We start from the raw sequence: 144,179 nt of genomic DNA, 5'->3' as shown, positions 1-144,179 counted from the left end.
AATTATGTATTCAAAATGGCCTACTCTAAAGGTCAACCTAAGGTCAGTCATACCTCAATAGTGAAGTAAGGACATTGAAACTTTAGAGACGAGTGACCTTCGAAAGTAATGGAGCTTGAAGTCTTGATGTCGTTTAAACTTGAGAGCTTTTTGAGATCTTGAGTTTAAACTTGAAAGCTTCTTGAGATCTTGATTTTGAACTTGAAAGCTTCTTGAATCTAGACGAACAATCTCACTTTCTTGAGTCTTGACTTATGAACAGTGCTTGTTAATCAAAGCTGATCTTGAGTAGAGCTTTGTTCTTCATATATGAAAGCTTCATAGTAGTGTCTTTGGCACCACAAATTTGACAACAGAAAGGGCTATAAACTATGGCACTTACATATATCATGTCACCATTGTCCCCTGGAGTGATGAAAATTCGCTTCACATCAATCATCTTGGACCCACTTTTAAAATTCTCCATAGCATTCTCGGGTCCAATGTATATCCACGTGATGTAATGGGTAATCATCTTCCTCCCTTTGTGCTAAATGTTCTTTATGATGTGTATCAAGAAATTCAAGTATGCCTTCCAATGCTGCTTCTCAAGTAGCTAATTCGTGTAATCCAAGGTGATCATTGGGATATAGTACCCTTTCCTGCACTTATATATAAACTCGCTCATTATGTGGGCCTCCCTGCCTCATCCGACGTCGTTCATCCAGAGGCATGGTTTGATAGTGACGCAGCCCAGTAGGCTTAACAGTTATGTCTCTCTACATCTCTTCCCGCAAATAGTGCTCCCATGCAGTCGGCTGCCCAACATGCTCAACCTTCATATCCTCCTACTCCTTGGGGATCCAATTGAACGCCACTGCTTAGTCCAGAGTCTATCACAAATCACCAAGCTCATCACTTAGAACGTCACCTACTTAACGGGACGACTGGTATGAAGGAACGTCTTTATAACTGTGAAAGATGCCTCACTGCGATTGAAGAAAAAGTCGATGTCCTTGAGAAAACAAGCCAGCAAGTAGTGGACTTGCTCATGCATGGTGAGCCTGATGGACGTTAAGTGTCAACTGAGAAATCTAGTGTTGCTGTGGTCTACACTATGTTGTTTTTTGTGTGCTCATATTTGAGCCAAATTGGATAGTTTTTGTTATTTTAAACAGAATGATACTCTGCTATCAATCCTGGGCAATATATATATATATATATATATTAAATATATATTAAATATTGGGCTATGGCTAATTACATCTAATATATCTTACTGCCATATTTTACAATTCCCTGTTCTCCCTGGTTTATCTAGTTTCTATCAACTATGCGTGTTATGCTTGCTCGTTATTTTCAGATTACCTGATATTCACTGCTCTTCTTGTCCTAATAAGCATATATGTTTTCTGAAATGAGATGATCTTGTTCATCTATCTACTATGCTTTTACTCCCTGATTTTTGGTTCTCCCATATTATCTACACTTCAGTCAATATCAACTATTACGTTATCCTTTGCCAATGACTGACAAAAATGGGGAGAACAAATCCACATTCCGAAGGTAAATTGTGTGTATCTGTTTGTTGATGGTGGTGCATATGTTAGGGGGAGCAGTTGTAAGGAAACATGGGGAGATTGCTGCTAGGGGGAGCAGCTACTGATGTGGATATGGGCAAACTAGATAAAATTATAAAATTGTGTAAAGTTCATGTACACATAATTTAGGGTGTTAATCTAGACATTGTTCTAGGGTGTTTTGGTGTTTTGTCACGTAATTGACAAAGGGGGAGATTGAAAGTGACCTGGTTTGTCAATTAGGGTGTGCGTTGAGTTAGCTAGGCAGAAGAGCCCTATAGGAAGATTGATCAAGCAACTACCTCATTTGGATGTGTTCCCAAACTCGTCACAGGTAAATCTTAGCCTTACATCCATGTCTCAACACATCAGGTAATTAAAACCCTTAAAAATTGGTTAGAACACCCTAAGGGATTATGGTTAGAAAATTTTTTCAAACTCAGAAAAATCTTTTAGTTTTCTACCTTTGTCGATTTATCGACAAGTGGTTCGATAAAATCGAACCTTGTTGTTGATGTCCTCGAAGCTCACTCGATATTATCGAAATGAGGACATAAGATGTCCATCAACCACAAAGATATCTAGATGGAATTATCGATGTATCGATAGAGGGTTCGATATCATCAAAATTTGAATCTCGAGTCCATTGAGTAGACTTGATAAAATTGACATTAGGTCTATTGTGTCCAAAGTTCTGCTAAGGCAAACCATGTAATCTTCGATATATCGAAGAGCTTCTCGATATCCTCAGAATTCAAATCTTGATGATATCGGAAGACCTTCGATGATATCAGATTAAGACACATTTACATCTAACAAGTTTTTTAGGATATTTTTCTCGAATCGAGGGTCACTCGATAAAATCGATATTTAAATATCGATCAGATCGAGGCATGGTCGATGTCATCGAAAGTGGACATAAACTATCTAGCAAACTTATAGGAAAATTTCATGGAATTATCGATGAATTGACACTGCCCACGATATCATCGATATTCAAATTTCGATGATATCGAGTGAAGCTCGATCATATATGTTCCTGAAAAACCTTCAAAGTCAAGTCTCTCACATTTTCAAATGTTGAGAAATTGAACCTCGTGTCGATAAAATCAGAGTTCGAAATCCAATGACATCGATGCATGTTCGATTTTCTCGACTAACTGACAAGAGGTTTCAAAAGTGTTTGACATTTGAGTTCATGTCATCGAGCGGTCGGTCGATGCTATTGAGAGTATACACTCGATGATATCGACCCTTCCCGATGATATCGAACTCTGAAAAAAAGGTGACCATTTTATATCCGTTGGAACCTTTTGCCTATTTAATGAGAGCTTGCCCTTGGTTGTTGACAGAGAAATTATAGAAGGCTTTTGTGTGTTTAACCCTAGATCATATACCTTAAGCCTATTTCTCTCATGGGAGTTCATCCTCCAATCCACCCTCGTCATTGACATTCAATAGAGTAAATTGGGGAATGAACTTCCTCATTCAAGGATCCTACAGCTACCACCTTAATGGTAGATCATTAAGCTGGGATGCCTTGAATGCATAGATGATTGGAATCGCTCTATCTCCCTTATAAAAAAATATTTAATAGAGTAAGATTCCATTATAACCTTGACCCAACCCGTCGCCATATATTGGTACATCTTCTGAGTTGCAGTTCGAGGGAGCAAAAGATTCTTTGTCATCAAAGGAGGAGATCTTCAAAAATGCGCTAAACGGGGCTCGTCTACTTATCTATAAGTCATTAAAGTCCAGAGGACCCTTGTGATAATTCCTTCTTAGGATTAGGTCAAAGGTGTTTCTCACCCCTTGCAAGTCCTTGTAGGAGGCCTCCGGCGGGAGTGTACGTGGGGGTGCTTTGTGTTGACCCTTGCTCTATGGAGAGCATAAACCTTTAGGTCCTTGTGAAGGTCCTTAGCCAGTGTGGCCTAAAATTTGGGTGCTTTGTGTTGACCCTTGCTCCGTGGAAAGCATAAACCTTTAGGTCCTTGTGAAGGTCCTTAGCTAGTGTGGCCTAAAAGTCGGGTGCTATGTGTTGACCCTTGCTCATGGGAGCATAAACAGTGTTGTGTAGACACATTGTGTCAGCTTAAGTGTAGGTTGCACTGGTTTGAGGTGAACCTAATTTAAAACCTCCGATATGAAGTGAACATATTGTGAAACCTCCTTAGTGAGATCCGGTACACTCAAGGGTTGAGTGCGTTTGTCGGAAGTGGAGTAGACAAGTAGTCGAACCACTATAAAAATGATTGTGCTTGAGATTTCTATTGTATTCCATTACTTATGTGATTTCCTTAAATACTTTCATACTTGATTAACTGAGATCACACCTCACACACACAGTCATATTCATCATAAACTGACGTGTTATTTACCTCTCAAATAGTTTTATGATTGGATCCTCTACCAAGCTTAGAAGCTAATAGAGTTACTCTTTCGTAATCCTAATGTATGCTTACTTTTATGATTAGAGTGATAGGATTTTAAATTGTCATAAAATATTAAAAAGTCCTATTCACCCCCCTCTAAGACATTGGCATCTTCCTGCTTCAGCTAATGTAGTCATTACCGCAATTTCAGTACCTCTACCGTCTAACCTCAAGGCACCGAAGCATGACCTAAAACCTTTACCCTCTGATTTGAAATGTGTTTATTTAAATCAAAATGAGACATACCCAGTGGTGATTTCTTCCCACCTCGAGCAAGAATAGGAGAGTATGCTCATCTATACTCTCATTGAACATAAGGGAGCCATTGGATGGTCAATTGTGGACCTCAAGGGAATTGACCTTTTGATTTATACTCACCGCATTTATCTAGGGGATAATGCGAGACCTCCTAGCAACCATAATGTAGATTAAATCCAAACATGAAGGAAGTGGTTAAATTCAAGGTACTTAAACTATTGGATGAGGGTATCATATACCCGATATCCGATAGTTAATGGGTGAGTCGAACTTAAGTGGTTCGCAAGAAGTCCGGAATCACCATCGTAGAAAATGCCAATAATGAACTCATGCCAACTAGAGTTACTACTAGTTGGAGAATGTGCATTGACTATAAGAAGTTGAATATCATCATGAGGAAGTCCACATCCCTATGCCCTTCATCGATCAAATTTTGGAAAGGCTAGTTGGTCATTCCTCTTACTATTTCCTTGATAGGTATTCGGGATACAAGTAGATAGAGATAGCCCTTAAAGACTAGGAAAAGTGTAACACCCCATACTTTTCATACTCGGGTGTTATCATTATAACCTAATTAGCAGGCTTGTGTGGGAACACACATAACTCACCTTGCTAACCACCTTTTCATTAGTCATAATTTGATCATTGTGACCATCTAAATTTAGGCTAGAACAACCTACGACAAAACTGTAAGGTCTAAAGTCAATCCACCTTGGATTGACCCTTGATTGTTTATGGTAAGGTTGCTATAGCACCCCAAACCTTTCTTTACTTGGATACCACCATGGGAACCAAATTCAAGATAGAGACAAACTTGATTTGACCAGGGTTTGACCCCTTAAGATTAGGAAACACACTGTTAATTTGGTTCACCAGACCCTGAACCTTAGAAACCCTACTCCTAATAGCCAGGTTATGGCATAACTCTGAGAAATGCCCAGTTAGACAATGTGGAGCACCCCAGATCGATGTCAAGGTTTGGATCAATAGATTCACCATCCATTAGGTTTAAAATGTCCCGTTGTACGGCCATCATCCAAAAAAAATCGAAATTCGCTAATTAGGAGTTCATGTGGCATGGCCCACATAACAGTTAAACAATAAGCATCCTAATCATTGAAGCAAATCCCTAGGACCCTTTTAACCACTGACATTCAGATTTGAAATTATCCGACCATTAGACTAATGGAAATCCACTGTCAAAAATTGAAAGTTAAGAGTATGGCCCACCTGAGCTTTGTACCCACCTGATCTTCAGTTAAAGTCTATACTAAGGCCCATCAAGTGGAATGGACGGAGTGGATTTCCCACAAACATCACTGTGGAGCCCACCATAGGGGTGTGACGATGTAATGACCTGGAAAATTTCGTGCTAAGACCCGAGTACTACCTCAAATTCTTTAGAAGTTATGTGTGAGTAATTTAGCGCTAAACTCGATTGCTTGTGAAATTAGCATCAATCACTTTAAATTTGATCTACAGGACTGAAAACCTATAGAATCGTTAGCGCTATGTTACTCTGAAATTTGGGATTTAACGTTAAATCCAGTTGCTCTCGGAAATATTTGGAATCTTTGGATCGGACCTGAATCGTGCGTCGAAAGTCCGATAGCGATGATCTTAGGCAGTTATGGTCACCTTGTTGGGCTTGATCATCACCTTAGAAATCAAGTCCAGATGATGTCCTAGGTCGATTTATTTGAGTCCAGAGTAAAGAGTGTGAGAACGGTGAGAAATTAAATAAGATTTTATGAAATCTGAGTCGTGTCACTTGCGCGACGATTTTAAGCAATCTGACCGTTGGATTCTGACCCAATTTCTCCCTCGGATCAGGGAAGATGGCCCAGGCATGTTGTAGTGCTTGTGGACCTGATCGAGTTTCGGTGACCATTGAATTGAGATTAGTCCTCCACGGCTGATCTGTAAATCCAATCGGTACAAAAACTCAGTCTGACCTAGATCCATGGTCAATGAGCTTAAGTCCGACCGCACATGGAAAAAGGACCACTGGAAGTGCTCCGTTGGATCGAGAGAGGCCTAATTTGGTTATAACCTAAGTTACCTTGGCCCTGGGGCTATTTTCATCAATATTAGGCCTATATAAAGACCTTAAAACCCTCACTCTCTATTCCATATGAATTTCCTAAACCTTAGCTAAGAGAGAGAGAAGAAAACAGAGAGAAAGTGAGAGAGAAGTTGGTGAATCATTTGAGATTCTTTCTTGTTGCGCTGCATCCCTTAAACCGTTACTTCTGAATCATTATTCCGGCGATTCTAAGTTCATTCTTGGGTAAGTTAATCGAACCCTAATCTGTTTTAGAGCTTAGAATAGTCTATATGTTGATGTAAGTCATTTCTATTCATGCCTTAGGTTATCTAGTCGCCGTTGACGAAGACATATCGTCTAAATCAGTTCTGTGCATTCTTTCTGGTTTAAGGTGCAGACTATATTCATATAAGTTATGGTTTTCAAGGCTTTCAATGTCAGATAATGGTTTATTATTGTTGTGGGTGTAATTTCACATGCCAAATATGATGTTTATATTGCGTTCCTGATATATATGAGTTATGTTGAGATTTGTGTATTCTGTGTATGTAGAAAGTATCATATACATACGAAATACGAACATGTGTTTGCCATGATTAATTGTCGTATACTTGTGCTAGTTGTATGTGTGTCAACTCCTTGGCAAAAGGAATTATCCAAATGCGTGTTATCACTAACATATGTCGTATATGTTAGAATATGTAGTCTAAGTGTTTGTAGAAATGTTTGAATGATCTAATGTATAATATATTATCCTATTTACGGGCGTTGAGAAGAGATTCTCAACTCTCCTATTGGTGTGTATGATTTCCTACATTCAATTTACATTCTCTGTTATTTAAGTTCAAGCACTACTTATGCTGAAATCCATGTTAAGTTGATATTCTTTAAATGCTCACATATTGTATGATTTGAATTGTTGTTCCATTACTGTTCTAAATGGTTGTTATGAATATCTGTTGTAGTTGAATATGTTTGGGACTATGAAATAGTCCAGGAAATCGGTAACAGACTTTGAGTTCATGGCCGAGATTGCTTTCGCCACGAGGGACGTGTTTGACGAACCTGAGTCGTATTAGGGTTGTCGGCAGTGGTTTGGCCACACGGAGTGTTTGCACACTCTATGTCATTCAAATCAACATGCGCTCGTGCTAGTCGAGTTCATCAAGTAACCCGATTGTCCCGGTGTATGTTCACCATGTATGGACGCTATCGTTTGAATATAGGGTACTAAACTTACCGATGAAATCTCGTTAACCGTTGTACCTTGATCCACTAAGACTCATGAGCCGGGCATGGTGGTATGGGACACCGTGGTCGAACTGTCAGCATATGCTGGGGTGACGAGCCTCCCCGTAGTGACCAGTGAGCACACCAGACTCGTAAGCCGATTATGGTGGTATGGGACACTATATTCGCGCTGTCGGCTTACATTGATTGGTGATGAGCCCTTTGTAGTGACCTCGAGCATACCTTGATACTGCATTAAGGCAACGAGCCTTAGAGTAGTAACTAAGGTATAATAGGCATACATTGATTGGTGACGAGCCCTTTGTAGCGACCTAGAACCATATGATCGTATGAGATTGCCCAGGACTGACGACCCTAGAATGGATCGCTGTTTGGGAATTGATATGAGGAAGGTACCTTAGCTTCCCAAATCATGCTATATGAAAAGGACTAATAACAACTTGGTAATCATGTTCATATACTGCATTGCATGTGCATAGGAGTTGTTGGCACTGCAGGAGGTTGTCATACATAACGTAAGATGAAGACGCTGAGGGAGTGTAGGCGAGGGCATGCATCATTTCTTCATACATCCTTACATTAACAAGAGTACTTTAAACGTGTTTAATTGTATTGCCTTATCATTATTGCTTGATTGATTTGATAACATGTTAACTTTTACCGTATAGTTCCACACTCCCACATTCTGGGACGGTGTTTCAACACCAACCAGACTCTGTCTTAGATGCAGATGTTGATGCGACCCCTGAGGTAGAGCAGGAGTACGAGGATGATGAGGACGTGTTTTCTATTATGCAGTTCTCAGGCAGGTTCATGTGAGTCGTGTCCTGATCGACGGGGATTCTGGATTTTCTTATGGCATAGATAATTTTATTTTGATACTTGTATTTTGAAGTTAAATACTTGTAATTATGACCTGGCAGAGCATACATATCACAGGGACTTGCACATGTACACATATATTTCTTTAAGTCTTCCGCTTGCGTTTTTCACTTATCCCTGGATTATGTTACAGTTTGGCTTAATCTATTCCATGTTTTATGCACTCATACAGACAACATACATCCATCATTAATTATGTTGCATAAGTGATGTTTTGAAACTTGGGAGCTGAGTTATGCTCGACCCCCGAATTTCAGGGTGTTACAAATGAACTCCTAAAGAAGGAAAGGTCTTTCCTCCTTTTACGTTCCCTCAAGCGTCCGTTTTGAGTGGACGAGTGGTTGCTTGATCAATGGCCCACCATATGAGGTCACGTGCAGAATCTGAACCATCCATCTGATCCAGCGGGTGGAGTTGACCAAAACTCGAACAAAACCGCACGTGTGGGACCCCTTACATCCACACAACGATGTGCACAATTGGACAGTGTGTGGAAGATATGTGTTTCTAGCACTGTTAAAACGGACTATTTGTGATCAATTCAAGACACCTTAATCCAATCCAAACGATTCATATCATCTAAGAGGAGGGGCTGACCAAATCCATGTCGTCTGTACACACCCATGCACACATTCATGTACTCAAACTCGAGCTTAAACACAGCCTCATGTGGTTGTTTCCAAAAATGGAAACTATTTTCAAGGATGGTGATCTGTGTGAGGCCGAATTCGCCCATCCTAGCCATCCCTCTAGTGAAGCATTCTCACCCGTCCATTCTACCTACGCGGTTTAGGTTTTTTGAGTAAAACCAGCAGTTGGTTTTCTTTGTACTAGTGGTATTTGGGGTTATGGTAAAACTAAGCATTCGAGCCATCCATTTTCATCCAACAACTGAAAGATAACCTAGGGTATGCTTAAGACAAGCGAGGATTGCATAACACCTCATCTCCTTGCCATTCTTACGGCTGTGGGAGAAAACGATCGCCATCTTCTTCCTTCAAAACTGTAAGTTTTATAGTTTCTATCCCTGTTTGTTGTCAAATTTATAGTGCCAAAATCACTATTATACTCTGTTATATATAACTTGCATAAGTGAAGCTCTCTCATAAACAACCTAAGCTCACAACAAGCAAAGCTCAAGATCTTGAATGAAAGAACTGCTCACAAGACTCAAGCTGAAAAGAAAAAGAAAGTACAAGGCAAGACTCAAGCTGAACTCAAGACTCAAGTTGAAAGTCAAGCTGAACTCAAGACTCAAGTTGAAACTCAAGCCACTTTCAAGATTGAGCTACTTCAAGGTTTAGTCTACATCAAGACTTCAAGGCTCATTCTTCATGGTCTCTTGTTTCAATGTCCATACTTCATGATTGAGGTTTGTTTGACCATAGGATGACCTTAGAAGTAGGTCATTTCGGATACATAAGCCGAATGTTATTTTACATGTGATTGGTCTGTTCTTCGACTAGTCCTAGGGCTTCTTCGACTAGTTCTAGATTTGCTTCGACCAGTCTAAGAAAATCCTCGACCAGTTGTGAGTTTGTTACAAATTCCGGATAAAATCTGTTAGCCTTCGACTAGTCCTGGAATCTGTTCGACCAGTCGTAGGAACAGCGTCGACTGATCTTCGACCAGTCGTACAATCTACGACTTGAAGTCCAGCGAACCTTTGCAGGACCTACGACCAATCGTAGGAGGGCTACGACCAGTCGTAGAACGGTCAGAGCATATCCCGCCGGATTTTTCAAATATCTGTTACTGCTTCGACTAGTCGAAGAGCACTCTAGACCAGTCGAAGACCCGATCTTCTCACCTATAAATAGAGCACGAATCTCAGAAGAAATCATCGATTTAATTAAAGTATTCAAGCCAATCTTCGTCGAACTTCTGAGAGATAATTCTGTGCTCCATCTAAGCTAAGTGTGCTTATTTAATATTCTCTTTCCTTAGCTTTATTTTAATTGATTTTGTTTCTTATATTCCAATCTGATTTGATAAAGAGGAATTATTATTCCCTTTCTTTGGAATCAAAATCAATTAAGGCAAGCCCTGTTTGGTTTAAATTAAAATTAATTAGAATTATAACCATTGTAATCAAGTACTGGACATTGAACTTGGACATTCAATCATCTACTTTGATTTGGTTCTACCGGGCTGCTACAACGAAGGAGATTTTCAGGTATTTTACATATTGTAAATTCCTTTCTATTATTTTGGTTTCTTTCAAGATTTGCCAGAAAAATCTTGTTATTTTGGTTATCTGAGGAAAGCCAGGAAAACTCAAAAGTGGGGTTTTTTTAATTGTGTAAGCCCACATACAAAGACACAATTGTAAGGGTTTTGGGTGAACCTGGGAAAACCTATTTTTAGTGAACGCTAATATCCCTTGTGTGAGGATATTAGGAGTGGAGTAGCTTTTTGTGTGGCTGTTGTATAACAGTTGGTGAACACACAGGCGAACCACTATAAACCTTTGAGTTGTGGTTGATTGATTTATTCTTTTAATCTTTTAATTAATTTTTGTGGGATGTATGTATGGTGGTGAATGTTGTAATTATTTCAAGCTTTGTGAGAATGTTGTAATAACTTAGAATTTACTTTCTGCTATTCCTTTATAAGCTTGTTTATCAATTTCATTTGAAAGTTGTTCCAGCAAGGTTGCCCTGCCATTTTTATGGTGTATGGCTGTCCCTAGAACAATACATCTTTAATTACAAGTTATTTCATTTCAGTTTATATTTAATTATGTATTCCTCTTCGATTTGAGACTTGATACAAAGACCTTTCTAGAAATAAGGTTGTCCTACCATAAACTCTGTTTTTGGTGTAAGGTTGTCCTTAGAATAACGTTTGTATCAACCTCTCAAGATCTGAATTTTGAGGTTGTTTTATTTTCTTGAATTGTTATTTAATTTGGCTATCATTTTCTTTATTATTCCGCTGTTATAAGTTTTTATTTGGCATTGTCCTATTCACCCCCCCTCTAGGACATATAGCTTGGCCTTTTCAAGTGGTATAAGAGCCTAATAGCTCATTTTTTTTTTATTTAATTCCTGAGCTAACGATTTAAGCTATTTAAGATGTCAAATTTTGATAGCCTTTCAGTCACTAGGCCTCCACCCTTTGATGGCTCCAACTATGCTTATTGGAAAGCCAGAATGAGGATCTTCCTCAAATCAATGGATGAAAATGTGTGGCAAGCCACAGTGACTGAATGGAATCCTCCTATCATGGAAGTTACTGGGGTTGATGGTTCAAAATCTATGAAAACCACACCATATTACCAATAGACCACCCTTCAGAAAAGTGAGAGTAGTGCAAATGCTAAAGCACTAAATGCAATTACTTGCGCACTATCACCGGATGAGTTCAAAAGAATCATTTCTTGTGATACTGCAAAGCAAGCTTGGGATGTATTAGAAATGACACACGAGGGTACTACAATTGTCAAAAAATCTAAAGTCCAACTCCTCATAACCAGATTTGAAGAAATTCATATGGAGGAAAATGAAATGTTTATGGACTTCTACACTAGATTGAATGACATTGTAAACTCAATGTGGGGTCTTGGCGATAAAATCCCAGAAAGTAAAGTGTGTGCAAAAATACTATGCTCACTTCCTGAACGGTTCAATTCTAAAGTAACCGCAATCCAGGAACTTCGTGATACGGATAATATGAGGGTTGAAGAACTAGTTGGTTCTCTACAAACCTACGAGTTAAACTTTAAAGCTCCTAAAGGTAAATCTATCGCTCTAAAATCATCTAAATGTAATTCAGAAGATGATATGACTCTTTTAGCTAAAAAATTTTACAAAATTTTCAAAAGCAAGAAAAGAGTTGATTTTCAAAAATCAAATGACAAAAAGAAGTTTTTACCCAAATCTCGAAAATCTTTGAAAGATAGTCAATGTTACAACTGTCTAGAATATGGGCACTTAGCAAATAGATGTCCTAAAAGGGACAAACCCAAGAAGAAGGGTATGTTGGCTACATGGGATGAATCATCTGATTCTGAAGGTACTTCTGAGTCAGAAGATTCTGAAACTGAGTCGGGCAATGAGATTAAAGCTCTTATGACTCTAGCCAAATTCACATTTTCAGATAATGACTCTACAAGTGAAGAAAATCTGAATAGTGAATGTGAAAATGAAGATGATCTTCAAGACGCTTACAATGCCCTATATAAGGAAAGTTGTAAAATTGCTGTCAAACTTAAACTTCAAAAAGAAAAGTTTTCTAAACTCAAAAATTGTTTTGATTCACTTGTTTTAGAAAAATCACAAATTTCAGATTGTTTTGAAAAATCGAAATGCGATTTGGAATTCAAAAACTCCCTAATTGTTGATTTAAAATCTGAAATTGAGAAACTGAAAACTAAAGTATCTTCTCTTCTGAGTTTAAAGGACACATGGAAATATGCCCAAGGTGATCCAAAATTAGAAAAACTTTTATCCGGATCAAGAAAATGTGGCGATCGATCCGGGTTGGGCTATGATAAAAATCTACCTCCCAAACAAAAGTATACTCCTCCTATGTTTGTTAAAGGAGAGTCCTCAAACTCAAAAGGGAAAAGTACTTATCAAGATTTTTCTAAAAATTCAAAAACTTTTCAAAAACCTAGAAACAGCCATGTCAACTTTAATCAGAATCGAAATCCACTAGCTGAAAAGATAGTTGATTTACTCAAGGAGCTATTAAAATCTAACTCTATAGGTCATTCCTACAAGTATACACAAAAGAAGACCAACTATGTTCCTAAACCCAAAACAGTTATGAAATGGGTTCCTAAAGTCACCTGCTTGGTTGCTCACACTGCTTTCAAAGCAACAAGTCATTCAAAGTGGTACCTAGACAGTGGATGCTCCAGGCATATGACAGGTGACAAAGCCTTATTCACCGATCTGAAAGATATGACTGATGGTTCAGTCACATTTGGTGATGGTAGCAACTGCAAGATTATAGGCCAAGGTACGGTTAAACTTTTTAATCTTCCGGTGTTTAAAAATGTTTTATACGTTGAAGGCCTAAAGCACAACTTGTTTAGTATATCACAAATATGTGATAATAATCATAATGTTCGGTTTTCTAATCAAAGCTATGATATACTAAACAATAAGGGTTCTGTAATATTAACTGGACGTAGAACGTCTGAAAATTGCTATATTATTAGTGAATCCAGCTCATCTAATCAAACATGTTACATGGTCCATACAGACGAGACCGACTTATGGCACAAACGTCTTGGACATGTACATTATCGAAATCTATATCGATTGAGCAAACGAGAACTTGTAAGAGGTTTACCCAAACTATAGAAATTAGATAAAATATGTGGTGAGTGCCAGATAAGCAAACAAACAAGGAATTCACACAAAAAGGTGAATTCAAATACCACATCTAGACCACTCGAACTTCTCCACATGGACCTGATAGGACCTACCAGAACGGAAAGTCGTGGTGGTAAAAAGTACATCTTGGTAATAGTTGATGACTTTACCAGATTCACTTGGGTAGTCTTCTTAAGGGATAAATCTGAAACCCTTGAAGAAGTAAGAAAAGTTCTCAAAAGGATTCAAACTGAAAAATCCTCTCAAATCAGTAAAATTCGTAGTGATCATGGATCTGAATTTGAGAATAGCAATTTTGAGAAGTTCTGTACCGACCAAGGAATATTACATGAATTCTCTGCTCCCAAAACTCCACAATAAAATGGAATTGTAGAAAGAAAGAATAGGGTGCTTCAAGAAATGGCTAATGTCATGTTGAATAGCATGAAGCTCTCTAAAAATCTTTGGGCTGAAGCAGTCAACACAGCTTGCTATATTATTAACCGAGTCTACACTAGAAAAGATAATAATAAAACGGCTTACGAATTGTGGTTCAATAAAAAGCCTACTGTTAAATACTTTCAAGTTTTTGGCAGCAAGTGCTATATTTTACGTGATCGTGAAAATTTGGAAAAGTTCGATACGAAGAGTGATGAAGGTATTTTTCTAGGATATCTTTAAACAGTCGAGCTTATAGAGTTCTGAACAAAAGGACTGGTGTGATTCAAGAATCCATTAATGTTGTCATTGATGATCACTTAAACACACCAATCTCTAATTCAGATAATGATGAAGTACTAATCATTGATAAACCCGATACTTCATCGAATCAGACTGATTCTGAGTTAAGGACTGTTAAAGATCATCCAACAACACAAATTCTTGGAAACCCTCTCACCGGTGTTCGCACCCGTAGACAACTTGAGGACATATGTAATTATGTATGTTTTACATCCCAAATTGAACCATCTAACGTAAAAGAAGCTCTGGCTGATGAAAACTGGATTGTTGCGATGCAAGATGAACTCAACCAATTCGTAAGAAATGATGTTTGGTATCTCGTACCAAGACCTAAAGATAAATACATCATTGGAACAAAATGGATTTTTAAAAATAAGTCTGATGAGTGTGGAAATATAATTAGAAACAAGGTGAGACTGGTGGTATAAGGTTATACTCAAATTGAAGGGATTGATTTCGATGAAACCTTTGCACCAGTAGCACGTCTTGAATCTATCAGACTATTTATATCCATTGCATGTTTTAGAAAGATAAAGATCTATCAGATGGATGTGAAAAGTGCTTTTCTAAATGGCGATTTACATGAAGAAGTCTATGTTGAACAGCCAATGGGATTTGAAGATTCCAAAAATATTGATCATGTATATCGGCTTAAAAAGGCACTTTATGGATTAAAACAAGCACCTAGGGCATGGTATGAGAAACTAACAAAATTTCTTTTAAGTCATAATTTTTAAATGGGATCTGTTGATAAAACTCTGTTTGTTAAGAAACATAATGATCATATCTTAATGGTACAGATTTATGTTGATGACATCATTTATGGATCAACTTGTACTGACTTGACTACTGAGTTTGCAGATTTGATGAAATCACAGTTCGAAATGAGCATGGTTGGGGAATTGACTTATTTCCTTGGATTGCAAGTAAAGCAACAACCTGAAGGAATATTCATCTCTCAATCTAAGTATGCCTTAAACCTAATCAAGAGATTTGGATTTGAAAATGGCAAAAATTTTGATACTCCTATGAGTACTACCTTGAAACTATTAAAAGACTCTAATGGTAAAAATGTTGACTCAAAACTTTATCGGAGTATGATTGGTAGTTTGTTATATTTAAGTACGTAGACCGATATTTCTCTAAGTGTTGGTATTTGCGCAAGATATCAATCGATCCAAAAGAATCTCACTTGATTCCTTGTCAAGCAAATTATTAGATATGTCGCAATTCTGTAAATCTCGGTCTGGTATCCTCATGAAACCAATGTCCAATTAGTTGGGTACTCGGGGCTGGTAATTTAGATGATAGAAAATCAACCGGTGGTGGTTGTTTTTCATTGGAAATTGTCTAGTTTCTGGTTTAGTAAGAAACAAAATTCTATATCACTTTCAACAATGAAGTTGAGTATGAGGCCCTGTAATGCGTGTACACAGCTTGTTTGGATGCAACGAATGCTAAGTGATTATGGAATTAAACAAGATTCTATTTTATTACATTGCGATAATTCCAGTGCGATAAATATTTCAAAAAATCCTATTCAGCATTCTCGTACTAAGCACATTGACATTAGATTTCATTATATAAGGGAATTAGTAGAAGAAAATGTTATATCTCTAGAATATATTCCTACTGAAGATCAACGTGCTGATATTTTCACAAAACCTCTTGATAAAAGCAGGTTCAAAAAGATGAAATTTGATCTTGGCATGTGCATTTTAAATTGATAATTTATGCCTTCTTGTATAATATTGTATATATTTGCTAGATTGTATTTCAATTTTTGTAAAAATTGCAAGAAAATTGAATTTTTGGGGTTTTTACGACCAGTCGTGAGAATACACGACCAGTCGTACTACGACCGGTCGTAGATACCCACGACCAGTCGTGGAGCACGGGTTTCACTTCAAATTGGGGATTTTTCACTTTCTTCCTCATTTCTTCTTTCTTCTCCTTGGAGCCGAACTTCGACTCGTCGAACCCATCCTTCAAGTTCTTCAAGGTTAGTGTTCCAAATTCGTTTTTCTTGCATATTTGTGTCAAGATTGCTTCCTTTTTCTCTCTTGAAGCTTTCTATCTTGAAAATCATTGAGATTTGGGGTTTGGGTTGTGAAAAATCTGTTTTGAGCAAACCCTCATCTCAATCCTTTGCAACTTCTTTATTCCTTTAATTCCTTGTTGGAAATGGCTTCTAGAGGAAGAAAAACTACTTCACATGGTCCTTCTTCTTCCTCCAGATCTACCCCTATCTCTAAACGTCATCTTCTTGTTCCCAATGATGATCCATCATTTGTTAGGGACATTAGATCTCGTAAGGTTATCGTTGAACATCCTGTTGATGTCAATCACATTGCTCCATTTGACATCCTTCCTATGCTTGAAGCTGTAGGTTGGACTAACTTATTGCATTGGGGTGGGCCTGCATACCGGTCCATTGCCCAATCCATGTTTTCATGTATTAGTGAATTTTCACAGGATAATTTAACTTTCCAAATTTCTACTAGAGAAGGGCCATTTGACGTTGATCGTCATTTAATTTCAGCCCTTATGGAAATTCCTGTGAATGATGAGGGTATTCCAATTCATAACTTGACTGATAAACCCTCATTGGCTGAAAAACGTATGCTAACTAAAGACTTGTGCAATATGGATGTTCAATGGACTCAAAAAGGGAATGCGCTCCCTGCAAGGTATTTGTTACCCAAATACAGAATTCTCCACAGAATCTTTGTGTCTAATCTGTATCCTCGATCGGGTAATAAATCTGACCTGACTTCTTTTATGGTTCGTGTTATCCATGCTATCTCAAATGGTACTCAGATTTGTTTGCCTTCCTTAATTTGTCATTTCATTCTTCAGTTTTAACTCCATCCTGGTCATAGTGACATTCCATTTGCATACTTTATGACTGTATTGGCTACTCATATGTTAGTCGATATGCCTGTTGATGAAGCACCAATCCATCATCTGATCTTCAACAATACAAATATTAATAAGATGAAGTTGGATCTGCTTCCTGAACAAGGTGGTGGTGGTGGTGGTGGTCCTTAAGAAGCTGGTGTTGATATTAATATGGATGACATTTTTGAGGAACTGGATTCTGACTCTGCTAATGATCCAGATTTTGTACCATCTGATGTTGATGCACGTCTGAGTGCATTAGAAGGTAGAGTTGAGGATATAAATGTTAAGTTGGAAAACATGTCTGTTGCTCATGATTTGCAATTCAAGTATGTGCACAAATATCTTAGGCGCTTGAACAAAGGCATGCACCAACTTGATCCTTCTATTCCTGCTCCATCTTCAAGTTCTAATTCTGACTAGTTTCTATGAGACTTTTGGGTTGTAATAACTTTATTTCTTTGCTCTTGTTTGATTGAGTTTGAGTTGGATTTTATGCTAGATATTTGTTCTTAATGTAATATTTATGCTGAATATATGTGATGTTATCTTGAGTATCTCTATGACTCTTTTGCTATACTCTATTTCCTCCTCATGTTTACTCTCATTCCTTTATTTAGTTCTCCTTTGTCATATTGTGACAAAAAGGGGGAGAATGGTTTGTTGTTAATGTGATTGTGAGAGGAGTAGCATTGGTTATCTTACTCAGGGGGAGTGGGGTGTCAAGGAGAATATATGTTTGAGCAATGGGGTGTCAAGGAGAATATATGTTTGAGCTTATTATCTGTTTGCAGGTATTAACCAGTTGTTTTATTTTTTATCATGGTTATGTGTTTTGTCACTAATTTGACAAAGGGGGAGATTGTAAGTGCTATAGTTTCTATCCCTGTTTGTTGTCAAATTTGTAGTGCCAAAATCACTATTATACTCTGTTATATATAACTTGCATAAGTGAAGCTCTCTCATAAACAACCTAAGCTCACAACAAGCAAAGCTCAAGATCTTGAATGAAAGAACTGCTCACAAGACTCAAGCTGAAAAGAAAAAGAAAGTACAAGGCAAGACTCAAGCTGAACTCAAGACTCAAGTTGAAAGTCAAGCTGAACTCAAGACTCAAGCTGAAACTCAAGCCACTTTCAAGATTGAGCTACTTCAAGGTTTAGTCTACATCAAGACTTCAAGGCTCATTCTTCATGGTCTCTTGTTTCAATGTCCATACTTCATGATTGAGGTTTGTTTGACCATAGGATGACCTTAGAAGTAGGTCATTTCGGATACATAAGCCGAATGTTATTTTACATGTGATTGGTCTGTTCTTCGACTAGTCCTAGGGCTTCTTCGACTAGTCCTAGACTTGCTTCGACCAGTCTAAGAAAATCCTCGACCAGTCGTGAGTTTGTTACAAATTTCGGATAAAATCTGTTAGCCTTCGACTAGTCCTGGAATCTGTTCGACCAGTCGTAGGAACAGTGTCGACTGATCTTCGACCAGTCGTACAATCTACGACTCGAAGTCCAGTGAACCTTTGCAGGACCTACGACCAGTCGAAGGAAACCTACGACCAGTCGTAGGTGACCTACGACCAGTCGTAGGAGGGCTACGACTAATCGTAGAACGGTCAGAGCATATCCCGCCGGATTTTTCAAATATCTGTTACTGCTTCGACTAGTCGAAGAGCACTCTAGACCAGTCGAAGACCCGATCTTCTCACCTATAAATAGAGCACGAATCTCAGAAGAAATCATCGATTTAATTAAAGTATTCAAGCCAATCTTCGTCGAACTTCTGAGAGATAATTCTGTGCTCCATCTAAGCTAAGTGTGCTTATTTAATATTCTCTTTCCTTAGCTTTATTTTAATTGATTTTGTTTCTTATATTCCAATCTGATTTGATAAAGAGGAATTATTATTCCCTTTCTTTGGAATCAAAATCAATTAAGGCAAGCCCTATTTGGTTTAATTTAAAATTAATTAGAATTATAACCATTATAATTGAGTACTGGACATTGAACTTGGACATTCAATCATCTACTTTGATTTGGTTCTACCGGGCTGTTACAACGAAGGAGATTTTCAGGTATTTTACATATTGTAAATTCCTTTCTATTATTCTGGTTTCTTTCAAGATTTGCCAGAAAAATTTTGTTATTTTGGTTATCTGAGGAAAGCCAGGAAAACTCAAAAGTGGGGTTTTTTTAATTGTGTAAGCCCACATACAAAGACACAATTGTAAGGGTTTTGGGTGAACCTGGGAAAATCTATTTTTAGTGAACGCTAATATCCCCTGTGTGAGAATATTAGGAGTGGAGTAGCTTTTTGTGTGGCTGTTGTATAACAGTTGGTGAACACACAGGCGAACCACTATAAACCTTTGAGTTGTGGATGATTGATTTATTCTTTTAATCTTTTAATTAATTTTTGTGGGATGTATGTATGGTGGTGAATGTTGTAATTATTTCAAGCTTTGTGAGAATGTTGTAATAACTTAGAATTTACTTTCTGCTATTCCTTTATAAGCTTGTTTATCAATTTCATTTAAAAGTTGTTCCAGCAAGGTTGCCCTGCCATTTTTATAGTGTATGGCTGTCCCTAGAATAATACATCTTTAATTACAAGTTATTTCATTTCAGTTTATATTTAATTCTGTATTCCTCTTCGATTTGAGACTTGATACAAAGACCTTTCTAGAAATAAGGTTGTCCTACCATAAACTCTGTTTTTGTTGTAAGGTTGTCCTTAGAATAACGTTTGTATCAACCTCTCAAGATCTGAATTTTGAGGTTGTTTTATTTTCCTGTATTGTTATTTAATTTGGCTATCATTTTCTTTATTATTCCGTTGTTATAAGTTTTTTATTTGGCATTGTCCTATTCACCCCCCCTCTAGGACATATAGCTTGGCCTTTTCAAAAACCCACTGAGAAAAGCTCATATGAGCTTTATTCCTTCCATTCCCTGAGCTTCCTAGGATCTAATAGATCTGCCCACAACAGCCAGATCTGAGGAAGACCCATCAACGTGAGAGCTGCCATTTTCAACCCATCATCTTCCTCGCTTGAAGCCGAACCGAGTTTAATCTGGTCCAGACCAGCAACCCTGCTGTCGTATGGGTTTGGTCCACTCCAAACCTTGTGAAAGGACAGGAAGAACAAAATAAAAGAAAGAAATAGAGTGGGAGAGAAGACAGAAGCAGGGTACAAGACCTGAACTCGAGCTACACCAAGACATTGCTTGAGTCGAGGGCAGGGTTTGGTGAGTTGGGGTGTGTCTAGGTTGAGTCTAGGTGCATCTAGACTTACCGAATCTAAATGAGATTCTGACTCGCTGGTGAGTATGAACTCAAAGTGGGTCGAGTTCGGTCCGAGTTGGGCGTGGGCCTGGTCCATTCCAGGCCTTGTGGAAGGCTAGGGAGAGGGAATCAGAGGAATAGAGAGAGAAAGAGAGAGAGAGAGATGTGTGTGTGTGTGTGGTCGATGATTGCTCGGTTAATACCGAGTTGACTCGTTGTATTTTGAGTGAGCTGGGTTGGGTTCATTACTGGAGTCCTGAGTCCATGGGGTGGTTGGACGTGCAACATGCAAATAATAGTGGGAGACAAAGGAAAATGTGAAGTAAAAAGGAGGGAAAAGAATTAAGAAAGCAAGGAGAAGGAAGGTAGGGAAGCAAGGAAAACCCTAAAAACAAGTAATCCAAACCCTAAGTTACATTAATCTTGACCACAAATATTTTGTAGAAACTTGATCTCACGTAGAACTTCACAATCCATGGTAGGATTCAATAGTAAGGGTCCACGCGCTTCTCAGCAACATCAGTTGGTGATTCAAAATATAAGGTGATGACTTCTTCCCCTTAAGCTTTCCATTTCCAAATTAGTTAAGTAATAGTCTTTATCAAAATCACATATGTTATCTTGTAGGATGTGATCTCTTACATTAGTCATAGACTCTTGAGATATGACTTATATATGATTTATGATTGCATCCAATAGTTATTTACATGATGGCTTCCATTTAAATGTCAATCCATGACCTTTGCGATTATTATGTATCTAATGCTTCACATACATCTGGCATGCTATATCTATATGCTTCACATGAATTGTTGTAAGTCACTTATGAATCTTTATTCACTACACTTACTAGTGGTAACTCCCTCTTGTGTATATGAACCCATACTTAGGATGTAACAAGAAGGGTTGTGGTAAGAAATGGGCTCTCGATTTAGAGGTTATATGATATATTGAACATTAATGTGGGATTTACCATCCATAGGGCATATGACTTGAGTGGATTAGAAATGATCTCTTTTAATTGCTCTGATTTAGCCTTGCTTGACCCTTTTTGCTGTTTTTATTTGATGTCCCGTGTACCCTTTTTTCCACTACAATTTGACATTTCTCCCATGTTTTGAGGTTTACTAGATGTGGCTTCAATGACCTATACCCATGCAATGGTAATCCCTACTTATTGAATTTGATTGGCCACTGGTTGTCGGGCATCCATTAAACATCCTAAGATGGGAAAATCTGATGAGCTGGGGATGGTGGAATGGGACACTATGCCCAAGCTATCAGCCTACGCTGGGTGACGAGCCTCCCGTAGTGACTATTGAGTTACTCAAACTGGCTGATTGTAATAAGAATAATAATGGTTTAACCAATTATGCATTCATAACACATTGGCGATGACGGGTGGCTAATTCTGGATGTTGTACTACATGCCCTTAGGTTTAGTGGGGTATCATTTCGCTAGCTCCCAGACCATCAATTATCGACCTATGTACGAGATATGTATGATGACTTGGTCATTATGGTGTATGAGATATACTATGGTGGTGACCAGTCTTTTGCACGGGTGACGAGCCCAAGTCTAACTAGATGAGCATCCCCAGGTCAATGATGCATTCATGCATCCATGCATTTAAATAAGACTGCATCTTGTTTGTTTTGAATGTTTGCTGTTTTTAACTATTCTTAGTTAAGGCGGCGGTGCATAATCTTAAGGGAAAATCACACTAAGTTGGTCACTCATCCATCAAATATATAACCGTACAGGTAGTACAGGTGACATAAATGATATCCTTATTCAGACTTGATGAGGAGCAGGGTACAATTAGCAGGGATACATGGCTATATTTGTCAAGAGAAGCTGCACGATCTTGCGGCTCAAGATTATGTGCATTTATTATTTCCCCTGTGTAAATTATGAAACTTTTGTAATTACTATTATATGAGACATTGGTTTGTATAAGTCATTATGGGTAGCCGCTCGTATATTCTGAATGTAAATGCAAATTTTCCTTTATGTTGATTTGTCCATCTTTTGTAAAACTGCTAACTCTGAAAAGGAAAAGAATATATATATATATATATATATATATATATATATATATATATATATATATATATATATATATATATATATATATATACACACATGAAATTGACTATCTTTAAAGGTTAACACTTGGGTTTTTGGAGAACGCGCCATATACTCGGGTTCCAAAAAATTCGGGGCGTTACAGTTGGTATCAGAGCATAGTTTAGCCAAACCAAGCCTTGGGAAAATGTTCTTATACAAACTTTAAATGTCTCTAGTTATGGTATGTGAAATTAGAGGTTTGAACTTAGGTGAATCTCCATTAGACTTGGGGAAATTTTGAGAATTTAGAAAACCCAAACTTAGGTCCCCTTAGAAATTATTAGAATAGTCAATTGAATTTATGAAAAGTTGTGAGACTCAACCCGAGTTCGCTTGTGTGCATGTGTGTGTGTGAGTATGCATTTCATTCATTTTGGTGCCGCGGTCCTACCGGTCAAATTTCAGTGACCCGCGACCTTCGGATAGTGTTTGTGGTTACCCTTGAGTTCGATCATATAAACCCAACTCGGGTTGACCCGAGACCTATGCCATTGCGTCCGTCTCATCGCCGCGATTCCAACGCCGTGTCCCGTGCGTTAATCCGATATGTATATCTCAAGTTATGATCATTGATCGATATGGGCCATTGATTACATGATTGGTGGACCCCACCAGGGGTTGCACATTTTCCCATGCCATCATTTCACCCTAGGCTGAGATTTCTAGAAAGGCTATGACCCTAAGCCTTGTTAATATCACCATAGGCCACCATCATTGCCTAGGAGAGAGAGAGCTCATCATTACAAGTCTTAAAAGTCTCTCTCTCTCTTTCCCTCTCATTTCTCTCTCTCTCTCTTCTCTTCTTCCCTAGCAACTTCCCTTCCATCTTCCTCTCTTCTCCAGCCCTTTCTCCCTCAAATCCCCTCCCATCTAACCTTCAGCAATCCATCTCACCCATTGAAACATGTCCCTTAGAGTATGAAGAGAAGATTGATGTAAGCTTGGAGTGGGATCCATTAAGGTGGGTGATTATAATTGTTGATCTTCTTTTCTACCCTTTGATCTTATTTTTCTTCCTAGATGGATCATATGGGACCCACCAATCTATGGTGGAGATCCCATTTGATCCCAAGGATGTGGCCCTTTGGCCCATCCTACATGCATGTCATGATCCATGATGGGGTCATTCTCCGTGGACCCCATCATGATGTATTTAATGATCCACTCCATCTTAAGGTCATCTAGACCCTAAGGATCATGTTGGAATGACATTCCAACCATCCATAGCAATTATAAATCATGCATGTAGCGATTTTATGTTGCATGTACAATCAATGTAGTTGTATGGGTATGATTCACTCTTGGGAGGGCCCATTAATGGCAGGGCCCTACTCCCATGGCCGGATTACTCTCTTTTCTTCTTCTAATTTTTCTGATGTATGGATGATAATGTGTGTGTGGCCCATTTAGTGGGCCTTGGATGTCCCAAAATAAATAAAAATAAAAAATCCAGCATGGTGGGATGCCCTTACCACCTAACTCCATGATCATTGGACACCTTAATCAATGCATGCAAGTGTCCTAGTCCTAGTATGTGATCTGTACTTATGTGGGGCCCACTGAGGAAGGCAACACACCCTTTTTATGGCTGAGATTATTGAGATATAGGCTGATGTGTCCAGCCATGTATTGTTGTCCAAAAACCTAGACTGTTGCATGGACTATCATGTTTAATCTTTGGCATGGATTTTTGGATCATGATTGCCATTATTTTCTTTATAATTATGGGGTGTAATGAGAAGGTGTGGACCCCACCATGAGGTGTGATGGTTCATACCTCAGATGGCCCATGAAATGGTACCCAAAAAGGAGGCCCATAGGAGTGGGCGGTCCACTTTGTTGGGCTGCAGCCCACATGTATGGAGGGAAAACATACACTTCAGCTTGGTTTCTCTAAAGGATGGGCCACTTTTATGGACCCCACCTTACTTTATTTTATGAAGAAAATACTAAACCTCCATTTTCCTCCTCTTGGATGAAGGTTGGGCCCACCTTATTGGGTAAACAATGCATGGATAGCAACATCTCTTTCTGGACAGATTGAAATTCCTAATTTAATTAAAATATTTTTGAGTATCTAAAAATCATAAAATTTTGCAAAGAGGTGGTTCACTCATGTTAGGATGCACTTAAAACATTTTAGGGCCAATAGACACCTGTACATGCCATGGTGGTGGCTGGACCGGCCCATTACAATATGGTGTCTAGATCAGTCCGATTTTCTAGACAGTCTGTTTCATTTAAATAAATTAAAACATTTTTAAGTGTTCAAAAATTCTGAAATTTTGTGAGAGTGTGACCCACCTATAGAAGTGTCACTCTACAAAATTTTAGGCCCAACGGCCAATCGAGCTGACTGTGGTGAGGCCTACAAATTTAGGTCAGTTTGGGCCAAATACCCAGGCCCATATGGGACGCCCCATGTGGGCTACCTACTGGACTTTGGTCTAGCAGTGTGGCCCACATACTCCCTTCTATAGTATGATGTAACCCTATATGGTAGGGCCCTCTAACTTGATAGCTAGACCACTCAGGCTGATGTCCTAATCAAATGAAACAATTACTGGGCTCCAATAAGCCCATAAACATGTTGGGTTAAAAATCCACAACTTGTTATAATTATGATTGGCCCTTGGGCTAAAATTTTGAGGAGTGGGGCTCACCACATTGTGAAGATCTTAAAGAGAATAATTTATACCTTTGGTTCCTTAAATGTTGGGCTTGATAAATGCACTTTTGAGGCCCACCACAGTTGAATTTAATCAGGTCCATGAATGTAGCTGGTTGTTGAACTCTTTAAGCCCAATTGGGCTAGAACTTTCCAGATAGGCCCATTGAACTCTTGGGCCATTTTTTCCATACTATTGTGTTGGGTTAGTGGGCCGGATTACACAAGTAGATGGACCCTTGGTTGGCCACCAAATCAACTTTAATACTTGGACCGGGTTGTAGGCCCAACTTACTTGACTAAGAGCATGACATTTGCCCATGTGGTTTGAGCAATGGGCTGCCCACTAGGCCACCACAATAAATGGGATTAGTGGCCTTTATGTTGGGCCCTAACCTTTCCCCTATGGGCCCATAGCGGTATATATGGGTTGGGCTATGTGTGTTTCCCTTGGACCCATGTTTTAGATAGGCCTTAGGCCGCCTTTCTGAAGCCCAACATGAGTATTTGTAATATGATTATCGCTGCCCGTTTCTTATTTCTGATGTTGCGTGGGCCTTGGGCCTTAATCCATGATCAATTAGAGATGGGCTACCTCATGGGGACCAATTATGGTTGGATGTCCACATTGGTGGCCCTAAGGTAGGCCCATGGGCTTCTATAGGTGGTTAAAGGCCCACCATAGACCCTTGCTAGGCCTGTTTCATCTATTTAGGCCTATTCCATTAGTCTAGTGGTCCTTAGTCTCATGGGCTACCTCAGGTATATGGGCCCCACTAGAGGTTGTATTCCTTATGAGGAATTGGTTAAGTACATAGACCCTTCATAGTTAGGTAGAGAGTTCATCTTCACCTCATCGGCACCTCTATTCATCTTTATGGCCCACTCCCATATGCATCATATGCATGCTTGGTTGAGGTATGATTGACCATGGCTGTGTCATTGTGTAGAACATGTTGCTATCTCCCCAAGAGATGGATGCTTGGAATTGATACATGGGTGATTGTGTGATTCATGCATCTGGCATTGCATAGCTTGTGGATATCCGCCCTTACTTCATTAGGGCCTTGCCTCCACAGGGGTATTCGTGGATGGCCGTATGTGTGGACACCAGAAATATTAGTTGAGCATACCGGGTGCATAGGATGCCCATGGGTGAAATTCCCAAAACTTCCACGGTACCAAGGATCTGCTCCAACGCCGTGACCGGGTAGAATATATGAGCGCACGAGGGCCTTATACTATTAGGCCACGGCTCCCACTGTCGTGTAGTCGGTTGGATAGGGGTGTGGCCTTACCTGCCTGGTGTGAGGAGGCATTGCTAGGTTGAGTCTGATCAGCTCGTAAATGGGTCCGCTACCGTCAGGCCTTGTTGGGATTGGCTATCCACAGGCGGGTAGTGAGGTCTCTTACGCTCGTTTGACTGTGCGGGGTCTACAGAGCGGCAGTCATTTAGTAGTGTAATGGACCTCGGTGATCTCCTTATGATTGGAAATGTACTTGACTTATGGTTTGGATATGAGCACTGACATTACCTGCACCGCATTAGCATTGGCTGTACAAGCCCCTCCATGTATTGCCTTGGTAAAGCACCCATTACTCATTGCATCGCGTTCATGGTAAGCCTTGGTAAGGCTAGTGATATGCACATTGCTCATGCTTCTCTCCTTATACCTCCTACTATTCTTCTATGCACCATTGTCACATACTTACACCACCCTCTAAGCTTCTATAAGCTTATGCATGATTGATGCATATAGGAGATTTTAGGGAGGTACCGTAGCAGCAGAGCGGGGACTAAAGTTGAGCAATGAGGACTCCAGTGTTGCTAATTTCTCTCTCTTTTCCTTTTAATCTCATGTCTGTCCTTTTGGACCTTATGGATGATGTAAAAGTTTAAATTTTTAGTGGATTTTGCGATGTGTGCCTTTGTTATTCTCAGATATACTTGCTGTGATCTTGGGTATGCTCGTATTGAAAATGATTATACTGTTATGAAAATCCTCCTTGTAGGATCCCAGGATCGGAACCTACCTTAGGAGCCAAGAATGGGGTACTACGGAGGCTGTTGCGGCCAGAACCGGCCATCGGGTTCCTTGTGAGTCCGGTTACCGAGTCAGCGGCGTGACAAAAGTTCCCTTCAAAAAAAAATTGAGAACATAGGTACTTCAAACTTTAGGCCCCTTGGAATTTTTAAGCTAGACCTTTGGACTTTAAACTCATGTAGAAATCCTTAAGGATTATTAAGTTAGCCATTTGAAATTACGTAGAATCCCCTAAAAGTTAAGAGAAATTAAGAATGTAGAGACTCAAAAATTTAGGTTCCCTGGAGAATTTCAGGTTTAGTCATTTGAACCCCTTGAAAACTACTGGAATTATTGTTTGAACTTAGGAATTAAACTGATGTACTATGGGAGAAGAAATACCCACTATGATGTATTTGAAATAGAATGAGAACATTCATTGAACTTGACTCTCAATGAATCATCCTTAGAAATCTATAATTTGAACTTTTCCAAAAATAAAATAAAATTTTTAGTTAGAAATAATATCATTGTAAGATTCAACAAATGAAACGAATTTAGAATTGTAGAAATTTCCCTTACCCACCATATTCTACATTCGATTAAACATAAGCACTTCCTAAACTTAAGAAATTGTACTAAGAATCGTAATTTGAATTTCCTAATATATTTCTTTACTTAGGAATAATATTTTCCATAAATTCCAACATGAAAAATTAGTTAGAGGAAAAGTTATATAATTTTAGGTAAACTTTCAACCCTAGGCTGAGTATATTAAGACTAGATTTGAAATCTTAAGTGAAATTGACAACTTTTAAACTCAGAGTTCGTGTAGGAAATCCTTGTCCTGAAGTTTTTGCATTGCAATTAGATGATTAGAGTGCGCAGTGAAAGCGTAATGGGCCATGTAAATTTACCTGTTATGAAAATCGAAGATTACATGATATTTCCCAAAAGTTTAGAACAATCGGGATCACGGACTGATGGAACCATGTTTAAGTGAAGTTTACGTGGTTTGACCCAAATTCTAAGTCCTAGCTAATCTCAATGATTACAATGCCCTGATCAAGTAAAGGATCGAGATCTAACAGGATTATGAATTGATACTAGTAAATCCTCTGTTCTACGTAGGCAAAGGATCGATGTATCAGGCTTAAACCTACTGTAGCCATCTATTCATGTTACCCTGAACACTGAAAAATAGAAATTGGTAATATACTTTAGACAGGTGGGAACTATCATTAATAGTCAAAGAAAATAAAGAGGAAGATATAAAATTCTTAGTTATCACCTGAAGGAAGTTGTAATCCTACTAAACACCATAGGATGTCGAGATGCTGTTAGACATTAAACGAAACCCCTAGTTTTTGTAGGCCTTGAAAGGGCTTCTAACAATCTGTAGAACCTAAAAACCTTATTCGATCCACTAGGAAAAAGATACAAGGGTTGTGCAAGATCTAGATATAATCTATCAAAGACTAGGTGGTGCCAACACACTTAGACATATTGAGAATATGACATGCCACTAGGATAATTCTCTTACATTAATGACCAGGATGAGCCTTATCAAATCCCGATGGCAAAATCTTCTTTAAGGGGGTAGATTATAATGACCCTTGTTCTGGTAATAACTCATGAGCGCTTGCATATACAAATAAACTTAGTGCAGATAACTAGCGGATGCATATAGACACAGTAAGATAGATTGTTGTCCACATTCATAGGGGAAGTGCTGAATTTCGGGGGTGAAATTCTCTGTAAGGGGGGTAGATTGTAGCTGTGAGGGTCAAATATTACATATTAACCCTCATTTATTTCTTGGTTCTACAAACAGAATATGGCTTAATGGTATATTTTACATGTGTTTGTGTTGCAAGGTGAATGTAAGAGCTTGGATTAAAAAGAATGCTAAAAGCATGAATTTAATGCTCAAGAATCATTAAGCAAAGAATGGATCTTTGGAGACCAAGATGGAAGATTTCAAGACCCCATGCTTCATGAAAATCAAGTGGAAAAGGAAGTGCAAAAATTAGTGCAAAAAATCACAGGATTTGAGCTTAGATGTCATCGAAGGCCTTAGATGACATTGAAGGCTAGTCTTCGATGACATCAAAGGCTGGTCGATGACATCGAAGAATTAGAGAAAAATTGAGTATGGTTGCTGGACAAACTGGATACATTATTCGATGACATCGAATGCAGTTCGATGACGTCAAAGCCAGTCTGTCGATGACATCGAACCGGTTACACGGAATGCGTAAATTTGATCCGGTTTTGCGATTTTGCGAAACTTTGCCTATAAATAGGGTTTCCCAGCACTTTTTGGGATATTTATGGTTTAAAGGAGCAGAGCAAAAGGGTGGAGCCGCTTTGTAAGAGTTTTTCTTCTCTTCTCAGTTTTTAATGCTTTCTTCTAGGGTTTTTAATTCAATCATGTCTATGGTTGGCTAGATCCCTTAGCTACGGCTAAGGGGTGAAACTTATAGCATGGTTAGGATGTTTTTCTTGTTTGATTCTTATTATTGTTGAACTCCTTTGATTCTAGTTTGTTATTTAAGGAATACTCTTAGTGTTTAATGGTTTGTTGTGACTAAAATTACAATAGATCTGCAACAGCTTGAAGTATTTTCTTTTTCCATTTGGAGTTTGTGGAAATAGGAAATCCGGTTGTTCTCTATCGTCCATTGGGCATGGTTAAATGATGGAATCTCCTCTATTATTCACAAATCTCTCATGATAGTTGTTGGATCGTTCTATCTTGTTGTCTACCATTGTCTCTTGGGCATGGTCAAATGATTGAATCACTTCCAATCTTCACAACTTCATCCGTTGAGAATTAGGTCAATGAAGATTCAGACCTGATCTTATTGAATATCTTCCAATTGGATAGGATTGGACTCTGATTCCAATTGAGTGCCTTAAATTGAATAGGGAAGCATCCTAATAGCTGCAAGTGGATCCCTAGAATCCCTAGTTCCCACTTTTAAATTACTTGAGTTTCTTAATAGACACTTCATAATTACTCTCTCTACTTTCCTGATTTAGGTCAAATCTTCTCCTAGTTTTGATTCTAATTAGTTTTAGAATAGACACACAAGACTAGTCCCTGTGGATTCGACCTCGATCTTATCAAGATTATTACTACATCGCGACCCTACACTTGGGATTGTGAATAAGTTTTTGGCGCCGTTGCCGGGGATTAACGGTTGTGTTTTTATGAGATTAACTACTTTTGGAATTAGGTTTAGATTAATTTTTCTTATTATTTTATTATTTTATTATTTTTATTTTTATTTTTTTAGTTTCTATTTTTAGGATTAGGGTTTTCTGAATTATTTTAAAAATTAACTTAGCTTTTTATTTCTATGTTTAGAAACTTTCCTAATTTGTTTTTAGAAACTAACTTTTTTTTATATTTTTTTCCATAGATCTACTTTCTAATTATAGGTTTTGAAACTTTCCTAATTAATTTTAGAAACTAACTCTTTCTTTTTTTAGAAACATTCTATTTTCTATTTTTAGAAACTTTCCTTTTATAGGAACTAGTTTACTTTCCTAATTTGTTTTTAGAAACTAACTCATCTTTCTATTTTTGTTTTTAGAAACTTTCTAATTTAGGAATTTCTGTTTATAGAAACTGATTTTTTTTTTGTAGGATTCTAACATAGATCTCCTCGAATTTGGTAACTTCCTTCTAACTTCTCCTCTACTTACTTTCCATATTGCTGTAGGAATTTTCTTTTATTCTTTTTTTAGGATTAGATTCAGAGTTAGGGTTTCACCATGCAAGAATGGGAACATCAGTATGCTAAGATAGATAAGAGACATTGGGAAGGGATGTATGATGATTATGATAGAAAACAACTTATGTCTTAAAAATTTTCTGAAACCATCATCGAGAACTGACTAGAATATAATGTTGCATCGGTTACGAAGTCTATACGTGATCACATGTGGAAAAATGATTACACCTCACCAGTTAAGAGAGCGGTACATGATTATTAGGGTGGGAATTATTATCACCCATCTGACAAGAAGAAAACAATGTGTGATTATATTATAGGTGATAATGCGTACCAACACATATCGAACTTCCCCACCTATGACCCGTATGACTATGATCAGTGGAAACATCAACATTGGAAGGATGAACCAATAAGAGATTATAGTGTTTATTATCTTAGATCCCCTACCTTTCAAATTCAACCAGAAACGATCCAAGAGGATTCACTTCAGAAACTCATGAATGCACAAGAGCAATTCAATCAATATGTCATATAATCATAAGAATTGCTTAAATCCTCAATTCAATGAATTCAGTCGCACCCTATGGAGGAGGAATAGGCTCATTCATCCCCGCCACAACTCAATCCAGAAACACAATGTGAGGAGAGTGATCCTAACTCGTTTGAGGATAACTCTGGAATCTGGAATAGAGAGTTGGATTTTGTTAATGAGCAGATAGTTCAGTTTTCCGAAGAGTCGATCTCGATGACAGTCCAAAGGAATGATCAAGAGACGTGGGTGTCTTTCAAATATACTGATACTGACACAATTTACTCACATGACACACTTGGTTTCAATGACGTGGAAGAAGTTAGTTTATTCAAACCTCAACCCAATATAGGAACAAAATGTGAGGAAAGCAATCCCATTCCACATGTGTAATGCACTGAATTGGAAGATGATGAGTATTGAGATAACAATAATGAATATATGGCTCAAATTCCCCTGGATTCAATCTTAAGTTTGGCCAATATCAATGATCAAGAGGTTTAGGAAGTTGTCAACCATTGTGATCTACTCCACCCATCTAACATGAGCGATTTAAATATGGAGGACGAACCACTTTCAACTAACCCTTCTAACTCTTGTGAGACATGTTTAAACCACTGTCCTGATTTGAATTATAAGATGGTTAGGGAGATGAACAAGTTGCTCGATAGGACTCTAGAATCTAACGTCACCCAGTTGAGACCACCATCTGAGTTGTCAATTCTTGACGATTCAATGCCTCTTCTAATTAGTATCAATGAATAGAGCCTTCACATCAATGCTTCATCTACTGATCCACAATCTGTCTGTACAGGGCAGGAGCATGAGAGCATACTTCCATCTACTTTCAAAGTTAATGGAGTCCTTGGGCAAATCAACATAAACTTCAATGTGGAAAATGAGTCACTCTCATTTGAATTTCTCAACTCTTTGGATGATTGCTTGGTACACTTTAAAGATTCAAATGACCCGATAATATAAGAAATAGTAGATGCCTTGCAAGACAATACCTTAGTAGTTGTTACTGACCGAGAGAACCCTTATTCTGAAACCTCTCTCCATAAATCCTGAATGTTTACCATTGAAGGGGGGAGCTAGAAATTAAATCGAAGTCTAAAACTTCGAAATGTGTTGAGACTACATCATCTGCTGAGAATTTTTTAGAATTCTATCTACTTGTAGTCTCTGATTCACCAGGGAGTACTAACATTGAAACTTTTTCTATCACAGGTGAATCATATATACTTTGGATACCTCAAGCGATTCAACACCAATTTGTTGCTGAGGTCCATAAATTTCTTTGGAAATTCATGCTTTAGGGCATCCAAGACTATTATAAAAAGGGCTTTTGGATGATCTTCTTGAGAAACCTACTGAGAAATTTATTAAGATATTGGCCGGAGGAGGAACCTTGCAGCATGACCGAGTAGCTTTTCCCTTGCTTTCCTGGTGTATGATTAGTTGATTGCTTTCATGGAATTTAATGTAGTTTTCTTTTAGCTGTTTTAGGATGGTTTGCTTCTCATCGGTTTGAGTTTTTTTGGCTAACCCATCTTTACTTTCAGACCCTTGGAAAAGCCTCTAGATTCCTTCTTCAGGTACTACCCTTCCATCACTTCTCCTTTACTTTCGTTGTCTCATGTGCATTGCATGCTTATATCTTTTACATTGAGGACAATGTAGATTTTAGGTTGGGGTGTGGATTAGGAAAGCTAATCAATGTTTTCTTAGTCTTTGAGCAAAAATTGTGAAATTTTTTTTGAAAATTTTGTAAATTCAAGTGATTTTGAAGTTCATCCATGATTTAGAGGTATAAGATACAATACTTAATGTTGGTGATTTTTGACTCTTGGGTTTAGTTACTTGTTAGATTTCATAGTTAAGTTCAAATTATTAATCCATGATTAGAGTTTTAAACATTGATTGAGTCATGATTTCACATGTCACATCTAGCTTACATATTAAGGTGTCAGTTTGATATTGATTGATAACTTGATGATTATTAAGCATGGAAGGAACCAACCTGGGGAATTTGTCCATCATGTTCAATGAGAATAATTAAAAAGAAATAAAAATAAATAAATACCCAGCAATAAAAATAATAAAAAGTATTTGTCATCGAAAATGGCTACCTATTAAAGATCTTTAAAAAGGTTGACATAGCGTGAAAACCATCGATGGAAAAAATCAAAAGTTGGAAGAATGAAAAGATGAACTATAAGACAAGTTTTGGTTTAGGTTATGGTTATCCTGAATGCTTTTTTTATTATCAATATTATTATGAAAATTGAGAATTGGACCTTTGATAAGTCTAAGCTTTACTGTGCACCCATGGAACTCAATGTTTAGGATTATTCTAATTGGATGATTAATGCCTTGAACTTGACTATGAGATTTACCGTCTAATAGAGTGTAGGAGGAATACTGCTCAATATTAATGTATCCTAGATTTCTATGAAATGGATTTTCTTTAGAACCGCTTGAGCTTATGGAAATTATATAGTGGTTTTTCGAATTACTTTTTACATAATTTGCTTGGGACTAGCAAAATGCTGGTTATGAGTTGTGTTGAGGGTCCAATACTGCATATTATCCCCCATTTATTTCTTAGTTTTACAAACAGAATATGGCTTAATGGTATATTTTACATTTGTTTGTGTTGCAAGGTGAATTTAAGAGTTTGGAATGAAAAGAATGCTAAAAGCATGGATTTAATGCTCAAGAATCATCAAGCAAAGAATGGATCTTCAGAGACCAAGATGGAAGATTTCAAGACCCTAAGATTCAACAAAATCAAGTGGAAAAGGAAGGAAGTGTAGAAATTAGTGTAAAAATTAGTGTAGAAAATCACAAGATTTGAGCTTAGATGTCATCGAAGGCTGGTCTTCGATGACATTAAAGAATTATAGAAAAATTGAGTATGGTTGCTAGACAAACTGGACACATTATTTGATGACATCGAAGGCAGTTTGATGACATCAAAGCCAGTCTGTCGATGACATCGAAGGCTATTCGATGACATCAAAGTGAGTCTATCGATGACATCAAAGGCAGTTCGATGACATTGAAGTGAGTCTGTTGATGACATCGAAGGCTATTCGATGACATCGAGCCGGTTACGCAGAATGCGTAAATTTGATCCGGTTTTGCGATTTTGTGGAACTTTGCCTATAAATAGGGGTTCCTGGGAACTTGTTTGGATATTTAGGGTTTGGAGGACCAGAACAAAATGGCAGAGCAGCTTTCCAAGAGTTTTTCTTCTCTTCTCCTTAGTTTTTAATGTTTTCTTCTAGGGTTTTTAATTCAATCATGTTTATGGTTGTCTAAATCCCTTAGATACGGTTAAGGGGTAAAACTTTTAGAATGGTTGGGATGTTTTTCTTGTTTGATTCTTGTTATTGTTAAACTCCTTTATTTCTAGTTTGATATTTAAGGAATAGTTTTAGTGTTTTATGATTTGTTGTGACTAAAATTACAATAGATCTACAATAGCTTGAAGTATTTTCTTTTTTTGTATGGAGTTTGTGAAAATAGGAAATCTTATTGTTCTTCATCGTCCCTTGGGCATGGTTGAGTGATGGAATCTCTTTTATTCTTCACAAATCTCCCATGATAGTTATTGGATCGGTATTTTTTGTTGTTTACCAATGTCTCCTGAGCATGGTCAGGTGATTGAATCACTTCCAATCTTCACAACTTCATCCATTGAGAATTAGTTCAATGAAAATTCAAACATGATCTTATTGAATATCTTCTAATTGGATAGGATAGGACTCTGGTTCCAATTGAGTGCCTTGAATCGAATAAGGAAGCATCTTAATAGCTGTAAGTTGATCCTTGGAATCCCTAGTTCCCACTTTTAAATTACTTGAGTTTCTTAATAAACACTTCACAATTACTCTCTCTACTTTCCTGATTTAGGTTAGATCTTCTCCTAGTTTTGATTCTAATTAGTTTCAGAATAGACACACAAGATTAGTCCCTGTGGATTTGACCTTGGTCTTACTGAGATTATTATTATACGTGACCCTACACTTGGGGTTGTGAACAATAACACCCCGTACTTTTCATACTTGGGTGTTACCACTAGAACCTAATTAGTAGCCTTGTGTGGAAACACACATAATCCACCCTGCTAACCACCTTTCGATTAGTCACAATTGATCATCGTGACCATCTGAATTTAGGCTAGAGTAACTTACAATGAAATTGTAAGGTCTAAAGTCAATCTACCTTGGATTGACCCTTGATTGTTTTTGGTAAGGTTGCTATATCACCCCATACCTTTCTTTACTTGGATGCCACCATGGGAACCAAGTTCAAGATAGAGATAAACCTGATTTGACCAGGGTTTGACCCCTTAGGATTAAGAAACACGCTATTAATTTGGTTCACCAGACCCTGAACCTTAGAAACCCTACTCCTAATAGTCAAGTTATAGCATAACTCTGAGAAATACCCTATTTGATAATGTGGAGCACCCTAGATCGATGTCAAGGTTTGGATCAATAGATTCGCCATCCATCATGTTTAAAATGTCCCGTTGTACAGCCATCATCTGAAAACACAAATCGAGATTCGCTAATTAGGAATTCATGTGGCATGGCCCACATAACAGTTAAACAATAAGCATCCTAATCATCGAAGCAAATCCCTAGGACCCTTTAACCTTTGACATTCAGATTCAAAATTATCCAACCATTAAACTAACGGAAATCCACCATTAAAAATAGAAAGTTAAGAGTATGGCCCACCTGAGCTTTGTACCCACCGAATCTTTGGTTAAAGTCTATACTAGGGCCCATCAAGTGGAATGAACGGAGTGGATTGCCCATAAACATTACTGTGGACCCCACCCTAGGGGTGTGCGCACACTAGAGGAGATGCACAGGTAGTGCACCGTGCATAGAGCTGGGTCAAACTAGGTTTGAGCCGACGAACTCCCAAAGAAGGAAAGGTCTTTCCTCCTTTTACATTCCCGTCGGCATCTGTTTTGAGTAGACGAGTGGTTGCTCGATCAGTGGCCCACCATACGAGGTCACGTGAAGAATCTGAACCGTCCATCTGATCCAACAGGTGGAGCTGACCAAATCTCAAACAAAACCTCACGTGCGGGACCCCGTACGTGCACACAACGATGGGCACAACTGGACAATGTGTGACAGATATGTGTTTCTAGCCTCGCTGAAACAAACCGTTTTTTATCAATGTAAGCTACCTTGATCCAATCCAAACCGTTCATATGATCTAAGAGGAGGGGCTGGTGAAATCCACACCGTTCGTACACACCCACGCACACATGAATGTACTCAAACTCGAGCTCAAACAGAGCCGCGTGCGGTTATTTCCAAAAAAGAAAACTGTTTTCTAGGTTGACGATCTGTGTGAGGCTAAATCCGCCCATCCTAGTCATCCCTCCAGTGAAGCATTCGCAGTTGTGCATTCTAGTTACGCGGTTTAGGTTTTTCGAGTAAAACCAGTCATTAGTTTTCTTTATATTAGTGGTATTCGGGGTGTTGAGGGTCAAATATTACATATTACACCCTAGTTATTACCTGATTTTATGAACATGGTACCGTTTAACGCCCTATTTGAATCATGTTTGTGCTGCGGGTGAAATTAGGAGCCTGGACTGGAAAAGGGTACTAAAAGCATGGATTTGAAGCTCTAAAGTCACCAAGGCAAGGTACGGATCCCATGGGACTGAGATCGAAGAATTTACATGCCAGAGATAAAAGGAAATCACTCACTCACATTAAACGGGCCTGAAAGTTAGCCAGAATGCAAGATCATAGGGTTCCCACCATCCATTTGGCTCAAAACTTCATATATGGCCCGAGGACCATAAATTAACCACACACGTCAAATTTCAGCCATTGGATCCTTGTGGAAGTAGCCCAATGGATAGATCAACCCCTTAAATCCTGTTTTGGGGCCCCCCTGATATCTGAATATGCTTTAAATTTAGCTTCAACCCCTTAAATGAAGTGGCCAGCTGGAAGAACAAAGTAGATTTCTTGAAACATCAGGGTGGGACCAACTTTACATGATGTGAGTGTGCACAGCACACGTGCACATGAGCTAAACCGGACTAACGAAGACAATCAGCGGTGGATGACCTGTCCGAGTTCGAAAATCCAGATTTTTACAAACAGGGAGTTGCAGTCGACTTCTGGTGGGCCACCATCATCACATATCTTGATGATCCGCACCCTTCATTGCAACCAAGAGGTCAAACCGATCGTACACTGATTCGTTTCTTAATTTTCTCAGATGCTCCATGTGCATGAAGGTTTAGCTAAGAAAGATTTCACAAGCCACCACAAATTTGGTCCAAAACCGATCATGTCTGACTAGTTTTCCAAGGGTAATCCAATGCACGGGGTGGATGTGGCTGAAAATATCACTGTGGGGCCCACTGAGTATCCCAAAGCAAGTGCGTAAGGCTTACGCATGGCTGGACATTGTCCGAAGCTCCCAGGCATTACGTGATCATGGAGGTGATCGGAACATCCATCTGCACCATCCAAAACATTCTCAAGGTGTGGCCAACTAGGGCCAAGAGGACTGAATGGCTCAGATCTGCTAATGGGGTTCTTTCAAAGCGCCGAACGCGGGTTGAGCGCAAAGGCTTTCGCTACCAAAAATAGGGTGCGCATCTGGGACTTTTCCTGTGTAAGAAAAGAGTGCAGAAGCTCGACCGACTTTCGTAAAAGATCCATCCCCACCGACTCTCGGCTGCCTATAAAAAGGAGAGAGAATGAAGTGATGAATTCATCCAATGCTTGGACATCTGAGAAGAGAGAGAGAGAGAGAGAGCTTAGAGTTATTTGTTTTACTATTTTTTTAGTGATTCTTGAGAGTACTAGCCTAATTATGTTGGGCTAAACCTCTTACCTAGGGCTAAGAGGTGAAGCTTGTGGCGTGATGGGCAGTGTTCTACGGGCTTGATTCATGTTATGAATTGATTTTGATTATAGTTTGATTATTAGGAATGCGTTTAGTTTTTAATGATTTGTTGTGACTTAAATTACAATAGATCTGTGATGGCTTTGAGTATTTCCTTTCCCTTCTTTTGATTGTGAAGATAGGAAGCCCCGTTGTTCACCATTTCCCCTTGGACATGGTTGGATGATAGAATCCTTCCTAACATTCATACATCTTTCAAATTGGTTGTGGATTGGTTTATTTCTATTGTTTACTTTGTCTCATAGGCATGGTTTTGTGATGGAATCCATTCTAATTCTTATACCTCTCATCTCTTGAAAACTAGATCAAAGGAAGTTCAGATTGAGTTTTAGTGATATATCTTCCAACTGGATAAAGATGGAACTCGAAGTCCAGTTAGTTCATGAATCAAGCGTAGATCTCCCTAATCTCTACAAGTGGATCCTCTGACTCGCTAGTTTCCTACTTTGAATTCTACAAGTTTTAGATTAATATTTAACCATTATTCCCTCATAGTCTTCTGATTTAGATTTCATCTTCTTCTAGTTCTAAGTTCTAGTTACTTTCAGATTACATACAAGGTTCGGTCCCTGTGGATTCGACCTCGGTCTTATCAAGATTATTACTATATCGCAACCCTACAGTTGGGGTGTGAACAAGTTTTTGGCGCCATTGCTAGGAATTGACGGTTACATTTTTCTAAGATTAGCTAGTTTTAGAATTAGGTTAAGATTAGGGTTTTTCTAGATTTAAGTTTTTCTATTTGATTTGTAGAAACTAACCTAACTTTCCTGTTTTATAGGATTCTGAGATAGAAACTTCTAATTTGGTAATCTCTTTCTAATTTCTTTACTTTTTCTATTTTTAGAAATTTTCAAATTCTTTGACTTCTTTTACTTTTAGAAAGTAACTCATCTTTCGTTTATTTTACTTTTAGAAACTTTTTAATTATAGGATTTTTATTATTTTTAGAAACTAACTGACTTTCTAATTTAGGTTTTGTACTTTCCTAATTTGTTTTTAGAAACTTTCTATTTTCCTTTTTAGCAATTTTTCTTTTAGAAACCAGTTTATTTTCTATTTTAAGTTTAGGAACTTTCTATTTTTAGAAACTAACTTGGTTTGTTTTATTTTGCAGGTTTTAACCTAGGAACTTCGACTTCGGTAACTTCTTTCCAATCTTTTTCTCTTTCTTTCTAGATATCTATTCATTTCCTTCTCTAAGGTTTAGGTTTAGAATTTGAATTGAGGGCTATGAGCGTTTCATGCCCAAGTGGGCTAGTGACAATACTTAACGTCTCTTCACTGAATGAGGATTGGTTGAGGGGTTAACAATCCATCACAGGACTAGACACCGCTCGAGATCCCTAGAGTTAATTGAAGAAATGGCTGCAAGCCAACCTCTTCTACCCCAACCTAGGGTGGAGGACATCCAAGATGAGAATGAAGTGCAACAAGCTCCCTCGCCTCGTACTTTATAAGATTATTTACAACTAGTGGGGGTGAGTATGCCCTCATGCATGGTTTTTCCTAAGAAAATGGGACACATGGATATCAAGCCAGGGGTGATCGAACTCCTTCCTAAATTTCATGGGCTTGAGTCAGAGAATCCATATCTACACTTGAAAGAGTTTGATGAGATCATAGCCACATTATGTTTTCCAAACATGTCTGAGGACATAGTCAGGATGAAACTCTTTCCCTTTTCTTTAAAAGAGAAGGTTAAGACGTGGTTGCATTCGCTACGTCCTAGATCTATTAGCACATGAAATGATATGGAAAGGGAGTTCATAAAGAAATTTTTTCCACATCATAAAACGAACACCTTAGAAAATTAATCATGAACTTCGCCGAAAAGGAGGATGAAACATTCTTCCAATGTTGAGAAAGGTTCAAGGATCTTGTCAGTTCATGCCCACAAAGTTTTGAAACGTGGCGCATTACACACTTTTTCTATGATGGTCTGACATCTTTCATGCACCAATTGGTTGAAACGATGTGCAATGGGGAATTCATGAATAAAAATGTCGATGATGTGTGGGACTACTTGGATAGACTTGCTGAAACGCACAATCATGGGACACATACCCAAAATTAAGCACCATGTCTAGGCCGACTCAATCTAAGGAGAGGGGTGGAATGTATCTCCTGAAAGAGGACGATGATATCAATTCTAAAGTGACTAATCTCATAAGAAAATTCGAGGCCATGGAATCAAAGACAGATAAGGTTAATGAAACTGTTTGAGGTATCTGTGATTGTAACATTCACACAACTGAAAATTGTCCAACAATACCTGCCTTTCGAGGGGTGTTGAATGAGCAATCCAATATCATAAACAAGTATCAAAGACCTTTCAATGGATCTACCTCCAATACATATAATCCTAGTTGGAGAAATCATCCAAACTTAAGTTGGAGTAATGAATAAACTGCTACCCCTCAAGGTTTATTTAATCAAATTCCACAACATGAGAAACCTCAAAAGGACTCGGTTCTACAACATTTTTAAAAGTAAGAGCTTTTCAACCAGGGTATGCTACAAGCCTTTCAAGATCTTACATAAGTCATATATGAACTTAAGGCTAGAAATACGATTAGGAATAAGGGGAGCCTCCTAGCTCAACCTCTTCCCAATCCAAAACCGCAATATGAAGTTAGCGATCCAAGCTCTTTAAATCAGATGGAGCATGCTAAATCCATCACCACTCTTAGGAGTGGGAAGATCATTGATAAAACCATTTCAGTTTGGGCTGAAAAGCTTAAGGACCCGGAAGTGGACAAAGAAGATAGACCTACCCATGCTACATAAGAATTAGATCCGGAACCTTAAGGGAAGCCGGTTGTTCCATTTCCCCAATGGTTGGTTACACCAAAACCTCTCTCTAACTCTCAGGATATTCTAGAGGTGTTGAAATAAGTGAAGGTCAACATTCCTTGACTTGATGCCATGAAACAAATACCTTCATATGCCAAATTCCTGAAAGACTTATGTACGACCAAAAGATGGTAGAATATTCAAAAGAAAATCTTCTTGGCTATGAAAGTGAGTGCTATCCTAAAGTAAGATGTGTCACAAAAATTCAAAGATTCCGGTAGCTCAACCATATCATGTGCAATCGGGGACTATCGAATTGAGTATGCACTTCTTCACTTAGGAGTGAGTGTCAATCTGATTCCCTACTTGGTATACAAGCAGTTAGGTTTGGGTGAATTAAAATCCACCCTAACCACATTACAACTTACTGATCGCTCTGTTCATGTACCAAGAGGGATAATTAAGGATGTGTTGGTCTAGGTTGACAGATTTTACTACCCTGTAGATTTTATCATCCTGGATACCGAACCTATCAGTAACATGAGCACTCAAATTCCCGTCATTCTTGGTCGCCTATGCCTTACCACTACAAACGCAATTATCAATTGTAGGAATGGTGTAATGACTATGTCTTTTGGGAATATGACATTAGAGTCAAACATATTTTTCAATACAGACAGACGGTTAGAGGATGATGATGATTTCTACGACATTAACATGATTGACTCGTTTGTGGAAGATAGGACACCTCTGACCTTATCATCTGACCCTCTAGAGATATGTCTGGCTCACTCCCATGATTTTGATGATGATATGATTTGGGAGACGTGTGTCATGCTTGATGCTACGCCGGTACTTAAAGTTAACCGGTGGAGGCCATAATTTGAAGAGTTGCCCCAAACTGATGAAGTGCCTCTACCATCTAACCTCAAGCCACCGAAGCTTAACCTAAAACCTTTGCCCTGTGATTTGAAATTTGCATATTTAGGTCAAGATGAGACATACCCGGTGGTGATTTCTGCCCACCTTGAGAAAGAACAAGAGAATATGCTCATATCTACTCTCATTGCGCATAAGGGAGCCCTTTGGATAGATGATTGCAGACTCAAGAGAATTGACCCCTCGATTTGTACTCACCGCATTTACCTTGAGGATAATTCAAAGGCCACTTGACAATCACAACATAAACTAAATCCAAACATGAATGAAGTGGTTAAGGCCAAGGTTCTTAAATTATTAGATGTGGGTATTATATACCCTATATCCGATAATCAGTGGATGAGTCCAACTCAGGTGGTTCCTAAGAAGTCCAGAATCACCATCGTAGCCAATGTCAATAATGAACTCGTGCCAACTAGAGTTACTACTGGTTGGAGAATGTGCATTGACTACAGGAAGTTGAATACTGTTACGAGGAAGGACCACTTTCCTTTGCCCTTCATTGATCAAATCTTGGAAACGTTAGTTGGTCATTCATATTACTGTTTCCTTGACAGGTATTCAGGCTACAATCAGATAGAGATAACCCCTGAAGATTAGGAAAAGACCACATTCACATGTCCCTATGGCACCTTTGCTTACCCAATGATGCCATTCAGACTATGTAATGCCCCTGCCACCTTTTAGCGATGTATAATGAGTATCTTTTCTGACATGGTGGGGCAATATCTAGAGGTCCTCATGGACGATTTCTGTCTTCGGTCCATCTTTCAGTGAGTGCTTAGAAAGTCTTAAATGTGTGCTGAAAAGATGTGAAGAAAAGAACTTGGTACTTAATTAGGAGAAGTGCCACTTCATGGCTCGTAAGGAATTTATCCTTGGACAGATTATCTCATCCAAAGGAATGAAGGTGGATAAGGCAAAAATCAATCTTATCTCTAACTTACCTCCACTCAAGAATATAAGGGATGTGAGATCCTTCTTAGGAGATGCCGGGTTTTACACAATATTCATAAAAGACTTTATTCTCATCTCTCGTCCTCTATGTAATCTACTTCAAAAGGATGCACCATACGAGTGGACTGAGCCATGTCAGGAAGCTTTCACTAAGCTTAAAGGCATGCTGACTAGTGCACTTATCATACAACCACTCGACTGGAGCATTCCTTTTGAACTTATGTGCGACGCGTCTGATTATTCACTTAGGGCGGTTCTAGGTCAAAGAAAAAGATAAGAAACCCTACGTTATTCATTACGCGAGTAAAACTCTAAATCCTGCCCAAGTGAGCTACTCGACTATGGAAAAGGAACTCTTAGTCGTAGTGTTCGCTTTGGACAAATTTAGGTCTTACTTGATCGGATCCAAGATCATCATTTACACAGATCATGTGGTGCTTAAGTATCTTCCTGTTAAGAATGATGCTAAGCCCCACCTAATAAGATGGATCCTTCTACTCTAGGAATTTGATCGGGAAATTAAAGATAAAAAGGGAGTAGAGAACGTACTGGTTGATCACCTTTCCCGCCTTAATCCCTCTGATTCCTTTGAGACGACTTATATTAATAACATGCTCCTTGACGAATAGTTGTTCAGAGTCTCCCATTCACCTTGGTTTGCTAATATTGTTAATTATCTTGCCACAGGTTTTATACTGACACATTGAACTGCGCAAGATAAGAAAAAAAAATTTCACCGAGGTGCGCAACTTTTTCTAGGATGATACATATTTGTTTAAATATTGCCCAGAACAAATCTTAAGGAGATGTGTGCTACGTGATGAGCATCAGAGTGTCATCTCTTTCTGTCACTCAAGCCTGTGGTGGTCACTTTTCTGCTAAAAAAGACCACGGCTAATATTCTGCAGTGTGGCTTTTACTGGCCCACTATGTTCAGGGATACTCATGAGTTTTGTAAGGCTTGTGGGCGTTGTCAGAAATTGGGAGCATTGTCCAATCAAAATATGATGCCCTTAAATCTCATCCTTATTATTGAAGCATTTGATTGCTAGGGCATTGATTTCATGGGACCATTCCTTCAATCCTTTAAAAATCTATACATTTCGCTCGCCGTAGACTATGTCACTGAATGGGTCAAAGCGATTCCATGCCGGAACAATGACCATTGCACGGTCATTAAATTCTTAAAAGAAAACATCCTTTCTCTATTCAGAATGCCTCGAGCCATCATTAGTGATGGGGGCTCACATTTTTGTAATAGACCATTCGAGAGTTTAATGAAAAAATATGGTATCTCTCACAAAGTGAGCACCCCATACCACCCACAGACAATTGGGTAAGCAGAGATTTCTAATAGGGAGATTAAACACATCTTGCAGAAGATAATTAACCCTGACCATAAGGATTGGTCAATCCAATTGACCGATGCCTTATGGGCTTACCGTACTGCATTTAGGATCCCTATTGGAATGTCTCTCTTTAGACTTGTCTATGGGAAGGCTTGCTACTTGCCTGTGGCGTTGGAACATAGGGCCTATTGGGCGATCAAAAATCTGAATTTCAATCTGGACAACGCTGACACTACACAAACTTCAGTTGAATGCACTAGAAGAAATCCGGAACGATGCATATGAGAACTCGAGAATTTACAAGGACATGATTAAAGCATTTCATGACTAACAGATTTTGCAAAAATCATTCACGTCAGGTCAGAAAGTCCTTTTGTATAATTCTCGGTTATATCTCTATCTAAATGAGCTTTAATCTTATTAGAATGGTTCTTTTACCGTTATCAATGTTTATCCTCATGGGGCTGTCGAGATTCGGAATCCAGACAATGGCAATGAGTTTAAAGTGAATGGATATTGACTAAAGCCATTTGTCGAGAAATTTGATGCAGAGGACATGTCCATGCCTTTGATTGATCTTGTTTACCAAGATTGATCTCCTAGTCTGATGGAGGTATAGGTAGGTTTACTACTTTCATAAGTCTAGGGTAGTTTGCTTTATGTTGTTCTAGGTTAGTCGGTTTTATGCCATTAGGTTAGTTTGTTTTCTACATTGTTTTATGGTAGTTTTCTTTTATTAGTTTCACTCTTGTGTTGACCCGCTCTCGTGCTGATATCTTTAGAAAGCCTCTTGATTCTTTCGTCCAGGTACTATCTTTCCTTCACTTCTCCTTTACTTTCGTTGTCCCATGTGCATTGCATGATTATTTCTTTTTCACATTAGGGACAATGTAGATTTTGGGTTGGGGGTGGGAGATTAGGTTACCTAATTAGTGTTTCCTTGGTCTTGAGCAAAAATTGTGAAAATTTTAAATATTTTTTTTTGGAAATTCTTGTGAATTCGAAGTGATTTTGACGGCCATCGTTGATTTAGAATTATAAGATACACAATGTTAGTAATTTATGACTCTTGGATTCAGTTATCTGCTAGATTTCACAGTTAAGTTCGAATTGTTAATCCATGATTAGAAGTTTTAAACATTAATTGAGTCATGATTTCACATGTCACATCTCGCTTACACATTGAGATTTTAATTCGATATTGAAGGATTAACTTGGTAATCACTAAGCATGAAAGGAACCAACCTGAGAAAATTAAAAGGGTTGGGCAAATAGTCTTCACCATAGGTTTGCTCCCTAGAGGCGAAGGTTCGATTCCCCAAGGTTGGCATTCAGAATGGTTTGGGCAAATGGTCTTCACCATAGGTTTGCTCCCTATAGGTGAGGATTTGATTCCCTTAGCGTTATTTTCAATGAAAAAAATCAAAAGTTGGTAAAATGAAAGGATGATTTGTGAGGCAAGTTTTGGTTTAGGTTTTTTGTTGTCATGAATTCTCTTGTTGGTTACCACTGATATCATGAAATTGACGATTGAATCTCTTAATGGTGATAAGCCGAGATGACACTATACACCCATGGAACTCAATGTTTAGAATTTTTTCTAATTGATGGATTAATACTTTGATCTTGATTATGAAGTCTGTCGTGTGCTTGAGTCAAGGAGAAAGTAATGCCCAACATTCATGAATCTGAGAATTCTAGTATCTGGATTGTTTTCAAAAATCACTCGAGTTTATAGAAATTGTCCTGTAATTCTCAACTTATTTTTTGCATACTCTGCTTGGGACTAGAAAAATGCTGGTTGAGAGTTGCGTTGAGGGTCAAATATTGCATATTAGACCCCAGTTATTACCTGATTTTACGAACATGGTACTGTTTAACGCCCTACTTTAAATCATGTTTGTGCTGCAAGGTGAAATTAGGAGCCTGGACTAAAAAAGGGTACTAAAAGTATAGATTTGATGCTTTGAAGTCACCAAGGCAAGGGATTGACCCCATGGGACCAAGATCGAAGAATTTACATGCCAAAGATCTGAGGAAATCATGCCACTCATGTTAAATGAGCCTGAAAGTCAGCCAGAATGTAAGATCACATGGTTTCCACCATCCATTCGGTTTGAAACTTCATATATGGCCTAAGGACCATAAATTAACCGCACACGTCAAATTTTAGCCATTAGATCCTTATGGAAGTAGCCCGCCTGATATCTGGGGCCCACCTGATATCTAGATATATTTTAAATTCGGCTTCAACCCCTTAAATGAAGTGGCCAACGGGAACAATAGAGCAGATTTCTTGAAACATCAGGGTGGGACCCACTTTACATGATGTGAGTGTGCACACACACATGCACATGAGGTGCATCGGACTGACGAAGACAGTCAGCAGTCGCTGACCCATCCGAATTCGAGCCATCCATTTTCATCCAATGATTGAAAGATAACCTAAGGTATGCTTAAGGCAATAGAGCATTGCATAACACCTCATCTCCTTGCCGTTCTCACGACTGCGGGAGAAAATTGCCACCATCTTCTTCATTTGAAACCCACCGAGAAAACCTCCTCTGAGTTTCGTTCCTTCCATTCCCTGAGCCTCCTGGGATCCAATAGTGTAACGTCTCAAAAAAATTCATACAAAGACCCGAGTACCACCTCAGGCAGAAATCCCTAAGGACCGTATTCTGTAGAAATTTAGGCAAAAATTAATTAAGTACTCACTAAATTAATCGATGAATTCAACTCGGACCACTGTTTATACAAATGCAAGACCCAAAACCATCAAAATCACTAACTCAACACTGCTTTAAAACCTAGGAAAAATCTCAAAAGCCTGTTGCTCTCGGGAGAACATTGAAACTCTATAACGGACCTAGACCGCACATTGAAAGTCTGATAGTAGCAAAGCTATAGGCTTATGTCCGTCTTATTGGGCTTGACAACCATTGTGGGAATCGAGCCCAGATAGTATCTAGAAATGCACAACTTAAGTCCTGAGTGAAGTGTGTGAGAAATGCAAATATCTTTAGAAAACGTAATGAAACTTAAGTAAATTGGGTCGTTCGCTTACGTGGGAAATTGAAGATTTTGGACCATCAGTTTCTGACCAAACTTCACTTCTGGATCAGGGAAATTTCCCTGCACACATCTATATACTTGTGGCCTTGATCGAGTGATAACGACTGTTGATCTGATACAGGTCCGCCACGGCTGATCAGCCTATCCAATCGCATCAAAACCACGTCCTGGCATAGATCCATCGTCAAGGGACTTACCCTATGCCGCAAGTGAGTAACGGACCTCCAGATGAACCCCGTTTGCCCGAAACAGGCATCCTTTGGTTATAATTTAAGTATACCATGGCCTTGGGGCCATTTACACTAGTTCTGGGCCTATATAAAGCCCTTAGACCACCCCTTTCCCATTCCATACGAATTTCTCCAACCTTAGGAGAGAGAAGAGAGCAAAGAAGAGAAGAGTGAGGAAGTAAGATTTCGGGAGATCATTTCTAGGATTCCTTCCCACAACTCCACGCACTGAATCGCCTTCCTGTTACGTTACATGATCCATCTCGGTTACGATTTAAGTAAAAAATCCTAACCCTAATCTTGATTTAGGGATCCAAATAGGGTAATCGACGAAATAACTAACCTATTTTAGTGCATAGGTGCCCGTCAGTCCATTTTCGAGAACAAAAGATTCAAACCGAGTCTGAATCAAGTATTCCAACAAAAGGTGCGGACTATAAACGTTTAGGTTATGGTTTTCAATGCTTTTAATGTCAGCAATGATTTATGTTTGACTTGATTGCTGTCATACGATCTTAGTTACGCCATTTTCGATATAATATACATGTGTGAACTATGTTGAAATAAATATGCATCCTATGTGTTTAATGAAGTGTTTCGATGAACATGCAATTATGATTTATGCTTGCCATGACTATTAATCTAGGATTCATGATTGTCGTATGCATGACAATCCCGTCGTGTAAGGAATTTCCATAATATATGGCGTAACTAATATAGTCTATGTATTTGGTGATGTGTAGTCTAAGTATTTGATAAAATGCCTAAATGAGAAAATGTTGATGATTTGTATGTATTAAGTGTATTAAGATAAGATTCTCCATTTCCTTAATCATATGTATAGTTTCCTACATGTAATCATATTTGTTGCCACATAATTTATGGATAAAATTCAAGTGCTTAGTGACATGTCCAATGTATTCGATGAAATGCTCAAGCGAGGCTTTTATTTGGATTATTTGTTAAATGCTAATATGATTATTACATGTGTCTATCTATTACATCTAAGTAAGATTAAGACTACAACATGGTCTAGGCAATCGGTAATGATTTCCGTTTGAGTGGCCGAACTAGTTTCGCCACAGTAGATATGTCCGATGAATCCGGGTTGTACGACAATTATCGACAGTGGTTAGGCCACGTGGAGTGCAAATGCGCTCTATGTCAATTAATTCGGTGTGTGCCCGTACCAGTCGAACTCGTCAAATCAACCGATTGGCCTATTGCCTGTTTACCATGTATGGACATCACTGCTTAAATCTAAGGTACCGCTTACCAATGTAAAGACTCGTCTCAAGCATGGTACCATGATCTGCTAAGACTCATGAGCCAAGCATGGTGGTATGGGACACCGTGGTCGAGCTGTCGGCCTACGCTGGGGTGACGAGCCTCCCCATAGTGACCAGTGAGAAACTCAACACTTGTGAGCCAAATATGGTGGTATGGGACACCGTCTTTGAGCTGTCGGCCTACATTGAGGTGACGAGCCTCCCATAGTGACCGCGAGTATAAACTTTTAAATTTACCTATCCACTGCTTTTCATTAGGAGTGATGCCCTACAACTTGCCTATTGTATTGATTAACTAGGATTGACGACCCTAGATGGATCCTTCGGTTTGGGTTAATAATATAAAGGGAGGTACCTTAGCTTTCTAAATCTACTATATGAATAAACCTAATTAAGTACTCGACTAACACAACCATGCACCGCATTACATGTGCTTTGGCGAGGAAGTTGCACCTTTAGGGAGTTTATCATGTGCGAACTTAGTTGTCAGAGTCGCTTTTGAGGGAGCTTCATGCGAGGGCATGCATCATTACTACATACCATCTCTGCATTAACAAGAGTATTTAGGTAGTGATTGTTGTATTGTTTATCATTACTGCTTGATTGACTTGATAACATGTTAACCTTTGCCCTATAGTACCACTGAGTTGATCACTCACTCCCACTCTAGGACGGTGTGTTAAAACACCAACCAGACTCTGGTTTAGATGCAGGTGATGCTAAAGTCTATGCAGCTGAGTTGGACTTCATAAATGAGGAGGAGGAATTCTCCTATGTTCAACTATCAGGTGGGTCTTCGTAGACCTTATTCTGATTCGACGGGATTACAGGGATATATGAATTAGTTGCACACCTACATTTTGACATTTTGTATATTTTGAAACAACCTTCGTATATATTAAACGCTGCTACATCATCATACTCTGGAGGTTGTAAAACATTTACTGTTCTGATATACATATGTTATAGTCTTCCGCTTGCTACTTTAATTATATCTGGAGTATGATATGTTGTTTTAATATAATCTCACTCATGTTTGATGCGTTGACATGGATAACATGTAAACATCATTATTCATGTTGCATAAGTGATGCGTTGGATCTCGGGAGTAGAGCTTTGCTCGACCCTCAAAATCCGAGGCGTTACAAATAGATTGGCCCACAATAGCCAGATCTGAGGGAAACCCATCAACGTAAGAGTCGCCATTATCAACGCATCGTCTTCCTTGCTTGAAGTCGAACCGAGTTCGGTCTGATTTAGGCCAACAACCCTACTATCGTATGGGTTTGGTCCACTCCAAACCTTGTGAAAGGCCAGGAAGAAAAGAAGAAGAAAAGAAAGAAAGAGAGTGGGAGAGAAGACAGAAGTCGGCGTAAGACGCGAACTCGAGCTGCACCATGACGTTGCTTGAGTCGGGGGCCCAGTCGGATCGAGTCTGGTCAGTTAGGGTGCGTCTAGGTTAAGTTCAAGTGCATATAGACTATCATGAATCAAAGAAGAAGAAGAAAGAAGGGAATCAGTGGGAAAGTTGCTGGTTGATCCACACTTACCAAATCCAGATAAGATTCTGACTCACTGGGAAGTCATGAACTGAAAGTGGGTCAAGTTCAGTCTGAGTTGGGCATGGGTCTGGTCCATTCAAGGCCTTGTGTAAGACTAGGGAGAGGGAATCAAAGGAAGAAAGAGAAGAGAGAGAGAGAGGGAGAGAGAGAAAGAGCGTGTGAGTGGTCGATGATTGCTCGGTTAATACCAAGTTGACTTGTGTTTTGAGTGAGTCGAGTTGGGTTCATTACTGGAGTCCCGAGTCCATTGGGGTGGTTGGATGTGCAACATGCAAACAATAGTGGGAGACAAAAGAAAATGTGCAGTAGGAAGGAAGGAGAAGAATAAAGAAAGCAAGGAAAAGGAAGGTAGGGAAGCGATGGGATCTTGACTCGCTGAGTCAACTCGTTTAGGTTGAATCCGAGTTTAGACCAAGCCCAAACCTTATTAGATCATGAGAATAAAGAAAGTGAGTGGGAGAAAGAAAAGAGAGAGAAAGAAGGGAAGAAGATGATCGAGTTACGGAGCAGGTTGACGTTTTGAAGGAGGTCGAGTTGAACTACCGAGTCGAATAAGGTGAGCCCACATTCTTCTCCCAGAATGAATTTATTTCGATTATAATTATCTTTGTTACCACTATTATCATTAATTAGGATTATTAATTGCCATTAGTAAATTACCTATACTAATATCGGTTATTATATATAGATTTCAATGATTAAATAAATGAATTTTATTCTTCATTCTTAAAGATCAACATTATTAGTAGAGCATAGTTTTTATTTCCGTTACAATGATTATTAGTGTCACATTAACTAATGTTAATTATATCATTACCATAAAATTATTAATATTATTAGCATTATAATCAATTATACAGTGATTATCATTTAAATCCTAGAATCTAAGTCTAAGACTAAAATCTAGGATAAAACCCTACATTTTACATCAAAACACCCTAAAAACAAGTAATCCAAACCCTAAGTTACATTAATCTTAACCATAAATATTTTGTAAAAACTTGATCTCATGTAGAACTTCACAATCCATGGTAGGATTCAATTCTAAGGGTGCACGCACTTCTTAGTAACATCAGTTGGCGATTCAAAATATAAGGTGATGACTTCTTCCCCTCAAGCTTTCCATTTCCAAATTAGTTAAGCAATAGTCTTTATCAAAATCACACATGTTATCTGATAGGATGTGATCCCTTACATTAGTCATAGACTCTTGAGATACGATTTATATTTGATTTATGATTGCATTCAATAGTTATTTACATGATGGCTTTCATTTAAATCTCAATCCATGACCTTTGCGATTATTATGTATCAAATGCTTTACATACATCTGTCATGCTATATCTATATGCTTTCACATGAATTGTTGTAAGTCGCTTATGAATCTTTATTCACTACACTTATTAGTGGTAACTCCCTCTTGTGTATATGAACCCATACTTAAGATGTAACAAGATGGGTTGTGGTAAGAAATGGGACCTCGATTTAGAGGTTATATGAGATATGGAACATTAATGTGAGATTTACCATCCATAGGGCATACGGCTTGAGTGGCCTAGAAATGATCTCTTTTAACCGCTCTGATTTAGTCTTGCTTAACCCTTTTTGCCATTTTGATTTGATGTCTTGCGTACCCTTTTTGTCACTGCGATTTGACATTTGTCTCATGTTTTGAGGTTTGCCCGACGTGACATCTATGGCCTATACCCATGCGATGGTAATCCTTACTTATTGAATTTGATTGGGCACTGGTTGTCTGGCATCCATTAAACATCTTAAGATGGAAAAATCTCATGAGTCGGGGATGGTGGAATGTGACACTATGCCTGAGCTGTCGGCCTACGCTGGGAGACGAGCCCCCCGTAGTGACCATTGAGTTACTTAAACCGGTTGATTGTAATAATAATGCTTTGGCTAATTATGCATTCATAGCATATTGGCAATGACGGGTGGCTATTTCTGGATGGTGTAGCACGTGCCCTTAGGTTTAGTGGGGTATCGTTTTGCTAGCTCTCAGACCATCGACTATTGACTTACGTACGAGATATGCATGATGACTTGGTCACTATACTTTACGAGATATGTTATGGTGACGACCAATCTTTTGCATGGGTGATGAGCCCAAGTGTGACTAGATGAGCATCCCCAAGTCAATGATGCATTCACGCATCCATACACTTAAATAAGACTGCATCTTGTTTGTTTTGAATACTTGTTGTTTTCAATTATGTTTAGCTAAGGTGGTGGTGCATAATCTTGAGGGGAAATCACACTGAGTTAGTCACTTATCCATCAAATATATAACCATACTGGTAGTACAGGTGGTATAAATGATATGCATTTTCAGACTTAATGAGCAGCAAGGTACAATCACCTGAGATACATGGCTGTATTTACCAAAAGAAGCTATGAGATCTTGCGACTCAAGATTATGTGCATTTATTATTTCCCTTGTGTAAATTATGTAACTTTTATAATTACTATTATATGAGACATTGGTTTATATAAGTCATTATGGGCAGCCGCTCGTATATTCTGAATGTAGATGCAAATTTTCCTTTATGTTGATTTGTCCATCTTTTGCTAAACTGCTAACTCTGAAAAGGAAAATAAATAAATATATATATATATATACATGAATTTGGCTATCTTTAAAGGTTAACACTCGAGTTTTTGGAAAACGAGTCATATACTCGGGTTCCGAAAAACTCGGGGCGTTATAAAAAGAACACATTCACATGTCCTTTTGGCACTTTTGCTTACCGAAGGATGCCATTCGAACTGTGTAATGCCCCCATCACTTTTCAATGATGTATGATGAGTATTTTGTTCTGACATGGTGGGGCAATACTTAGAGGTCTTCATGGATGACTTCTCTGTCTTTGGTCTATCCTTCAACGATTGTTTAAAAAATCTCAAATGTGTGCTGAAATGATGTGAAGAAAAGAATTTGGTACTCAATTGGGAGAAGTGTCATTTCATGGTTTGTAAGGGAATTTTTCTTGGACACGTCATCACGTACAAGGGAATTGAGGTAGATAAAGTGAAAATTGATCTTATCTCTACCCTACTTCCACCCAAAAGCATACGAGGCATGTGATCCCTCGTAGGAAATACCGGGTTTTATAGGAGATTCATAAAAAACTTTAGTAACCTCTCTCATCATCTATGTAATCTACTTTAAAAGGATGCACCATACGAATGGACTGAGCAAATGCCAGGAAGCTTTTACTAAGCTCAAAGGAATATTAACCACTACACCTATCATATAGCCACTTGACTAGAGCCTTCCTTTTTAACTTATGTGTGATAAGTCTGATTATGCTCTCAGGACAGTTTTAGGCTAGAGAAAAGAAAAGAGACCCTATGTTATTCATTATGCAAGTTAAACTCTAAATCTTACCCAAGTGAACTACTCTACTACGGAAAAGGAACTCTTGGCCGTAGTATTCGTTTTGGACAAATTTAGATCCTACTGGATCGGATCCAAGATCATTATCTACACCGATCATAAGACGCTTAAGTATCTTCTTTCTAAGAATGATGCTAAGCCCCGCCTAATAAGATGGATCATCCTACTCCAAGAATTTAACTTGGAAATAAAAGATAAGAGGGGAGTAGAAAACATAGTGGCTGACCATCTTCCTAGACTTGACCTCCCTGATTCCCTTAAGATGGCACCCATAAATGACATGTTCCCTAATGAACAACTATTTAAAGTTACCCATTCACCTTAGTTTGCTGATATTGCTAACCATCTTGTCAAATGTTTCATGTCGACACATTGGACTAAGCAAGATAAGAAGAAAAATTTCACCGAGGTGCACAAATTCTTTTGGGATGATCCCTATTTATTTAAATATTGCCCAGATAAGATTTTAAGGAGATGTGTACCAGACAATGAGCACTAGAGTGTCATCTCCTTCTATCATTCTCAGGCCTATGGTAGTCACTCTTCTACTAAAAGAACCACAGCTAAAATTTTACAGTGTGGTTTTTATTAGCCCACTATGTTCAAGTACACTCATGAGTTTTACAAAGCTTGTGAGTGTTGTCAAAAGTTGGGAACATTATCCCATCGAAATATGATGCCTTTGAACCCCATTCTCATAATCGAAGCATTTGATTGCTGGGGCATTGATTTCATGGGACCATTCCCCCAATCTCATGGGAATTTATACATTTTATTAGCTGTAGACTATGTTACTAAATGGGTCGAAGCGATCCTGTGCCGGAATAATGACCATTAGATGGTCATTAAATTCTTAAAAGAGAACATCCTTTCCTGGTTCGGAATGCCTCGGGCCATCATTAGTGATGGAGGCTCAAATTTCTGCAATAAGCCATTTGCAAACCTAATGAAGTAATATGGCATCTCTCATGGTGAGCACTCCATACCACCCACAGACAAGTGGGCAAGTTGAGATATCCAATAAGGAGATCAAACATGTCCTAGAAAAGACGGTTAACCCTGATCGTAAGGATTGGTCATTCCTCTTAACTGATGTTTTATGGGCTTACCGTATAGCCTTTAAAACTCCCATTAGAATGTCTCCCTTTAGACTTGTCTATGGGAAAGCTTGCCACTTACCGATGGAGTTGGAACATAGAGCCTACTAGGCTATAAAGAATTTGAACTTTGACTTGGACAACGCTGGTTCGTTGTGTAAGCTACAATTAAATGAACACGTGGACATCCAGAATGATGTGTACAAGAACTCGAGAATTTACAAGGACAGGATGAAAGTGTTTCATGACCAACATTTTCTTCCACTACTAAAAAAGGGATAAAGGATACAGGCTACATTAGTTTTTTCACTACAGATTTAAACCGTAGCTACAGTTACTACAGATTTAATCTGTAGCTAAAACGGTGCCACACCATCAATACTTAATGGTGGTGTAAGGGGCTCTATAGAGCCAAAAATATATGTGTTTTATCTAAGCCATCCATCTTTTTGAAATATTATTATAGGGCATGAAACAAAAAATCAGCTAGATCGAAGGCTAAGTAGACCACAAGATAGGAAACATGGAGATTAAATCACATGTGCTTCCTATGGTGTGGTTCACTTGGGCATTCAATATACTTTATTTTTGGGATTATGAACTAATTTTTTTAGTAAAATTAATGGACGGAATGGATTAAGTAAAAACATCATGGTGGACCCCACGGAGCCCATAACAGGACCGTCCATGGGTCCCAACACCCAAAATTAGGCGCGCGCTTAAAACAAAGCCGCACCCAAATTTTGCCCTGAAAAGGGCGAGCTCCAAGTCCTAGAGGGGGGGGGGGGGGGTGAATAGGACTATGCCAGATAAAAAATAAAATGCGAAAAATAAACTCAAATAACATAAATCTAAAACAACCTCAAATGCACAAGTATTGAGAGGTTGATACAAATATTGTTCTAAGAACAACCTTACACCAAAAACCAATGGTTTATGGCAGGACAACCTGATTTTTAGAACATCGATAAGTATAAAAAACTCAAACCGATACAGAAGGAAAAGAAATAAATCAGGTAATTACAACATTCACCACGTGAACATGAAAATAAATACAACATTCAGCACATCACATACATCACCACCATCATCATCATCATCATCCAAACTCTGAGAATTATAGTGGTTCGGGTGTACACCAACTATTCTCAAACAGCCACCCTACTCCACTCCCAATATCCACAACTCACAAGATATCGGCTTTCACTAAGAAAGAAGGTTTTCCAAGGTCATCTTAAAACCTTTACAATTGTATTTTCAATGGACTATCACAATTAAAAACCCCCCACACACATTGAGATTTTCTGGCTGTCTTAGTTAAAACCAAAATGAAAGATTTTCTGGCAATCTTACAAGCCACAGTATAATAAATAAAATATACGTATCTGATGATTCTTCTTTGATGTAGCCTGATAGAACCAATTCTTTATAGACGTAAATGTTCAATGTTCAATCTCACAAATGAAAGGGTTCTAGGTCTAAATGAATTTTAATTAAATCCAACCTTTGGCAACCTGGGTTCAATTTCTTGGATCTTAAAAAGGGTTAAAGTTGTGACACCCGACCCGAGTTCGCATGTATGCATGTGTGTGTGTGAGTATGCATTCCATCCATCTTGATCCCGCGGTCCTACCGGTCGAATCCCAGTGACCCGTGACCCTTGGATAGTGTTTGCGGTCATCCGTGAGCCCAGTCATGAAGACCCGACTTAGATCGAGTTGAGACCTATACCATTGTGACCGCATTGTCGCCGCGGTTCCAACGGCGCGTCTTGTGCATCCATCCGATGTGTAAATCGTAAGTTGGGTGCATTTCATTTTCTAAGCCCTTGATCATGATCATGCAGCCCACCTAAGGGTGGTGTGCATGGATTTCTAGGTAGGTCCCATCTCTTGGAACTATTTCAACACACACTACACTATTTTCAACACACTACACACACACACTACCTAGGCCCTATCCCTACACTACCCATCTCTAAAACACCACCCACTAACCTAAAAATTCTACTAACCCTACAACATTGTTTCTAACTCCCTATTACCATGATTTCTCTTCTCTATCCTAGGTAAGAAACTCATGATTACTTAGCTTAAAAGAGATTTTTCTCTCTTTCCCTCTCATTTCTCTCTCTCTTCGCTTCTTCCCTAACAACATTCCTCCAAAAATTTCTAAATTCTCCAGCCCCTTCTCCTCCTTTTTCCTCTTAATCCATCCATTAAAAACCCATCTCATCCATCTATCTTGGTTCCTTGGAGCATTTGGAGCTTGGTGATCCAAGTTTTGGTGAAGATATTTAGGTGGGTGCTTCTTTATTTCATGCAATATCCCTTCCATAGTGTAGATCTTCTTCTTCTTTCATTCGGAAAGTGTAGGACCCACCAATCAATGGTGGAGATCCTACACAATTCCTTAGATGTGGCCAAATGGTCTATCTTATGCATGCATGTCCCATGCATGGGGTTTCCTCTTGATGGACCCCATCATGGAGGGTTCTCCACATTCTGTAACTTGATGCGTCATCTAGACCCTTGCATCATGATTGAGATGGTATCTCATCCATTTATCTCAAGTGTAGATTATGCATGATGAAGATCCATGGTGAAATATAGATGGAAATGCAATGTATGGGTGTGATTGTGTTGGGGAAGGTTTAATAGTGACGGAGCCTTCTCCCAATGGCCGGAATGTTTTTATTTCTCTTATTCTACCTTTCCTATGATTGCTGATGATGTGTGTGGTCCACTTGGTGGGCCTGGACAGTCCAGAAAAGTCCAGCTAGGGTGGGACATCCATACCCACCTACACTATGGTTGGGTGTCCCATTTGCTGACCTTTATTGATGCATGCAAGTGTGGTAACCTTGGGATTTGTTTTAGACATTTGTGGGGCCCACTAGGGAGGGCCATAGCACCTAGTTCTTGGAGTATTCCCCTTTTTATTTAGCTTATATAATTAATTTTATCCAAGTACATGTTGCTGCCCAGAATTTTCTAGACAGTTTCTGGTTGATTTTGGACCAAATTTTGGGGCTGTTTGGGGGACTATTCATAACCACAAAATATACTTTTCTAAAAGGTGAGGATCTCATCTTGATGTCTCCCAAATTTCAGCCCAATCTGACATTCATAGGGGTCCCAAAGGTGTGGTCCAAGTGAGGTGGACAGTCTGGATTTTCTGCACTGTTCCAGCAGCAATCCACTCTGGATAGGTTAGAATTTCAAAATTCATTAAAATAGTTTTGGGCGTGAAAAAATTATAAAAATTTACATAAAGGTGTACCACCCATGTTAGGACTCACCTACAAAATTTTGAGGCCAATGGACACCTATACACACCATAGTGATGGCTGGACCGGCCCATTATAACATGGCGTCTAGATCAGTCCGATTTTCAGGACAAATGGATTTCTTTAAATGAATTAAAATATTTATATATGTCCAAAAATTTTAAAATTTTGTGGGGGTGTGTCCCACCTATGGTAGTGTCACTCTGTAAAATTTCAGCTCCAACGGACCTCATTTGGGCATCCAAAAGAATAGGCAAAGATAGTTGGACTGCCAGATTTTCTGCTGTACAGTCCAACAATATGCCTTAATAAAACCATAATTCAAAAATATTTCCTCTGATGGTGGGCCACCTTTTTGGGTTACCTCTCATTGTATGCATGATGAGGGACCTTGGCCCTCAATTTTCAGAGTTTTAGAGGCCCTGGACCCACTCCAATGGAGTGCCCAAATTTAAGACAGCAACATGTTATAGTTATGCTTGGCCTTTGGGCTGAAATTTCGAGGAGTGAGGCCCACCACATTGTGAAGATCTTAGAGGGAATAATCTATACCTTTGGTTCCTTAAATGTTGCGCTTAATAAATGTACTTTTGAGGCCCACCACATTGTGAAGATCTTAGAGGGAATAATCTATACCTTTGGTTCCTTAAATGTTGCGCTTAATAAATGTACTTTTGAGGCCCACCACAGTTGAATTTTAATTTGGGTCCGTGAATGTAGCTAGTTGTTGAACTATTTAGGCCCAATTAGGCTGAGACTTTTCAGATAGGCCCATTGAACTCATGGGCCATTTTTACCATAATATTGTGTTAGGTTAGTGGGCCGGATTACACAAGTAGATGGGCCCTTGGTTGCCCACCAAATCAACTTTAATACTTGGGCCGGGTTGTAGGCCCAACTTACTTGACTAAGAGCATGACATTTGCCCATGTGGTTTGAGCAATGGGTTACCCACTAGGCCACCACAATATATGGGATTAGTGGCCTTTATGTTGGGCCCTAACCTTTCCCCTATGGGCCCATAGTGGTATATATGGGTTGGGCTATGTGTGTTTCCCTTGGACCCATGTTGTAGATAGGCCTTGGGCCACCTTTCTGAAGCCTAACATGAGTATTTGTGATATGATTATGGCTGCCCGTTTCTTATTTCTGATGTTGCGCAGGCCTTGGGCCTTGATCCATATCAATTAGAGATGGGCTAACTCTTGGGGACAAATTATGGTTGGATTTCCACATTGGTGGCCCTAAGGTAGGCCCATGGGCTTCTATAGGTGGTTAAAGGCCCACCATAGACCCTTGCTAGGCCCGTTTCATCTATTTAGGCCTTTACCATTAGTCTCGTGGTCCTCAGTCTAGGTCCTTAGTCTCGTGGGTTACCCCAGGTATATGGGCCCCCACTCGAGGTTGTATTCCTTATGAAGAATTGGTTAAGTACCTAGACCCTTCATTGTTAAGTAGAGAGTTCATCTTCACCTCATCGGCACCCCTATTCATCTTTATGGCCCACTCCCATACGCATCATATGCATGATTGGTTGAGGTATGATTGGCCATGACTGTGTCATTGTGTAGGACATGTTGCTATCTCCTCAAGAGATGGATACTTGGAATTGATGCATGTGTGATTGTGTGATTCATGCATCTGGCATTGCATATCTTGTGGATATCCGCCCTTACTTCATCAGGGCCTTGCCTCCACAGGGGTATTCGTGGATGGCCGTATGTGTGGACACGAAAAATATTAGTTGAGCATACCGGGTGCATAGGATGCCCATGGGTGAAATTTCCAAAACTTCCATGGTACCAAGGATCTGCTCCAACGCCGTGACCAAGTGGAATACATGATGGCACGAGGGCCTTATACCGTTAGGCCGCGACTCCCACTGTTGTGTAGTCGGTTGGATAGGGGTGTGGCCTTACCTGCCTGGTGTGAGGAGGCATTGCTATGCTGGGTCTGACCAGCTCATAAATGGGTCCGCTACCTTCAGGCCTTGTTGGTGATTGGTTGTCCACAGGCGGGTAGTGAGGTCTCTTACGCTCGTTTGACTGTGCGGGGTCTGCAAAGCGGCAGTCATTCGGCAGTGTAATGGACCCCGATGATTTCCTTATAATTGAAAATGTACTTGACTTATGGTTTGAATATGAGCACTGACATTACTTGCATCACATTAGCATTGGCTATACAAGCCCCCCTTCATATATTTCCTTGGTATGGCACCCATTACTTATTGCATCGCATTCATGTGAAGCCTTGGTACGATTAGTGATATGTTCATTGATCATGCTTCTCTCCTTATACCTCCCGCTATTCTTCTGTACACCATTGTCACACACTTTCACCACCCTCTAAGCTTCTATAAGCTTATGCACGATTGATGCATGTAGGAGACTCTAGGTAGGCGCCGTAGCAGCAGAACGTGGAGTAGAGTTGAGCAATGAGGACTCCAGTGTTGCCGATTTCTCTCTCTTTTCCTTTTATTCTCATGTATGTCCTTTTGGACCTTTTGGATGATTGTAAAAGTTTAAATTTTTAGTGAATTTTGTGATGTGTGCCTTTGTTATTCTCAGATGTACTTGCTGTGATCTTGGGTATACTCGCATTGGAAGTGATTATACTATTATGAAAATCCTCCTTGTAGGATCCCAGGATCGGAACCTACCTCAGGAGCCAAGAATGGGGTACTACGGAGGCTGTTGCGGCCAGAACCGGCTATCGGGTTCCTTGTGAGTCCGGTTACCGAGTCTGGGGCGTGACAAAAGTAAAATCCCCTTTATATCAAGTAGACTAGAATAATAAGAGATCAAGAAATTAAGAAACCAAAAACTATTTAAAATGATTATAAATAGCTCATAATAGCTTCATAATAGTGAGGACAAATCTCTTAGAATGATGGCTTGAATTAGCTTGGAATTGATGATAAAATCTGAGAAATGTCCTCTATTTGTAGGCTGCAATTCAGTTCCCTTGACTAGTCTAAGGCTCGGTTCGACTGGTCCTGGCAGAACCAACTTTCAAATTTTCTGGTGCAATCGGATAAAATAGACTCTTGATTGGTCGAGTGGGTAAAATTCACGTTGTTAAGAGTTTGAGTCGAGTCCTGCTCGACTAATTGAGCCAGTCTCCACGACCGGTCGAACATGGTACTCGACTGGTCGTAAACCAAACAACCTTATCCGATTTTTTGAGTAAAATCCTAGACTGGTCAAGAAAAACCCTAGACTAGTCAAGGCAGTGCCTGGACTAGTCGTACAATGACTAAGACTAGTCAAAGCAAAGCCTAAAATAAGTACTATGACCCAATATAAACATACAACATTAATGACCTAATCCTAAGGTCTTTCTAAGGTCATGCATACTTGAAATGTGAGCATTGAACTTGTCAACTTGGTCGCTTTGGTAAATAAAATGCTTGAAGTACTTTGAAATTTGGAACTTGTACACTTTGAAGCTTGAGCTTAAATGCTTGAACTTAAGCTGGATTACTTGAGCTTGAGCTTGTGTACATGTACTTGAGCTTGGACTTGTGTATGATCTTTGGCTGTTGAACATGCTCTTCAACTTGAAGATGTAGAAGCTTTAGATTGTTGATATAGATGACACAAAAACTCATCTTCAAATGAAAGTGAACTTTCCATCTATTAAACTTGAAGGTGAACTTTGACCAATCACTCTTAAGTGGTTTGTCACTACAAAATTTGACAACACAGGGTGCTACATTTAAAATATAGCACTTACAATCTCCCCCTTTGTCAAATTTGTGACAAAACTAATTTAGAGAATCAACCTATTCAATATACAATTTCACAATCAAATCAATCTTACAAAAATCTTCAAAACTCCCCCTCAATCTACTTGAGCTTGGACTTGAGCTTGGTGACATGTAGAGACCTGTATAGCTTGGTGACTTGTAGAGACCTATATTAACAAATACATTTCTAAAAAAAATAATATACATACATGCATCTCGTGCATCTCAACATTCACCAAACATATCCATCATAACATATATCCATTATCCACACAAATTTCTCCCCCCTTTTGTCACTATATGACACAGGAAGACATATAGAATCAGGCATAAACATGATGGGATAGATGAAAATGATAAATAAAAAGAAAATAAAAGCATAGAAGATTAAACCATAAAGTATGAAAGCATCAACTTATAAGAGTTATACATGTCCAACTATCAGGGAGTGGAGGTAATCCTTAATACAAGTCCAAAAGTACTGTATCAAGTAATGGATACTACTCAGAGCCAGAAGAAGACAGAGGTGGGATGGATGGATCTATCTGATGCAATCCTTTAGTAATGCATCTAAAATACTTATGCATATTTTTCATTGGATTTGCTTGGGATATCATCCATATCGGCGTCAGTTGGTAGCACATATTCCTCTCCAACTTCTTCTCTAACTTCTCCAGCACCACTATCTACTTGACCAGGTGCTAACTTCAAATTCATTTTGTTTATATTTGAATTATTAAATGAAAGATGAGAAGTAGGAGCTTCTCCAGGTGGCATGACCATAGAACAGTGTAAAGCAAGGGTGATCATTAAATAAGTGAATGGAATATCACTATGCCCGTCAGTTGGTAGCACATATTCCTCTCCAACTTCTTCTCTAACTTCTCCAGCACCACTATCTACTTGACCAGGTGCTAACTTCAAATTCATTTTGTTTATATTTGAATTATTAAATGAAAGATGAGAAGTAGGAGCTTCTCCAAGTGGCATGACCATAGAACAGTGTAAAGCAAGGGTGATCATTAAATAAGTGAATGGAATATCACTATGCCCCTGATGAAGTTGAAATTGGATAATGAAATAATAGATTGAGGAAGGAAGACACACCGGAATGTCAGACACAACAGAATGAAGAATACGCACCATAAAGGTAGTTAGTTCGGCCTTGTTACCATATCTATGGTAAATATTGGAAATAAAGATGTGATGTAATACTCTGTATCTGAGCAACATCTGGTTGGCCCGGAGTGCATTCCTAGAACTCCATTCTGAGTCCATGTTACGTAAATTATTGGTTAATAAACATTTTTCTAACTCATTTAATCTTTCAACCAATGTTGGAATAGGAATGCCTTCATCATTCATTTGAATGTCCATCAACCCAGAAATTAAGTAACGATCTACTTTATATGAACCTTCTTTAAATATGATAGTGAAGGTCAAATCTTCAATAGAAACATCACCTATACATGCATAAATTTCTTGTGCAATGGAGCGGTATGCCGGTCCACTCCAATTCAGAATGTTATCACATCCTACAACAAGGAGGGGAATAATGTTGAATTGAACAAGATGGTTTGCATTAACGGTCCGCTTAACAATTATGTTGTGGTGACGAATATCCCACACATATTCTGAGTCCTCTTCGGGTGGTCGAAGAGTACACAGCAAAATGGAATGAGAAGAAGATGCTCTAGTAGGTTTCTTCTTCGGTCTACCTTACATTGCAAGAATAAACAAGAAAATGCAAGAAATGATTTAAGGGTTTCAAACCCAACAGATTTTTTCCTAAAATTCCAAGGAAATCACAAGGAATAGTTTTATCTTCCACTAATTCTCGAATGTAATGATATCTAATGTCAATATGTTTGTTTCAAGAATGCCAGATGGGATTCTTAGAAATATTAGAATTATCACAATATAGGATCATAGTATCTTGCACAAACCCATAGTCATTTAATATTCTTTTCATCCACCCAAGCTAAGTACATGCATTTCCAGTTGCAATGTATTCAGCCTTAGTTGTGGATAGCAATACAGAACTTTGTTTCTTGCTATGCCACGAAACTATACAGTTCCCAACATAAAAACATCCACCACTGGTAGACTTTCTATCATCTATATTCCCAGCCCAGTCAGCATCCGTATAACTAGCTAATTTAACATTAGTATCATGTGGATACCATAGGCCTAGATTGGCCGAACTTGTGACATATCTTATAATTCGCTTGATAGCAATAAGGTGTGATTCCTTAGGATCTGATTGATATCTAGCACAGATGCCTACATTAAATGCTATATCAGGTTAGCTCACAATTAAATATAATAAGCTACCAATCATACTGCGATATAACCGAGGATCTACACTTTTACCTGTTGCATCCTTAGAAAGCTTAAGAGTTGTACTCATAGGAGTATCGAAGTTTTTATCATTTTCAAATCCAAATTTCTTCGCTAAAATTAGAGCATACTTAGTTTGAGAAATGAAAATCCATCAGCAAGTTGTTTAACTTGTAAACCTAAAAAGTAATTCAATTCTCTTACCATGCTCATTTCGAACTTGGATGTCATCAACTCTGCAAACTCAATAGACAGGTTAGAACATGTAGAACCATAGATAATGTCATCAACATAGATCTGTACTATAAGTATGTGTTCATTATGCTTCTTAACAAAAAGAGTTTTATCAACACTCCACATAACAAAATCATGACTTAGCAAAAACTTTGTCAATTTCTTATAACATGCCATGGGAGCTTGTTTCAAACCATAAAGTGCCTTTTTAAGGCGATGCACATGATCAAAATATTTAGGGTCTTCAAAACCCTTAGGTTGTTCAATGCATACTTCTTCATGTAGATCATTATTCAAGAAAGCACTTTTCACATTCATTTAATAGATTTTAATTTTGTTAAAACAAGCAATGGATATGAACAATCTGATGGATTTAAGACGAGCTACTGGGGCAAAGGTTTCATCATAGTCGATTCCTTTTATCCGAGTGTACCCTTGTATAACCAATCTAGCCTTGTTTCTTATAATGTTTCCAAATTCATCAGATTTATTTTAAAAAATCCACTCAGTTCCAATAATATGTTTATCAAATGGTCTTAGAACCAAATACCATACATCATTTCGAATGAATTGATTCAGTTCATCTTGCATGGCTACTATCTAGTTTTCATCAGTAAGTGCCTCTTTTACATTGGCCTGCTCAATTTGGGAGGTAAAACACACATAATTACATATGTTTTCTAATTATTTTTGAGTATGCACACCAGTGAGAGGATTACCTAGTATTGATCAGTAGGATGGTCTTTAACTGATCGAAGATCAGTGTTGATTTGACTAGATGAGGAGTCAGGATTGTCAATTATATTGACTTCATCATCTTCTGAACTTGTGGTTGATGTATTCAGGTGATCATCAATAACCACATATATGGACTCCTGAATGACACTTGTTCTCCTATTGAGAACTCAATACACTCGATTATTTAGGGCATACCATAGGAAGATCCCTTCGTCACTTTTAGTGTAGAACTTCCCTAAATTTTCATGGTCATGCAAAATATAACACTTACTTCCAAAAACTTGAAAATATTTAATTGTGGGCTTCTTGTTAAACCACAGTTCATAAGTTGTTTTATCTTTTGATTTTCTAATATAACTTAGTTTATTATATAGCATGCAGTGTTAATAGCTTCAGATCGTAAATTTTTAGGCAACTTCATGCTATTCAACATTACATTAGCCATTTCTTGAACCACACGATTTTTCCTTTCAACAATGCCATTTTGTTGAGGTGTCTTAGGTGCATAAAAATCATGCGATATTCTATGATTGCTACAGAACTTCTCAAAATTACTATTTTCAAACTCCGATCCATGGTCACTTCAGATTTTAGAGATATTCCTTTCTTTCCAGTTTGGATACACTTAAGTATCCTTTTCACTTCATCAAGAGTTTCAGACTTTTCTCTCATGAAAGCTACCCTTGTAAATCTGATATAATCATCCATAATTACCAGAAAATATTTCTTTCCACCTCGACTCTCCGTTCTAGTTGGTCTAATAAGATCCATATGGAGGAGTTCAAGGGGTTTAGATGTGGCAAAGGAGTTCACTTTCGTGTGACTATTCCATGATTGTTTCTCGATTTGACAATCACCATAAATTTTATCCTTTTTCTTTAATTTGGGTAGACCTCTTATTAGATCGGCCTTGCTCAGTGTATATAGATTCCGGTAGTTTACATGTCCAAAGCGTTTGTACCATAACTCAGTCTCATTTGCTTGGACCATTTAACGAGATAATTTAGACGAGCTAGAATCACTTACAATATAACAATTCTCAGATGTTCTTCGACCATTCAATATCATACAACCTTTCTCATTTGAGATCTCACATCCTTAATTAGTGAATTTGACACTATGCTTATTATCGTAGATTTGAAAAATACTCAAATGATTGTACTTAAGACCTTCTATGAATAAAACATTTTCGAAAGGAGGAAGATTGAAGAGTTGAACCATACCTTGGCCAATTATTTTACAATTGCTCCCATCACCAAATGTGACTGACCCATCAGTCATTTCTTTGTAGTTGGTGAACAAATCTCTGTCACCTGTCATGTGTCTAAAGCAACCATTGTCTAGGTACCACTTTGATTGACTCGAAGCCTTGAAGGCGGTGTGGGCAACCAGACATGTAATCTTAGGAACCCACTTCATTATCATTTTTGAGTTTTGGAGCACTGTTGGTTTTCCTTCACTTATAATTGTTATTAACTCTCACATTCGAGTTAGATTTGAGAAGTTCCTTGAGTAAGTCCACAATTTTCTCAGCAAAAGGGTTATAATTTTGATTTCTAAGGTTAATATGGTTGGTATTAACTTTGGAAGCTTGAAAAATTTTAGGATTTTTAAAACCGTTTTGATTTAAGCCTTTTCCCTTTGAGTTGGAAGATTCTCCTTTAACAAACTTAGGAGTTACAATCTGATTTTTTAGAGGCATATTTTTACCAAAGCTCAGACCCGATCTATCTCCACAATTTCTAGATGTGGTTATTAATTTTTCAAGTTTAGGGTCTCCCTGCATTTACGTCCATCTATCCCTTGAACTTAAGAGGGAAGCAACTTCAAGTTTAAGTTTCTCACTCTCTAATCTTAATTTTTCAAGTTCAGATGTTTTAAAATTAAAGTCACATTTAACTTTTTCAAAACAATAAAAAATATTCAACTTTTTTGAAACTGAGTTTTCAAAATCCATTTTTAATTTTAGAAAATTTTCTTTTTGAAGTTTAAGTTTGATGGATCTTACAACTCTCCCTGTATAGGGCATTATGGGCATCCTGAAGATCATCTTCATTTTTAGGGTCACTCCTCAGATTTTCATATTCAGATGAGTCACAACTATCTGTGGAAGTGAGTCTGGCTAAACTCATTAAGGCCTTGGCTTCACTTTTAGATTCGGGTTCTGAATCATCCGACTTAGAAGAGGCTTCAGAGTAGGACGATTCATCCCATGTAGTCAACATACCTTTTCTCTTTGGCTTGTCCCTTTTAGGGCACTTATTTGCCAAATGCCCATATTCATGGCAGTTGAAGCATTGACTGTCTTTTAGTGATTTCCAATTTTTAGTTTTACCATTTTTCTTCTCAAAGGGTTTTTAAAATCAACTCTCTTTTTACTTTTAAAAATCTTATAAAACTTTTTAGATAATAAGGCCATATCATCCTTTGAGTTTTCACAATTAAAATTACTATCTTGAGAAATACATTTGGATGATTTAAGAGCTATAGACTTACCTTTTGGAGCTTTGAAATTCAACTCGTAGGTTTGAAGTGAACCAACAAGTTCTTCCACCCTCATATTATCAGTGTCTCTAAGTTCCTGAATGGTAGTTACTTTGGAATTGAATCTCTCAGGAAGTGAGAGCAGTATTTTTGCACAAACTTTGCTTCCTGGGATGTTATCTTCAAGACCCCACATAGAGTTAACTATGTCATTCATTTTTGTATAAAAGTCCATGGATGATTCATTTTCTTCCGTACATATTTCTTCAAACCTAGTGGTGAGGATTTGAACTTTAGACTTTTTTAGAATAGTCGTTCCCTCGTGTGTTATTTCTAGAATATCCCAAGCTTGTTTTGCAGTATCACAAGATATAATTCTTTTGAACTCATCAAGTGATAGTGCACAAGTGATTGCATTTAAAGCTTTGGCATTAACACTACTCTCATTTTTCTGAGGTGGGGTCCATAAATAATAAGGTGATACTTACGTAGACTTGGTTCCATCACTACCTAGAACTTCAGTCATTGGTGGTATCCATTTGGTAACTGTTGCTTACCACACACTTTCATCAATGGATCTCAAAAAGATCCACATCCTGGCTTTCCAATAAGCATAATTGGAGCCATTAAATGGTGGTGGCCTAGTGATGGAGAGGCTATCAAAATTTGACATATTAAGAGCTTGAATCGCTTAGCTTAGGAAATTAGTCCAATGGAATGAGCTATTAGGCTTTGATACCACTTGAAAAGGGCAAGCTCCAGGGGGGCTATCAAAATAAACTCTAATAGCATAAATCTAAAACAACCTCAAATGCACAAGTATTGAGAGGTTGATACAAACGTTGTTCTAAGGACGACCTTACACTAAAAACCAATGGCTTATGGTAGGACAACTTGATTTCTAGAACATCGGTAAACATAAAAAACTCAAACTGATATAGAGGAAAAAGAAATAAATCAGGCTATTACAACATTCACCACATGTACATGAAACTAAATACAACATTCAACACATTACATACATCACCATCATCATCATCATCATCATCATCCAAACTTCGAGATTTATAGTGGTTCGGGTGTACAACAACTGTTCTCAAATAGCCACCTTACCTCACTCCTAATATCCATAACCTACGGGATATCGGCTTTCACTAAGAAAGAAGGTTTTCCAAGGTTCACCTTAAAATATTTACAATTATGTTTTCAATGGGTTACCACAATTAAAAACCCCACACACACAGAGATTTTCTGGCTATCTTAGTCAAAACTAAAATGAAATATTTTCTGGTAATCTTACAAACCACAATATAATAAATGAAATATACTTATCTGATGAATCTTCTTCAATGTGGCCTAGTAGAATCAATTCTTTGTAGACACAGATGTTCAATGTTCAATCTCACAAATGAAAGAGTTCTAGGTCTAAATGAATTTTAATTAATTAAATCCAATATTTGGCTACTTGGGTTCAATTTTTTGGATCTTAAAAGGGTTAAAGAAAATTCCCTTTATATAAAATAGAATAAAATAACAAGTATCACGCCCCAAACTTCGAAACCAGGCCCACAAAATTCCTGATCACCAAATCCAGTTCTGACATCCTCTGTAGTATCCTATTCTTAGCTCCCAACACCCATATGCCAGATTCCGATCCTCGGATCCTGCAAGGAGGATTTTTCAGTGTGATTTTTTTTAAAACGATTAATTTATTTAGTCAGTTACACATTTTGTACATGGTATCAACGCATATCGAAAAGACGAACCTGTTCGACATGTCACACATGATATAGTGCACCAGCTCAAAAGTAATGAAAGAAACAATAACAAACTCCAACAACTCATGTATGCATCCTAAAAAGTGTAAGTCATACATATGAGAAAACCACAACTCGTGAGTCTACTGTGTGCCGGGAGTAAAACACGTCTTATCAGGGTGCTCCCGTAAAGACATCCAAGACAACCATAGGCATGTTATCAACCAATCATATTATCACAGGTGAGTAGGTTATCAATCAAGCATGTCGTATAACTGTATAAGTTATCATGAACATGACATCAATAATAGGCATGTCACTCAACAAGTAATCATGAATCATTAAAATAGCCAATCATCATGAACAAGATAATCAAATTTCATTTTCTACTATATGGCATACGATTGAAAGGCAATGGCAAGGGTGACGTGTAATCATTCGAGTACAAGGACATAATAAACCAATTTTCATATGCTGAGGATGCAATGCAATATGCAAATCCTCATGAATTCATGAATATGTGAGACAAAGTCCTGTCTACACTGTGTGCACAGTAGCTTACCACATAGTAGCCAGCCAGCCACTTGTAGCTCGCCTAGGCCTGCTAGGCCACGCCCACATCAGCTTCCACCTACGTGTGCCCACCCACATGTAACCACAGTGATGAAGTGTCAAAATATGTCATATGCATAGGATGTAATGTAGTACGCACTGCAAAAGAAATGACAAGGCTGAAGTGTGTAGTCGAGATGATAGTACATGATATTGCAAGCTGTGGGGTTCATCACAAGGGACTTCTATCCAAATCAGTCCCATACCTAAATTTGGATAGCTAGACTTAATGTGATAAACTCCTAATCTCAAGTTGGTCACATGCCCCAACCAAAATCCTGGCCATTACAAAGGTACACATAATGATTTGGTTGCGCACCACTAGCCCAAATGGACAGTGAATGAATGAATGAATGAGTTAAATGCTATGTACACAACTCATTCTCAAAAGTCTACATATCAGTACCGTACATCTCTGGGATCATCACCAGGGTTTAGTACAATGATGTCAGTCATACCAAGCCTATGCGATGCAAGGCTTACGTGGGCAATGTCATATGCAAGGTGCAATCACAAGTCATGCCAGTCCTAGCCTAAATCCACATATCAGTACAATTCCTCTCTCGACAATCACCTAAGTCTAATACACTATACACCACATTGCCGCCCTACAGTGGATGCATAATCATGTAAGCGGAAGAGACTTCACTATCCACCTAGCTATTAGTCAGCCAATACCTATCTGGCATGTCGATAGTGGACCCATTTACGAGTTGGTCATACTTAGCGTAGCAATTGCCCCTACCCTTGGGCCAGTAAGGCCACACCACCTTCTAACCGATCACGACACAGTGAGAGACGTGACCTCTTGGTATTGGACCCTTGTGCGCTAATGCATCCACTCGGTCTTGACGTTAGAGCATCTTCTGGTACTGTCAGGTTTAGGGACTTTCACCCAGGGACATCCTTCGCGCCCCATGTAAAGAGAAGATTTCCAGTGTCCAAACCTGTCATCCACGATATGCTTGTAGAGGCTATGGCCCTTATGTCACTAGGGCGTACAATAATAACAACACACAATGCAAGATGCATGAGTCACATAGTCTAATCATGCATCAATCCTGCACATACCGTGTGCTCATGTGGGATGACTCTGCCTATCAGTGTAACATCCTAGGTTTTCACAGCCAAAGTTTATACTCGTGCCCAAGAAAATCAAGTGTTAATAATATAAAACTTGTATGCTTTAGAGATTGCATCTATTAACGGTTATAGATCATATCCAGATACATTCAAGAAGGTAACATTCATGAGAATAAGGCTAATTAGAATCATCATTCCAAAATCAAATAAATAGCTAAATGCTCACACCATGGGAGTTTATTACAAGTTATGAGTTGCGTAGCAGAATTATAAAGAAATAAACTATAAAGTAAATCTTCTAGTCTAATCAGTAATGTCTTCTACCTGGGTTTGGTCTTCTAGGTCCTCGACCTGTACATCACCTACATTATCTGAATGGTTGGGAGAGGGTCAATGCCCTACTCATAGTGATGGTTATCCTTTAAGATTAACAATAATTTAAGAGATTCATAAAAGTGATGTAAATGTTCTGATACGTCAAGTAATCCACACTACAAGAGGTATCAATGCAAAATCAATCTATATGATATGCATGCCTAGCAAAGCATGTGCGGTGTATCACTCTTAGCGATCACCGTAATGTGAAATACAATTAAAGTTATCCGACTTGACCCGTATCCCATACTACGGATATTCACCAGCACATCCCACTTTTAACATGGTTTTATGCAGTTGGCCCAAGACAAACACTAAACATGACCAGGTGAATCTCGCAACCAGGATTGGAGCGACTAAAGTGACAACTAACCCCCAAAAAAAAAACTTAAAAATGAGTGACTAAATGACATGTAGTTCCCTAAGAAAAATTGGAAAAGGAGTGACTAAGCGACATCCAGTTCCCCAAAAACTGGACAAGGAGCGACTAAGTGACATCTAGTTCCCCAAACTGATTTGTCACGTATATAGAATGATTTACACACACCCGCTGTTACACTCTCACCCAAGAACATAGATTTATGTGTCACCCCAAGGCCACTACCGAAAACGTGTTGCGTCCACGATATTTAATCAATCACTAAAGGAGGGATTCCTAACATAGTACTTGCATCAAGAAAATATAAACTGAATCATGAAGGATATAATCTGAATCATGGAGGTTTTGGAATAGCAAGACATATGCCCAAGCCTTAAAGATAGACGGTACAAGGCCAATATAATAAAGAGAAGAGTGATAATGGTCAACTCAACAAAAGTAGTAATGGCCAACATAAAAGAAAAAGTGAGTGGTAGAGCCAATTCAAATAAAGAGACGAGTGACAGAGCCAACTCAAATAAAGAGATGAGTAGCAGAGCTAACTGAAATAAAGAGCTGAGTGGCAGGGCCAACTCAATAGATTTGACAAGGCAAGAGCAAGGCTTGTATCTGTGGCCTCACATAAATTCAAAGAAATCACTTGTATTTGACATCATGTCATAATCCCAAAAGGGCCAATAGTTGATGATAACATATTAAAATGAAAACAGAGGGAATGTAATGATAATTCGAGAACAGATAAAAGGAATGAAAAGGGCAATATAAAATACATGACAATGGTACGTAATAGGTGTAAAATACCAAGAAGTCATGAAAGGCGAAATAAATATATCATCTGAAATTCATGTAAGCTTAAAGGATAAAACCCTCACCTCAATTTGTTGTTTTTCTTCTTTTATTACTGGTGTTAAGCCTAGCACCACCTTATCCTAAGATATTTTGTACGTTGTCTGTGTTAGGCTAAGCTCTTACTCATGTCAACATTAGTCAAATCGAGTAGAATTCTTGATTTAGGCATAACTCGTATTATGCTTGAATTCAACCTGAAAAGTCTCCACCACCCTTGCAAAGAAGATAAAATTGGATTGCTTAAAAAGGGCGACTGGACTTACCTGACCAACTTTCTTCCTTCTTCTGTCTCTCTTTTTCTTTTCTTCTTTCTTTCTTTTCCTTTCTTTTCTTTCTTTTTCTTCATTCTGTTGCTGCTTCCCGGTTGAACCTCACGCCACTCCCGTTTCTCTCATTCCTTTCTCTGTGATTTTCTCTAGACGGTGGGGTGGGAAGACCTATTTATAGGTGTGTTAGAACTCGTCTTGGCGCACAGAACTTGCGTGAAAACTTATGCAGTCTCGGCATAAAGAGGTCGGCAGCTTCTTACGTTGGCTGACCTCCAATCCTTTACATGGAATCTCTGTGGAAAAGACTTCCTTGGAGCGAAACCTCCTAGGGATTGATTTGGGTGGTCCAGATCATCCCAGATGATCATGGATGTGGCCCATTAATCCTTCAAATGGACGTTATTTGCTAGGATTTTGGATTCGTGACTCTGTTGCAATTTGAAGGTTACGGTGATGTCAGTGGGGCCTATAACCTTTAGTCTTCATCAAATCTACACCCTCCATCGGATTCTTGTGGAGATCGGACCCAGGGAAGGAGGTCACCGATCTAGACTCGGCGTGGGCCATCGAATCCTACCCTCTTCGTTAGCTTGAACACAGTGGACGGATGGGAATGCTCCCCGGTCGGTTTTCGATGGAATCCAGTCGGGTATTGTTTGGTGGCCCGATCTTCTCTTAGTGTACAGTTTAGATCGGACAGTGGACCCGATAAGGTGTCCCATCAGGAGCGTTCGCGACATCTGTCTAAGTAGAATGAAAGAAGAGGAAGATGACTCTTCTTGCGGGTGGGAGAGCACGGGTCAAACAACATTTAACCGGTCTTGAGGTCTGGTACAACACTGGTGCACCCGTTTTGGTGCACCCTCTAGGTAAGGATGGGCCCCACGGTGTCTCGAGTGAAAGATCTGTACCGTTCATCCATTTTCCATCCAATTTTTGAGGGGTTGGGCCCAAAACTCATTTCAACACTTAAGGTCTTAGCATCGATCCTTAGCGGGCGTGGTTAACATGGAGTGTGTGTACTGACATGGGTGTGTACTAATAAGCTAACACAAAAAAAAAAAAAAAGATATCCAAAGATCGGATGGGCCTTACCAATCCACCATCTGTTTTGGCCACTGATCACACTGATCCAATGGTCTTCCTTTGTTATGTACAGTTCATTTATGTTATATGGGCCTGGTATACAATTTTTTGCTAAAAAAGATTGTGGAAACTAGGCGATCTAGAATTCAGGGGTCTTGGTTATTGACATTTTCGTAATTATTGTAAATCTAGGAGTTTTGTGAAATCTAACAGGTCTACATGGTGGCAGGAACATTTATAAGTAATTCTTATAAAAGAATTTATATGTAAATCATCATGGATGAATGGTTATTTGTTGATTTAGTCGGGTGGATGTACATATATCAAACTATGAGATTAACAATAGATGACTTGATTTGTGGCTGAGGATCATTTTCAAGGTTCTAATTCGTGTTTGGAATATGATATTAGGTTATAACCTCTTCGGCATACTAACCCTCTTCGTCTCACGTGCCTCAGAGACCACCAGTAGCTTCTGCTCTTTCCTCTGCTGCGAGATGATCTGATTATTCGATTCTGGTGGGGCCCATACCCTGCAATACAATCGAAAGCATACTCAATCCAACGGTCGAAAATGTTGAAATCTTTAGGGAGTTGAGATTAGGATTAGGTGAAGGTTTAGGTTTAGGGATTTGAGAATACATTTGGGTTTTAGGTTTAGGTTTAGGTTTTAGGTTTAAGTTATAGGTTTAGGTTTAGGTTTAGGTTAATATTAGGTTATGGTGGAATCTTGTGTGGTAGGCGAAGTACTGAATGTTTACCTCTAGCACTTCGTCCAACTCAAGAAAACTTCTTTTTATTCCGAAGTACTATCTCTACATTAATTTGGAGGGCCAAAAGACGCAAAAATTTAAGTTGATAATTGTCAAGGAATTAAATACCTTGTGTAGTTTCAAAAAGAGCAAGATTTAAACAACTGGGTGATAATAGCTAAAGGCTTGAACCACACTATTTTACAATTATATCACCCTAAATGGGTACATCCACATTATTTATAATCTTTGATAATTAATTTAATAAAGAGGAACTCAAAAGTCGAACTTGAAATGAATCAGATGCAATTCTAAAAGCATCATTGCCATCTTGGAATTTAAAATCACTAGAAGAGAATTCTAAAAGTCAAAATCATAAAATAAATAACAAATAGAGATGTGTTATATACCTTGTAAAGGGGGACCTTCTTTACACTAGCCCTACTTTGCAAATAACAACTAATGCTACTAGCATAGCATTTGGCACCAAGCTAGAAAAATTACAAACAATCATTATCACCAGAGTGCAGAAAAGGCCAAGAACATGTGGAAGACTTCATAGTTTAACTACGAAGATGCAACTAATACATGAAGGAGAGGAAAGGCAAACCAGGCCTAGTTGGTTTAGTGATACAAGAATAAGTACACCCTTGTCGCGGCTTTAGTTTTTAAGTTTGGTTTTAATTTTTATCACTTGAAAATCATACGAATACCACAATGGGGAAAAAAAAAAAGGACAACGCAAAAAGCACCCATCACAACAACAAAAAAATTAATTCCATCCATTTGGGATAAAATGATTCAGAAAATCATAATATTAGGGTGTCTGCACTCACGGAAGGCTGCAAGCAACACATCCCGACTCATTCTCCCACAGAAAAAACATAATTGCAGATAACTATTAAGTTAAATTTCAGCATATAGGGAAGAAACAAAGCTCAGCTTTCAATTGAAATATATAGATCAATGCTATGAATTTAATCTGTGGAATTTTTATTTTTATTTTTTTGTTCAGGCAATTTCAGTAACTAGTATCAAAGTGAGCACAAAGCAAAGTAGAGAAGATAATGGTCCAACACCAAAATTTAAAACTTCTTTAGATATTATATGTTATTAATTAGCCTGCATTTTTCAACAAGGATTTACAGGATGACTTTGGGTTGGTGGAACATACATCCAAGGGGTGTAGCCTATCACATATGTAGCCGCTCAAACCTCCACCACACAACCCTTGTCACTTGAGTTGGATCCTTCACATAGCTCCATCAGCCCCTTTCTAGTCCATGAAATGAAGACAACCGGCCCTAGAGTCCACATTACTTGCATTTAGAAAATAAGAAAAAAAAAACTCAGGATAAAAGCCGTATCCATAGACCTATTACAAACAGGGAGCAAACAAATGCCACAAAGCAGAGCCTCAGTTAGTTACTAGCATGAATATGAGCCTGTCCAATAATGGTACTGCCACTGTGAATGAGGCAAAGGCAACTCTGTTAGACAGTGAGAATCACAAAGAGATTAATGCTAGCGGAGATCAGTTCCCTGTTGGGAGTGGCGACAACCTGATAGGCGCTTTGGTCGAAAATCCCTCTATTCCTTTTCAAGCTGACATGGGTCTTGATGGGACTGCCATTCTGAATTCAATGACTAGGGAAGAGAAGATGCCAGTTGATCATCTAGCAGGTGATTCTAGAAATGATGTTCAAGTTATAAAGGAAGATAAAGCTTGTGATTCAGGAAACCATGTTGAAACTGCAGGTGAAGAAGATACTGCAGCAAATAGTAATAGTTATGTCGAATCCAAGCTACTGGTTGAGGATCATTCCTCTGTTTCAGAAGGCCAAAACCCAGATGCTCTTCCTATCAAGCAAGTTGGTCATCCCCTGACAACTGCTGCAGGAGACGGTGGTAACTTGGCTGTAGTGGAGAAGGAAGAGAAAGCAACGGATGAGGTTAATCAGACTCAAATAGCTGCAGGGAACATAGAAAAGGTGATGACCAATGAGGTTGATCAAATTCAAATGGCCACTCATTCTACATCAGATGTGGGTGGAGACACGAAATGCAAAAATATCGATCCAGCTACTGGGATCGATGCTGTTCCAAATGAGAAGACCATGGAATCAGATGGAAAGCTGGTGGAAACCATTGCGAGTTCTGAACAGGCAAGCATAGAACTGGATAGTGAGAGAGTGCTTCGATGCGTGAGTATGCAGATGCTAGAAAAAAACTTGCTGTCAACCGTTCGATGTTCTCGAAATTCGACAAAACGATTGATTCAACATTCTCTTCATAATCTTAAAGGTCCATCAATGTTTTCTTCACAATATCCATGGCCCATGAAATGAAATCCTAAAATCCCCAAATCCCCAATTTGTAAAATCAGAAAAACTCAAATTCAGGGTCCACAATCAAATCTGTAAGCCCTAAAATCCCTAAATCCCTAAATGCGGGTCCATATTCGAATTAGAAATCCAAATTAAAAATTACTAAATCCCCAAATTCATAAATCAACATTGAGATTGAGAGAGAGAGAGATACCTCGTCGTCGAGGATGGGCAGGGAGAGAGAGGGAGGGAGAGAGAGAGAGAGAGAGAGAGAGAGAGAGAGAGAGAGAGAGAAGTGGAGCCGTTCGAACGAGTCCCTCACGCAGTCGAGGGTGGGCAGGGAGCGAGAGAGAGAAATGGGGAGAAGTTAGAGAGAAAGGAGCGAGTGAAGATAGAGAGAGAGGTGGGCGCGCGAGAATGAAAAACGCAATGGGCGGGCTCTTTGTTTTTGGTGCGCGCGGCCGCGAAATTGAGATGAATGGTTATGTTAGGGGCTCCGTGTGGCCCACCATGATGTATGTCATTTATCTATGCCTTCCATTCAATTCAAAGAATTATTTAGGGATTTATCCCAAAAAATGAGGCAAATAGAAGACTCAAATGGACCACACCACAAATCAACAAAAGGCACTTAATCTCCATTGTTTCTTATGGTGTGGTCCACTTGAGCTTTAACTTTATCTAATTGTTGAGCTAACACATTAAAATGATCTGTCAAAATGGATGAACGGCTTAGATTGAACACAAAAATTGTGGTGGGCCCCCCATAGAACTTCTAAGAGATCATCAATAGGAGTAAATGCTACGAATGATTAGAGCATTCAGCTACGGATTTAATCCGTAGTAAAATAGCTATGGTTTATATCCGTAGCTAAAGACTCCAATCATCCGTAGCCTTTGCTCATTTTTTTGGTAGTGTTAGGTTACATAGATTAGCACTGTATCTATGTATATAATAGGTTAAATCTTACGGTAACGCTCGAGAACTTTCAATATAAGGTTATTAAAAAGTTCGAGGGTTACAATCAGGGAGTTCCATAAACAACCTGCCTTGGCATATGCAATGGTCAACCACATCTTATAACAAGCATGCAAATGCTGCGTATGGGCATGAATCATGGTGTATGCCATGCATGATTATCAATCATAATAATGATCGGCCTCACACAATCACAATGGGCCTCATCTAGTCATGATGGGCCTCATACAATCACAACGAGCCTCGTAAAATCGGCCTCATATAATCACAATGGGCCTCATACCATCACAATGGGCCTCCTACAATCACAATAGGCCTCATACAATCACAACGGGCTTCGCATAATGAGCCTCATACAATCACAACGGGCTTCGCATAATGAGCCTCATACAATCATAATGGGCCTCATACCATCACAATGGGCCTCCTACAATCACAATGGGCCTCATACAATCACAATGGGCCTCATACAATCACAATGAGCCTTCTATAATCATAATGGGCCTCATACAATCACAATGGGCCTCATACAATCATAATGGGCCTCCTACAATCATAAAGGGCCTCATACAATCACAATGGGCCTACATATCACAATGGTCCTACATATCACAATGGGCCTATATATTACAACAGGCCTACATATCATGACCACAAGATGGGTTCCATGGTTTGAGTAGTACTACAGGGTATGGTGGAAAACATTATTCCCAGTGAGTGCTCAATAAGGGGAAAATAGAAATGGGCTTAACAATGGGCTCTAGAGAGTTTGCAACGTGGACATTTAACCATCATTGCTCCTAAAGTGCGGCCCGCTTTAGATTCTAACTTACAATGGGGAATGGGCCCTAGGAAGTTTACAATGTGGACATTTAATCACCATTGTCTCCTAGAATACGGCCCGCTATAGAGACTATCTCACAATGGAGGCCATGACCCTTAAACTAGCTAGAAAAATGGATGGGCATCATAAACATTATCATATATATCATAGTGGGATCAACATCATAATTGGGCCTTGCACAAGAGTCTCATATATCATAATGGGCCTCACATACATTACAATGGGTCTCATCAAATGGGCCTCATCACATCACAATGGGCCTCATCTCATAGGCCTCATATACATCACAATGGGCCTCATCACATGGGCCTTATATACATCACAATGAGCCTCATCCCATAGGCCTCATGTACATTACAATAGGTCTCATCATAAGGGACTTGTATACATTGCAATGGGCCTCAGCACATATGCCTTAGATAGATCACAATGGGCTTTATACAAGAGCCTCAAATACATCTCATTGGGCCTCATCACATGGAAGGTAAGGCCCATACAAGATAGTTAATACTAGATGGCCCACTTAAGGTTTTGAGCCCCACTAAGAGTTATTTTTCAGAGTTTAAATACTGCATGAAATGCTTTGGAAAGGTGGTGGACCCCACTGATGTGGCCCCACATAAATTTTACATCAAACAGATTTTTATGCAATGTTGGTTCTAGGCCATTTTAGAGTCAGATTCATGATTACGTGGGGCCTACATATGATGAAAGAGAATAACCACCTAGTAGCTCTATTTATGGGCTTTACAAATTATAAGGCAGGCCCCATTGATTGGGTGAGTACAATTTATGGTGATAGCCCAAACATGGGTGCTTGGAGAAATTGTGCAGGAAATATAGTGCAAAATTAGTTTTGGCCCAATTTTAAGTATATCCCATGATCACAAGGGACCATATTTCAGTGTGCCGTTAGGTGCCCTTGGTTGTACTATATAAACACTTTAAAAATTATAAGTTGGGACCGACTGGTTGTGCACACATAATATTTGGTATATGGCCAAACATAAGCACTTTGATTTTTTACACATAATTTTTCTACACAACCATGCCTAACCACATTTAGGGATCCACTCCCTGATCATGTGGGGTCTGATTTGGCCCAATTAAAATGTTATTTATCTATTCATTAGTGTAGGTTAGAGGTTCCAAGTGGTGTCCTACTCAAACCTTCAGCATGTGGTCCATTACAGAAGCCCAAAGTTGGTAAAAAACACAAATAATTAGATAGTTTTCAGAAATGGAGTCTATCACAATGTAAGGCCCAATTTCCAACACTTAGGGAATCATTCCTGACAAAAAGGTGGGACATCCCAGCTCACTTATATAAGGATTAAACACCCCCCAATATGTGACCCTTAAATATAGAGTGTGGGGCCCACTACAAGGTGTCAAAGAGGCCTACATGTAACATAGTCAAGCACTTAGAAAATTTCAGCAAACAGAAAGTGCAAAAGAATGGAAATAGATAGAATGGCAAGTGGGGCCCACATACTAGCAAAGTATAGATAAGAGACACACATCAGTACATATGGTTGTCCAGATTGGATGAACTAATAAAATGCATAAATCACAAGTGATCCCACACTCAAGTGGGTCAATAAGAGGATAATTGTTATGTATAATATAGATCTAACATATTCACCAAGCAACACATGAAATATATATTAATGAAATCTCTATGATCAGATTCTCTGTTGGAAGATCTAATCCAATGGATGGTTTTAGAACAAGTCATTCAGGCCGTTTATAGGCTTCCAACCATACAGAGCCTTGGATACAACTAAACCACAACGAAATTCAAGATTTGTCCTTACAGAAATATCTATCGGTCAAGAATTTTTTAAATTTTATCATGAAAGAATCTGATAATATGGACCATACATGTGATTATTACCTATCGCAAGTAAGTTAAGAGAAAATATCAAATACATTTAATCGTTGGAATCACGGATATGGCCCAAACAAGAATGGTCATAATAGTCTCCCCAATACAATCTTCGTATAAGGCAAAGATCTCAGTCGTCCGAACTCCGATTAAGACTTATTATATACCATTGGAAAGGTAGTTTGATTTTATACGAATCCAATAGAACATATATTTTTAATGCATTCATTTAAAGAGTTAAAAATGGGTCTATTTAGGCAAATCGGAATCCTACATGTGCTGCTGGACAACAGCCAAGTAAACTTGATGTTACGGATGATTAGACCATTGGATGGCTACGAGATTTGGTTTAGAGTTAGTTCATATTGTGATTCATAATATCCCTGAGTTTTAACTTTGATCTTAGTATGATTGATTTTACATGATTTTAGAACTTGCTATCTATAAATAAAAATAGGATTACAAATGAAGGGTATAGATATGATGTTCATCGTGGTGGACCATATTGACATGGGCCACTTTGCTGACCACCATAAAGATAAATACATGCATACAAGAAATCCACACCAGTGGGGCTCACACATATCAAGAAAATAAAAAGGAGAAGAAAGAGGAGGATGAGGAAGATGGAAGGAGGGGTGTAGATTCACTTTAATGGATGGATGGTTGGATGATGATGTGTGGTCCACTCCCTCTTGATCAATGGTGGGCCACACCTTGGCCCCACTCTCTCTCACTCTCTCTTAAAATCACAATATTTTTATAAGTATAGGAAAAGAATAACCACAAGAAAGCTCCTACTCTTATATAGGGAATTGGGGGTTGAGGTGGCAAAATGATGTGGCAAGTTCATGAGATCTCATTGGTGCTAAAAGTGAGGTGGAATGTAACGTATGGTATGGGTAGTGGATGGATGAGGTGGATGGTGCTAAGCATGCATTGGCCAAGGTGGAAGAAATCTAGACATGCATTGGCTAATGGATGGATAAGGGTTATGGGTTGTAGGTGATACATGGTGGATGATAAAGTGGAGTGTTGCAATTAATTGTTTGAAGTGATGTGGCACAAATCAAGACATGCATTGGATGCACGTATAGGATGAGGTAGACATGAGTCATGATTAGTTTCTAAGGCATGGGGAGAGAGCTAATGATGAGTTTTGGGATAGAATCCAATTTTATCTTGTAGTGCTTGTCTTATATATGCTAAGTTCTTATTTTCTCATGTAACAATTGTCTTATTTGTTGGTAATTTTTATGTTCTAAAAGTGGGCTTTAAGCTCACATGGGCTCAAGTCTAATGGGCCTAGCATAATAAAGGTTGCTTGAGTTACTGGATACATAACTTGGGTCGTATATTCGATGGGTCATATCTCCCTAACGAAGCGTCAGATTGACATACAGTTTTCACCATTGCGACCACAACGACAATGTGGTCCACATGATGGAGGTCTCAAGGTCATCTAGAACAAATCACTTTAGTGAGTTCTCTAGGTGTACTAGGGTACAGTGTATGGTCTATCAATGGTGCGACTTGGGACACGTGTGCACACGAGTGATATTGCAAAAGATTGAGATCCCACAACAAGAGATCAAGAAATTAAGAAACTAAAAAGCTATTTAAAATGATTATAAATATCTCACAATAGCTTCACAATAGCAGGGACAAATCTCTCACTGTGATGGCTTGAATTAGCTTGGAATTGATGATAAAATCTGAGAAATATCCTCTATTTATAGGTTGAAATTCGGTTCCCTCAACTGGTCTAAGGTTTGGCTCGATTGGTCCTGGCAGATCCAACTTTCAAATTTTCTGGCGCGATCGAATAAAACAAACTCTCGACTGGTCGAGTGGCTTGCTCAACTGGTTGAGTGGGAAAAATTCGCGTTACTGGAGTTCGAGTTAAGTCCTTCTCGACTAGTCAAGCCAGTCTCCATGACTGGTCGAGCATGGTACTCAACTAGTCGTAGACCAAACAACCTTATCCGATTTTTTGAGTAAAATCCTAGACTAGTTTAGTAAAACCCTGGACTGGTTGCGGTAATGCTTGGACTAGTCGAAGCAAAGCCTAAAATAAGTACTATGACCCAATATAAACATACAACATCAATGACCTAATCCCAAGGTCTTTCTAGGGTCATGTATACCTGAAATGTGAGCAATGAACTTGTCAACTCGATCGCTTCGGTGGATAAAATGCTTGAAGTATTTTGAAGTTTAGAACTTGTACACTTTGAAGCTTAAGCTTGAATGCTTGAACTTAAGCATGAGCACTTGAGCTTGAGCTAGTGTACTTGTACTAGAGCTTGGACTTGAGCTTGTGTACTTGTACTTGCACTCTGACTTGTGTATGATCTTTGGCAGTTGAACATGCTCTTCAACTTGAAGATGTAGAAGCTTTAAATTGTTGATGTAGATGATACAAAAACTCATCTTCAAATGAAGGTGAACTTTCATCTATTAAACATGAAGGTGAACTTTCATCAATCACTCTTAAATGGTTTGTAACTACAAAATTTGACCACACAGGGTGCTAGATCTAAAATACAGCACTTACATGCCCTATTTCTCTCTCTCTCTCTCTCTCTCTCTCTCTCTCTCTCTCACTCGTTCCCTATTCCATTCTCTCATCTTCCTCCCCCCCTCTCTCTCTCTCTCTCTCTCTCTCTCTCTCTCTCTCTCTCTCTCGTTCCCACCATCAGCACTCTCAATCTTCCTCTCCCTCTCTCGAGCTCCCTTGGCCTTGTCATCTCCCTCTCCCTCTATCGAGCTCCTGCACCCTCACTTCCCCTTCAACAGCACTGACTCTTCAACATCGAGGCTTCTTCCTCTTCAAAGGTTCCCTCTCCCTTACATTTATATGGTTTGGGTGATTTCCCTGTTACTGCAACTTGAATTTGAGATTAATTAGCTTTTTTATTATTATTATGTAAAAGCTCAGTACAAACAAGCATGTTTGGATGTGTCAGATCCATAAGACCATATCTCATTCCAAGTGATGCAATTGATAGGTAGTCAGATCTTGGTAAGATAAGGTTGTGGCTCATTGCTCTCTGTTTTCTAGCCAATGGTTTCCTCTTTTGGTTGAAACTCAGTAGAGGTGGGAGAGTACTTAATCCGCATCTAATCTTCGGGGCTATGCTACATGTAAGCTATATGTTAAAAAACAAAGAAGCCAAATAAAAAGCTTTTATTTTATTTTATTTTTAATGTGAGAAAGTAACAAGTGGAATGAAAAACGTGGTGGTTAGTCTAGAAGGTCCTTCGTATAACTGATCTAGCAAACATACCTTCCACCATAAACATGGTAGGGAGTTGATGGATCGGGACCTTCCATTTAGTGGACCCACATGTCCCTTAGTTCAATAGGTACAATGATCAGATAGGTTCTCCCCACATTTCCCTCTTTCCCCTTAATGAATGTACACTGTTGACAAGTTTTTGACCGTCCATTTGATGGCTGCTAATCAGATGGTTGTTTAGTGGTGACTATAGGGTTTATATGGGTTACTTGAGTTTGGGTACGAGTATCTAGTACGACAAGGATTAGGTTTCAATGGATACTCAAAATCCAAATCATTAGGATATGGCATGCAAGGGATGGTCACTCTTCATAACTACTATCATGTTAAGATAAGGGGTGCTCTTATCCTTACACAGTACAAGTTGTATTTGTTGCCGATAGGCATAAGTCAATCCAAGTTCTAAGTAATATAACTATGAGAGTTCAAAATCCCATTAGAGTATGGATTTTGTGACTTGGGAAAGGGGATTTCCTTATCTTGAGTCCTGACCTTACCCAAGGATTTGAATATCTAATGCACTCAAGCTTTTGGAAGGATTAAAACTTGGTTTACTGAAGGTTAGGTGAATTACATGAGAATGAAAGTTGAGTTTGTTTTCTTGCAATCTTATTTATGATACAGAAAAAGGCAACCTATAGTCTTCACTTTATTGTCTCCATTCAGAGTCCATCTAAGGGTAAATTTTAAATGTTACCTGAGCATCCTTATATTTGACTCATGCACTCTAACAGCCCTTTAAAGGATTGGCACTCCTTGGTTTTATGTATGGATTTTATGGAATGTCTGGAGAATTACATAAGTCTCTGTTTATTAGACACCTAAAAATGAGTTTTATCTCATTTCTGTTAACTACAACAACATATTGGAGAGCATGTATCACATGAGTGTGAAAGTGCCCTGGTTTGTCAATTAGCGTGAGTGTTGAGTCAGCTAGACTGCAGAGCCTTATAGGAAGATCGATCAAAGCGTCTGCCTCAACTGGATGTGTGCACGAACTCACCATAGGTAAATCTAAGCCTCACATCCCTTGTCCCAAAACACCAGGTGATTAAAACCCTTAAAACAAATTAGAACATCGTAGGGTTTTGAGTTAGAAAACTTTTTCAAAATTCAGAAAATCTCTAAGTTTTCTAGCTCTATCAATTTTATCGATATACTGATCGATATTATCAACATGTGCTATCGATGTCCTTGATGACTAAACGATATCATCGAAATGAAGACAAAATATGTCCAGCAACCACATACACATCTGGACAGAATTATCGATGTATCGATATACCTATCGATATCATCAATATTCATATCTCAAGTCTATCAAAGTTGACTCGATAAAATCGACAGCAGAGAGTCTGTATCCCTATTTTTCTATGAAAAATCATAAAGACCTTCGATATATCGAAGTACTCCTCGATATCCTTGGAATTCAAAAACCGATGATATCGGAAGGCCTTGCTCTATGGAGAGCATAAACAGTTAGGGTCTTGTGGAAGATCCTTGACCAGTGTGCCTAAAAGTGGGATCTTGTGTTAACCCTTGCTCGTGAGAGCAAAAACGAGTTAGGGTCTTGTGGAAGATCCTTGGCCAGTGTGCCTAAAAGTGGGTGGTATGTGTTGACCCTTACTCGTGAGAGTATAAACAGTCAGCCTAAGTGTAGGTTATAAAGGTTAAAGGTGAACCTGATTTAAAACCTTGGGTTTGGGGTGAACCGTGGGAAACCTCCTTAGTGAAATCCAGTACACTCAAGGGTTGAGTGCGGTTACCGGGAGTGGAGTAGACAAGTAGTCAAACCACTATAAAAATGACTGTGTTTGAGATTGTTATTGTGTTTCATTTATTTATGTGATCTCCTTAAATACATTCATATCTGATTACTAAGATCACACCTCACACACACTCACAGTCATATCCATCATAAACTAGTCGGCATATTGTTTATCTCTCAAATAGTTTGTGATTGGATCCTCTACTGGGCTTGGAAGCCAGTAGAGTTACTCTTGATTAATCCTAATATATGCTTGTTGCTAGGATTAGAGTGATAAGATTTTAAACTATTATAAAATTCTTTAAAAGTCCTATTCACCCCCCTCTAAGACATATTAGCATATTCCTACTTCAACTAAAGCGGTCTTTACTGCAATTTCAATTGGTATTAGAGCAGGTCTCTCTTTAAGGGCTTCACTGCCTAGAGAGTGATCTTGACTGAAGTTGAGAATATGGCCAAAGGAGAGGGATCATCGGTCTCTAGACCTCCAGTATTTGATGGATCAAATTATGCATACTGGAAGGCTAGAATGCACTACTTTTTGAGATCTTTGGATCATGATGTTTGGGATATTGTTGAAATAGGATATGTGCCACCATTTGAACAAATAGTACTTGATAATGACACAACTATCACCAAACTGAAATCTAAAGAGAAGTGGACAACATTCGATGAAGAAAACCAAACTGCTGAGGACAAAGTTGTGAATGTTATCTATTGTGCTGTCCCAAGATATTTTCAATCAAATCAGTATGTTGGGACATCCATGGAAGCATGGGATTTGTTGGAAATAACCCATGAAGGAACAAGCACTATGAAGACATCAAAATTACAACTCCTGACATCACAATTCGAAAGTCTCAGAATGAAAGAGGATGAGACCTTCATGGAGTTTTTCACGAAGTTGAATATCATTTGCAACTCCATGGGTGGATTGGGAGAGAAAGTTCCGGTACCAAAAATCTATAGGAAAATTTTAAGATCATTACCGGAACAGTTCAATCCTAAAGTAACAACCATTGAAGAATGTTGAAACATAAATGAAATGAAACTAGAAGAACTAGTAGGTTACCTACAAACATTTGAACTACACTTCAAACAAACCCCTAAATCCAAAACTACTATCCTTAAAACTTCAAAGAAAACAGCAAATGAGGACATTGAAAGTGAAAGAGACGATGAAGACGAGGAAGTGGCTTTATTGGCTCAACGATTCAGAAAGTTCTTTCAGAAAAATTGTAGCTGTCCACTTAAAGGAAGAAGGATGGATAATAGATAGTTTCCAGGAAAATCTGGTAAAAAGACCAAAGAACCACAATGTTATCCCAGTTAGAAGTTTGGACATCTGTCTACTAAATGCCCAAACAGAAAAACTAAGGGCAAGGCAATGGTTGCCACATGGGGTGATATGAAAGAGTCAAACTCAGAATCTAACGACTCTGAGTGTGATGGAGACCAAAAATCTTTGAAAATTCTTATGGTCTCCATAGCCTCAATTATTCCCATTGAAACTGAGAACGAGTTTAAACCGCAAGCCACTGAATCATTTCCGTTAGATAATGAGGAAACTGAAAAGGAAGAAGAAGAAGAACAAAATAAACTACAAGATGCTTATAATCAACTTTACATCCATAGGATCAACATAGTTAGAAGACTCGGAATATCAGAAAACAAAAGAGAATTGCTGCAAAAAGATGTAGATAAAACTTTGAAAATTAATACACATCTAATTAATGATTTACAGTAATATCATTCAGATAATGATAGACTTGAAAGAATTAATACCTTCCTTAAATCTGAGTCTGAAAATCTAAACAAACAGGTTGAGCAATTAAAAAATAAAAACAAGCTCCTTCAAAATGAAAATCACGCACTCCTATTTGATTTAGAAGAATCTAGAAAAATCGCCAAGATAAACTATAAGTTTTCCCAAAGTGGTAAGAAATTAGAGAAACTCTTAGGAATGGGAAGACCTGGTAAGGACAAGTGTGGCTTAGGATATGAAAAATCAAAATCAAAAATTGAAAAGCAGCACAAATGACTGTAAGATTTGCCGCTTCAGGAAGTAACCCAAGAACTACTCCAGTTTGTCATTTATGGGGTGATTCAAGTCATTGTAAGTTCGAATGCATGTCTCTTAAGAGGAGTCAACATAGCTCTGGTCAGAATCACGTTGGAAAATTCAAACCAATGAAAGAAATGCAAAATATCTGGAGTCAACCTAAGAATATGGATAAAAGAGATTTACATCCACCACCACCTAAAATGACTAACAAGGAGCTATCAAATCAAGTGGTTAAATTAAACAAGAAAACAAAATCTACCACAGTCAAAAATCCTGTCACGAAATGGGCAATAAAAGAAAAGAGAAATTGTTTAGTTACTCATTCAAAGCAATGAAACTAAATGGTACCTAGATAGTGGATGCTCAAGACATGTACCAGGTGACAAATCTCTCCTTACAAATTACTTAGATCTCAATAATGGAATTGTCACCTATGGAGACGGAAGCACCACTAAGGTAATTGGACAGGGAAATATTAAAGGAATAAACTTGCTTAAAAATGAGAATGCTTTTTGCATAAAAGGATTAACTCATAATCTTCTAAGCATTTCTCAAATATGTGACAATGAGCTTGTCGTTAGATTCAACAAGGAAAAATGTGAAATCCTAAACCTCTTAGGAAAATCAGTTATGAAGGGTTTTCGCACAAATAACCACTATTATGTCATCAAAGGTAAAGGAAAGGATGTCCCCTATGCCTAGAAATGTTGAGCATAAGGAACAAGTCCAAGTCATGCATTGAGATCTGGATATTTGTTAAAATGATGCAATTTTGCTGAGCTCTTAATGATATATCTGAGGTTCCTCTCCTCATTTTTTTTTTGTATATAAATATCTTGATGTTTATAATTTTGATTTGTACAATGCTTGTACAAAATTTTATTGTGTATACTGTTGATTCATAGATATACTAAAAGTATACATGAAGGGTTGTCTGAATTGTAAGAATTGAAAATACTCATCTTTGATATGTTTGTCGATAAGTCATGAGCATCGTCGATCAAATCTATCAATAGTCGATATCATCAACATCTCTTCAGAATTTGAAAAGTCACATGATCGAGACTGTTATCGAAACCATTGTTGATAACATCAGATGAGGATCATCAATATAATCAAAATAATAATCGATGATATCGAACCTCACCGCCCAATAAAAGGCCGACGAGCAGGAAAAATCATTTCTTGGCCTTCCTGCTCGATTTTCTCTAGGGTTCTCTTCCATGGCTCTCTTCGTAGGTCAACCACATGCTATCTAAAGTGTTCAAACTCATGAAATCTCAAACACAGATTCTTGATTGCTCAAAGTATACCTTGTTGTGTTGAGATCCTCCATTTTAGGGAAATTTTTTGGTCGATTGAGAAGATTCTCAAAAACCTCTCTCCTTCAAAGCCTTCTTCTGAGATGTCCTAATGAGTATGGAAAAAGGAAAGGCCCCAATCATCGGTGAATCATCTCGGCCTAGTAGAAAGAAAATCGTGGCTTCAAGAGGAAAGGGTAGGACGCAGTCATCACATAGAGAAATTCTGGCTGCAACACCAGCATCGCCAGATACTGTTGTAAATCCTCCTTCATACATTCTTGAAAAATATTCTGGGAAACGTCTGGTGTGTCAGCGTAGGGTTGACTGGAACTATATAAAACCCTACAATTTAGAAGCTCTGTTAGAGGCAATCGACTGGCTTCCTCTTCTTGATTTTGGGGGAGCATGCCACAATAAGCGGACTTATCGGTTCTTTGCATATTGTCACTCTCCAACACTAGAACCCCCATCATTTACTATCACAGTTGGAGATGATAGTGTTGAGATTACTGTAGAATCCATTACTTGCATTCTCGACTTAGCCTTCTCCCCAGTTGGACTGTCTGACCTTAATCTCGAAAATCCTATCACTCGGTCTTCAATTATTAAATTCCTATGTCAAGGTCGAGATATCCCATGGTATCAGGGAAATGCCCTAAAAACAAAATATTTGTACCCTCGATATTGCGTCTTGCATAAGATATTTTGTTCAAATGCTTATCCTCGTGGACCAAATCGCTCTGATCTTTACAAATGGTATGTGATGCATTTGATGTTGTGTTTATCTCACTACCTTACTTGGTCTACTCAGCATACATAGGATCCAAACACGAGATGTCTAATTCACTGTTTTCATCATTATGCATCTATCTTTTATATATGTATGATCTCTAAATTTTGGTTCTCCCTACTATCATGCTATCCTTTGTCAATAACTGTCAAAAAGGGGGAGAACAACTCAAACACCCCGACAGGAAATGTGTATTTTCTTGTGTATGGTAATACAGGTGATAGAGAGAGCAGCTGCACCAAGTTAGGGAGAGTTTGCAGATAGGGGGAGTAGCTTCTGAATGCTTTTGAATTATTATGTATGTGCTCACAAGATTAAATTGTAAAATTGTGTAAAGTGTATGTACACACAATTTAGGATGTCAGTATAGAAGTTGTTCTAGGGTGTTTTGGTATTTTGTCACGTAATTGACAAAGGGGAAGTTTGAAAGTTCCCTAGTTTGTCAATTAGCGTGAGTGTTGAGTCAGCTAGACTATAGAGTCTTATAGGAAGATCGATCAAAGCATTTACCTCAACGGATGTGTGCATGAACTCACCACAGGTAAATCTAAGCCTCACATCCCTTGTCTCAAAACACTAGGTAATTAAAACCCTTAAAACAAATTAGAACATCATAGGGTTTTGAGTTAGAAAACTTTTTCAAAATTCAGAAAATCTCTAAGTTTTCTTGCTCTATCGATTTTATCAATATACTAATCGATATTATCGACATGCGTTGTCGATGTCCTCGATGACTAAACGATATCATTGAAAGGAGGACAAAATATGTCCAGCAATCACATACACATCTAGACGGAATTATCGATGTATCGATATACCTATCGATATCATCGATATTCATATCTCGAGTCTATCAAAGTTGACTTGATAAAATCGACAGCAGAGAATCTGTCTCCTTGTTTTCCAATGGAAAATCATAAAGACCTTCGATATATTGAAGTACTCCTAGATATCCTCAAAATTCAAAAACCGATGATATCAGAAGGCCTTTGATGATATCGATCATGGACACAGTTTTCTAGCAATATTTTTAGGTGGTTTTTATCTTGTATCGAGGGTCACTTGATAGAATTGATATTCAAACATCGATGATATCAAGGCCGAGTCGATTGCATCGAGAATGGACATAAACTGTCCAACAAGCTTGACTAGAAAATTCGTTGGATTTATCGATGCATCAACCCGACCACCGATATCATCGACATTCAAATTCCGATGATATCGAGTGTACCTCGATCATATCTATTGACCTGAAACATTTCAAAGCAAGTCTCTTTCATTTTCAAATGTCGAGGAATTGAACCTCGTATCAATACTATTGGAGTTCGAAATCCGATGATATCGACACTTGTCTCTATTTCCTCGACTAGCTGGCAAAATTTTTCAAAAGCGTATGACATTTGAGTTTATGTCATCGAGCGGCCAGTCAATACAATCGAGAGTATACGCTCGATGATATCGAACTCTGTCATAAATGTGACCATTTCATATCCATTTGAACCTTTTACCTATGCATAGAGAGCTTGACTTTAGTTATTGGTAGAGAAAGAAGAGAATGCTTTTGAGTGTTTAACCTTAGATCATGTACCCAAAGCCATTTCTCTCGGGGAGTTCATCCTCCAATCCACCCTCATCATTGATATTCAATAGAGTGGATTGGGTAATGAACTTCCGCATTTAAGGATCCTCCATCTACCACCTTAATGGAAAATCATTAAGCTGGGATGCCTTGAATGCATAGATGATTGGAATCTCTCTATCTCCTTAATAGGAAAACATTTGAGAGTAGGATTCCATCATAACCTTGACCCAACCCGTCGCCATGCATTTGTATATCTTTTAAGTTGCGGTTCAAGGAAGTAAAAGACTCTTCATTAATAAAGGAGGAGATCTTCGACAACGAGCTAAAAGGGACTCATCTGCGTATCTGTAAGTTATCAGAGTCCAGAGGACCCTTGTGATCATTCATTTGTAGGATTAGGTCTAAGGTGTTTCTCACCCCTTGCAAGTTCTCTAGGAGGCCTCTGGCAGGAGTGTACATGGTGGGTGCATTGTGTTGACCCTTGCTCTGTGGAGAGCATAAACAGTTAGGGTCTTGTGGAAGATCCTTAGCCAGTATGCCTAAAAGTGGGTGTTTGTGTTAACCCTTGATCGTGAGAGCGTAAACGAGTTAGGGTCTTCTGGAAGATCCTTGGCCAGTGTGCCTAAAAGTGAGTACTATGTGTTGACCCTTGCTCATGAGAGCATAAATAGTCAGCCTAGGTGTAGGTTGTAAAGGTTAAAGGTGAACCTGATTTAAAACCTTGGGTTTGGTGTGAACCATTGGAAACCTCCTTAGTGAAATCCAGTACACTCAAGGGTTGAGTGTGGTTAGCGGGAGTAGAGTAGACAAGTAGTCGAACCACTATAAAAATGACTATGTTTGAGATTGTTATTGTCTTTCATTTGTTTATTTGATCTGCTTAAATACATTCATATCTGATTATTTGAGATCACACCTCACATACACTCACAGTCATATCCATCATAAACTAGTCTACATATTGTTTATCTCTCAAATAGTTTGTGATTGGATCCTCTACCGGGCTTGAAAGCCAGTAGAGTTACTCTTGAGTAATCCTAATATATGCTCGTTGTGAGGATTAGAGTGATAGGATTTTAAACTATTATAAAATTCTTTAAAAGTGAAAGTACCCTGGTTTGTCAATTAGCGTGAGTGTTGAGTCAGCTAAACTGTAGAGCCGTATAGGAAGATCAATTCAAGTGTCTGCCTCAACCGGATGTGTACAAGCTTGTCATAGGTAAATCTAAGCCTCACATCCCATGTCCCAAAACACTAGGTACATAAAATCCTTAAAATAAGTTAGAACATCAAAGGGTTTTAAGTAGGATTTTTTTTTTAAATTAGAAAATATCTAAGTTTTCCTGCTTTATCGATTTTATCGATACACGTGCCAATATGATCAACCTGCATTGTCGATGTCCTTGATGACAAATCGATTCCATTGAAATGAGGACAAAAGAGTCCTGCAACCACATATATATCTAGACGGAATTATCGATGTATCAATATACCTATCGATACCATCGATATTTGAATTTCGAGTCCATCGAAGGTGACTCGATAATATCGATCGGCAGATCTCCGACGCCCCTATTTTTCTTAAAGAAGATCATATATTCTTCGTTATATCGAAGACCTCCTTGATACCATTGAAGTTCAAATCTCGATGACATTTGAAGGCTCTTGATGATATCGATCATAGGCATGAAGTCTTCTAGCAAAATATTTCAGGATAGTTTATCTATGATCGAGGGTCTCTCGATAGAATCGATATTCGGTTCGGTATCTATGGCATCGAACAGGGACAAAAACTGTCCAGCAAGCTTAAACGAAAATTTCTTGGATTTATCGATGCCTTGACACAGCTATCGATATCATCGACATTCAAATTCTGATGATCTCAAAGGTCCATCGATCATTCTTGTAAACCTGAAATATTTCAAAGAAAGTCTCTCTCATTTTCAAATGTCATGTAATCGAACCTCGCATCGATGAAATTGGAGTTCAAAATCTGATGACATCGATGCGTGTTTCAATTCCCTCGACTAGCTGGCAATTGGTTTCAAAAGCGTATGACATTTGAGTTTGTGTCATCGAGTAGACCGTCGATGCTATCAAGAATATACGCTCGATGATAACGATCCCGCTCGATGATATCGAACTCTGTCATAAATGTGACCATTTTATATCTGTTGGAACCTTTTGCCTATATAAAAAGAGCTTATCTATTATTGCTGGTAGAGAAAGAAGAGAGTGCTTTTAAGTGTTTTACTTTAGATCATATACCCAAAGCCCTTTCTCTCAAGGGAGTTCATCCTCGAATCCACCCTCATCATTGATATTCAATAGAGTGGATTGGAAAATGAACTTTCCCATTCAAGGATTCTCCAGCTACTACCTTAATGGAAAATCATTAAGTTGGGATACCTTGAATGCATTGATGATTGGAATCGCTCTATCTTCCTGATAGGAAAACATTTAAAGAGTAAGATTCCATCATAACCTTGACCCAACCCGTCGCCATGTATTGGTACATCATTTGAGTTGTGAATTAAGGAAGCAGAAGATTCTTCATCAACAAGGAGGAGATCTTTATTAACGTGTTGAATGGGACTCATCCAGTTATTTGTAAGTATCTAGAATCTAGAGGACCCTTTGATCATTCCTTTGTAGGATTGGGTCTAAGGTGTTTCTCACCCTTGCAAGTTCTCAAGGAGGCCTCTGGCGGGAGTGTACATGGTGGGTTCGTTGTGTGGACCCTTGCTCTTTGGAGAGCATAAACATCTGGTTAAAGGTGAGCCAGTCAAAATCTTAGGTTTGAGGTGAACCGTGTGAAACCTCTGTTAGGTTCCTTGTGTGGATCCTTGGCCAGTGTGCCTAAAACCGGGTGCTATGTGTTGACCCTTGCTCAGGGAGCATAAACAGTCTACCTCAGTGAAGGTTATAAAGGTTGAAGGTGAACCTGATTTAAAACCTTAGGTTTGAGGTGAACCGTTGTGAAACCTCCTTAGTGAAATTCGGTACACTCAAGGGTTGAGTGCAGTTACCGGGAGTGGAGTAGACAAGTAGTCAAACCACTATAAAAATGACTGTGTTTAAGATTGTTATTCTTTTGCTTGTGTGATTTACTTTAATATTTTCATAACTGAATATCTGAGATCACACCTCACACACATACACAGTCATATCCATCATGAACTAGTTTACGTGTTGTTCAATTCCTGAATAGTTTGTTATTGGATCCTCTATCAGGCTTGGAAGTCAGTAGAGTTACTTTTGAGTAATCCTGATAAGTACCTATTGTTAGGATTAGTGTAATAGGATTTTTAATAAATCATAAAAACCTAAAAAGTCCTATTCACCCCCCTCTAGGACACATTGACCTATTTCTACTTCGACTAAAGCAGTCTTTACCACTATTTCAATTGGTATCAGAGCAGGTCTCTCTTTAAGGGCTTCACTGCTTAGAGAGTGATCTTGACTGAAGTTTGGAATATGGCTAAAGGAGAGGGTTCATCAGTCACTAGACCTCTAGTTTTTTGTGGCTCAAATTATGCATACTAGAAGGCTAGAATGCACTACTTTCTGAGATCTTTGGATCATGATGTTTGGGATATAGTAGAAAGTGGATATGTGCCACCATCCAAACAAATTGTACTTGACAGTGGCACAACCATCACAAAACCCAAATCCAATGAAAAGTGGACGGCATTCGATAAGGAAAAACAAACTGCAAAAGCAAAAGCTATGAACGCCATCTACTGTACTGTGTCCCAAGACTTCCTTAATTAAATCAACATGCGTGGGACATCCAAGGAAGAATTGGATTTATTGGAAACAATCCATGAAGGCACAAACACTGTGAAGAGGTCCAAACTACAACTTATGACTTCACAATTCGAAGGTCTCAGAATGGAAGAGCATGAGACGTTTATGGAGTTTTTCACAAAGTTGAATATCATTTCCAACTCCATGGGTGGATTGGGAGAAAAAGTTTCGGTACCAAAATTTGTAGGAAAATTCCAAGATCCCTACCGGAACGGTTTAATCCCAAAGTAACAACAATTGAGGAGTGTAGGAATATTGATGAAATGAAAGTAGAAGAACTAGTAGGTTCCCTACAAACTTTTGAACTACACTTCAAACAAATCCCAAAATCCAAAACAACTATCCTAAAAACTTCTAAGAAAATAATGAATGAGGATAGTGGAAGTGAAAAGGAAGATGAAGATGAGGAAGTGGCTTTGCTGGCACAACGATTCAGGAGATTCTTTCAGAAGAATCATGGTCGTCCCTCTAGAAGTAGAAAAGTGGACAATAAACCTACTACAGGAAAATTTGGTAAAAGGACCAAAGAACCATAATACTATGCTTATCAGAAATATGGACACCTATCTACCGAATGCCCAAACAGAAAAATGAAGGGCAAGGCAATGGCCGCCACATGGGATGATACAAAGGAGTCAAACTCAGAATCTAGTGACTAAGAAAGTGATGGAGACCAGAAATCATTGAAAATTCTTATGGCGTCTATCACTCCAATCATTCCCATTAAGACTTAGAATGAAGAACAGCAAGCCACTGAATCCTTTCCATCTGATAATGAAGAAACTGTAAAGGAAGAAGAAGAACAACAACGAAACAAACTACAAGATGCTTATAATCAAGTATATATTCATAGCATCCATATTCTTAAAAGACTTGGAATGTCTGAAAACAAAAAGGAATTGCTGCAAAAAGATTTGGACAAAACCTTGGAAATTAATTCACATTTAATTAATGATTTACAACAATATCATTCAGACAATGATAAGTTAGAAAGAATCAATCTATCCCTAAAAACGGAATCATCAAGGCTTATGAAACAAGTTGAATTATTACAAGATGAAAATGAGCAACTCAAGAATGTGAATCACACACTCCAATTTGACTTAGAAAAATCTAGAAAATTTGCTGAAATAAATTATAAATTTTTTCAGAGTGGTGAAAAGCTAGAAAAGTTGTTAGGGATGGGAAGATGAGGAAAAGATAAGAGTGGCCTAGGGTATGATAAAACTAAGAAGAAAACTGGAAATACAACACAAACAACTGAAAAATCTGTTACTTCTGGTAGTAATATGAGAACTAATCCAGTTTGTCATTTATGTGGTGATATGGGTCATTATAAGTTTGAATGCTTGACTCCTAGAATGACTTCACATAACTCTGGTCAAAATCATATTGGTAAATTCAAACCAGCCAGAGAAATACAGAATGTCAAAAGACCATCTAGGAGAAACACTCATCCATCACCACCTAAAGTGAAAGACACAATGAAGGAGTCATTGGATCAAGTGGGTGAGATGAACATGTAAACTAAATCTACCATAGTAAAGAATTTCTGTCTCAAAATGGATAGTAAAAGAAAAACTAAATTCTATACTCTAAAATGTCGAGCATAAAAAGACAAGTCCAAGTTATGCATCTCAATCTAGATATTTGTTGAAATGATGCGATTTTTTTTGTTGAGCTCTAAATGATATATCTGAGGTCCCTCACCTCTATTTTTGTATAAAAACATTTTAATGTTTATAATTTTGTTGTGTACAGTGAGTGTACATAATTTTGTTGTGTATGCTATTGATCCATGAAATTATTAAAAGTATACATGAAGAGTCGTCTGAATGCTGAAAATTGAAAATATTCATCTTCAATATGACTGTCGATATGTCATTCTTGATTAATCAATTAAGGGTCGATATCATCGACGCCTCCTTGGAAGAACAAAAGTCGTATAATCGAGAATGATATCGAAGACAAGATCAATGAAATCGATTAGGGTCCCTCGATATCATCGAAATAAGGATTGATGATATCGACATATGCCGCCCGATATAAGTCAATGGAGTGGGAAAAAGGGATTTTTGTTCCAGGGTTTCCCTTCCTCTTCCCTGCTCGCTCCTCTCAACCGGACCACTCGGACCTTCTTTAGGCAGCCCCAACCATTCCAAAAATACGGTAATACGTTTCTGAAACATCAAGAGTTTTTTTTTTTTTATGTTATTTCCATTTCTATTGGGTTTTGTCCTCTTTCCCAAATCCTTCAAATCCTCTTTTTGTCCACATGGGAAAAGACAAGGGAAAAGTATCCGATCCCAGTAAGTCATCAAAATCCACTCGATAAAAAGTGGTTGCTTCCAAAGGAAGAGCAAGGGCCCTAGAACGTGGGACCCCCACAAGGCAACGCATGAGACAGAGTGGGTCTCGGTCTGAGGTGCAAGCGCCCCCACCGGTGCAGGTTAATCCGGTCTTGGCAAAGTTTGCTGGGAGAAAGTTATTCCTGAGAGAAAAGTCAACCGAAGTTGTTTGATTCCATATAATCTGGAACTTCTATTTGCTGTCATAGATTGGTTACCAGTTCTCAACTTTGGGGGACCATATCAACTTGAATTGACTTATAATTTCTTTGCTGCTTATCATTCTCTGATATCTGACCCTCCATCCATCACTGTATCTGTCAATAGTGCTAATTTACGGATCACTCCAAAATCTGTTGCAGGGATATTTAATCTTACCTTATCTCCTAAGGGAATTCCAAATATGGACATGGAAAACTATAGTGACCCAGAAAATTTTGTGCCAAGGCTCGAGTACTACCTCTATTTTCCTTAGAAGTTAATTGTGGGTTAATTAGCGCTAAACTCAATTACTTGTGAAATTAGCATCAATCACTTTAAATTTGATCTGCATGACTCTAAACCTGTAGAATCATTAGCACTATGTTACTCTGAAATCTGGGATTCAACGCTAAATCCAGTTGCTCTTTGGAATTTTTAGAAGTTCTGGATCCGACCTGGACCGCACGTTGAAAGTCCGATGGTGATGATCTTAGACAGTTATGGTCACCATGTTGGACTTGGCTATCACCTCAAAAATCAAGTCCAAATGATGTTCTAGGTCGATTTGATTGAGTCCTGAGGGAAGAGTGTGAGAACAGTGAGAAATTAAATGTGATTTTATGAAATCTAAGTCGTGTCGCTTGCGTGATGATTTTAAGTAATCTGACCATTGGATTCTGACCTAATATCACCCTCGGATCAGGGAAGGTGGCCCAGGCATGTCATAGTACTTGTGGACCTGATCGAGTTTCGGTGACCATTGAATTGAGTGTGGTCCGCTATGGCTGATCTGTAAAGCCGATCGGTATGAAAACTCAGTCTGACCTAGATCCATGGTCATTGAACTTAAGTCCGACCGCACGTGGGAAAAGGACCACCGGAAGTGTTCCGTTGGATCGAGAGAGGCCTGTTTTGGTTATAACCTAAGGTGGAGCAACCGCAGCGAGTGTACACGCCTGATGGTAGATTTTTTTGTATCAGGTGGGGCAAGGAGCGAAGTTATGTGTGCCAACGTACATCTTACATCAGATTATCCTTATCGCTCGTTCGAACAGGAGGACCGAATCGCTCCTATTTGGCCGACTTATCTGTAAGCTTGCAAATGAGTTTGGCTATAGGCTTGGGGCAGAAAAGCCGGTACTTATTCGCTACATTAATGAGATGACCCTAAATCAGATGAAAATTGGGCCTTTTCGTCGACAAGCCTCAGAGAGTGAGGATGAGATAGAGAGAGATGAGGAAGAGAGTTATGTCAAGGGTGGAGCTAAGATTGAAGAAGAAAAAGAACAGGACGAGGAAAAGGTTGAGGCATAAGATACGAGTGAGAGTTCTCCTCCTGTGGCACCAGAGCAGAGCGCAGATCAGGTTGCCAGGGATGCCCGTATCACTCGGCTTGAGGACGGGCAGGCTATTCTACACCAGGATATCATGGATCTTTGAGGCCTTGTGAAGCATAAGTTCAAGAAGGTGACTCGAACTCTGAAGTCTATCTTGTGTTGCTTGCAGGATAACGGTGCCCTGCCTCCATCTCCTGATTCCGATAAGTAGTTGCAGTTGTAGTCGTCATTTGCTTTGTTTTATGTTTGTCGTTGTTGGCATAGTAGTTGGAAGTTGATTGTTGTTTGCTGTTTTAGATGTTTTAGTTCACATCCTTTCTCTATCGTGATTCATGTAATTATGCACTTCTTGTATTACGACAATTTTGTTAAATGGAATGCATGTTGTTTATCGTTGAAGTTGTGCTGTGATTGCTATGTGGGTGGATTATGTGGACGTAGAATCTTACAGGTTGCATCCTCTATTGAATGTAGGGTATGCCTCCTAAAGGTTCGAAGACTTTGGCCCGTCTCTCTTTGATCGAGTCATTTGTTGGGGTTCCTCCCCTGAGCGATAGCCAGACGGATCCATAGTCGGGCCCATCTCATTCTGGTGTTGGGCCGACACCTGTGATTCCACCTATGGCTCCTCCAGTCACACCTTCAGTTCCTAAGCCGAACCATGCATCCTTGTTTGCTCCGCCCTCTGATAGGTTTAAGCAGATGATGCTGTTGATGCAGTAGCAGCAGATTCAGCAGCAGTAGCACCGGCGGTAGCAGTTTTTGTCTTCCATGGCTGGCATCTTTGCTCAGTCAATGGGGGTGACTCCACCTGCTTCACCTATGCACCCATCTGGGAGTGCTAGTGTGAGTGGCACCTTTGAGCGATTCCAGCATTTACGACCTCCCACATTTGTGGATTCTCATAGACCCGAGGAGGTTGAGTACTGGATTAATCGCATCTCTAAGATGCTGAGACCGCTGCACTGTTCTGAGGTTGAGCAGGTCGAGCTTGCCTCCTTCATGTTTGAGAAGGAGGCCAGTTTATGGTGGGACAGTATTCTTCGCACTGTTGAGGAAGGGTATGAGTGGTCATGGCAGGCGTTTGAGGCACGCTTCCACGAGAAGTATTTTCCAATTACGTATCGACACGAGAAGGAGAGTGAGTTCCTTCGCCTCCGCCGGGGAGGGATGTCGGTGATGGAATATGAGAACCGGTTCACTGAGCTAGGTCGCTATGCTCCTTTGATTCTGAGCAATCAGCCGATGAGGATGCGGCGCTTTTCTAAGGGATTGAGGCCTGAGATCTGATCGAAGATGTGCTGTGCTAGCATATCTTCTTATACGGAGTTGGTGAGCATGTCCTTGCGAGTTGAGCAGGATGGGGACAGGTCATCCCGTATGTGAGCACCTATGGTTCCCAGGCCGCGACCTGACTTTCAGAGTGCACCTTTTCTCAGCAAGAGGCCTTGGGCAGATTCTCCTCTGGGGTATTCAGCGTCGCCCGCTCAGCAGGTGCGAGCTAATCTTCGCTGTTCATATTGTGGGAAGATGAGGCATTTGGATCGTACTTGCTTTTCGCGTATACGGGATAGTGTATTTACTCCACCGCAAAGGATCAGTCGTCTGATGCCTCATGTTATATCACCTCCACCTCTTCGTTCAGCACCAGCTCATCCATCCTTCAGACCTTCTGTACTTAGCTTCAGGCCACCTCAGCGGCCCATGGTTCCTCCGCCGAATCGTCAGCAGCAGGCTCGAGTTCACGCACTCTCAGCTAAAGCGCCTATGTCTAACTTGCTTCCGAGATCCTTCGAGGTTACAGCTCACATTGAAGGTATTCCCATTTTTATGTTGGTGGATACAGGGTCCACTACCTCTCTTATATCGTATGCGGTAGTTAGGCGTCTGAGTTCGAGCACTGTTTCTATAAAGGGAGTGACGCTTACTACCACTACAGGGATCTCCTCTGCTATGAACAAGCGTTGTTTGGATTGTTTGATCAATCTAAGGAGTGGATCGATTCTTATTGACCTTTTTGTCGCACCTCTTTTCCATTACAATATTATTATGGGTATGGATTGGCTCACGAGGATGCGAGTAGAGATTGATTGTGAAGCAAGGTTGGTGACAATCCATGCACCTGAGGGTGAGACAGTTACTTTCCTAGCTCAGGTTAGTTACCCTTTTCGTCTTGATTATTATACTTCTCTGTTAGAGAGTATGGCTGGATCGGCGTTTGAAAGCACGCCTGTAGTTCGGGAGTTTGAAGATGTGTTCAAATCGATTCTTGAATTACCCCCTCAGCGTGAGATTGATTTTACTATCGATCTCATGCCTAGTGCGGCGCCCATTTCTTTGCCCACCTATCGTATGCCTCCGAGTGAAATGGAAGAATTGAGGAAGCAGATAGATGGTTTGTTGAATTTAGGCTTTATTCGGCCTAGTGTGTCTCCTTGGGGAGCACCTATTCTGTTTGTTAAGAAGAAAGATGGTTCCTTGCGATTATGTATTGATTATCGCAGGTTGAATCTGGTAACTGTGAAGAACAAGTACCCTTTGCCTAGGATTGATGATCTGTTTGATCAGTTGAAGGGGGCACGGTACTTTTCGAAGGTTGATCTACAGTCAGGGTATCACCAGCTACGCGTCAAGAATGAGGACGTGCAGAAGACCACTTTCAGGACTAGCTTTGGCCACTATGAGTTCCTTGTGATGTCGTTCAGTCTTACAAATGCACCGGCCGTGTTCATGGATCTGATGAACAGGATGTTTCGACCATTCTTGTTCCGATTCATCATTGTCTTTATCGATGACATCTTGATATATTCTGCGAGTCGGGAAGAGCACAAGTAGCACTTAAGAACGGTCTTGGATACTCTTAGGAAGAATCAGCTTTTTGCACAGTTCAAGAAATGTGATTTCTGGAAAGAGGAAGTCAAGTTCCTGGGACATGTGTTGTCCAAGAAAGGGATAGTTGTCGATCTTGCTAAGGTAGCTGCGGTTCAGGACTGGAAGTAGCCTGGTTCAGTTACTGAGGTGAGAAGCTTTCTGGGTCTAGCAGGCTATTATCGACGCTTCATATGAGACTTCTCGAAGATAGCCAGACCGTTGTCTCAGTTGACACGGAAAGATTTGAAGTTTGCTTGGAATGAGAGGGCGGAGATAACTTTTCAGGAGCTGAAGGACAAGTTGACGTCCACCCCTGTGCTAGTATTGCCAGAGCAAGGGGTTAAGTATACTATATATACTGACGCCTCTCGCATTGGTCTGGGTTGTGTCCTTATGCAGAAGGATAGGGTGATTACTTATGCTTCGAGACAGTTGAGGAAATACGAAGAAAATTACCCTACACACGACCTAGAGTTGATAGCTGTCATTTTCGCATTAAAGCTCTGGAGACATTACCTCTACGGAGAGGAGTTTAAGCTCTTTTGCGACCACAAGAGCCTTAAGTATATTTTCACGCAGCGTGACTTGAATATGATGCAGCGCCTATGGATGGAAACATTCAAAGACTTTTAGTTCAATGTTTCTTACCATCCGGGCAAGGCTAACCTTGTGGCAGACGCGTTGAGTCGCAAGAAGGCTATAGAGTTTGCGGCTCCGCTAATGATAGCAGAATAGGACATGTTGGAGTTTGTGGGAGACTTTGAGCAGAAACTTACGGTGGAAGAGCCGTATGAGGTTATCGCACACATTCATGTACAACCCCTCATGGACGAGAAGATCGTTACAGCTCAGGAAAATGATGAGCTTTTGGTGAAGATGAGAAAGCGGGTTGTTACTGATGAGAACTCCGAGTGGAGTGTTAGTTCAGATGGGGGCCTACGGTTTCGTGGCCGGTTATGTGTCCCAGACATTCCTGACTTGAGACGGGAGGTTCTCGAGTTAGCACATAGTTCTAAGCTTGCGATGCATCCAGGTAACACGAAGATGTATCAAGATATGAGAAGATCTTATTGGTGGGACAACATGAAGGTTCATATTGCTGAGTTTGTATCTCGTTGTCTCACATGCCAGTAGGTCAAGGTAGAGCATCGCTGACCTCCTGGGTTGCTTCAGCCCATGCCCATAGCAGAATGGAAGTGGGACTTCATCTCTATGGATTTTATTTCAGGGTTGCCAAGAATGAGGAAGAGACATGACTCTATCTGGGTGATCGTTGACCGATTGACCAAGTCGGCTCATTTCTTACTGATCAGAGTCACAAACTCTGTAGACGAGTTGGCTAGGTTGTATATCAAGGAGATTGTATGTCTACATGGAGTTCCTTTGGAGATTGTGTCTGACAGAGACACGCGCCTCACATCTATCTTCTGGACTCATATACAAGAAGCAATGGGTGTGAAATTGAAGTTTAGCACCGCGTTTCATCCGCAGACAGATGGGCAGACGGAACATGTGAATCAGATTCTGGAAGATATATTGCGAGCTTATGTTTTAGATTTCAAGGACAGTTGGGATGTTTGTCACCCTTATATAGAGTTCGTGTATAATAATAGTTTCCAGGCGAGTATCGGCATGGCTCCCTACGAGGCATTGTATGGTCGCCCGTGCAGAGCACCGCATTGCTGGGCAGAAGTTGGCGAGCATAGTTTGATTAGCCCGGAGTTGGTGCAGGCGACTTCAAAGAAAGTTGACATTATTCGACGTCGGCTTCTGACAGCCCACAGTAGGTAGAAGAGTTACGCTGATAAGAGGCGGCAACTGCTTGAGTTTGAGATTGGAGACCATGTATTTCTTAAGGTTTCTCCTATGAAGAGAGTTCTGCTATTTGGTAAGAAAGGAAAGCTCACGCCGAGATTTATTAGTCCATTTCAAATTCTGGATCGAGTGGGAGCGGTAGCGTACCGCCTTGCTTTGCCCACACCACTTGCGGGCGTGCATAACGTATTTCATGTTTCTATGCTGAAGAAGTACGTTCCTGATCCTTCGCATATTATTAGTTGGGAACAAGTGCAGTTGAGCGAGGATGCTACATATGTACTGCGACCGATGCGTGTCCTAGACAGGAAGGAGCAGGTATTGCGTAGCAAGGTCATCCCTCTTGTGAAGGTACTATGGACGCATCATAGTGAAGAAGAGGCTACTTGGGAGTCTGAAGCTGAGGTCAGAAAGACTTACCCTCAGATCCTTGAGGAATATGAGAAGGTACGAATTTCGAGGATGAAATTTTCTTTAAGGGGGGTAGATTGTAATGACCCGAAAAATTTTGTGCCAAGACCCGAGTACTACCTCTATTTTCCTTAGAAGTTAATTGTGGGTTAATTAGCGCTAAACTCGATTGCTTGTGAAATTAGCATCAATTACTTTAAATTTAATTTACATGACTCAAAACCTGTAGAATTATTAGCGTTATGTTACTCTGAAATCTGGGATTCAACGCTAAATCCAATTGCTCTTGGGAATTTTTGGAAGTTCTAGATCAGGCCTGGACCGCGTGTCGAAAGTCCGATGGCAATGATCTTAGACAGTTATGGTCACTGTGTTGGACTTGGCTATCACCTCAAAAATCAAGTCCAGATGATTTTCTGGGTCGATTTGATTGAGTCCTGAGGGAAGAGTGTGAGAACGGTGAGAAATTAAATGTGATTTTATAAAATCTGAGTCTGTCGCTTGCGCGATGATTTTAAGCAATCTGATAGTTGGATTCTGACCCAATTTCACCCTCGAATTAGGGAATGTGGCCTAGGCATGTCATAGTGCTTATGGACCTGATCAAGTTTCGGTGACCGTTGAATTGAGTGTGGTCCACCACGGCTGATCTGTAAAGTCGATCGGTACGAAAACTCAGTCTGACCTAGATCCATGGTCAATGAGCTTAAATCCGACCACACGTGGGAAAAGGACCACCGGAAGTGTTCCGTTGGATCGAGAGAGGCCTGTTTTGGTTATAACCTAAGTATACCTTGGCCCTGTGGATATTTTCATCAATGTTAGGCCTATATATAGACCTTAAAACCCTCATTCTCTTTTCCATACGAATTTCCTAACCCTGGCTAATAAAGAGAGAGGAAAAGAGAGAGAAAGTGAGAGAGAAGTTGGTGAATTATATTCAGATTCTTTCCTGTTACTCTACATCCTTAAACCACCACTTTTGAATCGTTATTCCGACAATTCTAAGTTCATCCTTGGGTAAGTTAACCTAACCCTAATCTGTTTTAGAGCTTAGAATAGTTTATGTGTGTTGTAGCTCATTTCTATTCTTGCCTTAGGTTGTCTAGTCACCGTTGACGAAGACATATCGTCTGAATCAGTTCGGTGCGCTATTTCTGGTTTAAGGTGCGGACTTTAATCGTATAGGTTATGGTTTTTAAGGCTTTCAATGTCAGTTAATGGTTTATTCTTGTTGTGGGTGCAATTTCACATGCTAAATGTTATGTTTATATTCTATTCCTGATCTATATGCCTTGTGTAGAGATTTGTGTATTCTATATATATGTAGAAAGTACCGTATGCGTATAAAATATGAACATATGTTTGCCATGATTATTTGTCGTATATTTATGCTAATTGTATGTGCGTCAACTCCTTGGCAAAAGGAATTGTCCAAATACGTGTATTTCAACATGCGTCATGTATGTTGAACTATGCATTCTAAGTGTTTGTAGAAATGTCTGTATGGTTTAAAGGGTAGCATACTATCTTATTTGCGGGCGTTGAGAAGCGATTCTCAACTCTCCTATTAGTGTGTATGATTTCCCACTTGCAAGTCACATTCCTTGTTGTTTAATTTCAAGTATTACTTATGTGAAAATCCATGTTAAGTTGATATTCTTCAAATGCTCACATACTACATGATTTGAATTGCTGTTCCATTATTATTCTAAATTGTTGATATGAATATCTGTTACATTGGAATATGTATGGGACAATGAATAGTCCAGGAAATCGGTAATCGGCCTTGAGTTTGTGGCTGAGGTTGCTTTCTCCGCATAGGACGTGATTTGACGAACCCGAGTCGTATTAGAGTTGTCGGCAGTGGTTTGGCCACACGGAGTGTTTGCGCACTCTATGTCGTTCAACCCAACGTACGCTCGTGCTAGTCAAGTCCGTCAAGTAACCCGATCGTCCGATGTATGTTCACTATGTATGGACGTTATTGCTTGAATCTAAGGTACCAAACTTACCAGTGCAAATCCTGTTAACCATTGTACCTGGATCTGCTATGACTCATGAGTCAGATATGGTGGTATGGGACACCGTGGTCGAGCTGTCGGCCTACGCTGGGGTGACTAGCCTCCTCATAGTGACCAGTGGGCAACTAAACTCGTGAGCTGATTATGGTGGTATGGGACACTATATTCGTGCTATCGGCCTACATTGATTGGTGATGAGCCCTTTATAGTGACCTCGAACATACCTTGATACCGCATTGAGGTGACGAGCCTTATTATAGTAACGAAGGTATGATAGGCGTGCATTGATTGGTGACGAGCCCTCTGCAATGACCTAAAACCATATGATCATATGAGATGTCTAGGACTGACAACCCTAGAATGGATCACTGTTTGAAAATTGATATGAGGAAGGTACCTTAGCTTCCCAATCCTGCTGTATTAAAAGGACTAATAACAACTTGGTAATCATGTTTATGCACCGCATTGCATGTGCCGGGAAGAGGTGGAGCACTTGAGGTGATGTCATGCGTAACGTAAGATGAAGACGCTGAGGGTGTACAAGTGAGGGCACGTATCATTCTACATGCATAGTTGCACTAACAAGAGTACTTAGGACATGCTTGATTGTTCTGCTTTATCATTACTACTTGATTGAATTGATAACATGTTAACCTTTGCTTTATTGTTCTACTGAGTTGATCACTCACTCCCACGTTCTGGGACGGTGTTTAAACACCCACCAGACTCTGTCTTAGTTGCAGATATTGATGTGACCCCTAAGGCATAGCAGGAGTTCGAGGATGATAAGGTTGCATTTTCTTTCATGAGTTTTCAGGCAGGTTCTTATGAGCCATGTCCTGATGCGAGGGAATTCTGGGTTTCTTTTAGAATAGATAATGTCTTTTAATGCTTGTATATTTGATAGCAACACTTGTAATATGACCTGGTACGTATACGTATTTCAGGGGCTTGCACATGTACACCTATGTTTCTTTAAGTCTTCCGCTTGCATCTTTCACTTATCCCTGAATTATGTTTGCAGTTTGGCTTAATCTATTCCATGGTTTATGTACTCATACAGACAACATACATCCATCATTAAATATGTTGCATAAGTGATGTTTTGAAACTCGGGAGCTGAGTTATGCTCGACCCCCGAATTTCAGGGCGTTACAAAAACATCGAGGTTCAGTCCAAGGTCACATAATTCCTTTGTCATGATCGTGATGTCCAGTGGCGCCAAGGAAATGTCTTAAAAGCCAAATTCATGGAACCACACTATCAGGTCTTGCATGGTATCCTTGCCTCAAACATCTACTCTAGGGGTTCCAACAGGGCAGATCTCACGGGCTTCATGACTGCAATATTTATTCGATCGCCTTTGGGATCAAGATTTGTCTACCTACCCTCATCGTGCATTAATTGGTTTATGATTTTCATACGGCTAGGGATGTTCACTTACCATATCCCTGGATCATACATACAATTTACAATGTCATAGCCTTTCCAACTACAAGTGATCCTGTACTTCCTCTCCAAATCTTCAACAAAAGTAATATTCGAAGGATGGATTTGAAGTTTCATAAATACCCTGAGGATCCACCTGAGGAAGGCATTCAAGTAGAGAGGGAGAGTGTGGCAGGCGACGCTCCCATGAAAGGGACTGAGACAGCGGGAGAAGAAGCTTCTAGGCCACGTCAAGCACCATCGACATCAGCTCCTAGGCATGCTAAGTGATTTAAGTTCCACCAGTATCGGATTGGAGCACTTCATAGGGATGTCCACTAGGTGCACAAGAGGCTTAGCATCGTAGAACGCCTGGTCCAAGGACTGCAGTAGACAGTTCAACAATTGGTTGAGATAATCACCTGCCATCGAGACGATACGGTGCCATCTACCTTTGCTCCTCCGCCGTAGTACGAGCCTCTGACTGCTATCACATTCACCCACACTTATGTTTGCGTATGAGCAAAAGTATCCTTTTGATGGTCTACGCTCTCATGAGTGAATGTGATATCCCTTTAATAGTTTGACAGATTTCTTTTGGGGTGTTGTATATACCCCGTGAGGGTTTGCTGCTGCTAGTTACTTCTGGTTGCCCATGAATGGGCTTAAGATGTTTGATTTTGGTTGCCCATGAATGGGCTTGATAGTTTTGTTGGGATGAATGTTAAACAACTGCCAACCATGGGCAATATATGTTTTTTTTTTTTTACATTGTTGATATGGCCAGATATAATTCTATTTCTACTGCCATAATTCTGTTTTAAGTCCCCCTGGTTTATCTAGTTCTGATATGGGATGCATGTGATGCTTTTAATGAATATCTTATCTGTTTCTATCATTGCTCTATTTAATCTGATATGCATTCATAGTCTCTAAAAATTATGTCTGCTTAAATTGATTTAATCATTCTACATCTCTGAATGTTAGTTCTCCCACTTGTCTTTAAACTTCAGTCAATATTTGCTATAACGCAATCTTTGTCAATGACTAACAAAAAGGGGGAGAACAGTTAAAACACCATGTCAAGAAATGTATATCTGCCGGAGTATGGTATTGTAGGTGTTAGGGGGAGCAGTTGCACCAAGCGAGGGGGAGTTTGCAGATAGGGAGAGCAGCTTATGAATCCTTCTGAATGCTTATGTGTGTACCCACTTGTTTAACTTGTAAAATTATGTAAAGTGTATGTACACGCAATTTAGGATGTCGGTATAGAAGCTAGTTTAGGGTGTTTTGGTATTTTGTCACATAATTGGCAAAGAGGGAGATTGAAAGTGTCCTAGTTTGTCAATTAGCGAAAGTGTTGAGTCAACCAGACTGCAGAGCCATATATTAAGATCAATTCAAGCGTCTGCCTCAACTGGATGTGTATAAGCTCGCCATAGGTAAAACTAAGCCTCACATCCCATGTCCCGAAACACCAGGTACATAAAACCCTTAAAACAAGTTAGAACATCAAAGGGTTTTAAGTAGGAAAACTTTTTTAAAAAATAAGAAAATCTCTAAGTTTTCTTGCTTTGTCGATTTTATCGATACACATGTCAATATGATAGACCTGCGCTGTCGATGTCCACGATGACAAATTGATTCTATCGAAATGAGGACAAAAGAGTCCAGCAACCACATATATATCTTGACAAAATTATCAATGTATCAATATACCTATTGATACCATCGATATTTGAATTTCAAGTCCATCGAAGGTGACTCAATAATATTGACAAGCAGATCTCCGTCGCCCCTATTTTTCTTAAACAATATCATATGTGCTTCAATATATCGAAGCCCTCCTCGATACCATCAAAATTCAAATCTCGATGATATCTGAAGGCTCTCGATGATATCGATCATAGGCGCGAAGTCTTCTAGCAAAATATTTCAGGATAGTTTATCTATGATCGAGGGTCTCTCGATAGAATCGATATTCGAATATCAATGATATCGGTTCGGTATCGATGGCATCGAACAGGGACAAAAACTGTCCAGCAAGCTTAAACGAAAATCCCTTAGATTTATCGATGCCTCGACACAGCTATCGATATCATCGACATTCAAATTTCGATGATCTCGAAGGTCCCTTGATCATTCTTGTAAACCTGAAATATTTCAAAGAAAGTCTCTGTCATTTCCAAATGTTGAGGAATCAAACCTCGCATCGATGAAACTGGAGTTTGAAATTCGATGATATTGATACGTGTTTCGATTTTATGGACCAGCTGGCAATTGGTTTCAAAAGCGTATGACATTTGAGTTTGTGTCATCGAGCAGATTGTCGATGCTATCGAGAGTATACGCTCGATTATATCAATCCCTCTCGATGATATCGAACTCTATCATAAATGTGACCGTTTTATATCTGTTGGAACCTTTTGCCTATATAAAGAGAGCTTGTCTATTGTTGCTGGTAGAGAAAGAAGTGAGTGCTTTTGAGTGTTTTACTTTAGATCATATACCCAAAGCCCTTTCTCTCAAGGGAGTTCATCCTCCAATCCACCCTCATCATTGATATTCAATAGAGTGGATTGGGGAATGAACATCCACATTCGAGGATCCTCCAGCTATTACCTTAATGACAAATTATTAAATTGGGATACCTTAAATGCTTAGATGATTGGAATCGCTCTATCTTCCTGATAGGAAAACATTTAGAGAGTAAGATTCCATCATAACCTTGACCCAACCCGTCGTCATGATCAAGGAAGCAGAAGATTCTTCATCAATAAGGAGGAGATCTTTGTCAACATATTAAATGGGACTCATCCACTTATTTGTAAGTATCTAAAGTCCAGAGGACCCTTTGATCATTCCTTTGTAGAATTGGGTCTAAGGTGTTTCTCACCCTTGCAAGTCCTCGAGGAGGCCTCCAGTGGGAGTGTACGTGGTGGGTGCGTTGTGTGGACCCTTGCTCTGTGGAGAGCATAAATATTTGGTTAAAGGTGAGCCAGTCAAACCCTTGGGTTTGAGGTGAACCGTGTAAAACCTCTGTTAGGTTCCTTGTGTGGATCCTTGGGCAGTGTGCCTAAAACCGGGTGCTATGTGTTGACCCTTGCTCAGGGAGCATAAACAGTCAGCCTCAGTGTAGGTTGTAAAGGTTGAAGGTGAACCTGATTTAAAACCTTAGGTTTGAGGTGAACCGTTGTGAAACCTCCTTAGTGAAATTCGGTACACTCAAGGGTTGAGTGCGGTTACCGGGAATGGAGTAGACAAGTAGTCGAACCAGTATAAAAATAACTGTGTTTGAGATTGCTATTCTTTTGCTTGTGTGATTTACTTTAATATTTTCATATCTGAATATCTGAGATCACACCTCACACACATACATAGTCACATCCATCATGAACTAGTTTACATGTTGTTCAATTCCTGAATAGTTTGTGATTAGATCCTCTATTCGGCTTGGAAGCCAGTAGAGTTACTTTTGAGTAATCCTGATAAGTACCTATTGTTAGATTAGTGTAATAGGATTTTTAATAAATCATAAAAACTTTAAAAAGTCCTATTCACCCAACTCTAAGACATATTGACCTATTCCTACTTCAACTAAAGCTCTCTTTACAGCTATTTCAAAAAGTCCTATTCACCCACCTCTAAGACATATTGGCATATTCCTACTTCAACTAAAGTGGTCTTTACCGCAATTTCAAAGTGTACTGAACATGCATCAAATTCCCAACAGGAGTAGGGAGAATGGGCATTAAGGTGAGTTGTACTCTATGTTTCTCATCTTATTCGTAATGTTTTTGGGTTCATTTTTTCCCTTTGTGGTGAGGAATGCATGAATTGGATTCATCGCTTGCAGTATATGAATATTTGAATGATTTTATTAACTAGGGAACATGAGGAAATCACAAACAAAGAAGACAAGATCTTGACTCCTGGTAAGCACCCATAGTAGGAACATGCACCAGCTTCAGATGTTAATAAGGAAAGCAAGGGGGATATAACAAATGAAGTAGAAGAAAAGGAACCAGAGGAGAAGGTAAACTCTTCCCTTTTTTGGGCGTTTTTTTTTTGTTGGATGTATTTATGCCTCTAGCTACAGTGAGAATGCTTAGTTTGGTTTTTGTATTTTTGAATGAATTTTCATGATTAGTGATGCTGATTTTAGTTATTTAGTGGGCAAAGGCAATCCTCAGTACTGCTCAAAGAAAGTTTGCTTGTTGTCCATCCACTTCTACTGACCCACTTATGTAACAACAAAAAGATTAAAATTGTAGTAATTGCCTATTTTTTGTTGATCTTATAAACCATGGAGTTGTTCGTGATTCATGGTTCTACCAGTGTTTTGGTTATTAACTCTTTAATGATATTGTTCTACCAGCTCTTGCTGACAAGAATGTTTTAATAGGTGCTCCACTTCCAGGAGGTCAGGTGCTTGCTAAAAGGTGGTTGAACCTAATGGTGATCACATAAAGGATAAACCAATAAGTTCCTAAGACAAAAATCATACCATCTGCTCATTGGCATGGAAATAAGTTTTACGTAGAATATGTTTAGTATCATTAATATTGAGGTATACATAAAACTGGGATCTCAGCTTGTGGACCCATTTTAATCATACAAGTTGGGATGTTATACTTGGTTATGTGAAAAGTAGGACCCACCATTTTATAATCAAATCAGAAATCTCACAATCACTGATCTTAATTGGACTCACATTTCTACACAACTACAAGAACTTCATAGATTTTTAACTACCCAAAAAAAGGGTTTTTTATTAAAAGTGGAGATGATTATATGCAAGTAGGAGATTATTAAAAAAATAAAATCCACATAGGTTATTAACATTATTAATGAAACCAAATAAATGGTTTGGAAGCATTTATACAGGTTGTGAGATTCAATAGCATTCTTGAGTTAATTATTATCACCATCATGTTAGCTTAACTTGCTTGCTTTTTCTACCTCAGTGATCACTACAGCTACCCACTCCATCCTATTTCGTGTTATCCAAACAACAAAAATCATCACATCAAAGGAAAACCCTCCAATCCATCCTGTTTTGTGCATGTACATTGAATATGGGCCATTCGTCATTTCTTCCATTGGTCCATTTTTTTCATACAAATATGGGTGGCCCATTGAGTAGACCAATATGATTTTTAGGCTTGAGCATTAGCATAGTGTGCCTTTACCTTTCATGCACTGCTCCTGTGTACCTCAAGCAATGTTCATTTAATTGTATTCATTGTATGGGCTATTTTTGAAAAATAATACAAATAAATAAATGTTTGCTAGGTGCTTCTATATCAAGCTAGGAAAGCCTTAGATCAGAGAGCGAGATGGGAAACATGTGTGGAATTCAGCAGAGAACATTGACCTATTAAACTAAAAACTAACAAGAAGTTGTTCACTCATTTGTTATATTTATGCTGGAAAAAAAGGGTAAGGTTCCCCTATTTTCAGTGCAAGAAACACATTAGCTCCCCTGGTACTTTCTGGGTTCTCCTTGTCTTTTCTACAATGCGTTCAAACATTAGATTTTCATCTTACCTTTCACATTCCATCGAATTGCCATAGTTTTGCTTAATTTACATCCAAGACATCTACGATAGAAATCAACATTCTTTTCTTGTATTTTTCTTTATTATGAAGATACTTAGTTCCTAGAATGTGTTTTAGTTGGATTTGTGTAAGGAAGCAAATGAGGCATTGTCTACTACATTACAACTGATGATAAACAAAAACTGTGCCATGATGTTGGTGAGCTACATCAGGCATCCATCTCTCACTTCTCATATTAAAGGAACCGGTCAAAAGGAGGGAAGCCATGACTAACCAATGATAGCAAGCATCTCCACGATGGAGAATGACCATAGAAAGATCTTTCCACATTAAGGAAAGCTCTCTTGACTTGCATTAGGCAACCTTAACAATTACATTCTCTCTTCATATTGTTCTCCTATTCCCATATTCCGTGCTTGGTTGTAATGGAGCATTACTAACAGGAACTTTACTTCCCTATAATGTATTTTTATAATCCATGCATGGCGCATAAGAACTAATTTATCATCTTAATTAGGGACTAGAAACTAATGAAAGATGCCTTAGCTTGTTGGGTAGCTTCCTTTCAGTCCACCATACATCCATTGGTAATTATTTATTCCCTATAAAGTTTGATTCCATCATTCATATTCTTCTTGATGAGTTGATGTTGAGTTGTATCTTGTGATTTCAGACAGACCAGTCAAAGGTTGAAGCATGCCTTCATTTGAAAGAGATTATTTAGGTATTATTCTCTATGCTCTAATTGACTAACAAAATTTAATCTAGAGCAACCACCTTTTGTATTGGGTTTTTTGACCTTTCATGTTTTCTTTGTCAATGTTTTGTGTTGCTTTTGCTCCATACTTTATACTTTGTATTTTAGTTATATGCACAGTATTATAAAGAAAATTCTTGGCTACCATTTCATATAAGTGCCCTTAGCTAATAATACAGTTTTTAGAACCAAAACACTATTGGAAGTTAATCTAGAGCAACCTTCTTAGTTAGCTTATTTATCTTGCTAATGTTTGGAGTGTGATCAGCTGCTTATGGTTCTAGCTGCTTCCATTGGATTTAGATGAATCTGAATTCAGGTTTTTAGCTAAAGCATTTTCTCTTCAGATCCAGGAGCTAAATGATGAAGTCTTAATAGAGAATCGGAGTTAGAATCTGCTTGGTGTCACCATGTCAGAGTAAGGTTGTAGTGGTTATTCTCAAAGTTGAGTTCCGGTGAACCTGTTAGCAATTCTAGATGGTTATGGGTCCGATCCTATAACTTGCTCTGTTTGATCATTATCCTCTGCTCCTATTATACTTACAACCGACAATCTATTGTATTATGAAATTTGTTTATTTAGAAATGTGAATGTAGGATGCATCGTATGATTTGATCACTATTTGTAATATGAATCATGATTTGATTGTTATTTGTAATATGAATGCATTGTTTTCTTTCCTGATTACATTTTATGTACTATTCCTAGCAGCATTCATTGTATTAGCTTAGATGAGTTGACTAATCACATCAGGTTGTTGCAATGGTAACAAGCACCATTATCATAATTATTTTTTTAAAAAATTAGCTACGGATATTAGCCGTAGCTTGTGTTCTGAAAACCGTAGCTATTGATAACCTCAACATATGGCTATAGATTTCATTCTACTTTTAGGTACAGATATTATCCGTTGCTATATGTACATTTTGCAACAGAAAGTATGGCTACAGATTATATCCATAGCTATTGTTATCTACTCCTATGGATATAATCCGTAGCCATAGCTTTTTGACCTATAACTACACCACCAATTGCAACAGTCGGGCTATGGACTATAGCCATAGCAGTAGGCCTTTAGCTACAGTTTTTATCTGTAGCCTTTGCCCCTTTTTCTGGTAGTGTTCAAAAATCATTCACACCATGTTAGAAAGTCCTCTTGTACAATTCTCAGTTACATCTTTTTCCGGGAAAACTCTGATCTCATTGGGCCGACCCTTTCACTCTTACTAATGTGATCCTCATAGGGCTATCGAGATAAAGAATCCAGACAATAGCAATGAATTCAAAGTAAATGGACATCGATTAAAGCCATTTGTTGAAAAATACAATTCGGAGGACATGTCCATACGTCTGAGTGATCCTATTTACTAGGATCGATCTCCTAGTCTGATGGAGGTTTAGGTAGGTTTATTGCTTTCATTAGGCTGGGATAGTTTGCTTTATACTGTTTATGATAGTTTTCTTATACTCTATTGAGTTTTGTTATGTGGTAACCCATTTTTATGTTGAGATCCATGGAAAAGCTTCAAATTTCCTTCCTCCACGTACTATCTTTCTATCACCATTCCTTTTCTTTTCTGTTGCCTCATTTGCATTAGATGCTTAATTCTTGTACATTAAGGGCAATGTAGATTTTTGTGGGGGTGTGGGGATTAGGTAACCTAATTAGTGTTTTTCTTAGTTTTGAGCAAAAATTTTGGAAAATTTTCAATATTTTGAGTTGAGCTCTGTTTGGAAGGCAATAAATTATGGAATTAAGAATGCTTTAAGTATGATGAGAAGTGAGAGTGGATTTTAAATTGTTGGAGCTTGATCATTTAAGTGAAATATCACTCACAGTTCTTACATTCGAACTGATTAAGAAAAAGTTTGAATATCAAGTTAATCTAAACTACAAGACACGTTCAATTTGCTTTCTTGGAGCGTGCTTGATTTTATAATAGTTAGTATGTGGATCATTGTTAGATATGGAGAATTTAGTCTGGAGAATTATGTCCACCATAAGAGTTAAAAAACCAGTTAAAAAATAGGAGATCGATAAAAAGGTCATAAGGAATGAAAAATGACAGCATCTTTGAGGGGAATGAAAAATGTCTTTAAAAAGGATGTAATGTCTAAAAAAGAGGAATAAATAATGGTGACCATTGATATAAAATCAAAAATTGGAAAAATAATGAAAAAGGGGATAGGTTTAGAATTAGTACTTGATTTTCAATTAATCTTAAGATGATGAACATGGCTAACATTACAAAACAAAAGTAGTTTTCTGGAAAGTAAATTGATTGTCACCAAGCACATTGGAAAACTTGATATTTGAACTTCCATTCTGATTTGATTGATAAAGAACCTACTCGATTAATTGCCTAGTTAATTTGGCTCTAAGTTTTCAAAGATCTCACTCTCTCACTTAATGTTACTCATACATACTTGATTACACAAAAGATTATTTTCTAAAAAAAGGTTTTGAACTTGAGATTGAAGATTATTTATCACATATTGTAATGACCTTGGAAATTTTGTGCTAATCTTTCCTTAAGTAGTTGTTTGTGGGGTAATTAGCGCTATACTCGATTGCTTGTGAAATCTGCATTAATCACTTTAAATTGTATCTGCATGGCTCAAAATTTGTAGATTAGTTAGCGCTATGTTACTCTGAAATTTGGGATCCATTGCTAAATCCAGTTGTTCTGGGAAATTTTTGGAAGTTTTGGATCAGACCTGGACCGCGCGTCGAAAGTCTGATAGCGATGATCTTAGGCTGTTGTGGTCACCATGTTGGGCTTGACCATCACCTCGAAAATCAAGTCCATGTGATGTTTTGGGTCGATTTGTTTGAGTCTGGAGTGAAAAGTGTGAGAACGGTTGGATATTTATTAAGCTTTTATGAAATCTGAGTCGTGTCGCTTGTGCGATGATTTTAAGCTATCTGACCGTTGGATTTTGACCCAATTTCACCCCCTGATCAGGGAAGGTGGCCCAGGCATGTCCTTGTGCTTGTGGACCTGATCGAGATTCCGTGACCGTTGAATTGAGTGTGGTCCGCCATGGCTGATCTGAAGAGCCGGTCAGTACGAAAACTCATCTTAACCTAGATCCATGGTCAGTGAGCTTAAGTCCGACCTTTCGTGGTATTTGGCCCACCAGAAGTGCTTCGTTGGATCGTAAGAGGCAGGTTTTGGTTATACCCTAAGTATACCTTGGCCCTGGGGTTATTTTCATCAAAGTTAGGCCTATTTATAGTCCTTAAACCCTAGCTCTCTTTTCCATACGAATTTTCTCTAACCCTAGCTTGGAAAGAGAGTGGAAAAGAGAGAGAAAGTGAGAGAGGAGTTGGTGAATCATCTTAGATTCTTTCCTGTTCTTCTACATCCTTGAACCTTCACTTTGAATCGTTATTCTGACTATTCTGAGTTCATCTTTGGGTAAGTTAACCTAACCCTAATCTGTGTTAGAGCTTAGATTAGTCTTGGTATTGCTGTATCTCATTTCTATCCTTGCTTTAGGGTATTCTATCGCCGTTGACGAAAACAACTCGTCTAAATCAGTTTGGTGTTTCTTTTTTGGCTTAAGGTGCGGACTTTAAGTGTATAGGTTATGGTTTTCAAGGCTTTCAATGCCAGTTAATGATTTATTCTTGTTATGGATGAGATTTCACATGCCAAATGTCATATTTATGTCGCGTTCCTGATATACATGTGTTATATTGAGATTTATGTATTCTATGTGTATGTATAAAGTACCGTATACGTATAAAATATGCACTTGTGTTTGCCGTGATTATTTGTCATGTAGGTATGCTAGATGTATGTATGACAACTCCTTGATAAAAGGAATTGTTCAAATGCATGTATTTCAACATACGTCATGTATGTTGTATTATGTATTCTAAGTGTTTGTAGAAATGTCTGAATGATCTAAAGTGTGATGTTTCAACCTAGTATGGGTGTTGAGAAGTGATTCTCAACTCTCCCACTAGTGAGTATGATTTCCTTCTTGCAAGTTACATTCCTTGTCGTTTAAGTTCAAGCATTACTTATGCTTACATTTATGTTAAGTTGATATTCTTCAAATGCTTGAGTACCTCATGATTGAGTTGTTGTTCCTTTACTGTTCTACATTCAATACGAATATCTGTTGTAGTGTAATGTGTGTGGGACTATGAATTAGTCCAGGAAATCGGTAATCGACCTTAAGGTTGTGGCCGAGATCGCTTTCGCCACAAAGGACGTGATTAGACGAACCCGAGCCGTATTACAGTTGGCGGCAGTGGTTTGGCCACGCAGAGTGTTTGCGCACTCTATGTCGTTCAACCCAACGTGCACTCGTGCTAGTCGAGTTCGTCAAGTAACCCGATTGTCCGATGTATGTTCACCATGTATGGACACTATTGCTTGAATCTAGAATACCGAACTTACCAGTGAAATCCTATTAACCATGGTACCTTGATCCGCTAAGACTCATGAGTCGGACATGGTGGTATGGGACACCGTGATCGAGCTGTCGGCCTACGCTGGGGTGACGAGCCTCCCCGTAGTGACCAGTGAGCAACCAAACTCGTGAGCCGATTATGGTGGTATGGGACACTATATTCGTGCTCTTGGCCTACATTGATTGGTGACGAGCCCTTTGTAGTGACCTCGAGCATGCCTGGATACCGCATTGAGGTGACGAGCCTTGGTGTAGTAACGAAGGTATGAAAGGCGTGCATTGATTGGTGACGAGCCCTTTGCTACGACCTCAAACCATATGATCGTATGAGATGTCTGGGACTGACGACCCTAGAATGGATCACTGTTTGGAAGGTGACATGAGGAAGGTATCTTAGCTTCCCAATCCTACTGTATGAAAAGGACTAATAACAACTTGGTAATCATATCCATGCACCGCATTTGCATGTACTTTGTAGATGTGGCGCACTTTGAGGTGGTGTCATGCGTAACGTAAGATGAAGACGCTGAGGGGGTACGCGTGAGGGCATGCATCATTCTGCATACATCCTTGCATTAATAAGAGTACTTAGGACTTATTTAATTGTTCTGCTTTATCATTACTGCTTAATTGAACTGATAACATGTTAACCAGTGCCTTATTGTTCCACTAAGTTGATCACTCACTCCCACGTTCTGGAGCGGTGTTAAACACCCACCAGTCTCTGTCTTAGGTTCTGATGTTGCAGATGTGGATGCGACTTCTGAGGTAGAGCGGGAGATGGATGATGATGAAGCTGTTTTCTCTTATATGCAGTTTTCAGACGGGTTCTAGCGAGCCTTGTTTTGATGCGCGAGACTTTGGGATTATTTTTGGGAATTAAATGATGTAACCTAATACTTGTAATTTTGATAAGTAACACTTTCATTACGACCTGGTTTGTATATGTACTTTAGGGATTCGCACTTGTACACATATATTTCTATAAGTCTTCCGCTTGCTTTATTCACTTATCCCTGAATTATATCTGTGCTTTGGCTTAATCTATTCCATGTTTTATGCACTAATACAGACAACATACATCCATCATTAAATATGTTGCATAAGTGATGTTTTGAAACTCGGGAGCTGAGTTATGCTCGACCCCCGAATTTTTAGGGCGTTAAACCGGACCTGGGTTATGGTCACACACCACACGTTGTCGTCACTTTAGTGTATTTGGGTGCGGGTCTATCGTAGATTTTGTGTTTGTGCTCCGTAGCTTCTATCGGCGAAAGTTTCCTGAAAAAGTTCACCGAGATCGAGTCTGTACTCTTACCTGATCACATACAGCGACCCGAAACCTTTTCTAGATCATCTATTAATGAGTTTAGATGGTTTATCATCTTGTTTTAACCCTTAAACCTTCAAGAAATCTTTATTTGAATCGGATTTATGCTTGAATGGCCCGATAGGCGTCAAATCATGCAAGGGGCCGATCGGGGCATTTCCTGGGGGGCCCAGGGGGAACCACACATTTCTGACCATGGGGGATCAGGAGGACCTCGCCCAAACGGTGAGGCATCCCCGGTCAGTCCAGAGACCGGCGATGCCATCGCTGGTTCGACGAGGGCTTGCCGATCAGCGGGCCAGGCGGGCCGGGCCAGCGTGGGCCGATGGATTTTCGATCTTATGTGGCCCACCCCTCCAAGGTTCGTCAATTAAAACCCTTCCCATACCCTTCTTCCTTCACAAACTCCCCTCCCAAGCTCTCCTTTTCTTGAAAACCCTCTCCAATCTTCTCCAAATCTCTTCCAAATCTTCTTCTTCTTCCATTTTCGTGCAAACCCCATCACCCTATCTTAAAACCCTCACCCCCATTGTTGATTTCACTCCTTTTCCTTCTCATTTGACCTCTCACATTCTCCTTTGAGATCCCTAGTGTGTGGAAGCTTCACCATCTTCCTATTTCTCTCTTTCTCTCATTTCTTATGGCCCTCTTTGAGATTGTCACGGTCATCTTTTCCATTTCTTCCCTTCTTTCTTTGATGGGGAAGAAGAGAGCGCCCGTGGATAAAGCCGGGCCTAGCCGTCCAACCCGTGCACGGAGGCCGAGAGGTGCCGCCTCGAGCACGTCCGCCACTCGTGAATTCCATACCAAGCGGGACCTCGATCCTCGAGCTCCTATTGGTAGGACTTTGTTGGCGGAGCTATCACATGGAGTCTATGAAGGTCATAGAGTCCTTTTTAAGGCTCATGTTGATCCACGGCTATATGGTGAGTTTTTGTTGTTGGAGCGCCTAGAAGGGGCTGGTTAGTGTCCCTTGTTTGAAGGTGAGTATTGCGCGAATGCTAGTACTGTTCGAGCCTTTTATGCCAATATTCGTGATCCTTCGCTGGAGCCTCTGCAGTTCAAGATTCCTTGTGGTAGCAGTCGAGTGGGTGTTATCAATGTTGCTTTGATATCCCGACTCCTGAATGTGCCACTTGGTGAAGTGCATGCCAGCGAGAAGAATGTGAACAGTATGCGCGAGAGGGATCGTCGCACCCAATCCTTGTGTAGTCGCCTAGTCGAATGGCAGCCTAATAGGAGTCTTCTGGCTATCTACATGACGGACGACTTCCGTTTGCTTTATCACATGTGTACGTTTAATGTATACCCAAGGTGGAGCAATCGCAGCGAGTGTACGCGCCTGATGGTGGATTTTCTATATCAGGTGGGGCAGGAAGCGAAGTTGTGTGTGCCGACGTACATCTTGTGCCAGATTATTCTTATCGCTTGTTCGTCTAGGAGGACCGAGTTGCTTCCATTTGGCCGCCTCATTTGCAAGCTTGCACATGAGTTTGGCTATAGGCTTGGAGTAAAGAAGCCGGTTCCTGTTCGTCATATCAATCTGAGGACTCTTAAGCAGATGGAGATCGATTCTAGTCGACATGCCTCAGAGAGTGAGGCTGAGTCAGAGAGCGATGATGAAGAGAGTTATGCTGAAGGTGGTGCTGAGATTGAGGAAGAAACAGAGCAGGACGAGGAAGAGGATGAGGCACAGGATACGAGTGTTAGCTCTGCTCTTGTGGCGCCAGAGCAGAGCGCAGAGCAGACTGCCAGAGATGCCCATCTTACACGGCTTAAAGAAGGGCAGGCTGTTTTATGCCAGGATATTATTGATCTTCGAGGTCTTGTTAAGCATAAGTTTAAGAAGGTGACTCGAACTCTAAAGTCTATCCTATGTTGCTTGTAGGATAAGGGTGCCCCGCCTCCATCTCCTGATTCAGACGAATAGCTGTCGTCGTGGCCGTCCTTTGCTTTGGTTGTTGTTTTCTTTCTGTGTGTAGCCGTTGTTGGCTTTGTAGTTGGAGTTGTTGTAGTTGTTTGTAGTTGTTGTGGTTGTTTGAAGTGTTAAATGTTGTTGTTCTCATGCTTTCCTGGTCGTGATTCATGTATTACTACACTACTTGTATTGCGACAATTTTGATTAATGGAATGCATGTTGTTTGTCTTTGGAGTTGTGCTGTATTGCTGTGTGGATGGATTATGTGACGTAGAATCTGACAGGTTGCATCCTCTGTTGAATGTAGGGATGCCTCCTAAGGGTTCGAAGTCTTCGGCCCGTCTCTCCTTGATTGAGTCGCTTGCTGGGGTTCCTCCCATAAGCGATAGCCAGTCAGATCCACAGGCGGGTCCGTCTCATGCCAGTGTTGGGCCAACACCTATGGCTCCTCCAATCACACCCTCGGTTCCTGAGCCGAGCCATACACCTTCATCTACTCCGCCTACTGATAGGTTTGAGCAGATAATGCTGTTGATGCAGTAGCAGCAGCAGCACCAGTAGCAGCAACAGCAGCAGCAGCAGGAGTTCCTCTCTTCCATGGCTAGCATCTTTGCTCAGTCAGTGGGGACGACTCCACCTGTTTCACCTATGCCTCCATCTAGGAGCGACAGTGCCAGCGGCACTTTCGAGCAATTCCAGCGCTTGTGACCTCCTACGTTTGCGGGTTCTCATAGACCCGAGGAGGCCGAGTATTGGATCGACCGCATCTTTAAGATGCTGAGACCGCTGCACTGCTCTGAGGTTGAGCAGGTTGAGCTTGCCTCCTTCATGTTTGGGAAGTAGGCTAGTCTGTGGTGGGACAGTGTTATTCGCACTGTCGAGGAAGGTTTTGAGTGGTCGTGATAGGCGTTTGAGGCGCACTTCCACTAGTATTTCCCGGTTACGTACCGACATGAGAAGGAGAGCGAGTTCCTTCGCCTCCGCCAAGGAGGGTTGTCGGTGACGGAGTATGAGAACTGGTTTACTGAGTTGGGTCGGTATGTTCCTTTGATCCTGGGTGATCAGCCGATGAGGATGCGGTGTTTCTCTGAGGGATTGAGACCTGAGATCCGATCAAAAATTTGCTATGCTAGCATTTCTTCTTATGCGAAGCTGGTGAGCATGTCCTTGCGAGCAGAGTAGGACGGGGATAGGTCGTCCCGCATGCGAGCACCGATAGTTCCTAGGCTGTGACCGGACTTTCAGGGTGCACCTTTCCTTGGTAAGAGGCCGCGAGCAGATTCTCCTCCGAGGTGTTCAGCGCCGCTCGCTTAGCAGATGAGAGCTGATCTTCGATGTTCATATTGTGGGAAGACAGGGCATTTGGACCGTTTTTGCTTCTCCCGTATGCGAGCCAGTGGTTTTACTCCACCGCAGAGGATTAGCCGTCTGATGCCTTAGGTTATTTCTCCTCAACCTCTTCGATCAGTGCCAACTCATCCATCCTTCAGACATGCAGTCCCTAGCTTCAGGCCACTCAGCGGCCCATGGTTCCTCCGCCGAATCGTCAGCAGCAGGCTCGAGTTCATGCGCTTTCAGCTGAAGCGCCTATGTCTGACTTAGTGCCGAGATCCTTCGAGGTGACAGCGCACATTGAAGGTATTCCCGTTTCTATGTTAGTGGATACAAGGTCCACTACTTCTCTTATATCTTATGTGGTAGTTAGGCGTTTGGGTTTGAGATCTGTTCCTATGCAAGGAGTGACGCTTACTACCGCTACGGGGATTTCCTCTACTTTGGGCAAGCGTTGTATGGATTGTTTAGTCGATCTTGAAAGTGGATCGATCTGGGTTGATTTCTTAGTCACACCGCTTTATCATTACGATGTTATTATGGGTATGGATTGGCTCATGAGGATGCGAGCTAAGATTGATTGTGAAGCTAGATCAGTGACGATCCATGGACCTGAGGGCAAGACTGTTACTTTCCCAGTTCAGGTCAGTTACCCTCTTCGTATTGATTATTATTCTTCTCTGTTGGAGAGTATGGCTGAATCGGCGTTAGTTAGTACGCCGGTAGTTCGAGAATTTGAAGATGTGTTTGAGTCGATTCCTGGATTACCTCCTTAGCATGAGATTGATTTTGCTATCGATCTTATGCCTGGTGCGACGCCCATTTCTTTGCCCACCTATCGTATGCTTCCGAGTGAAATGGAGGAGTTGAGGAAGTAGATAGATGGTTTACTGGATTTGGGTTTTATTCGGCCTAGTGTGTCTCCTTGGGGAGCACCTGTTCTGTTTATGAAGAAGGATGGTTCCTTGCGATTGTGTATTGATTATCGCAGGCTGAATTTGGTAACTGTGAAGAATAAGTACCCTTTACCTAGGATTGATGATCTGTTTGATCAGTTGAAGGGGGCATGGTACTTTTCAAAGGTTGATCTGCAGTCAGGGTATCATCAGTTGCACGTCAAGGATGGGGACGTGCAGAAGACCGCTTTCAGGACTAGCTTCGGTCATTATGAGTTCCTTGTGATGTTGTTCGGTCTTACGAACGCACCGGCCGTGTTCATGGATCTGATGAACAGGGTGTTTCGGTCATTCTTGTTTCGATTCGTCATTGTTTTTATCGATGACATCTTGATATATTCGGCGAGCCAGGAAGAACATGAGGAGCACTTAAGAGCGGCTTTAGATACTCTTAGGAAGAATCAGCATTTTGCACAGTTCAAGAAGTGTGATTTCTGGAAAGAGGAAGTCAAGTTCCTGGGACATGTGGTGTCCAAGGAAGGGATAGCCGTCGACCTTGACAAGGTAGCTGCAGTGCAAGACTGGAAGCAGCCTGGTTCAGTTACTGAGGTAAGGAGTTTTCTGGGTCTTGTAGGCTATTATCGACGCTTCATTCAAGACTTCTTGAAGATTGCCAGACCGTTGTCGCAGCTGACACGGAAGGATTTGAAGTTTGCTTGGAATGAGCAGGCGGAGTTAGCTTTTCAGGAGCTGAAGGACAAGTTGACGTCCGCCCCTGTGCTAGTTTTGCCAGAGCAATGGGTTAAGTATATTATATATATAGACGCCTCTCGCGTTGGTCTGGGTTGTGTCCTTATGTAGAAGGACAGGGTGATTGCTTATGCTTCACGTTAGTTGAGGAAACACGAAGAGAATTACCCTACGCATGACCTGGAGTTAGCAGCTGTCATTTTCGCATTAAAGCTTTGGAGACATTACCTTTATGGTGAGGAGTTCGAGCTCTTTTGCGACCACAAGAGCCTTAAGTATATTTTCACGTAGCGTGATTTGAATATGAGGCAGCACCGATGGATGGAAACATTGAAGGACTTTAAGTTCAATGTTTCTTACCATCCGGGCAAGGAAAACCTTGTGGCAGATGCGTTGAGTCGTAAGAAGGCTATTGAGTTTGCGGCTCCGTTGATGATAGCAGAGTGGGATATGTTGGAGTTCGTGCGCGATTTTGAGCAGAAGCTTACGATGGTTGAGCCGTATGAGGTTATCGCACACATTCGTGTACAGCCCCTTATGGACGAGAGGATCGTTGCAGCTTAGGCAGATGATGAGCTTTTGGTGAAGATGAGGAAGCGAGTGTTAGTTCTGATGGAGGCCTACGATTTTGTGGCCGGTTATGTGTTCCTGACATCCCTGACTTGAGACGAGAGGTTCACGAGTTAGCCCATAGTTCTAAACTTGCGATGCATCTAGGTAGCACGAAGATGTATCAGGATATGAGGAGATGTTATTGGTGGGACAATATGAAGGTCCAGATTGCTGAATTTGTTTCTCGTTGTCTCACGTGCCAGCAGGTCATGACAGAGCATCGCCGACCTCCTGGATTGCTGCAGCCCATGCCCATAGCTGAATGGAAGTGAGACTTCATTTCTATGGATTTTATTTCTGGGTTGCCGAGAACGAGGAAGGGATATGACTCTATTTGGGTGATCGTCGACCGATTAACGAAGTCGGCGCATTTCTTACCGATCAGAGTCACTAACTCTGCAGACGAGTTGGCTAGGTTGTATATCAAGGAGATAGTACGTCTGCATGGAGTTTCCCTGGAGATTATGTCTGATAGAGACACGCGTTTTACATCTATCTTCTGGACTCGTATCCAGGAAGCAATGGGTGTGAAACTGAAGTTTAGCACCGCGTTTCATCCGTAAACAGATGGGCAGACGGAGCGTGTGAATCAGATCCTGGAAGATATGTTGCGAGCTTGTGTTTTAGATTTCAAGGACAGTTGGGTTGATTGTCTTCAGTATACAGAGTTTGCGTATAATAGTAGTTTTCAGGCGAGTATCGGCATGGCTCCCAATGAGGCGTTGTATGGTCGCCCGTGCAGAGCACCACATTATTGGGCAGAAATTGGTGAGCGTAGTTTGCTTGGCCCGGAGTTGGTGCAGGTGACTTCAAAGAAGGTTGACATCATTCGATGTCGACTTCTGACAGCCCAGAGTAGACAGAAGAGTTATACCGATACGAGGTGTCGACTGCTTGAGTTTGAGGTTGGAGACCATGCTTTTCTGAAGGTCTCTCCTATGAAGAGAGTTCTGTGGTTCGGTAAGAAGGGGAAGCTGACGCCGAGATTTATTGGTCCATTTCAAGTTCTGGATCGAGTGGGAGAAGTAGCATACCGCCTTGTTTTGCCCACACTTCTTACAGGCGTGCATAACGTATTTCATGTTTCTATGTTGAAGAAGTACGTTCCTGATCCTTCGCATATTATCAGTTGGGAGCAAGTGCAGTTAAGTGAGGATGCCACTTATGTACTATGACCGACGTGTATTCTCGACAGGAAGGAGCAGGTATTCCGTAGCAAGGTTATCCCTCTTGTGAAGGTGCTATGGACGCATCATGGTGTGGAAGAAGCTACTTGGGAATCTGAAGCTGAGGTCAGGAAGACCTACCCTCTGATCCTTGAGGAATTTATGAAGGTATGAATTTCGAGGACGAAATTTTCTTTAAGGGGGGTAGATTGTAATGACCTTGGAAATTTTGTACTAATCTTTCCTTAAGTAGTTGTTTTTGGGGTAATTAACCTATACTCGATTGCTTGTGAAATCTGCGTCAATCACTTTAAATTGTATCTGCATGGCTCAAAATTTGTAGATTAGTTAGCGCTATGTTACTCTGAAATCTGGGATCCATCGCTAAATCCAGTTGTTCTGAGAAATTTTTGAAAGTTTTGGATCGGACCTGGACCGCACGTCGAAAGTCCGATAGCAATGATCTTAGGCTGTTGCGGTCACCATGTTAGACTTGACCATCACCTTGAAAATCAAGTCCATGTGATGTTTTGGGTCGATTTGTTTGAGTCTGGAGTGAAGAGTGTGAGAATGGTTGGATATTTATTAAGCTTTTATGAAATCTGAGTCATGTCGCTTGCGCGATGATTTTAAGCTATCTGACCGTTGGATTCTGACCCAATTTCACCCTCTAATCAGGGAAGGTGGCCCAGGAATGTCCTTGTGCTTGTGGACCTGATCGAGATTCTGTGACCGTTGAATTGAGTGTGGTCCGCCATGGCTGATCTGAAGAGCCGGTTGGTACGAAAACTCAGCTTGACCTAGATCCATGGTCAGTGAGCTTAAGTCTGACCTTTCGTGGTATTTGGCCCACCAGAAGTGCTTCGTTGGATCGTAAGAGGCAGGTTTTGGTTATACCCTAAGTATACCTTGGCCCTGGGGTTATTTTCATCAAAGTTAGGCCTATTTATAGTCCTTAAACCCTAGCTCTCTTTTCCATACGAATTTTCTCTAACCCTAGCTTAGAAAGAGAGTGGAAAAGAGAGAGAAAGTGAGAGAGGAGTTGGTGAATCATCTTAGATTCTTTCCTGTTCTTCTACATCCTTGAACCTTCACTTTGAATTGTTATTCTGACGATTCTGAGTTCATCTTTGGGTAAGTTAACCTAACCCTAATCCGTGTTAGAGCTTAGATTAGTCTTGGTGTTGTTGTATCTCATTTCTATCCTTGCTTTAGGGTATTCTATCGCCGTTGACGAAGACAACTCGTCTAAATCAGTTCGGTGTTTCTTTTCTGGCTTAAGGTGCGGACTTTAAGTTTATAGGTTATGGTTTTCAAGGCTTTCAATGCCAGTTAATGATTTATTCTTGTTATGGATGAGATTTCACATGCCAAATGTCATGTTTATGTCGCGTTCCTGATATGCATGTGTTATATTGAGATTTGTGTATTCTACGTGTATGTATAAAGTACCGTATACGTATAAAATATGCACTTATGTTTGCCATGATTATTTGTCATGTAGGTATGCTAGATGTATGTATGACAACTCCTTGATAAAAGGAATTGTTCAAATGCATGCATTTCAACATACGTCATGTATGTTGTATTATGTATTCTAAGTGTTTGTAGAAATGTCTGAATGATCTAAAGTGTGATGTTTCAACCTAGTATGGGTGTTGAGAAGCGATTCTCAACTCTCCCACTAGTGAGTATGATTTCCTTCTTGTAAGTTACATTCCTTGTCATTTAAGTTCAAGCATTACTTATGCTTACATTTATGTTAAGTTGATATTCTTCAAATGCTTGAGTACCTCATGATTAAGTTGTTGTTCCTTTACTGTTCTACATTCAATACGAATATCTGTTGTAGTGTAATATGTGTGGGACTATGAATTAGTCTAGGAAATCGGTAATTGACCTTAAGGTTGTGGCTGAGATCGCTTTCGCCACAAAGGACTTGATTAGATGAACTTGGCGGCAGTGGTTTGGCCACGCGGAGTGTTTGCGCACTCTATGTCGTTCAACCCAACGTGCACTCGTGCTTGTCGAGTTCGTCAAGTAACCCGATTGTCCGATGTATGTTCACCATGTATGGATGCTATTGCTTGAATCTAGGGTACCGAACTTACCTGTGAAATCCTATTAACTATGGTACCTTGATCCGCTAAGACTCATGAGCCAGACATGGTGGTATGGGACACCGTGGTTGAGCTGTTGGCCTGCGCTGGGGTGACGAGCCTCCCCGTAATGACCAGTGAGCAACCAAACTCGTGAGCCGATTATGGTGGTATGGGACACTATATTCGTGTTGTCGGCCTACATTGATTGGTGACGAGCCCTTTGTAGTGACCTCGAGCATGCCTGGATACCGCATTGAGGTGACGAGCCTTGCTGTAGTAACAAAGGTATGAAAGGCGTGCATTGATTGGTGACGAGCCCTTTGCTACGACCTCAAACCATATGATCGTATGAGATGTCTAGGACTGACGACCCTAGAATGGATCACTGTTTGGAAGGTGACATGAGGAAGGTATCTTAGCTTCGCAATCCTGCTGTATGAAAAGGACTAATAATAACTTGGTAATCATATCCATGCACCGCATTTGCATGTGCTTTGTAGATGTGGCGCACTTTGAGGTTGTGTCATGCGTAACGTAAGATGAAGATGCTGATGGGGTACGCGTGAGGGCACACATCATTCTGCATACATCCTTGCATTAATGAGAGTACTTAGGACTTATTTAATTGTTCTGCTTTATCATTACTGCTTGATTGAACTGATAACATGTTAACCAGTGCCTTATTGTTCCACTGAGTTGATCACTCACTCCCACGTTCTGGGGCGGTGTTAAACACCCACCAGACTCTATCTTAGGTTCTGATGTTGCAGATGTGGATGCGACTTCTGAGGTAGAGCGGAAGATGGATGATGATGAGGCTGCTTTCTCTTATATGCAGTTTTCAGATGGGTTCTAACGAGCCTTGTTCTGATGCGTGGGACTCTGGGATTATTTTTGGGAATTAAATGATGTAACCTAATACTTGTAATTTTGATAAGTAACACTTTCATTACGACCTGGTTTGTATATGTACTTCAGGGATTCGCACTTGTACACATATATTTCTATAAGTCTTCCGCTTGCTTTATTCACTTATCCCTGAATTATATCTATGCATTGGCTTAATCTATTCCATGTTTTATGTACTAATACAGACAACATACATCCATCATTAAATATGTTGCATAAGTGATGTTTTGGAACTCGGGAGCTGAGTCATGCTCGACCCCTGAATTTCAGGGCGTTACACATATTTTGCTCGGGACTAACAAAATGCAGGTTGGTGTTTGTGTTGAAGGTCAAATATTGCATATTATAAACCATTTATTTCTTGATTTTTCAAATATAATATGGCTTAATGGTATATTTTACATGTGTTTGTGTTGCGAGGTGAATTTAAGAGCTTGGATTGAAAAAAATGCTAAAAGTATAGATTTAATGCTTAAAACTCACCAAGGCAAAGAAGAGATTTTTAGAGACTAAGATTGAAGATTTCAAGACTCCAAGATCTAAGAAAACGAAGTGAAGAAGGAAGGAAGTCGAAAGGACAAGCGCAGAAATCACAAAGACTGTGTCATCGAGAACTGTTCGATGACATCGAAATATGTTCAATGATATCGAACACTGGTCGATGACGTCGAATTTATGAGAAAAAATAGAGTTAGTTGCTGGACATATTGGGTGCATTTCTCGATCAATCAAAGACATGTTTGATGACATCGAAGACTACTTGATGGCATCGAATTTGTCAAAGAAATTGAAGCACTCACTGGACTATTTTGGATACATTTTTGATGACTCGAAAACCTGTTCGAGGAATCGAAGCTTCTCTCGATGACATTGAAGGACAGTTCGATGACACAGGGACTTTCGCAGTGTGAAAGAAGAAAATGTGTGACTTCTGGATTCAAACCCCTTCGATGGGTGTTTGATGGAATCAAAGGCGTTACGCAATTTCTGTAAATTTGATCTGGTTTTGCGATTTTGTGGAACTTTGCTTATAAATAGAGGTTTCTAGGAACTTCTTAGGATATATGGGGTTTAAAGGAGCAGAGATAAAGGGCAGAGCCGCTTCTCAAGAGTTCTTCTTCCCTTCTCCTTAGTTTCTAATGCTTTCTTCTAAGGTTTTTAATCCAATCATGTCTATGGTTGGCTAGATCCCTTAGCTAGGGCTAAGGGGTGAAGCTTGTAGCGTGATTGAGATATTTTTCTTATTTTATTCTTGTTGTTGTTGAACTCCTTTAATTCTAGTTTGATATTTAAGGAATAGTTTTAGTGTTTAATGGTTTGTTATGACTGAAATTACAATGGATCTGTGATAACTTGAAGTATCTTCCGCTTCTGTTTAGAGTCTATGAAAGTAGGAAATCCTGTTGTTCTTGATCGTCCCTTGGGCATGGCTGAGTGATGGAATCCTTTCTATCCTTCACAATTCTTCCATGATTAGTTATTGGATCGGTATACCCTGTTGTCTACAATTGTCTCCTGGGCATGGTTAGGTGATGGAATCATTTCCAATCTTCATAACTTCCATCCGTTGAGAATTAGGTTAATGGAAGTTCATATACTTATTGAATATCTTCCATTGGATAGGATAGGACTCCAATTCCAATTGAATGCCTTGAATTGAATAAGGAAACATCCTAATAGCTACAAGTGGATCCTTGGAAACCTTAGTTTTCACCTTTAAATTCTCAAGTTTCTAAATTCATCATCTCACAATTACTCCCTACTTTCCTAATTTAGGTTAGATCCTTTCCTAGTTTTGATTCTAATTACTTTCAGAATAGATACACAGATTAGTCCTTGTGGATTCGACCTCAGTCTATTGGAAAATTGCATTAACAAGTATCAAAGCAAGGCTTTTCCTTGCATCAATAGCTTCTAACAACTGGTCCGACAACAGCCCCATAGATAGTGCTTTAGAAAATTGTCTTTTAACAACGACCACTTTCGAAGCAACATAGTGGGAGATTCGGTAAGTCATTTAAGAGCCGCATGATATTATCGATCGCATGACAGAGGCTTTAGGGAAAATCCATGTTCTTGGCGATGATTCGACTCCGATAGGCACTGTAATTCATAATAACACTATTCACATGACAATGCTCGCAAGAAATCACAAGATCATGCTAGAAGATGTGCGATTTAGTGATGAGGAAATCGATGACATGATCCTCTAACACTCCGATTGAGGCGGCAATCGAGTAGATCAGACGGATCTATTATTTAGGATGAAGGTTGATCTTCCCAATTTTAACAGCCAACTCCACATTAAGGACTTGATTGGCTACTTGAAGTCGATCGTTTCTTCAATTACATAGAAATCTCTAAAGAGAAGAAGGTCAAAATGGCGGCGTATGAGTTAAGGGCGGAGCTTCAGCTTGGTGGGAGCAACTTCAACTCAATGGATGAGGCAGATGAGAGTATTAATCCACACATGATAGTGGATGAAGCAACTTATTTACGCACATTTTCTCCCTAGTGACTACAATCAAGTATTGTTTTAATAGTACAAAAGTTACCTGTAGGGTAGTCAAACAGTGAGAGATTACACTGAGGAGTTCTATCGTTTGGTGGCATTAAACTATTTGCTAGAAACTGAATTGCAGCAAGTCACTCGATTCAACAATGGTTTGCTTATTACGATCCAGTATCAGATTCAGATGGAGCCCATTTGGACGATGAATGAAGTGATCAAGCTAGCCACCCAAGCGGAAGCATAGCTTGAGCATTCTAACACACGGACCTATTTTGCTAATAGGGTAGCGGGTGCGGGTCCTTCATAGGGAGAGTTAAAGGCCAAGGGGAAAGAACTTATAGATGTGCCCTCAACCTCTTACCCCCACAAACCGAGAGTCAGGAAGCGAGCAAGTTAGATCCCAAAGGGGCATGACCATTACCACTAGTCTGACCAGAATCCAAAATTCCCATGGTTGGCCAAGGCCCAACCATTGTTATCGATGTGGCCAACTTGGTCACCTATCAAACACATGCCCCCAACAACAAGTGGCTAACCTCGTCATTAATAATGGTAGCACTGAAAACACAAAGGAAGACTCAGATGTTGATGAATAGGAGCACGTTGCAGATGGTAAAGTGGATGAAATAGATTGGGTTTCAAAGGATAACGGTGAGTCACTGTTAGTGAGGTAGCTATTGTATGCACCAAAGAAGGAGGTACACCTACAACGGCATAACATCTTCGGAACAAGGTGTACAGTGAATTAAAAATTATGTGATCTGATCATCGATAATGAGAGCAGTGAGGATATCATCTCTAAGTTTATGGTGGAGAAGTTGCAGCTGAAAACATAACAACATCCATCCCCTACATGATCAGATGGATTAAAAAAGTCAACGAGACAAAGGTAATTAAACAATGAACTATGACTCTTTCAATTAGTAAACATTATAAGGACCAAGTCAGATGTGAAGTAGTTGAAATGGAGGCCTGTCACATACTACTCGGTCGACCATGGCAATCAAATCATAAATTCTCTCATAGAGGATGAGATAATGTGTATGTTTTCATCATAGATGACAGGAAAACCATACTAGCCCTATGGGCCTAAAGGAGTAACCCGAAACTTCTAAAGTAGAGGGGCATTCTCTTCTACCCAAATGTGACTTTGTAAAGGAATCCAAAGAGACGGGATAAATCTATGCACTGATTATAAAGGGGGAAGAGGCAGAGCCTACCATTATTTTCGAGAAACTAAAACCATTGCTATAATAATTTAAAGAAATTTGACCCGATAAAATTCCCAACGGGTTGCCTCCCATTAAGATATTCAGCACCATATCGACCTTATTTGAGGGTCCAACTTACCCAATCGCCCTCACTATTGAATGAGTGGAAGACGGCATTTAAGACTAAGGAGGGTCTGTACGTATTGATGGTCATGCCCTTCACGCTCTTGAATGCACCTAGTACATTTATGGGGGTGATGAACCAAATTCTGAAGCCATTCATCAAGCAATTTATGGTTATTTATTGACATCTTCATATATAGTCAGAATGAAGCAGACCATATGGAACATCTTAAACAAGTCCTTTAAGTGCTCACTATGAATAAGTTGTATCTCAATATGAAAAAATGCACCTTTATGACTGAGACCCTATTGTGTTATGGGCTTGGTTGTGACGTCTATGGGCATTCGTGTGGATGGCAAAAATGTGAGAGCCTTTAGAGAATGGTCGGTTCCAACAAACAGCCGTGAAGTATGGAGTTTTCATAAGTTGGCAACATTTTTTCATCAAATCATGAAGAATTTCAGCACCATTGTCGCATCGATTATAGATTGTATGAAGGAATGGACCATTTCAGTGGATTAATGAAGCGAATGGGAACTTTGCTAAAATCAAACATAAATTGTTCACAACTCCAGTTCTTGTACTTACCGGCTTTGAAAAAATGATCAAGGTTAAATGCGATGCTTCATATGTCGAAATTGGTGGAGTTTTATTATAAGAAGGTAGACCAGTAGCCTTTTATATCGAGAATCTCAGTGATGCCTGTTCACAACCCCAAGTGTAGGGTTGTGATGTAGTAATAATCTCGGTAAGACCGACGTCGAATCCACAGGGACTGAACCTTGTACGTATTCTCACTACCAGAAAAAGGGGAAAAGGCTACGGATAAAATCCGTAGCCTTAGACCTATGGCTACGGTTCTAGTCCGTAGCACGACCATAGTTATAGGTGTCGTAATAATAGGTTTGGAAACTATAGCTACAGATTTAATCTGTAGCTATAGTTACAACAGCACGGATATAATTCATAGCAATTATATTTGTAGCGATAAGTATAAACAGCTATGAATATTATTTGTAGCTAAAAGTCTGTAGCAATATGCACAATTTAATAACAGCTACAGCTATTGGATTACCGACTACGGTCAATATCCGTAGCTATTTTATAAATTAAAATAAATAAATAAATATATATATAATCATTTGTTCATTCAATTACCACCTGCATAATCATTAATTCATTCCGTTTCAATCAATTACAATCATTCATTCATTCAATTACAATCAATTACAATCCTTCATTCAATCAATTACAATCCTTCATTCAATCAATTACAATAAAAATTACAATAATGCTGAAAATACAAATCTTTGGCTTCATTAGAGAAATTTGCTCGACTTCACCCTGAAATTTCAATGATAAAGAATTGAAAGAGAAGATATATTTTAACGGTATGATATTTTTTTCACAAGTAAATAGGCCTTTTTCAGCCATCACCCACCTAAAGAATAAAAAATCGATTGTTGTCCAAGTCCACTCCTTTTCCTTTCAATTTCTTAGTGACCTCTATAAAATTACATCCACGGTCATTTATGTAGTACTTTGAAGAGTTGTCTCAAAATGCAACTTTAGTAATGACAAAGTCACTTCCTACAACAACTTCGTATATTCCATCATCCTACAAATAGTCATGGCATTCATAAATCAGAATGACCATTGGGGGAAAGAAAAACAAAGTGAAAGAAGTGCATCATGTATAACCATTTTCTTTTCTTTTTTTAATGAATTAATAAAAACTCAAAGAGTAATAAAATTGACACAAAAGGAATGGTCTCATCATATGGTTTGTAGGGCCAAAATAAACGTCTGGACGATTTCTGCAAGGAGGACCATCGGTAGCCACAAGTACCCACTTCCCAAGGAATGGTCTCACCATATGGTTTAGGTTATAAGTTTATGTTAATGTTGTAGGTTATAGGTTTAGGTTTAGGTTGAGGGATTTGAGAATACATTTATGTTTTAGGTTTAGGTTTAGATTTTACGTTTAGGTTAAGGTTACAGGTTTAGGTTTAGGTTTAGGTTTAGGTTATAAGTGTAGGTTATAGGTTTAGGTTTAGGTTTAGGTTATAGGTTATAGGTTATAGGTTAAGTTTAGGTTATAGGTTAAGGTTTAGGTTTAGGTTATAGGTTTAAGTTTAGGTTATAGTTTTGGGATTTGAGAATAGGTTTAGGTTATAAGTTTATGTTAATGTTGTAGGTTATAGGTTTAGGTTTAGGGATTTGAGAATACATTTAGGTTTTAGGTTTAGGTTTAGGTTATAGGTTATAGCTTTAGGGAATTGAGAATATGTTAAGGTTTAAGTTTAGGAAATCGAGTTCGGGTTCGGGATCGGGTTTAGGTTTGGGTTTTCAAGTTTAGGTTAGGGAGTTGAGATTAGGATTAGGTGTAGGTTTAGGTTTAGGGATTTGAGAATGCATTTCGATTTTTGGTTTAGGTTTAGGTTTTAGGTTTAGGTTTAGGTTTAGGTTAATGTTAGGTTATAGGTTATAAGTTTGGGTTATATGTTATAGGTTATAGGTTAAGGTTTAGGTTATAGGTTTTGGTTTAGGTTAAGGTTATAGGTTTAGGTTTAGGTTAAGGTTTAGGTTTAGGTTATAGGTTTAGGTTAAGGTTTAGGTTTAGGTTATAGGTTATATGTTATAGGTTATAGCTTTCAGGAATTGAGAATAAGTTAAGGTTTAAGTTTATGGAATCGGGTTCAGGTTTGAGATTGGGTTTAAGTTTGGGTTTTCAAGTTTAGGTTTAGGTTTAGGTTAGGGAGTTGAGATTAGGATTACGTGTAGGTTTAGGTTTAGGGATTTGAGAATACATTTAGGTTTTAGGTTTAGGTTATAGGTTTAAGTTTAGGTTTTAGATTTAGGTTAAGGTTTGGTTATAGGTTATAAGTTTAGGTTATAGGTTATAGGTTATAAGTTATATTTTAAGGTTTAAGTTATAGGTTTTGGTTTGGGTTAAGGTTATAGGTTTAGGTTTAGATCATAGGTTTAGGTTAAGTTTAGGTTTAGGTTATAGGTTTGGGTTATAGGTTATAGCTTTAGGGAATTAAGAATAGGTTAAGGTTAAGGTTTAGGAAATCGGGTTCGGGTTCGGGATAAGGTTTAGGTTTGAGTTTTCAAGTTTAGGTTTAGGTTTAGGTTAGGGAATTGAGATTAGGATTAGGTGTAGGTTTAGGATTAGGGATTTGAGAATACATTTAGGTTTTAGGTTTAGGTTTTAGGTTTAGGTTATTGGTTTAGGTTTAGGTTTTGGTTAATGTTAGGTTATAGGTTATAAGTTTAAGTTATAAGTTATAGCTTATAGGTTAAGGTTTAGGTTATAGGTTTTGGTTTAGGTTAAGGTTATAGGTTTAGGTTTAGGTTTAGGTCAAGGTTTAGGTTTAGGTTATAAGTTTAGGTTTAGGTTATAGGTTATATGTTATAGGTTATAGCTTTTGGGAATTGAGAATATGTTAAGGTTTAGGTTTAGGGAATCGGGTTCGGGTTCGGGATTGGGTTTAAGTTTATGTTTTCAAGTTTAGGTTTAGGTTTAGGTCTGGGAGTTGAGATTAGGATTAGGTGTAGGTTTAGGTTTAGGTACTTGAGAATACATTTAGGTTATAGGTTTAGGTTTAAGTTAAGGTTTGGTTATTGGTTATAAGTCTAGGTTATAAGTTATAGGTTATATGTTAAGGTTTAGGCTATAGGTTTTGGTTTAGGTTAAGGTTATAGGTTTAGGTTATATCTTATAGCTTTAGGGAATATAGAATAGGTTAAGGTTTAGGTTTAGGAAATCAGGTTTGGGTTTGGGATCGCGTTTAGGTTTGGGTTTTCAAGTTTAGGTTTAGGTTTATGTTAGGAAGTTGAGATTAGGATTAAGTGTAGGTTTAGGTTTAGGGATTTGAGAATACATTTAGGTTTTAGGTTTATGTTTATGTTTTAGGCTTAGGTTATAGGTTTAGGTTTAGGTTTAGGTTAATGTTAGGTTATAGGTTATAAGTTTAAGTTATAGGTTATAGGTTATAGGTTAAGGTTTAGGTCATAGGTTTTGGTTTACGTTGAGGTTATAGGTTTAGGTTTAGGTTTAGGTTATAGGTTATATTTTATAGGTTATAGCTTTTGGGAATTTAGAATAGGTTAAGGTTTAGGTTTAGGAAATTGGGTTCGGGTTCGAGTTTGGGTTTAAGTTTGGGTTTTTAAATTTAGGTTTAGGTTTAGGTTAGGGAGTTGCGATTAGGATTAGGTGTAGGTTTAGGTTTAGGGATTTGAGAATACTTTGTGGTTTTAGGTTTAGGTTATAGGTTTAGGTTTAGGTTAAGGTTTAGCTATAGGTTATGAGTTTAGGTTATAGGTTATAAGTTATATGTTAAGGTTTAGGTTATAGGTTTTGGTTTAGGTTAAGGTTATAGGTTTAAGTTTAGGTTTAGGTTATAGGTTTAGGTTTAGGTTTTAGGTTATATGTTATAGGTTATAGTTTTTGGGAATTGAGAATTGGTTAAGGTTTAGGTTTAGGAAATCAGGTTTGGGTTCAGGATCGGGTTTAGGTTTGAGTTTTCAAGTTTAGGTTTAGGTTTAGGTTAGGGAGTTGAGATTAGGATTAGGTGTAGGTTTAGATTTAGGGATTTGAAAATACATTTAGATTTAGGTTTTAGGTTTAGGTTAAGGTTATAGGTTTAGTTTATAGGTTTAGGTTTAGGTTTAGGTTATTGGTTTTAGGTTATAGGTTATAGCTTCAGGAAATTGAGAATAGGTTAACGTTTAGGTTTAGGAATTCATGCTCAGGTTCAGGATCGGGTTTAGGTTTGGGTTTTCAAGTTTAGGTTTATGTTTAGGTTAAGGAGTTGAGATTAGGATTAGGTGTAGGTTTAGGTTTAAGGATTTGAGAATACATATAGGTTCTAAGTTTAGGTTCAAGTTTTAGGTTAAGGTTATAGGTTTAGGTTAGGTTTAGGGTGTGGTTTAGGTTAAGGTTATATGTTTAGGTTAGGTTTAGGTTTGGTTTAGGTTTAGGTTTAGGTTAAGGTTATAGGTTTAGGTTAGGTTTAGGATTAGGTTATAGGTTATAGCTTTAGGGAATCGAAAATAGGTTTAGGTTGTAGGTTTAGGGTGTGGTTTAGGTTAAGGGTGTGGTCCCTACAAATACAGATATAAACATGGCCTACTCCAATTGGCCATGCCCCTCCAATGTTGTCCATAGGAAATGCATGGCTTCATCATGGTCATAATAGTGGTTCCCACCTTCCAGGGACCCCCACTCATCCGGATTGCTCCGACGTACATCCGGGTCTGCTCCATCAATTTCAACAAATACAGATATGAACACGGTATGTCCAAATGGGCAGGACACTTCAATGCTGTCCATAGGAAATGGACAGCTTCATCATGGTCATAACAGCAGTTCCCACCTTCCAGGGACCCCCGCTTAACATCCAGATAGCTCTGACGCACATCCGGTTCTACTTCATCAATTTTTACGGAATTATGCATGTCCTGCTCATGAGCATGCCTAATATTGCCAATGCATGGGATTCAACACAAATACCTTTTCATGATTCAAAGAAGGGAGCTCGAGGATTTTCCTTACCTTCTATTATATGCTTCCAAGGTGCAGATGGCTCGTGAAACACACATACATCTTGGGAATCGCTTCTCAAAACTGCAGACTGTTTTATTTTAAAACTCATTCATCTCACCTGAAAACCTGTCACATAATGAATAACTGTAACCACAATGATAACTATTGTGAATGCACTATAATGAACAAATTATTATTATTATTATAGATAACTGTAATTACAACATAGATATCCTGCACACAATATCACATAATGTATTGTTTGATGAACTACACATGTGCATTCTTGACAAGAGACGTAACAAATGCTTGAATCTGAAATATATAGCTCCAATCCTCCCACATGCAACATCCACCTGAACGAATATGCATAACCATCATGCTTGAGTAATCAATACAGGAATGTACAAGTAAAACCATAAAACCAGTGACACTCATTACATTGTCAGGATCTCCTCTATAGTTAACGATCTCATTCTAAAGCCCTTCTCCCTCCTCCTTTACCCGGGCTTGGGACTGACAATGTAAAGAGTTGCATTGGCGGAGTTAAAAAAGGACTTAGGCTCCATTTGGTTTTCCAAAAAAAATGTTTTAGGTTTAAGTTTAGGTTAAGGTTATAAGTTTAGGTTTAGATTTAGGTTATAGGTTATAACTTTAGGGAACTGAGAATAGGTTATGGTTTAAGTTTGGGAAATCAGGTTCGGGTTCGGGATTGGGTTTAGGTTTGGGTTTTCAAGTTTAGGTTTAGGTTAAGGAGTTGAGATTAGGATTAGGTGTAGGTTTAGGTTTAAGGATTTGAGAATGCATTTAGGTTTTAGGTTTAGGTTTAGGCTATAGGTTTAGCTTAAGGTTAAGGTTGTAGGTTTAGGTTATAGGTTTAGGTTAGGTTTAGGTTTAGGTTATAGTTTATAGGTTATAGGTTATAGCTTTAGGGAATTGAGAATAGGTTAAGGTTTAGGTTTAGGAAATCAGGTTCAGGTTCGAGATTGGGTTTTCAAGTTTAGGTTTAGGTTTAGAAGTTGAGATTAGGATTAGGATGTGTAAATTGCATGTATTGAACCTTTCGATTGTACTTTGCCTTCAAAGTAAGCATGAGCCGGCCTTTGTAATTTCCATCATGATCACTGGAAGAATACGATTGAAAGCCATTGTAGATTCTGAAAGAAGTGTAGAAATAGGGTGGTCCAAAAGCGGTGGTTCAAATATGGTTGCGAGTATTCCCCTTGCAAAACAATTGTAATAGCAAAACTTCAGTCCTTTCAGGAAAATCGATAGTCAAAACAAAGATTTGAAAATTAGAACAAATGAGGCAACATCATTTATGGCTAACCATCCTTCTCAAAAAGAGAAACAAGAAAAAGAGACATAAACAGTAGGAATTACCTAACTCTTCATCCCTAAAAAAAGGAAGAAAAAAGCAAAAAAGGAAAAAGAGAGGATTAGGACTTACCTCATCAAAAAAGTTGATAATACAACTGTTTGGTTTCCTACTCTCTGGAATTAGGTGCCATTGAACTAAATGATCTATGACAGATTGCAGAGTTGAAGGTGTCGGTTCAATATGGCCTGTAAGAAAAGATTACAAGATTATAAGATTACAAGTATGTAGTGTAAAGGCACAAAACATATATCTTGGGTTGTTAATTCATGAGAAAGGATAGATTGAGAAGGATGTTTCTCATAGAATTATAGGTGCGTGGATGAAGAACAGATGTGCCTTTGGAGTTATATGCAACCGCAACATACCAATCAAACAAAAGGGGAGAATTTATAGGATATCTATAAGACCAACCATACTTAATTGAATACTTTCTTGGACACATAAGGTACCTTTTGGATGTTAATCACCATTGTGTCTTATGTCTGTTGTGATTGAAGTAAAAGCTAATTAAGGTAGTTAAGCAAAAGTTATGCACCAAGCCATCTATTGTTCAAACTACTAATCAAAGCATCCATCAAACCGTTCTATATAATAACTGTACAATACTAATAGAAGAAAGAAATTAAAGGCCAGTTTGGGATCTTGGAAAATAAAGGAGAGAGTGACATTTTCTATTTTCCAATAAAGTATTTAGAGAGGAAAAGAAAAGATAAGGGGTGGTTTGGGAAATTTTTATGACTTTTTTATATGAAAAGACTTCCTTGAAAAATGTTTCTCTACAAACGGTTCTCTTTCAGACAAACTCACTTCAATGTCTTTCATCTTTACAAGCTCAATGTGGCCATTTCAATGGACGAACTTGTATTAGAATTAGCCTGATTCAGCGACTCTTTAACAAAATTGAGCTTCAGTAAGAGTTCCTTGACATCCATGGTTATGGAGCATAATTTTCTAACCAGTAATGCACTACTCCCCTCTGAACTAAATCAAACCCAACATCCGAAACAAACACCCAATTTCCAAAATCATTCTCATTACGAGGTGCATCCAAACAGGCCTCAAACAAGAGAAAAAAAATTGCAATTGATTACTATAAAGCCTTGAAATTCCATCCAAATAAATCAAATGAAAAATAAAATTCAAAAATAAAAACACTAGCATTTCTAATAATTTTCTTTTGCAATCCAAAGAAAACGTGAAGGGGTAGTGGAGAACGTATTAAATTGAATTGCGAAGATATGAAGGTATGTAGCAAACTCTAAGAGTACTTTTGGAGGACTTATTAATGAACTGAAATTAACTCATTGGCATTCATATCAAATTTAAGTTAGCATAATCAAATGAAATAACGACAAGGAATACTACCTAGTTTCTAACACAAATTATAAAATCAATAAACAGTGTCAAAGGAATATTCATTCATATAAACAAAAACATCATATAAATAGCCAGGAAGTTGTAAACTTAAAAATAAAATATAAAAGATCACATCCACACATATATCAACAAAGAAATCAAATAAAAAACCATATATCAATAGTTTCAAACCCAAGAAACTCATGACACAATCTAAGGCATGAAAATATCATGCTTACAGACAATCTGTTCTCTATCGTGCTCTCCCACCTCTTCTAGAAGCCTCACTTTCAATTGTTGAGGCATGTCCTACAGCGTCAAGTTTCAATGTAGCTCATCCAGCCATACAACCATGTGGGTTGACTCATGGGTAGAGGAAAAAAATGGGACTCAAATGCAATCCACACAAAACATTCCTTGTTAAGACATTTCATCGAACAGTTAGCATGCATGACATACAGGAGATTATATACAATGGATTTTTCAGTTTTTACAGGTGAGGCCATTGGCAGTTTTTTAAAGGAGACATTCGAGGAAAACAAAATTTGAATGCCAGGATACGGGTAGCAGGAAACTGCTGTTCAGTGAGCTCCTATGCCAATGTTCTGTAAGTAGCTGAAGTGGCAGCAATTCTTCCTTCCTGAGCGGCTAGTTCAACAGCAAAAAGAAAAAGAAAAAAAAAACACAACTATCACGCAACAAGTTCTACAACTATAGAGGCAAATGTATGAGGAAATAAATAGCAAATGTATAGAGGCAAATGATATTCGGACCTTCTTTATTCTTCTTCTTCTCCTTCTTTTGTATATGAATTAGTATCCTTTTAAATAGTGAAAATCACAAAGAAAAAAGAAAGAAAAAGAGGGAACAAAAAAATGAGAAATCTTGATATGGAAGCAAGATATTCAAACAATCAATGCTACTAGATGAGAAATTGTAAAATCTGTTACCAATTAGAAGGCACCTAACGACTCTATAAGCCGGAAGAAGCTTGAAAAATCAGTAATCTTTTATGAGATTGAAAACAAACCAAGAGGAGTTATATGATCCTTTATCTAATGATATGTAGAGTGAGCTCATGTTCTGATTTGAAAGCCATGAATACATCATAATTAAGCTCATTTGCATAAAAGTGGAACTAATCTACTAATTTATCTTTATTTCAAAATCAGCAAAGGATCATATATCTATAACAGATTTCATCACACAATATTTGAGGATATTTGATGTGGATAAAAAGGGAGAATTCAAAGTGGAGAATTCAAAGATAAATTCATAATTAAGCTCATTTGCATAAAAATGGAGAATTCAAAGATCAGAAGCATGAAAACTCAGTTTCTATAGAAATTTCATAGTAAAGTCATCTCAACATCAAAGATCTAATTAAAACATGCCATTAAATGAAAGAGAAAAAAAAAACTAATTACTCATCAAAATATTAGAAACCCAAAAAAAAAAAGAAAAAAAATAATACCAAATCAGAATACACCAATTCAACAAACACTAGAAAATTAAACCAAAATCAAAATCCCCCCCTATATAAGATATTTTAGAATAATAATAATATCATGAAAATGATTAACAACCCACTGTGTGATCTACCAAAATCAGAACAATGACATGATTTAAGACATGGAAAAAGAACCCAATTCAACAAACATTACAAAATAAAGCAAAATCAAAATCCTAAAAAGGTATAAATGAAAAGAACCAAAAAATTTGAAATGAAA

General features: G+C 39.1%; 1 long non-coding RNA gene across 1 annotated transcript; it reads right to left on the bottom strand.

The window, feature by feature from the left end:
- Positions 1–135,350: 135,350 nt before the first annotated feature.
- Positions 135,351–135,871, bottom strand: LOC131250038 (uncharacterized). Its single transcript, XR_009172998.1, has 2 exons — positions 135,603–135,871; positions 135,351–135,505 (listed from the first exon to the last, which is right to left on the bottom strand). It is a non-coding gene; the product is annotated as an uncharacterized LOC131250038 (long non-coding RNA).
- Between the last annotated feature and the right edge of the window lie 8,308 nt (positions 135,872–144,179).

The sequence above is a fragment of the Magnolia sinica genome, chromosome 6 (genome assembly GCF_029962835.1).
Source record: "Magnolia sinica isolate HGM2019 chromosome 6, MsV1, whole genome shotgun sequence".
Taxonomy (NCBI): Eukaryota; Viridiplantae; Streptophyta; class Magnoliopsida; order Magnoliales; family Magnoliaceae; genus Magnolia; species Magnolia sinica.
The sequence above is the reverse complement of the archived record's forward strand: the minus strand, read 5'-3'. Positions and strand labels throughout refer to the sequence as shown.